This window comes from Ambystoma mexicanum, chromosome 8, assembly GCF_040938575.1.
Source record: "Ambystoma mexicanum isolate Mex_15411 chromosome 8, UKY_AmexF1_1, whole genome shotgun sequence".
In the NCBI taxonomy this organism is placed as follows: domain Eukaryota; kingdom Metazoa; phylum Chordata; class Amphibia; order Caudata; family Ambystomatidae; genus Ambystoma; species Ambystoma mexicanum.
The window spans coordinates 848,468,808-848,612,986 of NC_090929.1; positions in this window are offsets into that span (position 1 = coordinate 848,468,808).

Consider the following 144,179-nt stretch of genomic DNA (forward strand, 5'->3'; position numbering starts at 1 on the left):
AACCCAATCAATCCAATCTGTGGACCGATGTTTAATATGTGATTCCAATTCAGAGTAAACAGACTCAGTTCACATGTTATCTGCCAATGCATTTTGGATATCTGTCCGCCATCAAGGCAAACGTTCTGTGTGTCAGTATGTTCTCACTGTATCTGAGCCACTTGTGTGATGTCCATGTTAAATTTATAAAGTTCGTGGCAGCTGTTACCTACATAGAGAAGGTCTGCTTATTGGTGCAAAGAAGTCAACTTATTTACACAGGTGACCGCGCATTGGTGTGGTTCTGTGTGGCAGTGTGAATGGGGCACTGGCTAACCTCCTTGCTTACATTAGTATTGGAGGCTCATTGAGGAGTAGAGTTGCAAGTGGGGCAGCAGTGGTTCCTATTGCTGCTGTTTGTTACCCCTAAAACAAAATGCATGAACGCATCAGAAATGACCCAGTCATGTATTGCACAGCTCTCTTATACTTGTTCCAAACAGGCCCAGAGGAATGGCCCTTTTTTCCAATAACTCAAAGCACCCGCAGATTGAGAATCTTGAACTTTGAAATCTACACAAATGTCTCTCCACCTCCTGCTTTACACAATGGCACAATTCTGCAGGGCAGGGGGAAAACATCATTAGCACCCTGGTGGAACATTGGTATCCTTGGAGCCAATCCGCATCCAGGGATTCAGGGCAATAGGCGCTGGCACAGCCACGGATCCTGATTGCTCCTGGATTCCACCAGTGAGCTGTGCTGTCCTCGGTCCCTCAATCCCTCACCACTCAAGCCTCACCCAAAACACCTTCCCCCTGCATCTCCTTACCTGTGACAGCATCAATCCCCTCGCCTCCAGTCTTAATTAATCTCCCCTCTGTACCTCACGCGCCACTCCTTCCCAGCAGTAGCAGCATCGCTCCCTGTAATGAACAGGGAGAAAGGACACATCAAGCTAGCTGCCGAGCAATCATTGCTCATCAGCTTATTACTCTTTCTTGTGACCCCTCACTCCACCGCAGGATTGCCACAAGCACCCGGCACCATGGCCAAATGGCAATAGAATGCTTGCTCGCCTCTGCTGGGAAATATGGACTCTTCTGAGCCTGGATGCCCTCCTTATGTAGGCGTCACTTTACTTGGGCCCAAAGGAGCCCATATGTCTGTAAGTCCTGCAGCTGTGAGCAGTAACACTTAGATATGTGCACATCTACGATGCCCACATTCAATTGCTTTTTCTTTAGTTCTTACACCTTCTTGTGCTCTTCCTCCTTACCCTTCTTCACCTACTCCGTACTAAACCCTCATTTACCTGCTTGTGTTCCCTCCCCAGCCCAGAATCCAGCTACTCAGGTTCCTCCTCCTACACTGCACATGCTTCCTCTTGTTCAACCTCCCCAACCTGACCTTCCTGCAGCTCCTTCTATGGTTTTTCCTCCTGCCCCACATCTGTTTCTTCATGTTCCCTGTAATGTTGCCTTTCCATTTCTACCTTCTCCTGTTCCACCCCCCGCTGACCCCCGTCACTGCCTCCTCATGCACCTTTTCCTACTTTCCTTATCCTGAATCCACAGACACACTATTATCGTTTACCCCCATACTTCTTGAAAGGCCTCACCCTGTGACGACATGCTATGTTGCTATGCCTCTACTGTGTCCATCTCCTCTCCTCTGTTTTCTTGTTCATCCCTTGGCTCCTCTGCGTCTTTAGATTCCTCCAAGGCTTCCTCATCTATAGTCTCGATCTCAACAGGATCTGCATCTATGACCACGTGCATGTGGATATCCAGCACCATCTTCCATCTGAAGAGTAAATGCCTGCGGAGCAATGCAGGCAATCCTTTATTCATGGTAACAGTTGGAGGAGCACTGAAGGAAATATTTGCACAAGGGTGTGGAGGATTTCAAGGTGTTGCTTTTTAATGTTTACTTTTTAGTGGAAGGTTCAGGAAAGGGTTAATAAAGAAGAAAACAGGTCACACGTTTTCACAAGGGGTTCTCACAAAGGCTTTTTAAAAAGGATTTCTATCTTTTTTTTTCTTTTTGCAGAGGAAGGAGTAATGAACAAGGAAAGAACTAAAAAAAACGATCAAAGGGTTTAAGTAACATTTTGCAAAGGGGGAGTCACGCTTATAATTCGCTCCACAAAACTATCACAACACAAAATTAATTGTCAAAAACAAGGAATTCAATGTAAGAAAGACAAACAAAATATGCTCTCAAGACTACCACACAATAACTCCTGCTCTCTCTTGGTGTAGATTGGACTCCCTTTAATCTAACAAAAATGCAAGAGGATCTTCAGGTGTTATTGCCCATCGCATTTCTGAAATTCACATCAAATCCTGCACGCAAAATGGAGCATGATTATGGGTACAACACATCTCCAATATAGTGTACAGCTCGTCTCATGTAAATGGCGAGGCAGAGGTTTGTCTAGCCTTTATTTCGATCAATTCCATAACGGGTTTTCGATGACCATAGTCATCACAGAGGTCCCATTACTGTGCATCGGTCCAGAGCTTTGCAGTGCGAATGTGGACATACTTTTTTAAGCTGTTTAGCAAAAGTTCCTGTCCCCCTTACCCGCAAACCCATGAGCCCGAATTAAAGTTCCATGACACAGTTCCACAAACAGTGCTCAGCAGCCTGTGCACACCTTTAAGAAAGGGAGGCAGCGCGGGTGTAGGGTGCACGCTTCCCGTTCAGACTGAGCCTCCTGGCCTCCCCAATGGGAACCGTACTACATAGTAAAGCTATTTTGTTTCATATTTATAAAGTGGTCTGCTCGAGCACACGTGTGTTATTTCACTTAGTCTCCTCTGATTTTATTGGATTTCTTTTCGTATTTAAGTTGTCTTCCTCAATCCAAATGGACCATCTTTTGCATTTCACGTCATATGCCCCAAGCACTGTATTAACTTTCTTTCTGACCACTTAGACAAGTATTGGCAATGACTTTGTGTAGACACGGAAAAGCCATGTTCTGGCAATGCCAACAGTTGTGACTTTTGCGTAGACACGGAAAAGCCATTTTCTAGGCACTGGTGTAATTCTATTAACTGGCCATGGTTGGTAGCAGCTGCAAAATGGTGCAAGTGCCTGAGCATATAACGAAAGTGCCTGCAAAATACCTAATACTTATGCACAAGCCAAAACTGTGTAACAGCGCTTCAGTGAAGGACACATTTGGTGCTTGTGAATCTAGTGGCTGAAGGCAGACTTGGTGAAAACATTTGTATTACACCAGTGGTGCTTTTACAGCTCCAAGTAAGTCGTTAACTCTCACAAGAGTGCCTTGAGCACTGGAGTACAACGTGTTATGGCAAAGCTTGATAAAGCTGGCTCAAAGAGATCCCGGGAGGATGTGTTTAGGATGGAGAGAGCCAAGAACTGGGTGGGAATAGCCCTAAGCATTACCATGGCCATGGGCAGTCAGTGGGTGGGAACATAACCAAATAACACCTACAAGCACTGTGGCCCTCCTCATATGGCATTTCTCCCTAGCTGTACTGTAATGCAAACGAGTGTCCAACAGTTTTTTTTTCTCCATGACTGTTTTGTATACTAAATGAGTTTCTTCGACTAATGCGTTTTCACATGCAGTGATGTGATCAGTAATTGCAGCATACATGTCCTTCTAGTACAGGATAGGCTAGAGGGGGGGGTCAAGCCAATGTAAGCCCGACATCCTGAACATTTGGGGGTCATTTTTCACGTTGCTGGAGTATAAAAGCAAGGAGTTGTAAACTTATGCGTACGAGCTGTATGCCTTGGTTTGCTCATTGGGGAATGTCAAACATTTTGCAGGCACATCGGGGGTATGTACCGGTTCCGCCTGTCTTTTGCTCTCGGCCTGAAAAAAAACACCTATATTTTCTGCCCGCATGACATTTTCATGCTGGCATAAAACAAATGGGGCCTCATTACAGCTTTGGCGGTAATAAGGATCATTATTACTTAATAAGGGCATGGCTGCCACCAAAACCGGGTCCGGGTCCAGGTTCCCTGAATGGGGAATTACCGGGCATTCCGAGTTTGGAGGGCCCGGTAATTCCTCCTACAGTGAACCCGGGCCCGGACCTTCCCCATTCCCATTTGAGCCCCCATAGGGCTCAATGGGAATGGGTGCGGGAGCTAACAACGGGCCGATTACGACAGGCCCGTTGTTAGCTCCCTGGTTCCCTCGCGGGACCCGCTAGGGACGTCTGTTAAAACCAGACGTCCACATCGGGTCCCGCGAGGGAACCTCGTAATCTTGCAGAATGGGTTTAACGTGTCCGCCATCATTAGCGGCGCCCGTTAACCCATTCCGCAAAGGTTATAATGAGGCCCCTGGATTCCTATGGATTCCATCTTCATTTTGCAACTGATAAAAGCAAGTGGATTCCATAGCAAACAATTCTAAATGCTGTGTGCCATGTGTAAAACAGAGTGTACCACCTTTTTTAATCCCATGTTGTCTCAAAAAAGTGGAAAATTGCATGGAGGATCCCCAAATGTCCGTAAAATACAAAGGTGTTTCTACGTCTGGAAAAGATATGGGACTACCCTAATGCCAGGATTTTCCAAATCTAAGTTTTTATCGGGGCTACAACCAAAAGATCTGGGGCTATAGCCCCCCCACTCCCACCAGTCTACCTCAAGCTACGCCTCTGCCATGAGTACTCTGTTTAGAGCAACCCCAGCGCTCAGCTCTCCTTTTGTCTCCTGACCGAAGCCGCCTCTCGCTGTCTTCACCTCAATAAGAGAAATGGCAGATCTAATTTTAAAGAGGCAACACACATCCATTGTACCTCAGAAAAAAATGAGAGTTTTACCAGCTGCAGAAACAGAAAAAAAACACCATGCAAGACACAACATAACGTTCTCTTGAGAAGATTTCATCATGGGTTGGTTTTCCAAATTAGGGTTTAGATTGACATCATAAACAACACACCTGTCAGTCATAGCACACGCTTCCCACTGCTGATGCTGCAGTATAGACAGCTTGTGATATCACACATCATGCAGTGACGGCCGCAACAAAGAACCTAATGCAAAGGTGAAATGAAAGAGGGGCCAGCTTCGCCACACAGAAGCCGAGATGAAATCCAACTAAAGACAGCAGAGTGCATTTAGATGTCTTGAAAATGACGGCCCCTAAATTTAGGCAAGTTGCAGTGTTCATGGTAGCATCATACTGTGGGAAACATGGGCCCGATGTACAGAGCGTGTTTGCTGTGTTGTGTGCTATAAACAATGGTTGAAGGAGCAATGCTCAAAACAGATATCTAAGAAAATGTTCATTGTTTCCCACTTTTACTTCATCCGTCTGAAGCCTGTCCTGCGAAGAAAAACTGCCAGAAAATTAAACAATAATTAGTCAGCTTAATTCTTCCTTTATTCTACTTTTTTTTGCCTGTGCAAAAAATAAAAAGCTCATTAAGCCTTTAACTGGCACTTAATTGCTCCTTCATAGTGAATATTCAATAAGCCTTCCCGGATCTGAAGGGGCCGTTTCCATTTCAAATTGATTTTGTGGCACGCTGAAAAATACGAGACTGGCCAAACTCTTAGCTTTTAAAGGTTTTCTTCAGAAAAAAATATAAATTTAAATAAACAAATGAGAAATTCAGATGAACAGAAGCGTACGTGTTTCAGATTTCCTAGCGAGCACATATAATGATTTTCTGGGTTGTCAGAGACGGGTTTCGGTTTCATCCTCCAGACTCTCTGGCCATCTGCCCCTGTTTCGGGAAAAGGGTAGGGATTTTGAAGAGCATAGCATGTGGCCAGCCCCTACCCTGCTCTGTCCTCAGTGTCCAGAGAGTGCATTTCTCTCGGTGGGCTCCTCTGTGCCCACGTGTCGGTATTATCATGTAGACCGGTGGAACCTACTGTAGCATCCTCTTGGTGACCATAAAACAAATTGTCACCTGGTCCTCTTTCAATGTATAGTATTGTATTTACAAATCATAGATATCAAGTATTTACAAATTGAACCAGCAAAACAACTCACAGAATGCATTGCTTTGTGGAAGAATAACCCCAGACTTGATGCCATGGATATATGGAGTCATGTGATCATCTCAAGCATGCAAGCTAAAATTCCTTTTCCTTGGTGAGGGGAATAATGCAATTGTGGATAACGCCTTTTGGGTCTTATTGCAAGTGAGCAGTGGAGTAAAAAAGTGCCAGTTATTCTGTTCCACTTTTTCTACTGGTACCAGAATGACTGCCGCTTTTACGCCACCTCCAAATTCTGAGTGTGACCTTTAAGTGGAGGATTTACCTCCGACTTGATGCTAGAGATGGATCCTCCACTTTAAGTTCAAACATTGGCGCATTTAGGACGTGGAATTACTGCTAGTGGTTCATATTTAACACATTCCTGCGGTGTCCTGGGACACCAAATATGGGGATTTATACCACCATGCCACCACTTGTAACACCACAGCAATGTCATGGGACCAAGTGGCAGTAAACGTAAATTATTTTAGTGGTACATTTGCAGATTTACCACCCATATGCTGCCAAACTGATAATGAGGCTCTTTATCCGGTGTTGTCTGTGCATGATGGTGTCTCTCTGTCCACTCCCTCTAAGGTCACGATGAAGAATTAGATTTAATAATGTAACACATGTATACATTAATATATTCATTTGTGACAGTATTTAAATAGTGCTGCATGTTTCAAAGTACCTTTGTGGTTCCTGAAATAGGTTCAGACAGATTTACACCAGATGTACACCTCTAACAATCCCTTGTTACAGACGTTTTGTTTTTGCTGTGAATTCAAATAATGGCTTACAATAAAAAGAAAATAGTTAGCATGTCAAGGGAAGTAAAGGTGGCTAAAATTAAACAAAGTTGGCAAAAAGCAGGGAAGGGAAAGGAAGAGGTGGACCAAGAGATTGGGGCATAGGGGGTGACATGGTTAAAGCCCCGAAAAAAAGGGGAAAAAAAAGCATTGATATTTGTAAGAAACCCCAGGAGATTTGCGACAATGGAAAATTTGCATTTCTGACATACAACTGCAAAAGCCCTTTATGATGGCCTGTCTGCTGTGTCAATGATTATTAAGCTGGTTCCCAAAGTAATACTATCTGCCGATTCTGATCTGAGCAAGTCCATTTTCTTTAAATATTTCAAATTGGTTTAGTTATTTTAGGGGAAAAAACAGACACGTGCCCCTTTAGGTTTCAAAGTACTGTGACACCGTCCCCTGTTTGACTCTAGGGCCCACCCAAGCTTCAACTCAGTGGGCTAGGTGGCTCCCCAACCCCATGGATGAAGGGCTCGAGAGAGGTAAGAGCAAGAATCCCTGATCACCGGTCATTTGTCCCACCGTGCATGTCAAGGGACAGTCACAGACTTGCCATGAATGCTCCAGAGAAAGACTCAAGCTCTTTTTAAACAGGCCCAAAATGTGGAAGTTGAATTATCCACCTGTCTCTCCAATAGAGGAGTAATGGGAATAAGATGGGAGGCCTGAGACTTGAGGAAGGAGGTAGCCCTGATACTGCGAGGGGTGATGTGCTAGGAAACAGTGCCAACAAGCTGTGCTCCCTACTTGGACCTGCAAAGCCATTGCTGCTTTACCACACACTGGTCAGATAATGTTTCCATGTGAACCAAGTTCAGAAGAACGTTTCCGGGAACCCTTGGAATGCCATAAATGCACTGAGAGGTAAGATGTTATCTCACACAGTGTGGGAGACTTGATTTTGGTTTCTCTATTTAAGGTTTTTGGTTTATTGATAATAAACCTTTCACCTATACAAAAAGCTTGTGAAATGAGTATACCAATTCACAAATATAAAATGTTAAAAATCAGGTTAAAAATATAACAATTCAATTCGAACATGTCCACTGGCACGCTTGCATCATGAGGAGAGGGCTTCCACCCGGCGTTGCCAAAACAATAAAGATTTGGCGTTCCACATCCTAATGGGGAGAGGGTAAATCAGCGCAGCAGCACTAGGAAGACTTTGGAACCTGAGAACTACAGGATTAAGACTGATCCTTCTGGACTGTGAGAGATAAGCAGGCAGTCCCAGTAGAGGTTCGCCCGATCACAATCTTGGAAATAAGGCCTGTAAAAGACTATTGAGGAATGGTCAGACCTTTCTCTGGTGTAACAGCGATCTACTCCAGACGACATTGGGTGGCTGGCTGTGTTGCAGTGCAACTGAGAGTGTCAACTATCGGAAAAGTTGGAGTCGATTGGAACATGCTGAAAGAGGATTCGAGTTGAGGCGGGCGTGTGGCATTGATGTGATCGGGGAACTGTAGCAATGCACCCAGAAATTGTTTCATAGGAGGTGGAACCCTAAAGCAAAGGAGGAGGGGGTCAAGGTGTGGCTGCAGCAAAAGTGGAGGGAGGGAGTTTTGGTGAGCTCTCACAGACTAGGAGAGGGGTGGGGGACTTCATCCTGAGGAATGCTTCAAGAGCAGCGAAATATAGGATTAAGGAGAAAACCCCCTTTACATGGTCTTGACTGTAGTGGGGAAAAGAAAGCAATTCACAAGCCTCTTTTAAGATGTCAAGGAACAAGCCAAAAAAACCTAAGGAAGTGGACCCTACAAACATCAATATGGGGTGCTGCAAAAGCTTTGGTGGAAGGAAGGGGAGATGGTGATGGCTAAAGAACAGACCTCCCAGGAGCAGGAGGCTTATGTAGGGTCTTCAAGTTGGACAACAGGATAAGAGATTACTAAGGAATTGTTCCAACAATGCTTTAAAGACTTTATTGATCAAATGACAGAGACCATACAATCACAGCTGAGTTTGATCAGAACAGAACTGGCTCAATCCCTCCAGGAGGTGAAAGGGGATATCACTGAGCTAGGGGAAAGAATGTATACTACCAGACACACCATTCAAGAACTGGTGGAAGACACATGCAAGATAGATGCTTTAACTGAATCACTTGCAACAGCCACACATAATCTGCAGATTCAGACTGAAGATCATGAAAATCGCTCGAGGAGACCTAACATTAGGGTAAAAGTGCTTTATGAGGGAGTTGAGGATTGTGACTTGAAGAATCAGAACCGACAGATTTTTGTTGATCTGCTTGAGATGGAGGCAGGGGGAGAGGTTGATTGGGTCCTAAAAGAGTGTAACCAGGTGCCAGACCCTGTGATGTTGTAACAGCTTTCCAACGGTATGGACAAAAGGATGCGATTTTACAGGCAGCTAGAACAACAAGGCCCATCAAAGTGAATGGTCTCTGAAATTCAGTTATATCAAGACTTAGCACAATCTACTCTGGTGAAGCAGAGATTGATGGGCCCAGTGGTCAAAGCTCTGTCGCAGACATTTCCATTTGGATTGTTGTATTTGTGGGATGGAAGGCAACATTTTATCACCTCGAGTGAAGAAGGACTAAGGATTTTGAAAATTGAGGAAGACGGGGTGAGCAACAAGATTTGTGGCCATCAAGAGAGGCATTAAAGACCAAACATTGGGAATGGAGAAAGGTTTGAAGACTACTGTCGAAAAAGAAGTCTCTGAGTGTAACTGGTGGACAATAGACAACTTAACCTGTTCATTAAGATAAATAGGTACAAGGTGTGTTGGGTTCTGAGGAGAGGGGCTATGTTTTGAATCAGGTTGGGCGAAAGATGAGTACATACCGGCGGGGTTGTGGAATAGTGGTGCGGGGGCCCTGTGGTAGTTGCGAGGTGATCCCGCATTTAGAATAGGGAAGGGAATGGGTCCTATGGGTACTAGAAGACCCGCACAAATAATCTCTGGTCGAGTAGTTAAACTCAACCCCCATGGCTTGTTGCATTGGAGGGGGCGGAGTGGGCTGAATCCGACCATAGTGTGTTGGTGGAGAAGAGGAGGAGGGAGTGAGGGTTAGTTGGGGAGGCGGCTTCCAATGAAAGAATTAATATGCCAAAAGGTTCATGGGCGTAAACAAGGGTTTCAACTTCTGTCGTTGAATGTTAGGGGTTTGAATTCCCTGATTGAATTCCCTGATTAAAAGGTACAAGGTAGAAGAATAACTAAGGCAGGGCAAACCAGATATTGTAGCCCTGAAAGAGACCCATATAACCTAGAAAGACAGCCATACACTAACGATCAAGGGCTATCCCCCTACTGTAAAATCTAACAATGAGGGGAAGATGGGACGGGTCCTTATAGCTTTTAAGGGATTGGTAGGGTTGAAAATAGTTGCAAGAGAAGTGAACACAGAGGGTAGATATATTTCCGCTCAAATTCAGATGGGGACTTCATTGCTTACGATAGCCACCCTTTACGCGCCAAACGCGAGTCAAAATGGATTCCTCTGGGTCACACTGATCAAACTAGACAAATTTCAAGAGCGCAAAGTATAATAACAGGGGATTTCAACGTAGCATGGGGCCCGCTGGTAGATAGGAGTACAACAGCAAATGTCATCCACAGGGGCCCCTCACAAAAACTCAGAGCAACTATGACCTGATTAGCCATGGTAGACTTTTGGAAAGAAATTCAGAAGGGAACTAAAGGATATACATTTTACTCTCGTGTCCATCAGTCATTTTCCTGGATAGATTATATATGGGTGTCAGCCACTTTATTGGAGCAAGTACGAACAAACGAATTACGGTCCATTAGATCATATTCCTTTATCAATAGAAATGCAGCAGGAATGTAGTCAGTCCGAGACTTTGATTTGGAAATTTCCAAATCAGTTGTTAGGCGACCCGGTCATAAGTACCGAGATATGGGGTCAAATTGGAAACCTTTTTAAACAAATAAGATGCTCGGAATGCAGAATCATATAGTGCTGGGTGCCTTTAAGGTGACAATGAGGGGTGAGCTAATTGCAAGGAAGGTCCTGTGAGAAAAACAACTTACATCAATGCAAGATGAATTAGAATCACAACTGAAGGTGTAATGAGTAGAATAGAATCAGATAGAAGGGTGACCCTAAGGAGAGAATATAGACATATTAGGGGACAATTACAATTATTACAAACTAGCGAGACTGAGAAGTCCTTACTATTCCTAAAACAGTGGTAATATATTAAGGCAAACAAAGCAGACCTTATGTTGGTACGGCAAGTGAGAAAGGAGGAAGGAAAGGCCATCCTTCGTATTAAAATGGGACCGAAAACCTTTAGCTCATGATCTGAAGAGATAATACAGGTATTCACAGAATATTATTCTGCATCAATGACACCAAGGACCCAGCAGCTAAATCGCTCAACTCAGCTGTTGAGACCCTAGGAATTAGCAACACTATCTCTGACACTACCTACACTTTAGGGAGAACCTTGGACTGGATTGCCCAGCTCAATTATCCCCTCCTCATCATGGGCAATACCCCCACCCCATGGTCTGACCACCACATTATCTCATTTATCATTCCAACCACTAATTCCACTCCCCCCAAGCCCCTACCACCAGCCCTTGCAAGAAGCTCCTGCCAACTTACCAAAGAAAGGTTACTACCCTTCCTGCAGGGCCCAGCTTTCAGGCCACCGTTCTCCACTGACCCAGATGCCCTCGCCCTATCCTATGATATCGCAATCAAATCCGCAGTCAACTCTATAGCCCCACTTAAAACCTGCAAATATAAACCTACTAGCCACACCAATGCTTGGTTCACCCCATAACTCCTCATACTCTGCACGGAAAAGCGGGCTGCCCCCGCACAATGGCAAACCCCCCACTCTGACAAAGACAAACACAACTTTAACAACCTCTCAAAGGAGTACAAAAAGCCAATTACTCAAGCCAAAGCTACATCGTTTGCATCCAGAATCTCTGAAGCTAAATCCAATACGAAAGAAATCTTCTCTATTTTCAGAGAGTTAAAGACCCCGACCCCTGCCCAACAGAACTTCACCAAAGATAAGGCGTGGTGTGATGAAATTCAAACAAACAGCCATGCGCAACAAGTTAAGTTCACTACAAACCAAAATACAATCCACTAAACAATCACTCCCCAATATTCCTACCCCCACCCCTCTCCATCTCCGGAAACCTCCCCACTCTTCTCTTTCAAGGCCATACAAGAACAAGACATCATCAACCTCATGAGAACCATAAAGCCATCCAACTGTAAGGGTGATTCCTGCTTTGTGGCATTCATCAAGGACTGTGCTAACACCCATGCACCAATCCTGACAGCCTTCGCCAACGCCTCTTTTGCCACAGGGAATGTCCCTTCCTGCCTCAAAGAAGCCTGGGTCCGCCCCCTCTTAAAAAGAATCATGCTTGACCCCACCTCTCCCAACAACTACAGTCCCATCACAACCGTCCCCTTCTTACTCAAGATATTGGAAAAAGAAGCCTAGCTGCAGGTGCAACACGTCATCGAAGAAAACAAGCTCCTAGGGCTACCTCAATCTGGCTTTCGGCCAAGGAATGGGACGGAAACCGCCCTACTGTCTCTAAAAAAAACAGATGGATGATGCCAGAAACCTAGGTAAACCTGTCCTACTCCGACTCCTTGACCTCTATGCGGCATTCGACCTTGTGGACCACAACGTCCTATGCCACCACCTCTCTTCCATGGCCAAATTCTCCCCTGAGGCCACAGCCTGGATCACCTCTTTCTTGCATGGCAGGACCATGAAAGTATTCTCTGACTTGGCCTCCGCCTCACCCACCATCATGCTATGTGGCGTACCTCAAGGATTCTGCCTCTCCCCCACTCTCTACACCATCTTAACTCGCCCTCTATTCCTCATCCTTGACGCACTTGGCATCTCCTATACCAACTATACCCAGATCCTCCTCACCCTCACAGGCAACTATGTTACAGACTCCACCACACTTATCAACATCCACAACACCATCCAGGCATGGATTGCAGCCAACTGTCTATGCCTCAACTCTGGCAAGACAGAACTCCTTCTGGTAGGATCCTCCGACACACTTAAAAACCTTGACACGCAGTTTCGCTATTTTACCATTGACGCCATTAAAATCCCAGTTTCTGACGCAGTCAAAACCCTCAGAGTCTACATGGATTCTAACCTTTCCATGAATAGACAAGTCAATGCAATTGCCTCCTCAGCAGCGTACCATGCTTAACTCATTAACTCAGCTAGGCCCTTCATCTCCAAGGAGAACTGCACCAACATAGCCAGAGCCATCACTGGCTCAAGGCTAGACTATTGTAATGTACTCTTCTTAGGGACATCCACAAAAAAACAGGAAAGACTGCAAGTCATCCAGAACAATGTGCTCCGGGCAGCTCAAGGCATCTCCAAAAGAGAACACTTCACAGCCACCAGAAAATCAGCCTACTGGCTCCCAATAAGAGAAAGGATCATATTCAAAGCACTGACGTTCCATAAATGTATCCACCTCTCCGCACCTGACTACCTATCACAAAGGATCCACCCCATCACGTCCACTAGGCCAACTAGAACATCTTACACCAACATAGAATGAGAGCAGGTGGTGCCAGCTTCCCCTACCTCGCACCCTCACATTGGAATGCCCTACCTCCCACTCTTTGAGGTGAGGTATCTCTCATGGCATTCCGTAAAGCCATGAAAACAGCACTTTTTTCTTGATGTATGCCACTATCTCCTGCCTCCTCTTATTAACCCTGAAATGTATTTATAATGAATGTACAACATGTAAATGCATTTCCCAGCTCTACCTATCCCGGCAACTAAGCTCACAACAAGTAACAGCGCCTTGATGTCCAAGGGCTGCTTTGTGCGCTACACAAATTTAATAAATAAATAAATATACACTACCAACTTACCAGACGAAGATGCACAGGACAAATACTTGAAGCAATGCCACCTAAATAGAATTGATCCAGGGGAAACAGAATACTTGGAAGGAGAGATTACTTTGAAGGAAGTACATGCAAATATTCGGGCTTTACCTATAAATAAGGCTCCAGGACCAGACAGTTTTCCGGTGCTCTTTTATAAAAGTTATATAAATACAGTAGACCCAGTAATGACTTTGCTTTTTAATTCTTTTATCAATATGGGACATATTACTCCATCTATGGAAGAGGCAAAGGTGGTGCTGTTTCCCAATCCTAAGAAAGATAGAACAAATTGTGGGTCATATCACCCCACATATCTCATCACTATCGATGCAACACTATTTACTAAAATATTAGGACTGAGAACGGAAAAATTAATACCCAAACTATTCACCCAGATCAGTAAGTGTTGTCAAGGGAAGACACATTATTAACAATATAAGGAGGGTGAGTCATGTGATTGAGACGGTAAACAAATCAGGGTTGTCCACAGGGATAGTAATTTTAGATACTGAAAAAGCATTTGACTGGGTGGAGTGGTCCTTTTTGTTAATATACTAGGTATGAATGTATACTATGATCTATGGGGGCTATGAGGTTTGGGCCTAGATTTGTATGCATGGTCAAGGCAAATTATCAGTTGCTGGTATTGCGAATGGCTATTAATGGGTATGTTTCACAAGGAATTAAGGTGTCTCGGGGTACAAAACAGGGATGTCCTTTGTCTCCAGTGTTGTAGGCAATACATTTGGAGCTGCTTTTAACTAAGATCCGCTATGAGAAGAACATGCAGGGGATACAGTTTGGAGGAGTGGAATATAAGGTGATTGTGTTTGCCAATGATTTGCTTATCATGGCAACAGAGTTGGTCAGCTCATTGCCAGGACTGACGACAGAATTTAACAAATTTGGTGAAGTGGTAGCATTCAAAATTAACTCCCATAAATCAGAAATGATGGTTATACAAAGGGAAGCCGTTTCAATGGAATGGTTTATAGATGTGGGCCTTTATCTGAGGACAGACAAAGGGTTAAGATATTTGGGAGTGAAGATACCAATCCAATCGAATCCATGTACCCGGCCATTTATCTCCTGTTGTTAGATTCAATCAAAAAGTGGTTGAGTGGTTGGAGGAGCGTATCCCTCTGTCAATTTCAGGGATAGGTAGGATTAATGTAATTAAAATGGTTGTGCTTCCAAAGGTATTATACTATTTCCAAGCCTTTCTATTAGTAATCCCTTTAAAAAAAAAAAGCTAAGCTTTTAAATAAGATAGCAGGGAGCTTCATATGGAATGGAAATAAATCAAGTGGGGACTGTAAAGCTGTCCAGTTGTGGATAATATGGGAGTGGTTTGGGGGTAACAAGGAGAAAATATGGCTATGGATGGATAGAGCAGTGGTTGGGAGGCCCCCAGAAGAAGCATTGTGGTGTCAGAAAGTTGATATACTCCCTAACCTGTACAAGAACAAAATAACGCTGTTCATAGGTGACGTTTGGGATGATGTGGTAAGGTTGGGGGGCATAACTATGTTCCCTTCTCAGTTTACGCCCCTATTTTGTAATCCACAGTTGAAACCAGGGGCAGAGCAGGGAGCCTTTAAGCGATGGGAAGAGGCTGGGTGCCAGAAAATGCGCAATATGGTAGAGGGATAAAAGATTAAGACATTTCAACAATGCAAACGGGAATCTGCATTGCCTGAAGAAACTGTTTAGATCGTCACAATTGAGACATTGGTTACAGGCAATGGGAAACAAACAAGTGTCAAAGAATGGCATTACCCCCTTTTAGAAGTATCTAATTATAAATTCACGGGACCACCATATGGTCAGAGCAATATATAGGCTGTTTATGGATTCTTCAACCATTAATTCGCACTGGGGGTATATGAAACAAGGTGAACAAGTTTGAAATTGCCCTATATTGTATGACCAATGGCAGGAAGTGTGTCAGGGGATTCCAAAACTCATGAGAGCACTTCATATCCGAGAAATGTGGGTTACAGTCATGGTACAATGGCACATGACACCCGAGCAGCTACATAGATTGTAATCAAAAGTGTCTGGGAAATGTTGGAGGAGTTGCAAAGACATTGGGACATGGATGCACATATGGTGGGATTGAGCAATTTTAAAACCATGTTTGAATTGTATCAATATGGCAATGAAAGTTATATTTGGGTCAAATTATGCAGAGATCTTGGGGAGGCAATGCTGGGTTTGGGAGATGTTTTGGACACTTTATCATTGAAGCCCCAGAGAAAGGCGAATATGCTTCTTAGTGTGTCAGTATTATCTCTTTTTGCCCAGAGATGGATACAGTCATCGGTACCCACAGAACATGAATGGCTGGCAAAGATTTGGCACTATGTTTCATTAGAATGGTGACTTATGTGATTCAAGGAGAACAGAGGAAGTGTAAGAAAGATTGGAACTTGGTATGGACTTACTCCACAAAGAATATTGAGTGAACTGGTGTCCACAAAGAATTTGTTCATTAGAGTTATTTTAAAGATGAGACCTGGTATACCAGGGAGTGGTGAATGGACAAAATCAGAAGAAGAGCAGGTGCCTGGGGTGGGGCAGGGGGTTGTTTTATAATAAAACAAATGCTAATAAAAATACAGTTTTAACAAAATACAGCAATTAACAGTATTACAAATAACATCACAATTATTACTCATTGGTTAACCCATAGCAAAGCAATTGCTGACCATACCTTAATGAAATACAATACAGATGTGAACCAATTTGACTCAGGCTCAAAGTCTGATGTTAAACTCACCCAAAACATCTCTGAAGAATTGAATCAATGCAATTACCAGAGCTAGGGTTTCACCCATATAAAACTACATCCACAAATCATCTTGGCTATTAGTTTTGCATCTTCCAAGGACTTTCCTGAGATACTATGTTTTCTTAGCAGTCAGGCCCTTGACGGTCAGCAGCATGTGGTGCAGTGTTTTAGTGGAGCCTTCACTGTTGCAGTACATATAACTGGGGTCTGATCTGTCCCACTGTCTCCTAAATATTAAAACCTCTTTAGTCAAGTGCAAATTTAGGCAGAAGTGTTGAAACTGTTTTCTGTAAAACCACATGGGAATTCTCTAAGATGTATTGAACAATTGTTGTATGCTCTACTTTCCATCAAGGAATCATGATTGTCCTTCAATTGTTCCCTCTAGGATAACGTTGCCTACCAGTCTCTTCTGCAAAGTTTGAGTTTATCTGAGTCTAGGTAGGTTTTTACATAAAATATCTTCATTTTGCCACAAATCATTTAGTATTTTTTGGTATGCCATTTTCCATGCTGTAAGTATCGGCTCCCTGGAGGAAGAGGAGAATGCTGCTTAAACCTTTGAAAGCCCTAACCGGGTGTGTGTCTGTACATTTTCTACATAAAGAAAGGCACTTCCATGACGCCTTGGCATGCAATGATATGAGACCTAGCTCATATCTTATAGCATGCATTGAGGTCCCTTGTGGTAAATACAAGATTCTCCTCCAGAAATGCGCCTCGAGCACCATCCAAACTGAGAATGCAGTTGCGAAAAAAACTTCAGAGCCATAAGTCAAAGTTAACTAATGGCTCAATAGAAATATGCCAGTACCTTTTCAGTATAATTGAATCATGAGCAGCCACGTTTTTCATTTGTGTCCTCAGCTGCGTAATTCTCGGTGTATCACTCATACTAGTGCTTAACATCATACCCAAGTAGGAAAATTAATGTACAATGTAATTTCTCTCTCCTCTAATTACCCAAGTTCAGGGTTTAGAATTCCTACCTTGGGCCATTTGCAAAACCAGAATCCATGTCATGGAGACCTTGGTCTTCAAGTGGTTATCTTCCAGGTATGATTGCAAAACTTCCAGCTTGTGTTTTGGTGGCCTACCAAGGTCTGGTCAATCAAGACCAGATTGTCTGCAAAAAACAGATGACCAACCGAAGACCCACTGGTGCTAAAGGACACCCTTGTTTAAGACCTCTTGCCATTCTAATGGGGTTTGATAGGCGCCCCAAACCCCTGTTTAGCCATAACCTCAGAGAGGTATTGGTATAGAAGGCCATGATTGCATTCAGCTGATCAGGCGGGCAGCATCATTTTCTTAGTTTGGACCAAAGGAGGTCCCTATGAACAGAATCAAACGCCTGTTCCAGGTCTACAAATGCCAGGTACGTTTTAACCTTCCCCGTAAATGAACGCATCTTAAATATGTTTAAAATAAGTGTTTCCAAGCTTGTATAAGCATGTATACCAATAATAAGCATGTCTGATCTTTTGAGAATCGTATGTGGGCCTATTGACAGCAGCAACTGTGTGTGTTTTGTTATTTGTTTCCAAAACTGTGGCTGCTTCCATAAAGCCCAATTTTCTAGCATTTCCGTGAAGCTTCTGTCCATGTCATAGATTAATTCTAAAATGGGAAAAAAGCAAAATAATCAGCCCTTGGCATTAACGAGCTTGAAAGTAAATGTTGTCCAATACTGCTGTCAAGACTGCTACTAAACATTCTGGTAATAATTGTATGGTGCCCAGTGCTAAAACAGGGTTAGAAGTGTTATGCCTGTATTAAAACTTTCATTTTTTTTTGGGGGGGGGGGTTTACTATCAACGAGGCCTTGAAAGGAAATATTGTTTTCTCTTTAGGATTAAATAAAGGAAACATTAAACTAATAGCTCTATTGATATGTCTCCCTAGCACTTTGTTTCTTTATAACCCTGACAAGTCTCTGAATAAAAAGATTATTTAGTGACCAACCATGAACCATGTAATACCTGCAGTGTCCATTTCCCAGTGTCCATGGAGCTGCTATTCCTTCAGTCAAATGTTAATGGACCAGCAACGCCTGGAAGCACTGTGTGATGATCCCCTGCACCATGAACAGAGCCTTGCGGGGAAGGGACCAGGGGATCCTCCAGAAACCGTTCCCAGAATTCATTTCACATAGCAGGTGGCAGGGCCCGTCAACCTGAGTTTCACCCATACATATTCATAAGTCTAGCCAAGAGGCATCATCACAACACTTTTCTACTGCTTGGGGAGAATTTCTAGGTTTTCAATCAGAAGTGTGGTTCAGAATAGAGTTTCCATGTGCACGTGCCTATTATGTGGTGCCTTTAAAAACCACAACGTTTTAGACCAGCATAGCACGTTCATGCTGTTTTAATACCAATGGATTTCTATGTATTCCCTCTGTCTTAAACACCTGATCTAATCTGGCAGATTCCACAGTAATCAATTGTAAATGCCTCGCCCATGCAATAATTGCAGGACTTGATGAAAAAAAAAGAATGCTAAAATAATTTGCAAATGACACAAACTGCACAGCGGGTCCTCCACCATGCAATTCAATGCATTTTGAAATGTGCTCCACTGGATTTTGGTGAATAATGTAACACACCATTTGATCAAGTGGGAAAACAGGAACATATGTCGACCCTGCTTTTCAAGTCAACAAGTTTGTAAAATGGTCTCTTTGCCCATGCAATGTGCTGTTTGGAAAATCTGCTAGAATATAGCAGTGTGTAAAGCACTGGTATTCGCACTTTTTCTTACTGAGCAACCCCTTGAGAACAAATATTGTTTCTGCACAACCCACCCTCCTATGGGGTTGGCCCCCCTTAGGGAGCCCAAATGATGTGGGGGGGCGGAAGGCTATTTGAAATATAAGCAGATCGTCTACTGCTTATATTTTCAATCGAAAACGTGACCGTAATCCTTTTTTATATTAAAACAGTAATCTTATTTCCTTTTCGAAAATTCCACCCCCCCGAACATCATTCTAATTTGAAGTCCACTGCTATAAAGTCCGGAATTGAGTGCATTCTTCCTCTCCACTCAGTCGTTTTGATTGCTAATGTGTCGAGGAGAGAGCACTCATTTGTTACCTGCCAATGCCCCATCATTGTTTTGGATGCAGAGCTTAGAGTCCATGCCATGAATTAACAGCCGCATTTTCTGTTGTATGACCATGATAAGTCTTATTTTGAGTCTATGGGCCTCATTCTGAGTTGGGCGGTAAGGGTTTATGGGCACCGGTAAGAAGACGGGCGCCGGTAAATCCTTACCCCCCTATTCGAGGTCCCTTAGCGGGAACCGCAAAGGACGTGTGGTATGACCACACGTTCTTTATGGGTCCCGCTAAGGGACCAGGGCGCTAATTACCGGCCTGCTATTCGCAGGGTCGTAATTAGCGCCTTCCCCATTCCCATTGAGCCCTATGGGGGCTCAAATGGGAATGGGGAATGGTAGTTTGAATGGGGACTTACCGGGTCCGACAGGTTGGAATGTCCCGGTAAGTCCCCATTAACCCAGACCGGACACGGACCCGGGTTTGGATGCAGACATGGCGTTAATAGCGCCATGGCTACCTCCAAACTCGGAATGAGGCCCTATGAATTTTGATGTCCAAGACAGAAGGGGTATAGAGTGGTTGACTTCCAAGTCAGGATAGCATAAGGGATTTAGAGTGAATACAAATGCTACCATGCTGCACAGCAAATAGGGAATTCCGTGGCGTCTTCCCTTTAACCCTTCCTTGTGTGCATATATTTTGTAGCAAGGTCACGTTCTGACATATGTGGCACAACAGGCATGTTCATTTTATATTAACTGAAGAAAACAGTTGGACCAAGTGCTTAAAGGAACTTCGGAAAATTCTAAAAATAATAAGGAAGTTCCTAATGAAAACAGTTTCAGTAGTGGAACAAAACAAAAGGGATATTTGTCAATTGCCCAACACCTCCAGCAGGTTTTCACCAAATTATACAATTTGAAACCTACTCTTAAACGTCCTTGCCCCTCAAGGTGCACCCTAGTCTAGAAAACAATGTCAAAAGGTGGAGTCAACATACCAATCCAAAAGCTAATCTTAGGTAGTCTGTAGCCTCCTTAGCTAAATCACACATTTTCCAATCCTTGTCTAACAGATCAGTTCACACATCCAATTCCAAAATGTCTCAACACAAAATATAAAAAGACTCTCCTGGTGAGATTCTTTCAGGGATTCTGAGTCTGAACCTGTCTTTGGTCTTCCTGCTTTCACTAAACAGCTCTGGATCTCTCCAGTTCTCTGTTATCTCAGGCTTGTATTTTAGGCTTTGTCTCAGCATCGTTATCTTCCAGCATGTACTGGTCTTCTCTTTAGATCTCCTCGCTGCACTGTTGGGTTGGTACCGCAACTTCTTGCACTTCACACTACCAGATGTGTTTCTCCTAAACCTCAGGTTCAAAATTTTAACACTTGCTTATTCAAGAATCTCCAAACACATTTGGTTTCTCTGCATTCACTTGTTCAGGTCTCACTCAGGCATTGGGCTTTTCTGCATGCACCATATTCGGCTTCCAAGCAGACCTATGTTTTTCTTCATATGCAGCATTCATATTACTCCTTACGTCTGGTTTGTCAACATTTAACATTTAGGTTCCTCTCAGACGTTTGGTTTCTCAACATTCAACATTGAAGTCTCCCCCTGACCTTCAATTTCTTAATATTCAGCATTCAGATCTCTACCCGCCCTTTGACATGCTTCACACCCTTGTATCAGTCCTGGTATCAAGATGATTCTCCAGTAAAGTGACAGCCTATCTGCATCCATAAGTAGTATGGTGGAACATGTCCTTCTGCTCCTGGTCTTCTGATTGCTTTGCTCGGCTTTCTAAGTGTCTATTATAGTGCCTTAGTGGCTTCAGTATTTATATCAGACCTTCTTATTGGCTGGGGCTCCTAAAGTTTTTCATTGTGGTTTTGGGATAGGTTTACATCTGGTTTCTTATTGGCAATCTTTAAAATGGTAATGATGTGTCTTGTGGCATAGTTTAAATGCTGTATTTGTCTAAAATTGTGGGCCTGGTAGCTTTATAAGCACAGAGAGATGTTGGCACCATCATTGATTCTCGCCAGTGGCAGTTTTATAGTCTGCATCATTCTGCAACTTCCCAGGATCAGGTTTTGTTTCCCAGCTCTTCTCGGCGGGTATATTCAGGGACTGTGCTCTAGGAATCCACAAGCTCCAAGGGGTTAGTGAATGGATGCAGAGTGCTTCTTGGTGGTCTGAAAATTATATGTTTTGTGACCACTTTGTCAGGAGTAATGTCTTCCTCTATGCCCCAGACATACTGATGTCATTGAATGTGCCCTCTAGGCATGAACTGTGTTCGTGCCTATTGGCTTCTTTTCCCATGAAATGGCCCACAGCAATGTCCTGGACACATTCAAGCCTGTTGCTCTCTCTCAGTAACACGTCTCACTCACCCTCACATATGATCCTAACATTTAGTCTCACTCAAACATCTCCCTCACCACATACGCATTCTCACACCAAGTACCATTTTCTCTCACAAACCACAACCTAACCTTATAAACACTCTTTAGAATCCTCCCCCACACTCCATTGCACTGTACATCCTCCTCTTCATCTCATAGTCGACATCCTCCTCCATTGTCCTCATCCAAACAACTCACAATGCCTGGTTTCTCGTGTCCCTCTTTATACTCCTCCCCCTCCCATTAGTCTTGGTACCTAACTGGATCCCTGGGCTAAATGCTATCCTGCTTTTTTCCAGGGTCCATGTCATACAGGTACAAGGCTTTAAAATAGTTATTAAGCCCTGCCCCTGCTCAAATGAGCATTCGCCAGAGTTTTGAAATTTCAAGCATTCTTAAAATTCTTTGGTGCATGATCTTCAAAGGCTGGTGCACCAGAGGCATGAAATGGCAGCCTGCAAGAAACACAATCAAACCCAAAGTTCTTATAAGCATGTCTTAAATCTTGCTGGTTGCCAGTTCTTATTGCATACTGTGCCACTTCGCTGCAGTTCACTGGCTGCTCCCTTGCTGTTGGGTGGTTCATTTCCTCCTCTGTCACAAACACCTCTCAGTTGTGGAGCCCTAGGAGAGAAGAAAATGAATTCTCGCCAGAACAGGGCATGGTAACTATGTATGATAAGAAATGGTTCTTAACAGTTGCAGCCAAGCATATGTATAGCAAACAAACATTGGGGCATTTCAATCCCCCTCACTCTGCCTCTAGAGCAGGGCTGTATTTGGCAAACACAATGGTGGGCTTCCTGCGACACGTTGAGAGGGCCACATCCCCTCTTGACAGGGTCAGATACCTGATCCTGTCACACACCTCTAGCTTTCTCCTTAGTCCTCTTCCCAGGACACATACCTACCTGAGGATACCAGGAAACATAATTTGTCCTTCTGTAAACATGTATGGCTTGGGGCCAAGAAGCATCTTAGGTTGAGAGGGTTGATGTTCTTGTTCTTGGCCATCCACACCAAAGGGCCATGGTTGGTAATTAACTTAAACCGGGGACCTGTCAGGTATTAGAATATCCTATGTGTGGATCATATTACTGGCAGACATTCTAGTTCCACCACTGGATATTATTTCTAGGAAGGGAATTGCTTGCATCTGATGAACAATATGGGTTTCCCCTCCCTGTCTTGAGCCTGAAATAAAATAGCCCGTAGCCTCACCAAGGAGATATCAGTATCAAACAGGAATTCCCATGAGAAGGTGGGCATGGCCAATACTGCTCTCTTACAAAGTTGGGCCTTCAGTTTTCAAAAGCCGTTTAGTCCTCTTGGTCCGAACGTAAGGGTTGCTATGGGTCTTAGTAATACTATGAAATCCATAAAATTAGGGATACATTTTAGGTATTATCCTACCAGGCTCAGAAAGCTCAAATCTTCTTTTTCTGCAAGGGGCCTGGGAATGCTCTGGCAGGCCTTCACCTTATGGGGATGGGTCAGCACCAACCAATTGCCAGCATTGAATCCAAGATATTTTCGGGAGTATTGGGCCATGTGACATTTTGCCGGTTTGGCTGTAAAGTGGGACATTCTCAATTGGTTGCAGACTGCAGCCACATGTCTCAGGGGATCCTCCAAGTCCTTCTGATATACCATGATTTTGTATACATAAGCCCAAGCTAAGGTCCAACACGGGGACAGGATGCAGTCCATTTGATGCTGAAATGTACCAGGAGTCCCGTGGAGGCTAAACTGTTAGGTTTCCTTATTAGGCAAAGATGTGTCCCAACACGTACCTGTGTCTAGGTGTTTCAGGTACACAGTGGCTGTGCCATGTTTCAAAAGGCCACTCACCAGTGGTGCTAACTATGCCCTCCTATGAATTTATGGAAAGTCTGGTGTGTCCACACAATGGTTGCCAAGGGAAAACACCCAATTTGTGAGAAGGAAAACTCTGGATAAGCAGGTGTCCAATAGAGAGACTTCAGAAAGTGAAATAGGTCCAAGCAGACTTGAAGATTCTAACAGCAGAAGCAGAAGCAACAGGGAATGAGTATAGAGCATGAGGGGATTTCAGGAAGAACACCTCAGAATGGGTGAGGAACATGGGATAATGGGAATGCAGAATTTGAAGAGGAATGGCGAGCTACAGGTCAAGGAAAAAGGGAACAGTGAGAATGAGCAACAGTACACGATAAGGCTGACATGTATATTGCGATGTGCCTGCATTCCAGATCCAGCTTCATTAAACTGTGTGCAGCTTTCTTTAGCATGAACCATGACCCCTACACGTAGGTGCCATCTTGTCTGTAACGTTGTGCCGTTGTCCGGCTAGTGCGTCGACCATCTTGGAAAGGGCAAATAAAGCAGGTCCAAGGTGGTGCCATCATGGTGTATGCAATTCCTGGAATGGCAATGTCTCCAGGATGACCAAGGCTTCCACCTCCTACAGAGGTACCACAGAGGTGGGCAGGTTTCCATAAACAAACAGCAGAATTGTAAATTGGAAGAGTCATTCAGGTTTTGAAATGGCAGCTATTCGCTTGGCATATACATAAAGGGGCATCTTCAATAAGCGTTCATGATGTTGAGTGCTAAAACAAAGAAGGCATTACACAGTGTTTCCACCAGTTTGTCTATCCAGGGTGTGGGTAGGCATCAAACCTCCCTTCAAAAGTAAATTTAAAAAATCCTTAGCTAATTTTACGTTTTCTCACTAGTACAATAGAAGAGGACCACTCACTGTATGATCTTTCAATTACACCTAGGTGCAATATTTTATTTAGCTCTTTCCTAATAATGTTCTCCCTTGCCTCAGGTAGATAGTACAGCTTCAGTCTAATCACTCTTCCAAGTGGTGTTTGGATCTTGTGTACCACTCCTCATACCCTACCTGGGTTTGGGGAGAGCATTTCAAGATAACTCTCTGGCCAGTTCTTTTTTGCTGGTTGTAGAAAGACCTGGAGGTATTGGGACTTCATGGATTGGGTTGGCAAAGAAGCCTTTGAGATATTGTTTCCGCAGAGAGCTTGCAGCTGGAAATTTCTGTTCTCTCACCCGGATTTCAGCATATTGACTTGGAACAATTGAGAAAATATGAGGTGGTGCATGGCCTATGTAATGACATATGGGCTATCGCATCTCACCAGTAATTTCTTATGTACGTGGGAAGTAACACCTTGACTTTGTCTCCCACTTGAAAAGTGAATTGCTTGACTTCTTTACTGTAGGCTTTCTTTTGATTGTCCTTAGCTGTTTCAAGATGCATTTTTACCAGACTGTGCCTTCTCCGTGTATTTCCATGTACTTTGTACAATGGGGTGATCACTGGTCTGTCAGTTCTCGGGGACTTCCTACTACTTTTTCATGATTTTGTGGCCATCCCATGGGTTCTTGCCATACACCAGCTCAAACAGAGGGAATCCCATCTATGATTGGACCATCTTCCTTACAGCAAACAGAGCCCATGGATTTAAATTTTCCCTGTTTTTTTCACAATCAGCAGTCAGTTCTCTAAATATGTGTTTCAGTATTTGGTTAAACCACCCAACAACATTGGTTTGAGGATGATATACCAATCTTCTAAGGGTCTTGGTCTTGAGGAGTTCCTTCATGTAACCCATCAGTTTGAACTGAAGCCCTGGTCAGTGAGTGTTCTGTAGGGAAGACAACTCAGGTGAAACATGGAATTAGTATGTTAATTATAGATTTGGTATTGTTGCTTCTTAGAGGAAGGAATTCTAGATATCTGTTAGCGTAGTGTAGGATTACTAGGATGAAAATGTTCCCTGCCGTGGGGAGTTTGTAGTGGACTCCAGGGGACCAATGATATCCTAAATATTCAATGGAATGGATTTTCTATGATAGGTAATAATTTGAGGGGGGCTCTGGGGATGTCATCCGAGAGAGGTCCTCTGGCACTGTACGCAGACAGCTGAGAAGGTTCTGGAACCCAGTAGAATTGGTTAAGTACATTCTTCTTCATCTTCTCTAGGCCAGGATGCCTAGCTGTCAGTTTTCAGTGAACTAATTCCATCAATGTGTTCCAGAATTGCTTTGCTACATAGAACTGGTAATGACTAGTAATAAATGGTGCCTTCCCACCTTGGATGTATGTCCACTCAATGCAGGAGCTCTGTACTATTAAAGAAATAGAGTTCTTCAGGGTTCGGCTTTTGGATTCAGGGATCAGGTTCTTACAAACTTGTGCCAGAAGGCAATCCATTCTCTGGACTCCTGCGAACGTCACAGATGTGGTGTCTGGGCCTATTAGGGAATGACAATCTCCTCTCTGGGCCTCGGTCAGCTCCCCAAACCTGACTTTGGCCTTTTCATTATCATTAAGATCTTCTACTAACAGTTGTGCTATATGCTGGCCACAGTCTAAGACATAAGCAAGAAGGTTAAAGAGGACTACTTTTACCTCCACTTGGTCGTCTAAATCAATGATTCCGTCTTCTAAAATTGAGGTAGTAATATATTCCGTACTCTGCATTGGGCGAAAACCAAATTGATTCCTGTCTAATAATCCTGATCTTTCAGTAAACGCCTGTATTTGAGATACAGCCACTCTCTCTAGTTGTTTGCCTAGAAAGGAGAGTTGTGATATTAGTTGGACATTTCCAGAATCATGTGCGTCCAGAGTGTTTTTTTAATTTTTTTATAAGTAGAGGTTTCACAAGAGAATTATTTCCATATGGATGGAAAGATTTCTGAAGAAAAGGAAGAAATAAATATAATAAGGATATATTTCTGAAAAAGTGGTAAGTATCTATAGAGGATTTTTGGCAAGACTATATCTGATGGGTAATTTAGCTGATAGTGAAAGATGTGAGAGAGCATTCTACTGCAGAAAAACAAAGTTTCAAATATGGCTGATGGTGTGGTTTCTGGGTCAGCAAAAGCTGGGTAAGATAAACTATTGTTTCAATAGGACTTAGTCAGAACAGTTCTAATCTTTCCAATTTTCTGTGTGAAGTTTGATGCAACATGGTCCACTAGGGGTTGGTATGGAATTAGTTCTGGAATTAGCAGTCCATCACATTCACTGTGAATAATTTCTGAAAGGAATTAGAGGCCAAATCAATGTTCTATCTATTGTAGAATGTTTTCCTTTAAGACATTCTTTTTTATGTTGAAGTTGTTCTAGTTCCCAAAGAACCATTGTGTCATATGAATGATGCCGTTGCATCTCCTGATTCCTTACTTTACTCTGCATAGTATTTAATTCTGATGTATTCCACTTCTTACCATTTCTTAGATTTTGTCTTGCTGTGTATGATGTGATTGGGGCAATGCTATCTAAAATCACATTTCTAGCAGAATGTTTGGATTGTTAATGGGTGATAAGATCATAGTGCAAGGATTTGCTATCAGATAATTTGTAGTTCATTCTTTTGTGACTAGTTTCCAAAGATGTGAGTAAGATGATGCCATGGGTTGCCTTTTTAAGAAGTGTAGGGGAATCAGTAGACAGATAAAAAGGTACCCCCAAATGATCTGATCAGAAGAGAGTTAGGGGAGAGTCTAGAGTTATGAATACTTTTCCAGTAAAAAGTTGGTTCAAGGTATGACCAGCTTTATGAGTATAGACATTGATTTGGGGTGAGAAATCAAGGTGTTCCTAAAATTCTAATATATGGGCTACTATGGGATTGAGCTAGCTTCTGAAGTCTCGTAGGAGTAAGAATCTGTTTCTTATCATTGATAACTCAAATTGTAATTCTGACAATTTATGAACAAATTGATACTTTGAGATTTTTAGTTAACAAGAGGGGTAATGTTCAATTTGGATTCATAGATGATGGCAAGATCCCACGTTTTTATGTGCTCTTGATTTTGAGATGTATTATGTTGTTGGGGTAAGATCTGCAATTCATTTGGAATTGCTATCAGGGATCCAAGACTCTGTTATAAATAAAATGTCTACATTGTGTTCAATGATCAGGTCGTGGATTAGATATCGACTATAAACAGCTGAATTGGCATTAAGTAGTAGACAAGTGAGATGTATGTTATATTGTCGAGATCTTATGAGTCCAACGTAAATTTAGGTGCCTAAAGATTTTTGGTGCAATAATCTTTAGTAAGAGGTATAGCTTATCTATTTTAAATTCATCAATGTTTTCCTGATCTAGCGGAACATCTGCCATACAGGGCATGGGACAATGCTTGAGATTTGCATTCAGGCAAGCAGTTGTTTCATTATCAAAGTATTGCGATTCAAGCATAATGTCCTCAGGATTGGACTTGGGGGCAGGGGGGCGAGTGGAGTCATGCCTTCCTTTGGCATGCTGGTGGCATGCTAGCAATGCATGTATGCTGCACGTGTGCGCCATCATGGTGGTTAAATAGCAATATAATTAGAACTAGAAAACGGTCTATGCAATCTATATGATAGCCCTTGCACCCAAAGGCTGGCGTACTCTGTCCCTAGTACAATAGTCAGGAAAACAGTGACAAGAAATCAAAAGAATGTAGCATTTAAAACAAAGTGTTCAATCAATATTAAACAAATGCTACAATTCGGAACACTTAAAATACAGAGCACATGTGCGTACTTTACTCTGCTGAGAATGAATCAAGTAGTAATGTTTGTATCTATTGGTGCGCGGTCGCACCATCATGTTGTTTAAATTGCAATATGATTAGAGATAGTAATCAGACTAAAAAAGGCAATACTCGCTGCAATCTATATTTTAGCCAAAACACCCAAAGGATGGCACAGTCTGTCCCTAGTATAATAGGCAGGCAAAAAGTCACAAGAAATCATAAGAATGGAACATTTAAAAAACAGTCAGAAGTCAATGTTAAATATGCTAAAATGCGGAAACACTGAAAATACAGAGCACACAAGCATACTTCTCTCTGCTGAGACTCAATCAAACAGTAACGTTTGCATCAATTGGTAGTATACCTTGAACATGGCTGAAGACCTTGCTTGGTCGAAATGTGGGCTGTCTCTGAGGTGCCTTGTGCATGACTGGAAGACTGTCCACAGGTCAGGCAGTTTCCACATTGGGACTCTGGGAAGAGTGCCCACTAGGGCATGGAAAGAGGCCAAACGCAGTTGACGAAATGGGTGGCTAATAGGTGCTTTAGTTACGGCTCTATGCCATGCCCCTCCAAGTGACTTCTAGGCATGTTTGGAGGCCAAACCTAGTGACCGCATTGTGAATCTGGGTGAATCTGAACCCTGAGACCATGGCCTTAGTTCTTGCTTAGTGACACTTTGGATGGCTGGGTTCTGAGCATGGCTAAAGGCCATTACTAGTTGGTCACATTGTGGTTCTTAAATGAGCCCAGGGCATTGTCAAAGGCCATGACTTGTGTACCATTTCACCAGTGCATAGCTGTCGACCATGCACAGGAAGACAATAGGTGGCATGACCCAGGAAAATTGCTCATAGGACATGGTCACATAAAATCCCCATTGAACACAGTAGGTAAGTAAGTAAGTAACACTAATAAACAAATTGAACAAAATGGGGTGAAAGGGGCATTATGGCTGCTACTCAAAATAGAAACAACCTAGCAATTAGCTATTTATGTTTCTTAAGCCAACAATATAACTCAGCAACACACATGCATGTTTCATAATTCCTAAAATGCCATCACAAACTATGTACACCTCCACCTAAAGAAGGCGTAAATGGAGAGAAAGAAAAATAGTCATAACCCAGCTTTAATTGATGTATCCGAAAGGTCAGTAAATATTACCATCGTAAGATGATAATAGTCAACATATTGATTCTGTTGTTTGAATTTATTTATATATGATGGGGGAGTTTATTAAATGTGTTTTGGAATAACTTTCTCTTGGACACACACAAAATGTTTTGATTCTTTTGAAAATCTTTTGGGGTTTTTATGACATGTAGGGGTTTTGTCATTTTCATTTTGTGTAATATGCAAGACCAATTATTTTTTGTTTTTTTAACAAACATTTGCTCGAAAGGATAATGACAAAATTTCGTTTTAATTTGTAAATGGTCGACCCAAGTTGTAATAGACCTGCGAGTGGGGTGTGAACTTTGGTTATTAAAAGGTTGGATTTATCTTGGGTATTCACGCCACAGTATAATCATTTCCAGGTTCCTCCATTTTGTATGGTATATAAGCACCTCATTAAAGTCCTCCACAAATGTTACTACATTACACCCACACGTATCAAACAACAATGATTGCCCCTACAAGCACACATCACCTTTAAGACCAGCTGCATCATCTACAAAATACTCATTTTGCAAGCTCACTTCTGGCTCTGAAATCCAATGCTCCACAAGAAATCAGGTTAGGAAAACATTATAGAGAGCCCAAAATCCACAAATGTGGAGTCCTATCTTGTTTTTGGGACTAAAGACTTCACAAGACTCAGAAAGATAGGACTAGGTCCTATATCAACAGTTATACATTTGTATGGATTCCATCAAATGATTCAAAAATATAAATTTTAATATAATTTCATTACAATTGAGATTTACAATACATGATTAAACCCTCTAAAAAGATACATGTGTATCATTATAACAATGACAAAAATCACAAACATTCAATTCTAAAAATAACATAGAGATGTTTCCGTTTTTAATCTCTATTTCAATCTCTGCTGTGTAATTATTTTCAAATCAGACTTACGATTATCATGAATCGTTATATTTTTCTATTCTACTATTCTAATTCTATTCAAATATTAGAATTAGAACATCCCTTATGTGGAGTGTTCAATTCACTTATGCAATTTAATTAATTAAACTGACAAAAAACTCGACATGTTTCAGTCCTCTTTGTTGATCTTGGGACTTTCTTCAGGAGTGGTCAAAATGAGGGATTTTGAGTGGGCTTCAGACAAATTTGGGGTCTTCTGGCCCTCTCTTTTGAATAGTAGTAACTGTTGATAAAGAACCATTAAAATGAATCAGTTCATGTTCTTAGGACAGGACACGACAAAATGTGTCAAAGAAGGAGACAGGATCCAATTGGAAAGTGAGCCTGCACGATATAGGTATATTTGAAAAAGAACTTTTTTTAGGTGCTGCATTCCACTCTACAGGATCTAAAGTAGTGCATTTTAGCGAGAAGGCAAACGATCTCTGCAGATTTCTGTTTTCTTATTATAGTGGGTAAGTATTCCGAAAGGAACCCTTCATATGGGCCGAAACAAGTACTGACTAAGGAAGGCTCAATTCACAAGCGGGACATTTTATAAGCCTCAGATCAGTACATTGGGGTATAAGCTGTTCACTCCTTACATCGCCTTACTTTTTGAAGAATGAGTAGGCACATGAACTGGAAATAATGATTCCACTATGCTTAATCTCTTAACGCCAGCAAATATGTATATTCATGCTTATTGCAGACGAATTGATTCGCATGGACTCTGCATGCAATAGCACCTGCATTTACATTTGCTTTTCCAAACAAAACATAAAAGCAAGCAAATGCAATTTCAGCATGTAAGCGCTATGAACATGTTTGGGGAAATGACTCAAAATATGCACACATGCCTACTGTGTCAAAGTGTATGCATAGTTTTGTTTATGGCTCAGGTACAACTCTTCTTTTGCTGATGGATCTAGGACACAGAATTAAATAGCATTTCCTACCAGCTGGTCCAATTGCAATGTATTCCTACAGTGCTGCAGGAGTGTTTTGGTGTAAAACAGCCTGCCATAGCCTGGAACGTTGGACTTCTGCAATTACAGTCTTTCTGCTGTGCTTACTTTTTGTTGGAGGAGATGACATATAAACCGTCTCACCGCGCAGTGTGAAGCAGAGTGCTGCAGGAGTGTTTTCTTGTTTGGGGGTGCGGGCCTGTGGTGAGTAGTTGCGTGGGCCCAGACCGCCCCCTCCTGCTTCCCTTCGTCTGCTTCCCCTCGCATCATTGCCAGAGCTGCCGGTCCACCAGTTTGGTTACCTGCTATGACTGTAAGCTATTTTATCCAATTTAACTATCCTGCTTTCTTTGTGGGCTACCGTGAAACAGGTCTGTGTTGGTTGGGTGCCTTAGCTCTCAGATATGCCTTGCAAAAAAAAGTATATATTGCGTAGCTAAGTACTCAAATCTAGCAAGCGAGTACGCAGTCCAACTCACACTCTTAAATCTCGCAGTAAGGCTCAGCGTGACAAGGCTGGTCCCCTAAAGGATAAAAATAACTAGATTCTGAGATCCCACACTGATAAATGGCAGCGTGGGTATGCTAACTACACAAACTCTTTTTCCCACTGCTGCCATTGTGGTGTCCAGCATATCATTTGCTCCTCCATCTCTTTTGGTGTTGCCGACGGCTGAAGACAATGGCCCTCATTACGACCCTGGCGGAGAGGGGTTTACGCCAGCGTAATGCATGGCGTACCTCTCCGCCAGAATAGGACTTTCCGTAGCGCCATGGTGATTTTTACGCCCGGATTTTCCGGGCGGAAAAATCCATGGCGCTACGGGACCTCTCGTTAATTACGCCACCGTAATCTACGGTGGCGTAATTAACGCCTTCCCCACTCCCATTATACCCTATGGGGCAAAAATGGGAATGGGGAAGGGTAAATGGGGATTGGGGACTAACCGCCCCGCCAAGGTCGGAATGGGGCGGTAAGTCCGCCAACCCCCATGGCAGAGTTGGCAGCTCTGCGCCATGGTCCATGTTGCAAATTGCACCATGGATCTCCACAAGGGTCGTAATGAGGGCCAATATCAGCTTGTCTCAAATTTCATCAACTATGGACGATAACGGATCATTGCTTAAAATATGCCATAACGTACAAAAATCTGCCAGCACACTCAATCAAAACCTTTACACTACCCCTGATTTAGCAGCATTGGTTTCACCATTGCAGCAACCATGTGAATATCATGAGGATAAGGATATGTCAATTGCCATTGCACACATAACAGACGAATGGAGGAACTCCATATCCTGTACCAATAAGACTTTGGAAGCAAACATTGAAGCTGTGTTGGTGTTATGTGCAAGCATTGCGTATGAGCAGAGGGATATAAAGTAATTATTATTGATGTTGGTTACCCTACCCAGAAATGGAGACTTGTTTATGCAAAAAAAACAGGCTAGCTGGCTCCTGGCAATCTGGAGAGAAATCAGCCCAATCCCTGCAAACAATACCTTTCCCATGGAAAGCTACAATATCAATTCAGAGAATCAAGCTGAAAACCTTAACATCATAGCTGCATCATGGCTGCATCGGATAATAGTAGTCCTTCTGTGATCCGGGCCTTTCCGCCCACAGGCCCCAATCGGGAGCGCGGCTTTCATTGCCATAGCAACGAATGCCGCGCTTCACAGTGCGACTTCGGGAACCAGAGAAAGCAACGAGTTTGCCGGTCCCGCTCATCTTCTTTGTGCAGATTAGAAGCCCACAAGCCGATGTACATGTGAAATTTCACCACGGCTCCTAGTCAGACCTTTAAGGACAAGATTTGGACAACTCGACTCCCAGCCCAAGAGGGTTCTGCCACAGCTTCACCTCTCCAGTCCTTCCAGCCTACCTTTCTACTCAGGCTCCACTCCTGACCATGTTTCAGGATTCCTAACACAGACCAGGACCCAAGAAGAGCACCCGGACAACTTTGTCCAGCCGTTAAGTGCCAGTACCTGGCACAGTAGCAGTCCCACAGTAGGAGAAGGGGTGTCTCTACCTTCCGAACCACACTCGAACCCATACCTTGGGATCAACGCCACGGCAGGCAACAACCCAGCCGTTGCAGCAGAGGGTCTCGAACTAACATGGCCTGATGAAGGCGGATGTAGGTGCATGCTGAAAAGACCGCCGAAACGTGAACTGCTTGAGAAGTTTGCCAAACATCACGTAGGCAAAGAATTCTTTTACTATAGAAAGACCCGTAGATTGGGCAACACTGAATCCCTGAATTTAGATCAAGACAAAATGAACTGTCTCAAAGGGAATTAACTTGATAAAAAGAGAAAAGCACTTCCCTCAAACATAGGGGAAACACCTTTTTTAGTTTCCTCTCTCTTCTAGAAGGTTTTTCTCTATCATATGTAGAAGAACTTTTGCTGACATTTTGTTTCAGTTTGTCATGTTGTTTAATATAGTGGTTTGATAATACTTGCAGCACTCTTGCAAAGAAATAGTCGAGTACTTGCTCCCACAGTTACCATTCAAACTTAGATTTAGTCCAACAAAGGGTAGGATAAACCTATTGTTTATGCATCGGATAATGACGCCATGATGCACTCAGTAACAAGCTCTCCATGATAGACAGTCCCATAATCTGCAAGGATGACACCCAAATGATTACTTCTGGCACTGATAAAGGCAAAAGTAGAAAAAAATGGGTGGCCTTTGTTAACTCATCACTTAGCTTCCCTATGGAACCCATGGATTTGGTTATTTTGAAATCATCTCCTCTTGATGGTTAAAAAAGAATCACCAAAATACAGAGCAATGATACCTACCGACAGACTGTATTACACGGCCCTATGGACAAATGGGTTGTTCCAAAGTATAATAACGTTCCTTTTTGGTCTAATAGAAGTTTATCTACCACAAGAAATTTGGCCACAAACTCACAACGGACCAATAGAGATTCTATTCGGACTAGTACTGGAGCTTCTACAACATCTTTTCTGAATTTGGCAGAGTGTGCTGTTTGTTGACTTCTCAGTCCCAAGCAAACTATATGGCATAACAAAAAGGGAATGAACATTTCTTTGCTTCCATGGGATGCATGGTAAAGATAGATAAAATTGATCCAAGGAAAGAGAGTTTATTTCTTAATTGTACAAACTTACTGAACCTGTTCAAATCATTTCTTGGTTGGCAAGCCTTACTCGCTATGATATACTGAGGTTTGAATTGCTTGAAGTTTCGGTCAGCAGCTATTGTCTCACTGCTATGTACATGTGAACAAGATCTGTTTGGGATGGACTTCAAGTCCACAATTTCTAATATGTCTGATGGGAAAAATATCAACAATCCTTCCAGGCAGCTAGTACTATTGTGACCTTGAGCGAGAAAACTCTACCAATCTCGAATGTGTTATCTAATTTTGCTAAACAATGTGTGTGTATGCAACTTCCCAACCACAATGTAGCTAGTACCAGTGCCAAAATTTCAGACTCCAAAAGTAATCATCGACCTAGGTTTTGTGTCACCTCCATGATATGGCTTTGTTGGAATACTCAGGGTTTCGGTTCCTTTCCTGCCCTTCCTGTTGGCAAGTCATTTATAGAAAACGGTGACATTTTTATCTTGCCGGTGACTTGGGCAAAACAGGCACTCTTCATTTATGGCTATAATATATTACATATGGTTGCAAAGGTGGCACTAAGGGCAGCCCTAATACTGACCCGCCATCTATGTCATGGCTGCCTCACTAACAAATATTGGATGCCACTTTCTCATTATTAACATATATGGTCTTCCAGGTGGGGCTTTGACAAGGGACATTATTGCTAATATTGAAGATACCCTCGTACTCTGGCAAGAAAGGCACCCTGGTGGTGGTGTCTTCTTTACTGGCGACCTAAATGCTTCCAGTTTGTTACAGGAGTTGTATGGTGACCACTCTGATATGCATGAGGGAAAATTAGCAGACATAAAATCTTGCACTGCTTCCAACTTTATGTGGCTGAAATTGGTCCTGACACAAGATCTTGTGTGTTTGAACGTTGTTAACCGTAAGGACGGGAGTTAGAAAGGCACATGGTCTAATGGCACTAGTCATTCCAACTTAGATGATATGTTTGTGGACAGGTGCAACACTGTGAGGCATTTATTATGCCATCAGTGATCATGCTACCTTAAGATGGACATTGAATGTACCTCCTAGTCGACAGCCTAAGTGCCTATAGTGTTGAGTAGTCGCAATGTTGAAAAGATCAGTAAATTTGTTCAGAGCCGACCACATATATTAACCCAGTGGCTTGCTAACCAAGGCTGCGATGTAACTGGCATCATATGCTTTTTAAACGCTTAGTTGCATTTGCCTCACATGGCAACTATGCAACCTACTCCACATGCCAATAATGCCAATAATGTTGATATTGTAATGCATGCAAAGATAAAAGCAACTAAAAACCTGCAAATACATTAAGCAATCAAAGAAATCGAAGTACCACAGTCCGGGAGACAAAAAGATGGTCCTGGCTCTTGTGAGCACTAGATACAAAAACTGTCACAGAAACCATACATTTTCTAAGAATAACTCTGATTGGAAAGGACTTTTCCAACTTCTACTCAGTAACGATGATACAACATTTTGGTCTTGTTTTCGTTCCTTCATCAATGGCACTAGTGGAAATTAAAAAAAAACTATTAAAGTAGCAGGCTGGATGGAAGCTATCTTAGAATTGTCTAACAAGCCAGTGCTGGCCCCCCTTTAATACCCTTTGTCCACAGCACGGAATTTGCTCAAAGATTTGAGATAGATAACATAAAACTTATTTTTAAATCCTTCAATGGCTCTAGAGCCCCTGCTCCCGACATATTAACAAATATAATTTTTAAAATAGATCCGGAATTCTGGGCAATGGCCTTGTTGAATCTTTTCCAACAAATCCTCAGCACTGGCTTGCTTCTGTCCAGCTGGCATAAATTAATTCTCATGCCTGTGTTTAAAAAGGTCGATCGAAATAACACTGATAATTATAGGCTATTGGCCATGCTAGACATTAGCTCTAAAATTAGCATATTGCAAGGAAAATTATCTAAATGGGCTCTGTCTAGGAACTTATTGTCCCCATTCCAAACTGGATTTCGTAAATCCCATGGCACGCTACAAAATCTTTGCATCCTACAAAAGATCATTAGCCACTGCCAGGATGAAATTTATGGGAACATCTACATGTGTTTTGTAGATTTCTCGAAAGCTTTTGATTCAGTTTCCCATAACCAGCTTTGGGCTAAATTAATTAGTTGGGATATTGATCGTTCCATTTGATATTTCATTGTTGCCCCATACACTAACACCACGGTCTCACTTTGGGTCAACCAGCAGGGAGAAGTTACTGAGGACATACCAATGAATACAGGTTTGAAACAGGGTTGTGGCTTGGCCCCTTTTCTATATAATCTGTATGTGGCAGACATGGGTTCCTGTATTGAAGCAGTCCATAACTTCTCTCCACGTATTGGTATGGTACCAGTATCTTGGGTTGGATACGCTGATGACGTGGTTATTCTAGACTATACTCCTATTGGTCTACAGAGATCATTAAATGCTCTGGCTGCTTATGTTCAGGCAAACGACCTTCATGCCAACAGCGCTAACACGAATATTCTGGTATTTGGGAAAAAAAGGATCCTGAAGTACAAGTTTAAGTGGCATTAAGATGGGGATCTGTTGGAAGTAGTGGATAGTTATTTATACCCTGCTTTACCTCTTTATAATACTACTTCATCACAAAAGTATGGTGACTTCATGCATATGAAAACAATGAAGAAATGTCTCATGATCAGGAGACTTATACGTAACAAAGGAGGAAGCAATATGGAGGGAATGGTTGAAATATACTGTAAAAATATAATTCCCATGATGCTGTACGGCTCTCCTATTCTCTTCAAATCCATCACTAAATGGATGGACAGCTTGGAATCCAAGCTTTTGCATTCTATTTTAGGGGTGCCCTCCTCTGTCCCTGTCGAGGCCCTTCATTGCGTACAATCTATCCGCTCACTTTGGTCACATTAGCGAAGCAAACAATTTTTTTTTTTTTAACTTTTATTTTTGTCAGCAGAGGTTCACAAGGCACTGACAGGAATGCAACAAGCATATAAACCAGGCAAATCATGGATCGACACATTAATCGCAATACATCAGTAACAGCAGTGATTGCAGAACATCACAAAGGAGGAGAGGATACCAGGGGGATCACAGTGCATGGACAAGGGTCGGAGAGAGGCCTGACTCAGATGTGTTTCCAGACTGATTGTTGAGATACGTATTAAATTCGGTCCAAATGTTCTTAGGGTGAGAGCGGGCGGGAAGCATAGTCAAATATTCTTCTTTGCAGTTTCGCGACCATGTGAGCAATCCCAGCCATTTCTGAGGGACCGCGGGGAGGAACACATCCAGCTCTGCAGTATACATTTCTTGGCAATCATACAACTTATATCCAAAAACTTTTTCAAGCGCTTAGTGTCGGCAGTCTTCCAGATCCCAAACAGAACTGCTAAAGGATCGGGGTCAATTGCAGTTTCAGTTACTGCAGTAAGCGTGTTCAGAACACCTTCCCAGAAGTCAGACAATTTGTTACAGGACCAAAACATGTGTAAATGATCGGCGTCAGCCGTCTTGCAACGCGGACAGAGGTGCACCTCGGAGCGAGTGAACCCCGAAGTCATGTGTGGAGTATAATAAAGCCTATTGAGGAGCTTGTATTGTATGGCGCGGAAACGAAAATTGAGAGAGACTTTTTGAGTGTGAAGGCACATATCCTCCCAGACTTCATCAGGTATTTCTAGGCCCAGTTCACTCGCCCATCCACTACGTGCCCTAAGAGCTGGAGTGGGGGTGATGTCTTGCAGAATTTGATACAATGAAGAGATGACAACCCGGGCACTGCCCGAGTTAGCGATATATGCTATAGCCGGGTTATCTGGAGGTTCATCCGGAAATGAGGGCCATGTGGTGCGAAATGCGGCACGGAGCATATAGTATTGGAGAGTCTCTAAGGGAGATCTGGTGTGCCCCGGTTTGCAGGTTTGGGGATTTATGAATCTACCCTCAGAGTAGAAATCGGACAGCGCCTGATATCCCAGTGTACCCCAGTGTCGAGCCAAAGCAGAATCCAGTGTGGGCTCCAGGCCAGGGAAGGCCCACACGTGGAGCCATCTGTAATACGGGGCAGGCCCGCTTGGCGAGCCCAGCAGGCGAGTCCAAGCGTAGAGGGTCGCGGCCAGAGGGTCAACAGGGGAATCAGGTGCATAGTGACGTTGTAATATCAAAGACATCATGTTGATACCAGCGGACGTTAGCCGCTCCAATTTGACATGTGGGCGCCCAGGGGAGCCGGGGTACCAATGAGTGGCATACTGGGCCTGGGCCGCAATCCAATAAAGTGTCAGGTCAGGAGCAGCAATGCCCCCTCGCTTGTAAGGGAGCGCCATGTCAGTACACTTCTTGCGCACCGCACCCGAGTGCCATAAGAATTGTGCACATAGCGCATGCAATTTGGTGAAGTATGCCATCCCAGGCCATATAGGTATATTGCTAAAAGTGTATAGGAGCTTGGGAAGTAAAATCATTTTAATAAGAGATAGTCGGCCGGGCATGGACAATGGAAGAGTGCGCCATCGTGCGATCTTAGCCTCAACTGTACGTGCCACCGCTGAGTAGTTATCAGCTAGCAAAGTACATTTGGTGAGGGATATCTGCACACCCAAGTACCTGACACTCTCAGGGGACCAGTGCAGAGGATACTCATTAGTGGGTTGTAGGGTAGATTTAGTGAGCGGGAAAATCTCAGATTTGCAATAATTAATTGTGAATCCAGAGTGGGTGCCAATACGAGTAATATCTCTTAATATGGGATCAAGGTGGGTTGAAGGATCTCTGACATACAGTAGAACGTCATCCGCGTATAAGGATATAATTTCGGGATCCTCTAACAGTCTTATCCCTTTGTGGGAGTGTCGTGCACGGATAAAATCAGCCATTGGTTCTATCACCAATGCAAAGAGAATCGGGGAGCTGGGGCAACCCTGTCTGGTACCCCTGAATAGAGTAAAACGCTAAGATGTCAGTGAGTTAGCTCTTACTCTCGCCACGGGGGAGGTGTACAAAAGTTTGATGAACCCAATCATGTTCGGGCCAACGCCCATCGTCTCAAGCACGAGCCACATTTATTTCCAAGAAACCATGTCAAAGTCTTTCTGAGCGTCCAACGTAACCGCCACAGCTTGTACGTCTTGGTCTATACGGGACATGACATTGAACAACCTCCGGATATTATGAGAGGTGGACCTACCGGGGACACAGCCTGCCTGATCTTCCTGTACTAGGTGTGTCATGATGGGCAGAAAGCGATTAGCAATGATCTTAGCAAAGATCTTTGTGTCGAGATTCATAAGGGAAAGAGGTCTATAGGACCCGCACTCATCATCAGGTTTACCCGGTTTGAGCAGTACTGTGATGACAGCCTCACGCATGGAGGGAGGAAGGATAGAGACACGGAGTGCCTCGTTTCAGACCTCAAGCAGCGGCGGGGCCAGAATGGCGATGTGTACTTGATAGAAATCTGTAGTGAGGCCGTCAGGGCCCGGCGCCTTGCCTTTGGGCAAGTCCGAGATAGCCGTCACTATCTCATCTAGTGTAATCGGGGAGTCCAACTGGTCCCTAGTAGAAGAGGAGATTTCTCTAGTGGGGATCTGTTCGAGGAGCTCACGCATATGTTGTTCGGTATGCTCGGAGGGTTGAGAGTAAAGGGACCTGTAGGATTCAGCAAATGTATCCAATATTCGTTGAGTGGTGCTGTATCGATCTTTGATGGATGTGATCTGCGTTCGGCCCAACTCCCCCTTCACCAGTGTCGCTAGGGTTTTCCCAGGTCTGTCCCCCTCTCCATATTTACTGGCAGCCTGCGGGCGGCTGGCAGCCTGCGGGCGGCTGAAATATTGAACTTCGCTGGTAGCTAGTAAGTTATATACTTGGAGTTCAGCTGAGATCTGGGCAAGTATGTTGTGGTCAGCACCCGTGGAGCATTGCTGATTCAGTTGTTTTAGTTTGGTCTCAGAACGCTCAAGGGCAGCTCTAATAGATTTCAACACCCCAGCCTCCCGAGAAATAGACATTCCCCTAATGTACACCTTAAACGCGTCCCATCTCACCACGGCTGATGTGTCCTGCAGAGAGTTAAGGTCGAAGAAAGATTCAATGTCTGCCAATATATCAGACTTAAATACAATGTCTTTTAGGGCTTTGGACTTAAAGCGCCAAGTGCTAAGTGTCGGAATAGGAATTCCCAGTCCCAAAGATAATGTGATCGGAGCGTGATCAGAGAATGTGCGGGGCAAGATACCTGCTTCCTCAACCCTACCCATGACCTCCCTGGAGACCAAGAACAGATCTATCCTGGACGAGCTGTCGTGTACAGACGAATAAAAGGTATATTCCCGCTGTTGGGGATAAATCAACCTCCAGACATCGCAGAGGTTGAGCGACTGCATGTGGCTCCGCAGCCTGCGCGCCGCGCCCGACAGAGCTCCGGGAGCAGTGCCAGTTCTGTCAAGGACAGTGTCCAGGATGAGATTCAGATCTCCCCCCCATATAATCTGCACCCCCACAAATCCAAGCAGTATGGTGGTTACCGTGTCGAAGAATTCCGGAGAATCTACGTTGGGGCAGTAAGTGTTGACTAACAGGTATTCTGTGTTGACCAGCGTGCAGTGCAGTATGACATATCGACCTTCAGGGTCGATGTAGCTTTTATGTAGTACAAACTTGATTGATTTGTGGATCATCGTGAGGACGCCCCTCGACTGGGTAGAATAGGAAGTAAAGAATCTGGCGGGGCCCCACGACGGGGCTATGGCCCTCGAAATGAGTCCATTGGAGTGTGTCTCCTGCAGAAGCAATATCTTGCAATTATGTCTGCTAGCATAGGCCATGATTTTACGGGCCTTGGTGTGATTGCTCAGTCCCCGGATAATCCAGGACATTATGACAGTAGACATTTCAGTAGCAGCTATCTATACCCAGAGTACCTATATTTCAGTGGACATCCCAGCCCCAGTAATGGTGTGAACTCCCAGAGTAAGAACCATAGACGTGGCTTTTCAGTGTGCGCTCTGTGAAACCTCGTGTGCCTTTTTGAAAAACAACCCCCTTCCCACCCCACACCCTCACCACCAACACTGGATCAGCAGTGTGAACGTTGCCCACCTTTAACTGGGTGTGGTTGAGCCGTCCCCAACCTGGCCCAACCTGTCCCGAGGCCCAACTGTGGCCAACAAATACGAAAAACAGAGAGAAAAACATTGCAATCGCAATAGGGAGCGCGTTGCCGTGCACCAGCACGCTTGGAGCCCAATGGCCCCGTTACAAGACAAGCAGTGGTAGCGGACACACAGCGCTGACCCATACCCGCAGGGCGGGCAACCAGGGACAGCGCATGAGCTGCAGCGGTTCCATATCAATCAAAAATAGTTCTAGCAGTTATAGGGTACTCGCCTCCATGTCCCATAGGTGGGAGTGGGGGCATATCGAGAGAGACCAAAACGCCGCATCTGAGCAGCAAAAAACAGTAATTGTGACAGAATAGCAAGTTCATGCAGCATCAGCTCTGCAGAGTGTATCACAAAAAGCATCAAGAAAGATGCGCAGTGTAGCGCCGTGTGCCATAGAGTGTACACAGCGGGATTCCCGGATAGTGCAGACAGCGCACAATGTGACATCTGGCCTGCAAGCAGGCACAGCACCCAGTGGGCCGGAGGGGCAGATAACCCCATGTGCCCGGTATAGTGGGCATATCGCATACCAGTGCATAAGGAGCGGGGTGTGTCACCTTAGTATGCAGGCCATTTGGTTGATTGCCAGAACCCACCACCACCCCACAGGGCAACCCAGGTCTCAGAGAAGGACGGGGGAGCGCGTGGCCCCCGGGGCCAGGGGAGGCGAGCAGCCAATGTTGGCATCCCGAGACCACCCACGCCATAGGCACGCTCAGCCGCGAGCCAGTGTCACATCAAGCAGAGCAATGTTACTAGTAGCACTGTGTAAATTAAGAGTTAGCGAGTACAGTAAGTGACTTCGGACCACGCCACACGTGGTCAATTATCTTCAGCACGGTTATCTCTAGGACCCTGAAGGGGTATCTGCATCTCAATAAATTTCACTGCCTCATCTGGGACGGTGAAGAAGTACAGTTTGCCATTATGAGTGATTTTAAGTTGTGCAGGGAATAGGATGGCATATGGGACACCACCTTCCCTAAGTAGTTTCTTGACTCCCAGGAATTGGCGTCTCTCCTGCTGCACCGCCACCGAGAAATCCGGAAAAATTCTGATAGTGTTGGACTCAAAACGCAAGTCTCCCTTTTCCCGCGACAGGCGTAGGATGAGGTCTCCGTCACAGTAATTAAGAATCTTGGCTATGATGGGCCTGGGGCTATCGCCTGGCCTGGGCCACGGGGACAGGGCCCGGTGAGCCCGCTCAACTGTGAAGTAAGGGGAGAGGTGCGGATCACCCAGCAGGTCTTTAAGCAGTTGTTCGACTGCGTCCTCCATGCGCCCCTTCAGGGAATTTTCAGGGACCCCTATAATGCGCAGGTTATTTCTGCGGGAGCGAGACTCCAAATCGTCACATTTTGCCTTTACATTCTTCATGTCACGCGATAGCGAGGCCACAATATCCTGGAGCGTGTGTATCACATCTTTGTTGGTAGAGATCCTGTTTTCGGCCTCAGTAATTCTAGATCCGGCCTGGTCAACCCGGGTTTTGAGCGAGGCGACGTTAGCATTGATGTCGTCAAGCTTTTCATGAAAGGAGGCAAAGTTTCTAGCCATAGATTCCATCATGGCGGTAAGGTCTGGTGCTGCAACCCTGGGGCTGGAGTCGTTGTCAGGTTCCTCATGTAGGGATGGTGTGGGGTCCGCCTCAGACCGGGGGACCCCCTTAGCAAATTTATCCATGGCCCCCCCCCTTAGCAGTACCTTTGGAGAGGCTCAACATGGCAAAGAGCAGAAAGAACCGGCTGTAGTTTGAGTGGCCCAGGGGTAGGGGCGGTGAGATGGAGAGAGCAAGCTCTGATGTCAATAGGGGTCACCAGTATGCGCCTCGGCGTCAATGAGCTGCCATAATATTAATGAGGGCGACCTAAAGCGGTGAGATTGCAGTCCCTGGTGCCCAGCCCATCCACCAAATTAGGTAGCGAAAAGGCCCGGGGCGCGAAAAGTCAATGCGTGTAGATTAGCCAAGCATGGGACACATCACCAACCTGAAGAGTGGAGCCTCACGTCTTACAAAGCAGCTCTCCTGGGGCACATCCCATCCAGGAGTGGTATCGGGGCTGTGCAGTGTGTAGCAGGGTGGCGGAGGGGGGCCCCGGCAGGAGAACCACGTAATCAGCAGGCAGGAGAGGCCCCTCTGGTAAACACGCAGCTGGAGTGACGATGACTGGGCAATTCACTGTGTTATGGTCGTGAATCAGAGTCTTGGGAAAGGCGCTGATGGTGCACTCGTTGCAGGTCAGCTTCAGTGGAGGGGAGAGGTCAGAAGTGACAGGAGTGCGGCGAACCAGGTATAGCCACCCCCTCTGCGTCTCACCTTAAGCCGCTGCGTCGTCCACAGACCGCCGGATCTGCCACCCCCAGGAGGACCCGGGAGCTGCAGCACGCAGACGAGGGCTGGGACGCCACCACACCAACATGAGGCCGCAGTGCAGAGTCCCAAGAGGCACCACAGCGGGTCGTTCGGATCCCAGGCAGGGGGCGGAAGAGCGGTGGGACAGTCACCAGGAGCAGCAGATGGAGCAGGTCGCAACAGCAGCCCCTGCGGGCCCGTCACACGCCCAGCCCCGGCCTCCTCCGGCCACGGCAGATCAGCCGGAGCGCCGCGGAACCACAGCGGGGGGATAGGCAGGCGGTGAACAGATGGGCGCCGGCAGGGCGGGATGTGGAAGGCGTGCCCTCAGGCACCAGAGGCAGGTCAGCCGGCAACGAGTTTGGTGGCAGGTCAGCCGGCAACGAGTTTGGCAGCAGGCGCCCGCCAAGGCCACGGCGCACACGGGGCCCGCCGAAGGCCCAGAGCAGCCCCTCCACGGGACGCAGCAGGTAGGCAGATCTCCGGTGCCAAATGTCTGATTCACTCTGGGATTGGGTGTGCAGATAGCGCACGCCGACAGTAGTGCAGCGGGTAGATCAGGGATACAGGATCAAGTATTGGACCGCAGATGTGAACAGATGAAGAGCGGCTAGGCACGGAGCTTGCGAGCTAGGCAGCCATTTTGCAGGCTGCTCAACAGCAACCCCGAAGCAAACAATTTTTAGAGATATATTGCTCACCAGCATAGGCTTAGAATGTGTATAGTAAAGTTGTGAGACTATATAGGGGGAATACTTCTAATTTATTTCTTCAGCAGCTTAAAGTGACTGCTATTGAACAATTATCTAATCTTGACATTGACATCCACTATTTATTGGAACTGCCCAATTCTTCCTTTATTTTAAAAAGGAAGAATAGCAACGCAGAATGTGTGGCTAAAATCCAATATCTAAGCAAGAAGTCTATGTATCAGGTATAATCTATTGAGGTTTTTGTTGGGGTTTGCGCCAGACTTATTTAACTAAAATGCTGTCTTCCACTATACAGCGATTTATACTGTACCTACGGTTTAACATACTCCTGACTCAAGAACATATGGGGAAATGAAGCAAATTGGCTTGATGCCACAGAATCTGCCAACTTTGTAATGATCATAAAGAGACTGCTTGCCATTTGCTAACACAATGGCAGGCCCTTTGATTATATTACTATGCTAGCTACAAAGATTTTGTACATAACATTGATGCAATTGTGTGCGACCAATTTTGGAATACCTTATATGGCGCCGAGAATATTTTCATGACAGCAACAGCTTTCCATGTATGGACTGTGGCCTCACAGCAACAATCTATTTTAAATGTACTAAATTAATAGATTGTGTATTTCTCGTATTGTGTATAACAGTGATTTTTACTTTTGTTAATTGTTTGATGTCTGGGCACTTTCGCATTGTTTTTGTTTTAATCATTTTAATGTTACACATGTTTTATATTAACATTGGCTGAAGGTTAGCATATTAGCAATTTGCTTAGTAAAAAAAAATATATATATATACATATAAGTGTAAATGGTGCTTGCCATTTAAGCTTGGCAGACACCATTTACAATGGATTCCTATGATATCTGTATGCTTTTAGCAGGTGCTAAAAATAGCCATATCACATAGGAATATATATTCCTATGTGATATGGCTATTTTTAGCACCTGCTAAAAGCATACAGATATCATAGGAATCCATAGGAATATATATATATATATATATATATATATATATATATATATATATATATATATATATGTATATATATATATATATATATATGTATATATATATATATATATATATATATATATATATATATATATATATATATATATATATATATATTCCTATGTGATATGGCTATTTTTAGCGCCTGCTAAAAGCATACAGATATCATAGGAATCCATTGTAAATGGTGTCTGCCAAGCTTAAATGGCAAGCACCATTTACACTTATTGAATTATGAAGTGCACCAATAAATTGTTAAGGGTGTTCTCTTCGTAGTGCAAATTATTAAAAAAATGTAGTTGGGACCTTTTTGCTCGTAAGTGCAAATGGAGGAAGTCTTCTCCATGCAATGTCTCTTTGTATACATTGACCTCCTGTGTGATTGAATGTTACTATCTGAAATAACATTTCACATTATCACGCTAAGAGAAATCTGTGCAGGCTTTCTAGCTTCTTTCCAATATTTATGAGTGCAACTACTGGTGTATCAAGTGGTAATCGCGACCTTCTTTCAAACACAATGAATGCCTTTGAAAAGGACACATTTCAAATACTGAAACTAATAGAACACCTTTCATTGTCGATCCTTTGCGACCGAAAAACCTTGTCTATGTGTTTGCTGCTGTCATTGACCCACTGGATATGAAGAATAAAAGTAAACACTCTGCTACATTTCTATTCGCAGGTGTAAATGACACATCACGAAAATGTGTTAATGTATCACAATGCCCCTCGGGCTGAACTGCACATTTATATGCAAATTAGTTTGCAATTCATATATGACTCTTATGAATCATTTATTTTAAACGGTTGACAAACAGACTTGGGTGTTAAGCAACATTTAGGTGAAATAACACATTACAAGTGTTTGTTGGTTGATTATAATCCATTATGTATATTTGTTATCTCAATATTACAGTGCATCCCTGATTACCACAATGCACTTTGCATATAGTCTGCCACATATTCAAGTCTGCCCATTGCACTTAAAGTTATATGGTCATCCCAAGGTGGTTTCTTTGCCCATAAGCGTAATCGGACCCTGTACGTGTATGGTGCAGTTACCATGCAAATATATATATATATATATTAAATTGTGTAAAATTGGCTTCTGAAATCTATAGGGCATTGCCATAGTGTTGGAATGCAGTCATTAGAAACATGAAAGTGTGTCCAAGTCCATCTACGGTATTAGTTGCTTGTGTTGTGTCTAATTACATATTTTAAAGGACATTTTTGTAAATTAAAATTAGGTTGGAATAAGCATGGTGAGCTCTAAAGTAATAAAGCGGCAAGAACCTGTGTGAATATGTGGGTCACTCTGCATTCTTTTGCAAAGTTTGGTGATGCTTGGTCCAGGGGGGGGAAAGTTATAGGTGGGGTCCCAAAACGTCTTTTTTTCCCATAGACTGAATGGGGGAAAAACTTTACGCATGCCTACAGCTCAAACCGATGGACGGATTTTCACCAAATTTGCGCCAGGAGGAGGACCTTGGTGCCAAACGTGTGCTTTTGTAAATTTGGTGCAAATCTGTCCAGTAGTTTTCTTTAAAACGACAAAAAGTATGTCTAGAAAAAATTAGTGATATCTATGTCTGCTCCGCGGTCACACTTCCCTGTTCGCTCCGCGGACAAGATACCGATTGGCTAAGGGGCTCGCGTCATGACCGCGGACATGCGACATGTCCTCCGATTGGCTGGAGTGAGGCGTGATGTGCGTCAGACTGTTTGGATGCGCCCGACATCTTGGATCCACCAACAGCACGGCGCTGACCAGAGGCGAAATGCTGTTTTGGGGAGTGTTTTGGTGTGTCACAGTGCTTGGGCAGGTTCACAGAGTAGGAGATGGGTGAAATACTGTATTTGTTTAGGCGGCAGGTGCTAATGATGTGTTTGCCATGCTCGCGCTGTCCGGATGTTTGTAATTACTGAAAATGAGGGGTCTCATAAGGATAGTACCTCCGTCCGTGCTGTGCACAGGCAATTTGAAACTGTTCTAAGGACGCGCATGGTGTTAGCGAATGTTAAAATTGACTACATGCCGCAGTTAAACTTTTTGTTTCTATGGGTTTGGTACTGAATTATAAGCCACCATTCGTGTGATATACTGCAGTGGTTGTGGCCAGGGCCTAGAGCCCTGGGTGCATGGCCGTAGGCCGTAGGCCATAGGCCATACTCCCAAGACTCTAGGCCCTGGCTACAACCACAGCAGCATATCACTGCAATAGATACACCCGTAGTACCGAATATCAATCAGGTGGTTGTGGGGAGGGCCTAGAGTGTTGGGTGCATGGCTGAAGGCTATGCACCCAAGACCAAATTTATACGTAGTGACGTTATAAGCCACAATGGGTGTGATATGCTGTGGTGGTTGTGGCCATAAGCACTGGAATTATAAGCCACCATATGTTTTATATAGTGCACGCCCATAGATTCGCTTATCTATGGCCACACACCTAAGACTCTAGGCCCTGGCCACAACCACTGCAGCATATCACAGCAATACATACACCCGTAGTATTGAACATCGATCAGGTGGTTGTGGGGAGGGATAGAGTCCCAAGAACAAAGTTATAAGCACTGAAGTTATAAGCCAATATGGGTTTTATATAGTGCACGCCCATAGATTCTAATATATATGGCCTTACACCCAAGATTCTAGGCCCTGGCCACAACTACTGCAGCAGATCACAGCTATAGATACACCCGTAGTATTGAACATCGATCAGGTGGTTGTGGGGAGGGCTAAAAGTCCTGGGTGCAAATTGAGTATATGCTGCAGTTAAAATGTTTCGTTCTATGGGTGTGGTAATGACTTTTTAGCCACCATGGGTGTGATATGCTGTGGTGGTTGTGGCCAGGGCCTAGCGTCTTGGGTGCATGGCCGCAGGCCGTAGGCTGTAGGCCATACACCCAATACTCTAGGCCCTGGCTACAACCACTGCAGCATATCACACTCATATATCACACCCATAGAATCAAATATCTATGAGGTGGTTGTGGCCAGGGCGTAGAGTCTTGGGTGCTAATTGAGTTTATGCCGCAGTTAAAATGTTAGAATGTATGAGTGTGACAATGGGCCTCATTACGACCCAGGCGGACTTCGCGGTGCTAAATGCACCGCGAAGCATGGCGGAAAGCCGCCGATAGCGCCATGGGGGTTGGCGGATTTACCGCCCCATTCCGACCTCGGCGGAGCGGTAAATCCCCAATCCCCATTCTGCCCTTCCCCATTCCCATTTTTGCCCCATAGGGTATAATGGGAGTGGGGAAGGAGTTAATTACGCCACCGTAAAATACGGTGGCGTAATTAACAACGAGGTCCCGTAGCGCCATGGTTTTCTCCGGCTGGTAAAACCAGGCGGAGAAAACCTCCATGGCGCTACGGGAACTCGTAGTATGGCGGAGAGGTACGCCATGCACTACGCTGGCGTAATACCCTCTCCGCCAGGGTCCTAATGAGGCCCAATGAGTTATAAGCTGCAATTGTTGTGATATGCTGCAGTGGTTGTGGCCAGGGCCTAGAGTTTTGGCTGCATTGGCGTAGGCCGTAGGCCATAACCCAAGACTCTAGGCCCTGGCCACAACCACCGCAGCATATCACACCCATACATACATGCATAGAATTGAATATCTATCGGGTGGTTGTGGCCAGGGCCTAAAGTCTTGGGTGCATGGCCGAACACCGAAGTTATAAGCACTGACGCTATAAAACACCATGGGTTTCATATACTGCGGTGGTTGTGTCGAGGACCTACAGTCTTCGATGCATAGCCGAAGGCCATGGACACAAGACCAACGTTATTAGCAGTGCAGTTATAAGCAGTGAAGGCCATGCACTCAGGACCAAGGTTATAAGCCCTGAAGTTAGAAGCTAACATGGATTTCATATACTGCACTGGTTGTGTCCAGGACCCAGAACCAAAGTTATAAGCTGTGAAGTTATAAGCCAGCATGGGTTTTATATAATGTGGTGGTTGTGGCCAGGATGTAGAGTCTTGGGTGCATGGCCAAAGGCCATGCACCCAAGACCAAAGTTGTCAGTACTGAAGTTATAAGCCACAATGGGTGTAATATGCAGCAGTGGTTGTGGCTAGGACCTAGAGTGTTGGGTGCATGGTTGTAGGACATGCTCCCAAGACTGAAGTTATAAGCACTGAAGTTATAAGTCAGCATGGGTGTGCTGTGGTGGGGTGGTTGTGTGCACCTAAGACCAAAGTTGTAAGCAGTGAAGTTATAAGCAACCATGGTTTTGATATGCTGCGGTGGTTGTGGGTATGACCTAGAGTCTTGGTTGCATGGCCGCAGGGTGTAGGCCGTAGGTTATACATCCAAGACTCTAGGCCCTGCCCACAGCCACTGCACCATATTACAACAATAGATCACAAGTATAAATTTGAATATGTAAGAAATGTGTGAAATTATACTTACTGTTTAATTTGTTGAGATTGCATATATTTCTTACATGACTTTCGTACTTGGAGAAAATATTATTTTTCAATTTCTGTGATAAAAGAAAAGAGCATGTTAATGTTTGTATTTTATAAAGACTTATTGCATTGTATAATAGACATTTTAGCTTTTTTTTTTTTACCCTCATATTTACTTCACAAACCGCTGTACTGTGCATTTTGCTCAGTTTCTGTGTTTGATTTTCTAATCATTGGGTCTGGGGAAAAAAAAATCCTTGTCGGATTAAAATAAAAACTTTCTTTGCTATGCTACAAACAATTTCTTTGTTTCCTTTGAGTGTTCACTTGTTATTTCTGATTAATGTTCTATATGTTGTCTTTTTGCAGATTTCTTAAACAGTTAGATACCTGTTGGCGTATTCTAACTGTGTATTTTTTGTTGCAAATCAGTGGTATTGATTTATCTGTGTGGTTGTTGTACAATGTTGGGCAGTTAGATACCTGTTGGCGTATTCTAACTGTGTATTTTTTGTTGCAAATCAGTGGTATTGATTTATCTGTGTGGTTGTTGTACAATGTTGGGCAGTTAGATACCTGTTGGCGTATTCTAACTGTTGACAGTTTTTTAATTGAATTTTTGTTAATGTTGACGTACAAATTAGTTATTACATTTTGGCTTTAAGAAGATTAAAAACACGTTTGTAAGATTTGCTGGTAATCTCTGCTTTAGAGTAATGCTACCATCATTACATTCGAACCATCCACATTTCTTTTTAATATATGCAGTGTAGTGACCTGCATTGGTCGTGGTTCCATAGTGGTAGATTATACCTTTTGTTGTGAGGGTTTTCTTACCATGTGACACTTGACCGTGTGTGAATCCAGTCAGCTTGCAGTTGTTTTTGGTACCATCTGCATTGTAACGTAGAAGCATTAGTATTATGTAGTTACTATGTGTTTGTATATGTAAGGTGGAGAGATTATCTGAATTGCAGATAGTACATAATCTACCATGGTTTGCATTTTGTAGAATTTGCTGAAATGGAATGGATTCACAATTAGGTATGGATACATACACAAATCGCTCAAATGGAATGGATTCACAATTAGGTATGGATACATACACAAATCGCTGATTAGGGATTAGTTCCTGTGTCACATTGTTACAGAGAGCGCATGTATGTTTCCACATGTATGAAATCTGGAAGATTTCATTTATAGGTATGTTTTTGTTTTCAAGTACTTGTAGTAAGTACATTAAACATTCTTGTGGATCTTCTTGTGAGTTTATAGTGAACCTCACCATTCCAGCACAGTAGTGCAATTCTTGTCTTATTCCGTGAACACTATACGTGTTGTCAGGATTGTTTGTTGCGTTTCTATGAAGGACTAACATTTGCAAACACAATTGGTCTGTGCTGTGTAAGTAAATGTTGTTAACAATTGGTGGCAATTGAAATAGAATATTCATTGCTACATTTGCGTAGCAACTTACACCAGTTACATTTGAAAATTTGAATGGACCAGATAGTTCTGTGTCCGAGCAATTTTTTCAGAGTTTGTGTTCCTTTTTTGAAGAAGTACCTGATTTACTTTCACTAATAGGTTCTTCTTTGCGTAATTGGTGAAGTATTAGCTTTTTTTTATTTCTTTGAAGGATTTGCAGTCAGATCCTGTTGCATTTCTGTTTGAATTAGTTTTCTTTTACAACATTTTCCTTTTTCTGGAACAGGATATAATTTCAGATGGGGGGTGTACAGTGAACACAGTCTATTGTATTCTAAAATGCAAGGAATATCAGCGTTCACTTTACTTGCATCAAAGTTGATTAGAAATAGACTGTCAAGAGTACGTAAGCGTGATAGTGCTATGTAGCTCTTGCCTTCTTTAAAGACTGTGTTTCCAATATCTATCAATGCTTTGTCTAGGGTAAGACCTTGGGATTTATGAATGGTGACTGCATATGCAAGAGTTAGAGAAAATTGTTCTCTACGTACATACATGTCTTTGAAGAGAAGGAATCGAGCTGTTGAGCGCCCTAACCTTTTTACTTCTGAAAGTTTATCAAAGAGAATATTGACAAACTGAGTGTTGTTGTCACATGGGTATGTTTGAAAGCCAACAACTGTACCCAGTGCTCCATTAACTAGTCCTTGTTCCACGTCATGGTTACGTTAAGCATTACTCTATAATTTAAGGACAATTTTAATATTTTTTCCAACCCAGCTGGGTTGGAGATTTAATTTTCTAAGGTATTTAGTCTTGTTGTGGCTTGCTGACACATGGGTAGTGTCATACCATGTACGTCCAGTTTGTCTGTGGAGCAAATTAAAATTATTGGTTGCATTTCTTTTTTTAACATTGTTTCATTGAATTTGGAACAGCTTGCAAGAGATGGCATTAAGGCCATACAACTGACATTTTTGTGCGCTAATTGATCCATAACATCAGAAGCACTTGCGTTATCACCAAAAAGTGCATGGATGTGCTGGTTTTTCAATATTGCTTGTGCTTCTTGAGATAGTAAACCAATTCTAATACTTTTAAAATGTTGGCGTAAGTGAGGTCTGCAGATTGACGCATGTTTTCTGTTAATTCTCTGTATTGGAAATGTTGCCAAATGTTGACATTTCCGATGCTGCCAACAGTTTTATGGCAAAGTTTGTGTCCTAAGGTTTTAAAAATAGGTTCACCGTTCACTGGTGTCAATTGTAGAAGATCTCCGAAAACGATAATGTGTTTTCCTACAAAGAGTTCCTCATACTTTGTTTTAAGTACTTCTTGCAATCTGAGGTGAATTAAAGCCAACCTTAGGTTGGAGACCATGCTCACTTCATCTATTAGTAGCATTTTCATTTGTTTTAATACTCTGCGTAGTTCCATTGCAGCTTCTGTAGAAAGTTTATCATAGTCAAATTTGTACTGGAGTATTGGTTTTTAATTTTGGCAGGTACATTCTTTATTTTCGTGCTGTATACCATGTGCAATTTCTTTTGTTACTTCTTCAAAATTGGTGTGCTGGTCTTTGTTAAGTTTTGATTGCAGTACAGTTAAGTTTTCTGTATGTTCTTCATAGTGACACATGGTATTTTCCACTTCTGTCATAGCTAATTCTGCCTCATTTGCTATTAGTGGCTATCCTAGTGGTTCTTTACTTCCTGTTATAGAAGGTTGACTACTGTCGGAAGCGTCCTTATCTAGTTGGGCCTAGAGTTCTTCTTTGTGTTGCTGTTCATTGTGCAACATTGACTTGAACTGCGTAAAGTTCACATTGGTGATAGCGCTTTCATTTGCTTTGAAAGCCTCTTCATAGCAGTCATAGTTATCTAGTATCTCTTCCTCTTTTCTCCATGGTTTGAAAAGTTGTGGCAGCGGCATGTAATATAGTTCTTTCTGTTGAGAAGTTGTTAATGACAATTTGACATGATTAATTAAGCTTTGTTTGGTAAGTTTCACTAAGCTGCCTTCACAATCTGTCACTCTATATCTACCTTTGCTTTTATCAGGTTTTATATTATTTTTGTATGCAAAGTTTTGGGCTATGTGGTATAGACACATGGTTTCCAAAGTGGTACTCCTGTTCGGATAGTATGTGTCTAGTAAATTGTTCTTTAAAATGTCTTGGCTGTTGGGATCATTTTTGGCTATTGTTCCTATGTCCTCATATGATTTGAGAACTATTTTTCTAGATTTAGCAGGACCAAGACTTAGCCATACTATATTTTCAGATTTTCCATACAAAGCAGTACCGGTTAAACGATCTGCAGCTTCATAGGCGCCACATTCTCTATGAGAGAGAATTTTTATGCCTAGGCTGTACAATTTTTGAGATAGTGTTTTGTCTGATGATAGGTCATTCCAGTGGTCTTGCAACTCTGCTTTTTATGCTTTTGTTAAGTAGGCTGTAACATATCGTGCAACTGCAGTGGAATTGTCTGCAATGTACTGCACATCTATGTTTGCATTTCATAAGAGGGCAATGATTGCATTGTAATCATGTATATATTTTGATTCTTCTGTTCTTTTTATGTAATACATGTTTTTAGGTGATTTACCTTTAACACTATGTCGAACTGAAGACATGAAGTTGTTCACTTCACCTGTTTCTGTAACTGGTCAAGGGAAACCAAAGCGGCATTTGGTGTAGTATTTCCCTTTGCTTTTGTATTTGCAACGACAATATTTGCCACATTTGTGTCTTTGAAATTGTACAATTTGTCCATGAAGGTCACTATGTGCCCTTTGTGAAGGGATTTCACAAGTGACACATTTTTGGAGGAATTGCAAAACAGTGGCATAACTGTCCTGACCAAATTTAGGTGCATCTTTAATCCATAAAAGCATGTGGATATGTCGTGCTCCTCTGGCTTGGTATTCCTTTCTCCAAAAGAAGTGTTGCACTTCTCCGAGGGGAGGAACAGTTTTATTACAAATAAAGTGTAGCATAGCAATGAAACAATGGTGGAAATATCTTGAAACATTAACAGGATCTAGAGAGCAAAGTTCTCCGGATGTTAGTATATCTATTTGGTTTTGTTGGTGTTTGATATGCGTAGGAAATCACATAAATCTTCCCATGCATATTCTGCACAACTTAATATAACAAACCAAGTGGGTGTTCCAAGGTTTCTGATCGTACAACGTAAATCTCCGTGACGTCGGAACCAGTATTCTTTCGTACCACGCATGTTTGCAAACAGATTTGTTATGCTTGATTGTAAAACCTCATCTTTTTCTTGGACTTTTTGTATTAATTGCGTAGCTGACATATTTTGAAAGAGGGTTCCAGATTTCAATATGTGTGCAACTTCGTAACATAGGGTTGCTAGTTCACTTTCAAAGAGTAGGTGAAATATGTATTCCACATTTTGTCTAAATCTGGGATCTTCAGAATACATTCATAATGAGTGGTATTCTGATGCTGTTATCTGAGCGGGTCTATCATCGTATCTTCCTCCTTTGACAGTAGGAAATAGTAGTGGAAAAGCAAGTGCTTCTATACTTTTTCCACATATGCCGATTGGTGACCCTTTGGTTTCTCGCATTTGGTAAGTTTGTAGTGCATCAACTATGCTCTCATTAGAGTGCAATGGATGAATTGTATAATGGTCTAAAAGAGTGGACACTGCAGCAGGATCCAGAAGTTCAAATTGACCAGTTTCTGATGAGTCTTGAATTATTTCAGTTGTTTACCTTAAGCTTACTTCAATATTTATGTCTTTGTAGTATTCATTTTTGTATTTCAGATATTGCAAGGCTTGTCTAACTTTATGTAAGTCCACAAGTTGTTGCCAAATGTTTTTTTTCTTTTGTTGGTACACCATTTACTAAGACAATTAAAGAATGCTCTATTGGACAATGCACTCCTAGAGTGTGCACATTTTCTGTAAGATATGATATTAAATAAACTACTTTGCCACAAATGCCTTTCACCAATTCAGAGGGAGGTAATTTTGCTGTTTTTGGTTGAAGGCGTATTATTTTTTGAAATGGGTGTACTGTTTGAATTATGATGCTCTCATACAAATTGAGTTGTTGCAGGGGTTTTGGTAGTGGGAATAATTCCAAATTATGTGTGATAGCAAGCAAAGGAGTTTGGTTGTTGTCAAGTTTTGTAGTGCAGTAACTGCAACATATTAGGGATTCACTTATTTGGTATTTGTTTTCTCCTACAAGGTACAGAGCTAATTCAAACCATTTGGAATCTTCATTGTCTTCTATTTTGTATGTTTCGTCTATAGTTTTTGTGTTACTTTTGTAAAAAGTTCTGCGGCAAAACACACACACACATGGTTTGTTACTTCAGGGGATGTACGTTTAAATTTTAGTATTTCTTTTTTGTATGTGTGTAATAGAGGGTAGCCATGTGAAGAATTGTTGCTAGTATGTTCTAAAACTATTTCATTTTGTAAGTGGCGTTCACTTCCAAAATATTTTCTCTGTACACAGTCGATTTCTTCTTGTAGGTATTTCGGTATACCATGCAGAAGAGTGTTAATTAAATTGTCTGGTTCCAAAGCTGGACTTTTAGCATAGTACAGTTTATACACTAGATTTCTTACATTTGAATGATGTGTTGATATCTTTTTGATATCATGGAAGGTGCTTTTGCAAATAGGTCCTGAAATGCAGGCTAATGCATGTCCTTGTAGTCCTGTGTATTTGCGTACTGGACAGATATCCATATTTTGCAGCACTTTCATCTGATTTTGTCTTTTCCTTTCACATACTGATTGAGGAACTGGCGTAAAGATTTGAATGATTGTTAGAAATGTTACACATTGATGTGCACAGCCATTTGTATACTGGACAGTCTGGTTCAGTTGAATGGAGAGGTAATTCTGAGTTTTCTGGGGGAACTTTGGTAAGCAGTGTTTCTTGTTCCATGATGTATCATTGATTTTTTCATATCCTCACCCACTGCTATGGATGGCAATTGTGTTTGTTTGATTTTGTTTGTATGCTTCTTCATTAAAATATGGTCTGTGGTCGTGGTGTGACTCCATTCACCTCCACAAATATTTAATAAGTTATTTTTGTTGACATTTCATTTATTGAGAAGTTTCTTTCGTAGTTTAGTACTTAGTTTTGTTAGTGGTTTCATCCTGTTTATAACAAAAATAAATAACTTCTTTTTGAGAAGGATTGCACTGTCTACGAGAGCTTCTAGGATTAATTTTCTACAATACATCTTAATGGTTGTGGATGATTTCACTCCTGTTCTTATTAGATTCTGAAGGACTCTGTGGCAGAACATTTTTGCTAAAATACTTTTTTTAATATGGTTTCTTGCTACTATATCAGGATTTATAGGAGTAGTGGTAGCCAAATTCCTGTTATGGATTTTGTTTTTTGTGTCACATTTTGATAGAGAAGGGAAAGTTTTTGTAGTTGAAGATTCATTTGTTTCGCTAAATGACTGCATTAGCTGTTTTGTTTTAACATTTTGTACAAACTCTGGTCGAGATGGAAGCTTAGTTTGGACTCTTTTATTTTAATTTGCTCTGTTTCCGTGTTCCTTTCTACGGACTTGCTTTTTGGTAGGCATTCTTGGGGGGCTGTTAAAAAAAGAAGGTATGTGTTGGTCTGTTTTACAATGTATGCGTGCTGTTTGCATGCGTGTATGAGTTTGATGGGGAAGATGTATGTGTCAGTGTGTGAATGTGCATTGGGCAGTTACAATGAGCTGGGAAGGCTATTCTTCTGTTTGTATGTTACTACACTGCGATTAAGATAAGAGTAGAAAGTGAGCTAGTGGTGACGAGAAGCATTAATAGTAAACGTAATAGTATAAAATTAAAACAGTTCTTTGTTTTCTAGTATTAACATTCTAAGGGATGAGTATGATATTTGTGTTGTAAAAAAAATGGAGATTTGTGTGCCATTCTGCCTGCTAATCTCTGTTTAATAAATGGGGATTTGTGGGCAGAATGGTTTGAGTACGCAAATTAAATACATACCCCACACAATCTCTCTGAGGAAGAGTAAGAATATAAAGGTCGTTTTGTACTTACTTTTTTTGCAATTACCAGGTTTCTTCGGATATGTTGTTTGTAGTGTAGATGCTGTTGATTTTCAGGAGAGTGGTCTTCACTGCAATTGTAAAAGGAAGAAGTTAATAATTTTGTGTGTTTGTAGCACTGATGGTACACGTTCATATTTCAGCTTTTGTGGAAGTATTCTTGTTTGATATCTCGACACTGTGTTTGCGTGCATTTCATTTGACTATGTGCAGCCTTTATATGTTATTTGAAATATGTTAGTTGAACCTACTTCGCAAATAAGTACAATTTTAAGTTCCTGAAATTCCCTTGTTTTTTTGCAGCTGTGTTGCAGATAGTAGAGAGGTTTGGAAGTGCTAGGTTATTATAGTAGATGGGAACAATTTGAATACTTTCATATTATAAGTAGGAATGCAAAAAATCGGGAGCACCCTAGTGGGAGATGTCACCACAGCAATCGGGAACGTTTATTTTTCTTGTACGATCGCATTGGAAGTAGCATTAATTTACGCGGAAGACAGTAAAAAATTGTGGCGTTTTTTAATGAGAAATGGAGTTTCTCACGCAAATCAGGAGGGGTGGCACATATTTATAGGTTATGTGAGAGAGTAGTAAGAAGTAGTGCTGTTTTTCAATTACAAATCGGAAGTCTTTTGCTTAAAGCAGGAGGGTTGGCATGTATGTATTGGCTATGCAGATTTAGTGGCATTACTTTTTTATATGGATTCATAAGAGTTGTACATGTACTCTGAATAAAATATGCATACCTGTACTTTGTAATCATGCATGTGGATATACATGGAGCTGTAAGTAGAAATCCTTGAAACTTGCACAGTACTTTTTGTAGTAGGTGCTTTCCAATTATATGAGAGTTGTATTCAGAGAGATCAACAGTACATTTGAAGTGTGGAACTCTGATGATGGAGTTAGATGTAGAGGTCTTGGATGTGATTGGTAGATGGTTGTGTGACTGCTTAGCTGTGTCCGATGAGGGAATGGATTCACGAGTGATGTGGAAATGGTAGAAGGGCTGGCTAAGAGTTAAGTTCCGCACGGACACCGCGCTTGTCCACGGGTAGGGCGTGCCACATACAGGGTTTCCCAGCAAATCCAGTATGGAAAGGGGACTGTAGGGATCAGCCAATCAGATATTGCATTGTTCATTTGCATAGAAAGAGAGTGTGTGTAGTGAAGTTGGCAGTGGTGGAGACAGTCAGGGTGTTGGTGCTCGGAGATATTTTTGTCCATGGTTTACAGCACTATTCTCAATGTAGGCATGTGGCAAACAATTTCGATGTACGAGGAGTGGAGGTGGTGTGGAGCGCTGCGACGGATTGCAATGTAGAGGCAATTCTCCAAGTTTGCAGAGATATGCGTAGGATGAACAGTCCCCATGTGGTAGTTTTGCACTATGGTGCTTTCCATTTGGGCTACATGAGTTCACCTACTTTGTTGGGAGATTTGGAACAGTTGGTTCAAGCAGTCATCAACATCTTTCCAACTGCTAAAGTAATTTTTTCTGGCTTACTCACACGAACAAAATGAGACAACAGTTATGTTTTTTGTGCTGATCAAAGTATTGCTAGATGTGCAATCAATCGCTGCATGCGTGCTTTCATGTTAAGAGCTGGTATGTTTTTCTGCAGCCACGAGAACATTGTTTCCAGTAATGTGGCTTATTTTGAAGCAGATGGTGTTTCTTTATCATTTTTGGGAAATGCCATGTTCTTTTGGAATGTAAGGTTTGCTTTGGAGAAGGTTATGTAATGATTGTAGGAGTAAACTAAGAAGAAAAAAATAATGCAAAATAACAGGTGTCTGTCAGGTATCTGCAAAAAACCCCCAAAAATGGCTCTTTTCAGAGCCCACCTTAAAGGGGAAAAGGGGAACCCTATTTAAATGTACAGTCGTCACGCTCAGATCCTCTACATGTCCGTGGACATGGTGGTAGTCTTAAGGCAGCGCGTACTATATACGAGGATTCTGGGGTGAAGAGGGATTGGTCAATAAAGTTCGGTGGCTGTGTTGTGAACAGAGAGATTTAGTGAGAGTGCCTTTTCCCTGAGAGGAGAACAGACAGCTATGGCTGTATGTGCTCGAAAACAGATTATCTGGATTTTGGGAGACTCATGGATACATTGGTTGAAGGTGCATGCAGAACATTGGGGTACATCTGCAGATCTTGGATTACCTCATGTGGAAGTGCACTGGCATGGAGTGCGTGGAATGAAGTGGCTGGACTTGGTACCTCTCTGTGCTACTTTACAGATAGAGCGTCAGCCTGATATAATTATCATTCATTGTGGAGGAAGCAGTTTAGGGCATGTGTCTGGAATTTCTTTGCAATTTGCAATGAAAGACGAACTTTCATGGACATGTTTCCAAATTGCCACGTAATTTTTTCACGTATTGCACAAGGATAAATGTGGCTGTGTACTTCTTTATATGGTCTACTAATGGAGAAAGGGAGGCACAATGTCAATAAGGCTGTTTGTGCCTTTATAAGAGATGTTGGCATGTCCTCTTTCCACAATGAAAATATTATGTTTCGTAGCACATTCATTTTTTGCAGAGATGGAGTCCATTTTACATATGCTGGTAATCAGATTTTTCTTCGCAATGTACAAAATGCATTGCAACCTTTTTTGCCATTATAGTCACCTATTTTGCATTACATGTTGAGGAATCCAAGTTTTTCAAACACACACAACACCACCAAAAGGCTCTTTTCAGAGCCACCACAAAAGTGCATTGATTTGCTACGGTTGCACCCTGAAATTTTGTCTGTCCTAGGACTGTCCGCAGACTTTTTAAAAAAATGCGTGGCGGCCTAGACCGTTTACTTGATAGATCATTTTTTACACTGAGAAAGGCGGCTCTGAAAAGAGCCTTTCTTTTAAATTTTTGTTGTTTTATATTTTTTTTAATCTTTTACACACGACACACTAGGAGAGGAGGGTAAGGAAGAGACACCAACCACGGGGATAAGAAAGGGCAGAAAGATGAGAGAAAGATGTAGGGTGGGCCTTATTTAGGTAGGTAGCAGGACTTCTGGTGTTCCTTGACCGTAGTCTTGAAAGCATATTGAAGACTCTCCCCCCTGCAGAGTACTGCATCGCAGTACATACACAATATAGTGACCTTCGAAAGCTAAGGGTCAACAGCATTGCGAATGGCCTGTGAGGCAGCGGGAGGGATGCGCTCTCCCACAGGAGTGTCTCTTGTGGAGAGAGGATCGGACACGGAGGATGCTGCGGAGGAACTCAACCTACTACGTTCTTTACATGGTACCACTTTGCGAATGTCTGAAGCGTGGAACGAAGTAAGGTGTTGCTTCATGGTTGTTGTACCAAAGCTGTACCCACCAGGTCTCCCTTGACTCAGCACCAAATTGCACTTTTTACAGGTGACCAGGTTCACACGTGCTTTTGGTACGTTACTATAAACGGTAAACAACTGCCACACCCACGATTCCCGGCGAGTGGTGGTAGTAGGGAGTTCCCCCACCTCATTGTCTTCATCCTCTTCTTCCTCGCTCTCTACATCCTCACACGTATTTCCCTCTGCAGGCCCTTGGGGAGGTAGTGGAGGGTTTGGGGGTGGGGCTGAGGCTGATGTAGCAACAGCAGCCATGGATGCCAATAGGGTTGGGGAGATAATCTCCACTAGAGCACTAAAGGCAGCAAAACTCAATCTACAGTCGCCAGAAGTACAATGAAGATGAGCTTGGGGGTGTGGCCTTTTATAGGTGTGGAGGGATGCACCTCGTGACCATATCGATCACTCAAAAGCATTGAAAAAATTCCAAACATTATGTGGAAAGGTAGGGCTATTGTATGGGAAGTGTGAAATGGTGATTTTGTATTGTAAAATGATTTGGCTTGTGTGCATACGTTCTTTTGAAATGTTGCGGAAGCAGACAAAGTGCTCAAATTAGGGTACACGCTCAGCATGGGTGTGGTCACATGATGACGTTGTGAACACATCCACGAAGGAAATGGGTGCCCACAGGACACCAAATGCCAGGAACAGTCATGCGCGCGGGTGTAGTACGGACAGTGTTCGGGTCCTGAAACTAATTAAAAGTGCGACACAAGTGAGAAGGACAGTTACGGACAGGCGCGATGTTCGCAGGATTTACGGGTGTGGTGCACATGTGCGTAGATGTTCTGCTCACTGTACGGCCAGGTATATTGTCCTTAGGACACCTCCATTTTGTTTGACTACGGACATGCCGGACACCGCACATGTTCTACGGACAGTTCCATCTTTGCTGCGGATGGTACGGACAGGTATAGTGTCCTTAGGACATCCATATTTTATTAATTACGGACAGGCAAAACAGGCGCTCTGTCTGCAGACATTTTAACTCTTTAAAAAAAGAAATTGACGCACACAATTCCATTAAAACTAAGACAACTTTTTTTTATTAAACACATATGCAACAATTAAGAGAGAGAGGGGGAAGCAGACACTGAAACAAATAGAGGGGAATTAGGTGTTTCCACATGCTCGTTGTGAGTGGATGAAGGGATGGAAGTTTTGTTGAAACGTTTATGTTGTTCTTCAGGGTTTGGGGATAGTTCACTGGGAAATGGAGAAGGGGGACAGGTACAGGTAGGACAGTGGTATCTTATTTTTCCTTTGACGTAGTCCTCCATCAATTGCCTTAACCTGTTAAAATTCACTTTTAGCATGTCCACTTTGCCTTCTATGCGTTACAAGGTGCCTTGTACTCTGTCTTTTGTTGGACTTTGTTCATATTTTACCTTGTCTGTTAAAAATAAATATATATCTGTTAAGTATCCATAAAGTAGTGACTATTAATTTGCTTATGCAGAGAAGTGTGTGCCATTTTTAATGCTATCTTCCGACATTTCGCCATGCGGAAAATTCTCATCCAGCCAGTCCAAAGTACTGCACATTTTTGTGTGAAAACAACAGAAATACATTAATTGTTCTGCAACTCATACAAAAAGTGTACTAACATACACGAAAAATGAAGTTCACTTACTACTTTCTTGTAATTTGTATTCGTTCTGTTGTGTTTGTCTACTGTCGCACATAGCTGGAGAGTTTCTGTGAGGTAATTACGTTGGAGGCATATCTTTTTTTGTTATGGTATAATCCATTTCATTACACATGGTATTTATATGGATGGGTTATGTGTGAGACCTGTAGGTTCCAATGGTTATTGATTACTACTTATAATGTGTTTATGTGCTGCTTTTTAACCTTCTGCAGTTTTATATGGCATGATAGAACAATTTGAAATACCCCCTGACTGTTTGGGTTGTGTTGCTGTCATCCGCGCCCGTCCGCAGACAGAAACTCAGTCCGTGGCCTTCAAATACCATTAGCGAAGGTGGTTCAGTATGTTCTATGTCATATGTACACAATGTAAGGGAATCCTAGTAATTATCTCCCAATTTCACATGATGAATGTGTATATTCAGTAAAATAACTTTGTTAATGTCATGATGCCTACCCCTGGGCAGCTGGACCAAGCCCATCCGCCCTGGAAGCAGGCATCCGGACATTTGTTTAAACCTCTTGCATCACTCCGAGCCTGAAGGGAAATTCTTCCGGCACGCGTCGCATCTTAGCTGCAGTGCCACTCCATTTTCACAGCCCACAGCATCTCCGACTCGGCGCTGCCTCCATCACCTTTTTAGGTGATTTTCAACATCTGGGGGAAAGACAAGAAATATCAAGGTGAGCCTAAAGAGAGACTAAAAAGACAATCACTTATATTTGAAGACTTACCTGATTATCACCAGAGGCTTTATCCTTCAATACGCCGCATCTGGGAAAAAAGGAAAAGACAGTGAGCTAATCTCACGCACCTTTACAGGATAGTTTGGGTGATACACACTCTTACCTGAACGCCACCAGCAACCTCCAAACAGAATTTGCCCCTGCAAATCAACAGGGAAGTGCAAGAGTGAACATTGGGCATTTTGAACTCTTTAAATTTGGCAAACTCCGGACTCAATAATCGACCAGAACTCCAGCACCTAAAACCAGTAAAGTAACTGGTATCTACGCGCCCCTGCATGCCACGCAGGATGGAGAGCTCACCAATCAAAAACATAAGGTGAGGACACTGACTGGGAATATTGGAGGTGGCAAGTGGGGAGAACGGGAGCAGGGAGGGGGTCTGCATTCACAACCACGGGGCTAAATACCTTTCTCCATCTACAGGAGAATATTTCTACGAGTCAAGCTCACAAGAGGGGTCCGTCCAGACCGTCATCTTTGCGCTACGCTTCACGCTGGTGGAGGCCGGAGATGTCCGGGTTCGATCTATGCCCCTGTGGGAACCAGGTGAGCGTAACAGTTAAAGGGATGTTACGATTAAGTTGCCCTACTAAAAAGCTATGAAATTCAGTAAATAAACTTTGTTAACAGGACATTATGGTTAAGTTGCCCTACTAAAAACCTGTGAATGTCATTGATGACATCAGTGATGTCATCAATTACATTTTTGATGTCATCTTTGATGTTGTGGGTGTTAGTGTTAGCAGTGCACAGTGGTGGCGCGAGTTATGGTTGCTTAGTTTACCATAACTGGTGAATTTCAAGGGTTTTTCGGTTTTACTTGGAACCATAACATCCCGTTAACAAAGTTTTTTTTTACTGAATTTCACAGGTTTTTAGTAGAGCAACTTAACAATCACGTCCCGTTAACACATTTTTTTTTACTGATGTATATATATATATTGTGTAGAGGTTGTAGGAAATCAAGGGAAATCAAGTTAATTCATTAATAGTTTAGAGATATTAATCCAACACACAAGGAAAACTATTTCAATTATTAATTGACTAAATCCTGCATATGAACAAGATGTTGAGCTGAACCAGACAAATAAATGGAAATACACAATTTGAATTAAATGTGCCTCAAAATGCATCTCTCTCTCCTGCTCCTGGTGTGTTGCTCTCATCTCCCTCAATGTGTTGCACATATTCCTGAGATGCATGCCTTCTTCCCTCTGGGTCCCTCACATTCTCTCAATGTTTTTGATATTGCCCATCAATGTTTCTCTCCTGCACCTCAATGTGTCACCTATAATTCCCCTGAAATATGCCTCCCATATTTTCCCCAAAATGGGTCTTTCATTTTCCCCCAATGATATTCTCATATTCCAATAGCATTTCTCTCATATGTCTTCAATGGTTCTCAGTTCTCTTTTCTTTCCATGTTTCCACCCCAATGTGATTATTCTATTCCCTTAATATGCCTCTCCTTTTTACTCAGAAATGCGCTCATTTTCCCTGATTGGTTCTCTTATCTGCCACCATGTTACTTAAAGGTTCACTCAATGTTTCTCTCATGGTGATTCTCATTTTTTCCAATGTCTCATGTATCCCCCAAATGTGTTTATCAATTCTTCCCAAATGTGTGTATTTTGTCTTTCCAAATGTGTCCCTTAGTTCCTACAATGTTTCCATAATTTTCCATAAATGGGTGCTTTGATTTTCCAGTAATATATGAATTTCACATTCAGTCCAAACCTGGATATGAAATTGTGAACATTAAATTACGAGTTAATCCCAAGGTGACATGCAACTGTTCATGCATGTATCACCCTCCTCCCCCAAGCACATCCCAGAGTTTAAAAACTGTCTTATAGAAGCAGTGGTGTCGTTCATAACTAACAATTCAGCTAACATTATCGTGGGGGATTTTAATTTAGGATTTATTTGTCCTGATGGTAAAAAGGACATAGATTGCATAACCGCTCTTGTAGAGCTGAATTTTTCTAAAACTAATCTGTGGCCCAAAACAAGAAAAGGGGTGTACCATTGAGTTTATACATGAGAACCGCAATGCCATTTCAAACATTACGCTTTCTAATTGCCCATGCTGGGACCATCTTGTGATACACTTTGAGCTAGCAATGCCTGAGAAAGTAAAAGGTACTCTTGTTAGTACTATGAGAATTTCTTACCGCATTTCCAGTAGAATCACCTGCCAGACCATGGCACTCATTTTCGGGTCCATGCTCGGGGACGCCTTGCAGAATGTTGATTGCTACCATGCCTCTTTATAAGCTGCTCTGAGCCTTTTTTCCCCACTCAGGCTTAAAACCGTCAGATTACAGCGAAATCCTGCTATTGAGAGCCCAACTGTGAAAAACGTACAATAAGATCAATTGGTGGACCAAGAGAAAAGTACGTAATTCTGGTCTCTTGGAACATAAACAGGAGTGGGCTGTGGCACAGATGCAATACACGGCCCCATAGTAATAGCTTCCAAGGAGATATATAACAAAAAGATCTCCCTGGCTGCAAACTCCACTGGTCCTTCTGCTTCACCCAATTGGTGTATTAAGCTCAGAGACCACTTTGAACATAAACTCCTTAAGATCAGGAATACTATTGAGAGTAACATTTCAATTGAACTGCTTTTTGCGGTCTCCTCCAAGCAAGTCAAACCTTGAGAAGTGTACCGAACTCCATCCCTCAGTTTTCCTTTCAGCCCGTTTTCACCAGTCAAGTGGAAAACCTTCTTTGAGAGCTGAAAGCCATAAATTGTGCAAGTGATGTATGGTAAATTCATCAAAGAATGTTCTCCGTGCCTTGTGCAGGCAATTACTGCAATTGTAAATGAGATATTTTCCAATGGGTGCATACCAAGCTCATTAAAAGAGACCTGCGTCATGCGGAGTATCAAAAAGGCCTCCCTTAACCCTTCCGACCCTGACAACTATCTTCCAATCACTAATGTCAGCTTTAAAAATCCTAGAAAAAGCTGCTTATCTGCAACTACAGCACTTTGTCACCACTCACAACGTAATAGGGATGTACAAGTCGGGGTTTTGACATGTGCTTAGCACAGAGATTTCCATGCTGGATGTTCACTCAAATATACTCGAAATATTGGATGAAGGCAAGGCCAGGCTGCTGGAGCTGCTGATGTTCTTAGACCTCTCGGCTGCATTCAATCTATTAGAGCATGACATTTTTATGTTGTGTCTTTTCTCAGACCTTAATCACAGCCAGCTAGCTTTCAGCTGTATAAATTCCTTCCTGCGAGGCAGGTCTGCCTGCCCCAGTCGTGATGGGCCAGTTTTTACCAAAGGCTTATCCAATCATTCAAGGAGTCTCTCAGAGTGCATGTCTGTCCCCATTGCTTTTCGATATTTACATTAGACCATTTCATGATCTGCTGTATAACAAGAAGACTCTCATCCAAATCTATGCCAATGAAAACCACCTTCTTTTCATGCTGTCTGGTGACATGGCTTCATATACCAGCCAGGTCAATAAAAATGTCAGCAATTGGATGAGAGATAATCGGCACTGTCTAAATGATCAGTAAACCAAATTACTATGATTGGCCACTCACAACATGATCAAGAAATTGGGACGTGCTTATGATTCGATGCTATTGGGAACTTACTCCATCTCAATAATGAGGAAGGCTTAATAAAAAGGCATAAACCTAAACATTGATATGAACATAAATGCTCATGTCTCTGCTACGGTTAGTACCTGCCATCACTACCTCCATCTGTGTTGGCAGATTAAGCCGTTTATATCAGACTCCAATGCTGTCATCATTGCCAGGGCCATCATGGAAAGCAAGTTAGACTATTACAATGCCCTGTTGGTGGGTGCACCAACTTGTGAATTTGCTAAATCTCATTTGGCGCAGAACCAAACTGCCAGGATTATGGCCAATGGTGCCTGGCAATATCATATCTCACCTGCATTGATAAAACTCTACTGGCTGCCTGTTGCATAATGGATCAAGTTTAAGGCCCTAACAGTCACCCACAAAACCTTAGATGGGGAAGCACCAGCCTACCTCAAATCTCGGCTACAATGGTACAAGCCCCCCACTCCATGTGTTCCACTTCGCAGCAGCTACTATCTAATAAATGCATCAAGCTCACCTGAGCAGTTTTGTGTGCCCACTTCATGGAATAAACTACCACTGTGTGTCATGCTTGATCCCACAGTTACATCTTTCAGGAAAAGTCTGACTACTCTTCGTTTCACTGAATCTCTTACCTAGTTACACTACGTTCCATGAACCCTCCCTTTGATATGCTGGCCCTGTTGGACTGATGTCTAATATTTGTTCTTATTTTCTTTTTATGTTACAGCGCTTTAATGCCCATGGCATTTAGCGCTATACAAATAAATACATACAAAATAAATAAATCAATTTGACTAAGTGCTTTGCTTGTCTTTAAGTGCCTCTCAGTGTCTTCCCATATGTTTAGTCATATTTTATCTCTTTTTTCTAGCCTCTTGGTCATTCTCCCTCACTCTGTTTCACTTATTTTACCCAAAGAAGTCTCTCATGTCCTCTTCATGGGTCATTCATCCTCCCACAATTCCTTTCTCAATTTACCACAGGTTTTAGGTGCTCAATTTAAGTTTTCCATCCATTTTATGTGCCTCATCATATCATCTCCCCTGTTTGTGTCTCTCATCTCTCTATATGTTCGTAGTTCATCCCCACCAGTAGAGGAGAGGTTATATTTGGTACCACGCAAATACATTTACAAATAACAGTTTCAAGAACATTTTCTTACATTTGTCTCAACTAGAATACTCAACTGTTAACTTTGTGTGCCAAGGACCTTTTGGGGGTCATTCTCAATCCTCTCTCCCACCCTCTACCCCATCTCTTTGCTGGCCTTGTCAGATGCATCTTCTGCAGTGTGTTACCTATTTCTCTCCCAGTGAACTTGCCTGACAAACTTAAGAGTATGGCTCTACTACAATGAGAAAGCATAGCTGCCCTTGCTGCAACGAATGAAAGACAATTTAGGTAGGGGTAAACAAGACTGTATCGGGGATCTCTCATTCCCCAGTACTAATACTCATGTAACCCGCTGGGGTGGGAAAAGAACAAAAAGAAACAGAAGGCGAATGCAAAAAAGAAGGATCCCAGGAGCATGAAGCCATTCAGGTTATTCTTCAAAATAAAACACAGAACGTTGAGGAAGGCTCAATCGGTGCACCATAGGCAGTTGCAGGATGACCCTTGTGATTCACTGCCAGGGCCCTGCTTCACACTGGGTTGCTGCCCTAACAGGGATGGGAATGGCCAAACTCACTGCCCCCTTCCATCATCCATGCTCAATGCTGCATTTCTGGGGTCAGTCACTGGCACCTTTGCAGGGGTTCAAGAGGCGTTGCTAGTGAGGGGGGGGCTGATGGGGCTATAGTCTCGGGTCTTTTGGCTGTAGCCCCAGATAGAAGTATGTTACAGAAGTGACAACTAATGTATGGAACTCAGTTTGACAAATAAATCAACATGGATTGCAAACACGTATTTAATTATTTCTCAAAAGGTATCACTTTGCCAGCGCCAGAGTATAATAATTGTGTCTCAGGCACCAAACCGAGCCCTGGAGAAGCTCAGAGCCTACAACCAAAAAGCTATAGCTAATCCCGAGTCCTGACAGTCCCGACATTAGCTTAGCCCCAGACCTAGCAACACCCCTGAGGGGTGCCCAACATTCACCTCTGCCTCCCAGGATACGTATGCCATAGAGGACGAGCAAAGCATGAATACTCAGAGTTCACCCCCTGCCAAGGTGGGTGCACTACTACCACTCATCTGGCAGATACCACCTGGGCTGCTGCATCTATCGCCAGACTGCACCGGACATATGAAGTCCACGCTTGAAAAATAAAAGGGACTCCCCCTAGGTTTCTGTTGAGTTTCTGGGTTGCTTCTATCATATACAGCCTATCTTACAAGGCTTTTGGGGCTCATCACATGCTGCTGCCACCATGCCTGTCTGCCAGCTGACCTTCGTGAAGCAGAGAAAGATCTGCAGCAAAGAAGGACCCTACGCTGCCTTGGCCAGGCTGTCTAGGTTTAAGTGTACTATATAAAGATTATTTTTATATATTTTTAAGGATTCTATTATACACTTTTAAAAAACATCTTATATTTTTAAAAAGGCTCTTTTTTGTGTTTTTTCTTCTTCTTTGTTGCTAAGTAGCTTCAATAGTGATAGTTTTTACAGTGTCTTGGACACTTTTTTATAATAAAAGATTAAAAAACTGCTTGTGTCCTGGGAGAAAGGAAACATCTAAATACCATATCAAGAAACACCAGCATTTCTTTTCCTGCCTTTCCTTGCATGTTTTCAAAGTTATTATAACCTAGAATTTTTTCCTTAGGGCAGGCAGGAATCATTACCTTTGCCTTGTTTTCATCCACCATCCATTTCAAACAGAGGTACACCAAGGTGCTCTTGAACACAGGTAAGCAGGGGCGGATGGAGACAGGTAAGAGGCACTTTAAGTTAGAGGTAAGACACATTACAAGTTGGATGGTATTTTCACGTTAAATCCACTGAAATGCCACCAAACAGATTGATTAATATGGTCACTTGGTCTGTCGGATTTACCACCGGATTACAAGTGGTGGTAGGTGGTGTTAGTCTTCATTTATTGGGGTCCATAGGATTTTCGGCACTAAAGCAGTGGATTTTCGTCCAGATTTTTTTGCTGAATTTACATTCTTCACTTCACTACCAAAATTGTACTATGGTGGTGAGATAATGTGGTGGTAATGGAGTTATCTCTGTTTTACAGCCATTTCTTTACCACACCACCATACTTAAAATGAGGCTCAAAGTGTGCTAAAAGGTATATTGGTGTGCACACCTACCCCTGTGCTACATTAAGCTTGAGTAATGCTCTGCTGCATTTCTCCAAAAAACACCTGACATACAGGTAGTGGATTTGTGCCAAATCCCTTTCTCTAGTATAATTCTCCTATGAGCAGTGGCCTTTGGTGGGGCAGGAAAAATAGATTCCACCAGTTTAAAGAGATGGTCCTCAGCTTTGCAAACAAACCACCTGTGTGGAGCGAGGAGAGGGTGAGAGCTCTGTCTATATACTTCAACATTAATATTGCATGTTAGCATAAGAATTGGTTAAGCCAAATGCCAACCTATTCTTACGCCCTTCCTTTATTCCTATCCTATACTCATTCACTTTTGCAGATAAAGTCTAAAGGTTTATCACCTCATTACCTTACCATATATATATGACCATACATATCAAGGGTTTTGTTATGCTATAGTTTCTTCAGGTCCACTAGACATGGGAGGTCATTCCGAGTTTGGAGGTAAGTAACGGTTTTACCGGCATGGCGTAAATAGCACGTCCATGCAGTCATTAGTCCTCTAATAGAGGACTATTATGACTTTGCGGGCATGAGCTTTGTGCCATGCCAGTAAGGGCATTACCACCATGCCGTTAAAGGCACAAAATATGCCCTTAGCAGCATCATGCATAGCGCAGATAGCACTACCGTCATGAACCAATGCGGCAAAAGCGGTGAACGCCAATAGCAGTGACTGTAATTAGCGGTTACCGATATTAACGGCCACCGTAAATAAGCGGAACCGGAAGTAGCGTCATCGGGCAGGAACGGGAAGGAGCACGGCGGCCATCTTTAAAAACACAATCCATTGCCATCCTCACCACACAGGACCTGTGGGACTCTGCCGTTTGTCTGAATAACTTCTCTAAACACACCACAATGCCCAAGGCCCTCAAGAAGGGAGCTGCCCACCAGCACAAGGAGAGATTTAACGAGAATGAGCTGGAGATGCTGGCCCGGGACACTGCAGGAGCATGCTTGGATGGTCTTTGCAAAGAGAATGAAGAGGAAGGCAATTTTGAAAAAAAGGAGATCTGGGCACTTGTTGCACATAAAGTTAGTGCTGTGGAAAACACCCCACGAACCACAAAAGACTGCAGAAAGCGCTGGGTTGACTTGCGACTCAGAGTGAGAAATATTCTCTCAGTCAACAGGAGCCAGTCAATGGCAACAGGTGGAGCACCCAGCTCACGCATCAAGCTGACCACATGGGAGGACATCTGCGCCAGCATCATCGGAATGGAGGGGATTGAAGGTGTTGGCGAGATGAAGTGTGGTGCCACAACATCAGCCGATGCAGGTGAGTGTCCTAAGAAAACACTGTAATGCCGAGTCTGATGAAAGTCAACCAATATGTCAGTCCAAATAGTCACGCCATGGTCCAACACACACACACTCCCAGCAAAGTAGGCAGACGCATCACACACACATGCAGATGCCTGCAGCAAGGCAATGCCGTACTGTAAGTAATTTCAAACCAGCACTTAACCTAAGTCAATGCCTAACGTGGGATGTACAATTGAAACCCTTAATCATATATTTTTGTCTATAAGTTCTTTTATTTCTGAATGATGTACCCTTATATCACGCCCCTCTCTTTTAATCCCCTCCGGTCTCACCGAACCAAGAAGTAGGTTATTTTGCAAAGTTAAAAGATTTATTTTGTGAATTTGAACAAGACATATTTCAAACTTTTATGAATTTAAACAATATATAGATATCAAACTATTAATATTTATACAATGATCAGCATTGGGTGATATCAAAACAATCAACAATCTCTTTAATCAGAATGAGTATGGATAAGAAAAAATACTTTAGAGGGATAGGAAAACAATGCAGCATGGAATAATACCATAGCTTCAGTCGGCTATGTGAAAACCCGGACCAGCTTGAAACTGTGAGACACCTACTGACGTCCTGTCCTGAAATGTCTAAAGAAAGAGAGGCGTACTTGCCACCGCTATTATCTCACCCATCAGCATTAAGTGAAGAAATGGGTTGGTGTCGGCTAATTGCTGGTGACTCAGTCAGATGGTCGAGGGCTGCAGCTAAACATTTGGATTTTGCATTGAAATGAGCCAACCCAGTCAACCTCTAACATCTAATGTCTAATGTCTATCCTTGAACATTTACCGTAAAACGGATATTGATCAGTTTGATGATAAGATTGCGCAAATGACTTGGGAAAGAAAAATCTAGCTGATAGCGGTGTCCAAAGTACTCTCGTATGAACTTGTTATCGAAGTGACAAAAGACTTTTGTAAAAATATTTTATTGATTAAATACAAAAAATAAAAATAAAAAAATACTTGATATGCGTTCAATCAAATGCACTGTCACTCTTTCCCCCTGATACTATTCAATCCCCCCTAATATGCAATATAGAGATGGAAGTAGAGAAAACCGGTTTCAGGATGTTAGCTTCAATTTGACACTTACATTTTGTTTCTAGCATGTACTGTATGGAAGTTATGAAGGTTTTAGTAAAGGTCAATTTTCTCAGAAAGAGTCAAGATTTTCAAATGAAAGATGCGCTTTTGAATTACAAACAAGTATTTTCCTTACCCTAGAGAGGATATGAAGATGCAAGATCAGGGCGCCTCTGCTCTGACTTTTGCCCGCCAAGACACTTGTCTTTCTTCAGAAAATATATTAGCGCAAAGATGATATTATCACTGCAATTAACAAAGGACTATATGGGTAAGCAAAAGATTCAGAAAAACAAGAAAGGTTCTACAATGCAGTTCTGGATATGATGGAATGATTTGGATAAGATTACTTAAGGATGAGATATTGGCTATGGACAATTTGATGCTATAGATACTCACAACTATGTTTGGAATAGGACCGTCAAAGATCTGGTCAAAGGTTTTGGACTGGAATTCTGCTAGCCCACCGGACAGGATTCAGGGCACCCGGTTCTGCACTCAGCACGGCACTCTGGTCTCTGCACAGCCTCTGAACTGGATTTTAAAGGCCAACTGAGAAGGGTTCAGCTTAGGAATTGGGCCTTCTGCTTTCAGAGTTCTGGAGTCTTGGATCTGGTTTCTCCTGCAGAGCGCTTCGCTGACAATCAGTTGATGGGTGAATGTGTGTCTCTAGGTCCTAAACTGTCCCTATTTATGTATTTCCCAAAGGGGTGGGTATGCTGAATTATACTAAGCACACCCTCTAGGATTCCTATTGGTTAAAGTATTTACCCTCTCCTGATTTGAGAAGGAAATCTAGTGTCATGGTGATGCTGCATTTCACAATCCAGGGAGTACCTCCCTTTTGTTTCAGTAAAGTAAATCTATTTTTCACATAAATCATATTTACAATATCACCAACTTGCTAATAATACATATTCACACCACAGATTTAGAACAGGAGGTATCCGTCCATGTTCCATCGCGGTGAGAGCTTTAGTTCCAATTTTACAGTTTTTCATGCTTTTAGTTGGGTACCCGGTGTCAGATCTGTCCACATTTTTCTTCATACATGCGCATGACATCTGGACATAATCCTGTGAAGTTTCATATTTCTAGCATTATCACAATTGCTACAACATCAACATTTTGGTAGTCCTGTCTCTGAACATCATACAGATTTCAGAGTAGTTTCAAACTGTGAGCAGAAATTTCATTTTAACACTATATTTACAGATTTTTACCAATTTTGTTCAGTTCTCTGTGAGTCTTTTTTTTCAAAAAGATATTTTCTTGTGGGTCAAGATACACATATCTGTCTGGTCCCGCCCCAAGGTTTGGCTGGGCCAGAGCACTCCCAGGCTCCCTTCCTGCTGACAGTTGTTTTCTGTTGACAGTTGAATCTGCATATCTTTTCAATCAAGGGAGTCTTTTGCCTCTCCTTAGAGCAACAGGCCAAAATCTCCTCCACCTCCATTAACAACTCAATGACAGTTCCTGAGCAGAGAGCAGGGGGAAGATGCCTTTGAAGTACTGTGGCTAACATTAGTTCACTTTTAAAACACTGTTTTAAAATTGTCTTTTCTAAAATAAACCTTACATTTTCAACAAATATACCCACAGATCTTTTCATTCCAGTCTTTTTAAAACATAGAAATGGAACTGTAGCAACCTATATTGCTTTTGATGGCAAGTCTCTTCTTTTTCACAATTTGATCTTAATGTACAAGTTTAACCAACAGTATAATTAAATGACAGCTCTGACACAGGCGAGTGGCGGTATTGCGTCCATATCTGACAGATTTTTCCAGGAAAGCACCTTTTTGAATGTGGATTTTCTTGTGATGAAATGTGATTCTCCTGACATTGTGCTTAGGTGGATTCTTTAAATAAAGTGATGTTTAACACCCAACAATGATGTTGGATATTTTCTGATGTTTGTGAACCATGATTTTACACTTTCAACAGCCAAGGAAAACGGATTTTAAAGCACTTCTGGGTTTTTCTGGCAATGCAACACTGCCTTTTCAAATAATTCCATTTCACTCTGTGGGCAGCCCAATGACAGGTTTTGGTAGTGTGGTCTCTGGTTCCACCATTGACACAGGCAAGATGGATTGGCGGCCTATTTTTCGGGTTTCCCTGCGCATTTCTCAGAGATTTTTAGCGCATAGAGCTTTTTGGCGGCCATCCTGTTGTTTCTGATGAAAGCAGCACACAGTGATGTTGCAGGGCAGAGCCTAGTGGGTCAGAACATCCCACAAGCCCCCCTTGCGATTTGGCATGGACCGTCGATCAATGGGAAGTTGCAAGACTGGGATGATCAGTCTCATTTCTTTTGGTTCCAAAAATGGCAAAGTGCATCATCTTTTCTTCTATCAGGGGTGGATCGACCAGTTCCTCGCCCAGTCTTGATGTGGGTATGAAGCGATACCCTGGGCCCCTTGGATCTTTTCTTCCGGTCCCCGGGTGGTCCTCCTTGGTTTTAGTCTCCATGGTTTCCAATTCTAGGATGACAAAGCAAAAACATATTTGTCAACATTTCCCCACCACTACTAATGTAGTGGGGCGGAGACATACATTTGGACAAATCAGGACACATTTTTCTATTGGCAATTTATTGACCATATAGATGGAATATTTTATGGCGGGAATTCTAGGGAGCTGGAGTGACCCCCTCTGGGGTTTCAGAAGACTCCTCCAGTTGCTGCAGAGTGTGCCTAGGATGGCGACACTTCAGTTGGTTAATATGGACCCACTTATCTAGCACCTCTGCCAAACTGCCATTGGGGATGCCGATTTTGTAGGTGACTGGTGAGATTTTGTCTACAATTTCAAAAGGACCCCTCCATTTAGGCAAAAATGTGCGTTGTTTGGCCTGGTTCCTTTGGAAATTGTATAAGTAGACCTGGTCTCCTAAATTGTATTCTTTTCTAGTAGTCTTTAAGTCATAGTGGGTCTTCATGCTGTCTGCAGATCTCTCTAGATTTTGCTGAGCATAGGCAAAAGCATTTTGAAGGTGTTTTCTTAGATTTTCAACATACTCATGAGTTGTGGAGGCGTTGATCAATGTCTGCTCTTGGATTCTGTATAGCAGATGCTGGGGAAGCACCATCCTGTGTCCAGTCATCAGCTCAAACGGTGACATTTTAGTTGCAGATGAAGGGATAGATCTGATGGCCATTAGGACAGGTGGTAATCGAATATCCCAACTTGGCCCAGAATCTGCCACAAACCTTTTTAATAGGCTCACAATTGTCTTGTTGTATCTCTCTACTGCACAACTAGAGGCTGCCCGGTAAGCAATGTGTAGCTTCCTTTTGACCCCAAGTATCTCCCACATCTTTGTCATTACTTCACTAGTTAAGTGGCTACCTCGGTCTGACTGGATCCTTTGGGGTAGTCCAAAATGTGAGAAGATGTGGTTGATCATCAGGGCAGCTGCTGTTTCTGCCTTGCAATTTGGGGCCGGGAGACATTGCACCCATTTAGTAAACAAGCATGTCACGTTCAACATGTACTTGTTTCCCCTAGAGGAGCGAATCACGGGCCCGATAAAATCAACTTGCAAATCTGACCATAGCAGTATCATCCTCCTCTTTTGGGGAGGCACACGGTGTGTGAGGGATGTTGGCTGAAATTGTGCACACACAAGACACCCCTTCAAGTATTGGTCGAGGTCCTGCCCCATGTGTGGCCAGTATGCAACCTCTCTTAAGATTTCAAGTGTTGTATGAAACCCCCTATGACTAGCTGTGACCGCATCATGGGCGTGACTTAACATCAGGCTACGGAATGAGGTAGGGACCAACCACTGATCAAGGTCAGCTAGGGATCTCCTTACCAACAAACCGTCTTGGATTCAGAACATTTTTGGACATTTCATCAGCACTCTGAGGTCCTCTTTCCATATGTAATTGGTATCCGTCAGGGGAAAGTTCTCAGGGTCCTCAATGTGTTGATAAAACTTACCAATTATTGGATCCCCCATTTGAGCCGTAATCAAATCAGCATCAGGGGTCTCCTTACTCTATTGTGCAGTTTAGAGTTCATTGTGAACATTTGTCTGGGACCTAGTGTTAGCAGTGACCTGGATGTCCCCCAACAGGGACTTGATCTTAAGTAGATCCCCTTGGAGGGCCCCGGTTTTGGCCAGCTGATCAGCTATGGTCATTTCCAGTTTTTGTCTGGCCCCTCTACTTTGGAATGACCCTTGATCTTTTTCCAGTAGATGGTCATCCCATTCAAGGTGACCAGATCATCAATATTTTGGATTCATTTCCCATGTTTCAACGGTTTATTATTAGAACATAGCATGCCTCTTGTTTTCCAGTTAATCAGGTGCTTCACGAACCCATTCCGTACATAATCCGAATCAGTGATTATGACCAGTTTGTGGAGTTGATGTTGGACAGCAGTAAGGATGGCTTGATGCACAGCCATCAACTCTGCCACTTGACTACTTCGGGGACCACTCTTGTACCCAGCAGAGGGTTCTGGGGACTCATTCACCCGTGCATTCCCTACGTCGGCCACAAGTTCTTTCTCCCAGTTGTTGTCAACATGGTAGGAACATCCATCCACATAGACAGTGGACATTTCCTCACACTTGTCTTCTTAAAAGACTTTGTGTGGGGAATTAAGGTATGCCTCCATGTTGTCCTTGATTTTAAGACTTTCGTCCTCCAGACAGTTTTCTCTGGCACAATCATGCAAGTCAGCCAGGCCTTGCATGAGGGGACTCTTCTTGTTTTGGCCATATCGGACCTCCACAGAAAATCCTTGCATTGACAGAATCCAGGAAGTAATTTGGGAATGACTTACATTTCCAGCCCATAATTCTTCAATGCCCACACCTTTGCCAGGAGTGCCTTCTCACAATCTTTGAATTTTTCCTCCACAGAGGATAAAGCTTTACTCACATAGGAGATTACTTTATTGACCTTGTCATGCTTTTGGTATAATACTGCAGTCAAGCATGTATTAGACAACCCTGTCTCCCAGAAGTCCTCCTTGTTTTTGACAGGGTAAGCTAGGCAATGTGCTTGTGAGAGGCTTCTTTTGAGTTGTCTTTCTGCCTCGGCTTGTTCTGGACCCACTCCCACTTGACCTCCCTTCAAAAGATGAATCAGGGGTCTAGTGATCTCTGCGTAGCCCTCAATGAACTTTCTGCTGTAATTAGTCAGTCCAAGGAGGCTCCTTAGTTCCCGCAGAGTTGTGGGGTCTTTCAATTTCTGAAGTGCTTCCACTTTCTTTTCCTGGGGAAAGAGACCCTGAGGAGTAATCTCATGCCCCAAGAAATTTACACGGGTTCTACACCACTGTGCCTTTTGAAAGGTGAGTTTTGCTCTGGCTGCCCTCAACTGTGTCAGAACATAAGGGAGCTCTGCTTTGTGTTCCTCCACAGTTGAGCTTTTGATGAGAACATCATCTACCTAGGCCAGGTTACCCTCTCAACCAGGTCGGGCATGGCCTTATGTAGAAAAATATTGAATTCATTGCCGGAGTTGATGTATCCGAAGGGAGTCCGGGTCCATGTGTAGTGCTGCCCCCCCAAGGTAAAGGCCAGCTTGTATTGGTCCTCCCTACTGACAGGTACAGTCCAGTATCCATTGGTCAGGTCTATTGCAGTGAATACCTGTGACCCCTGGATCTGGGCCAGCCCTTGGTCAATGTAGGGAAGAAGCCATCGGGAAGTATGGACCTGTTTGTTGAGTTCCCTAAGGTCGGCACAGAGACTCCACTGGCCGTTTGGCTTCAAAATCCCCAGCACCGGATTGTTGAAGGTGCTGTGCACTGGACGGATTATCCCACGGGACTCAAGGTTCTTAATTATTTCCGTAAGGGATTCTATTGATGCGAGAGGCAAGCGATATTGCTTCACAAACACTGGAGTCATGCCAGGGTCCGTGGGGATTGTTGTTGTGTGGATGTCGGTGCGACCACAGTCATATGAGTCCACCGCAAAGAGATCGTGAAAATCCAAGAAAACTTGTTTCAATTTTTGCTTCTGCTCCAGAGTCTCACAGGCATCAGCTAGGTTGACGTTCTCTTCAACCATCTGCCTGAAGCCCAGAAAGACTTCTGGTTTTGCTATTTCAGCGGCCTCCTCCAGCTGGGTGGAGAAGTCCCTGGTCAGAGTGCTGGTTTGGACTGGTGGCTTCAGGTGGGAAAGGCAGCCCTCATGGACCTGGAAAATCACCTCATCCCTCCTGAAGTCACAGGTCACATCCTCCTTACCATAAGGGCAGGAAGTGTACACCAGGAGGTTCCCCCCATGCCGGGTAAAGATCCTGTCTGGTGTTGTGTTGTCATCACTATCACTGTCAAAACAGTTCATTGCCTAAATCTATGGAAAAATGTCAGTCATCAACCGCCATTCCAATAATGGTGCCTGCGGCTAGAGTGATACTCTTTAAGTTGCTGTTATCCGCCTCTATTGGAATGGTGTCATGTTCTAAATTGAATAGTGGTGTTGGGTTTACCCCCAACCCTTGCTGTTGGAGAGAAGCATTTAGATGAATATAGGCGTCAGGGTGTTTCAGTTTCTGTCCTCTTTTAACTTTCACTTCCAGGGAGAATTGTTGGGTCCTTTCGGGGATGGTGACTTTCTCTCCAATCTGAAATTCAACTGCATAAGGCAGAAGTTGAGCTGACCTAAATGCTTTCTCTGGGTCATCAAAGCCCATGGGATTATCTGCTAATCAGGACCAATCTTTATTAGGTCCAAACTAATGGCAAAGTGATTGAGAATGACACTGCCTAAAAGGCGGCAATGATGTCTCGCATGAGCCAATAATTATGGACTATGCTCTTATTGCCTATGGAGATTTTGAGCATACACCTGCATGGCAGGAGATGTTTGGAATTGGGTGTTTCCAGATCCATTTCCCATTTGTCTATCAGTTTAAATGTGGGAATGGCTGGATCTTTTGGATCTTTTGGGATTTTGCGGAACATGGCTTCACACACACAGAGTCCTTCCCTTCATTTAACTGAACAGGGATGAACAACTGCTCTCCAATTTGCTGAATATCAGCCAGGCTTTGAGCTGATTTCTCATCTTTCTGGACTATAGGAGTGGGAATGTCTGATTGTGGATTGGTAAAGAATTTTAGAGTGTTTCCTTCCAGTGTGGAATGCCACCTTAAACTGGAAGGAAGGTTGATTTTCAGAAATAGAGAGGACCCCCCATCACCAGTTTATTGTCCTACTGTTAATACTGTGATGTCTGGGATTTGGTTGTTCTGGAAGTGAAATTCTACTTGGTCAGATTTTTTTTCAACCATGTGGCAGGTGCCATTTAAACTAACATGGTTGACACTCTGTTTTAATTTTATTGGTCGGTTAGTCTGAGTCCAGAGGACCTAGTTTACGCAATCTATTAGGAGTGACAACCTTTGCAGGAGGTCATTCCCTAGTAAACAGGGGTGCCCTCTGGAGTTACAACTATGACCGGGTGCTTCACCTTGTGTCACCCAATTTTAATATCCAAATCTGAAATTCCTTCCTGTCGAAGTTCTGAAGTTGTCCAGGAAAAGGGGTTCGAGGAATTTGGTATTTCTCCCCCCTTCCCGAATTCAGTTTATCAAAGGCCATTTTGGACAGAAGGGTAGCTTGGGATCCAGTGTCCACCACTGCCAAAATTATACCCTGCCCCTATATTTGGACCGGGGCATAGCAAATTCCCACTTTCTCCGCAAGGGGCACAGATAATGTACATTTTTGGACAACTGGTGGGTTAGTTTTCTAGTTTTGGACACTGATAGAGAAGAGATTTGGGCAGAATTCTGTTTGGAGTCTAGGGAATCAGAAAAGAAAAGGTGACAGCTAGGTATGGGAGAAGTTTTGGGTTCCCGGTTCTGGGCTGCTCCCCCCTTTTTGGAGGCAGTCACCAGGATGGGTTTGAACCAGGGGATTTTCATGCTGTTGGTTCTGGGGCTGGATGATGGGCGGCGCTAGCTCAGTCCCCACATCTACCCAGTCTGGATTTGGATCCTTTGGGACCCATTTTTCTTTGGGAGGAGTTCCCCCATCTCTGAAGGAGAAGATCCTTTTTTCGCAGGATCCTCTGAGGGTCCCTCTCCTTCAAATTGGAAGATTTGTACCACCTCCTCAAAATGGGTCTGTTTGGGTTCTTTGTTTCTCCTACCCACCCTCTGCTCCTTGGGTGGCAGATTTTCAGGGGAAAGAGGTTTTCGTTCCACTTCCTGATTTCCAGGGGCTTTCTACAAGTGGGGAAGGAAGCTTCCTCCAAGGCTTTACACCCCCTTACCCTTGTCCTCCTCCCTGGGAACCGGTGGGTTATCAGGGTTCTTCCCCCATCATTGTTCTGGAGCACCAGGTCCGGAGTTTGAGGCATTCTGCGCCAGCATGCTCATCTGAGGGTTCTGTTGAGCCCTCAGCATGCGACCCAGATCCTGTGCCATGTTTTGGACCTGGCGTTCTAGCTGTGAAACCCGCTCAGGCTGATACGGGATTCTGTTGTCTCCCCTGGGCTGCTCCCGGGAAGGGTAGTTATCCCTTCTCTGAAAATACCCCAGGTTCGGAAAATTTGGGTACCCTTCCACCCTTGGCCTCCTCTCTCCCAGATTGGGTTGTCTTGGCTCAGGAAATTGGGGAAAGAACGATAGATTGTTTTGGGGTTGAAAGTTTTGTGGGTACCTGGGGAAAAAGTTCTGTCCAGGATTTAGGGAATTTCTGCCCTCCTGGGGAGTGAGGAGGGAAGTTCCCTGGGTTAGCTGCTGTTTGGTTGGATCCCCCCCCCCCTTTGGGCTGGAGGGGTCCACACATAACCCAGGATGGGTCAGTTCTCCATGTAGCGGGGACTTATGTGGTCAGGGGAGTGAGGGATCCCATTTTGGGGGACTACCTCCTTGGCTCCCTGCCTGTGACTGGCCTGAGGGCCTTCGGGGCTTGGGCGTATTCTGCTGTGCAGGCAAGTTTTTAGGCCCCCATCTCCAAATCTAAAATGGGGGCAACCTTCACCTCTGTCACCTTAGCAGAAGCAGGGGTGTTGGTTGGTTTGGGGCTTTTTGCATTATTTTTGTTTTCTATGAGCTTTTGCACCTCCTAAATTTGTGTGGCCTGTTCAATGATCCAGTCTAGTGTTATTTTCTCATAAAAATCTCTCACTAGCTGCGTCATGATGTACTTTGGTATAGTGTGGAAAAAAGTATTCACAAATTCTTTGCTGTCCGTGCGCACCTTTCTGGTGATCTGCGCAAAGGCACGCTTTAATTCCTGCACAAATTCTTGTGGGGCCTGATCCTCCCCACATTGCAAGTTGTAGGCTGCCTTACGAGCCTCCTGAGCATTTCTCTGCACAGAAAAATGCTTCAAGATGGCTGCCCTATAGGTGGACCATCTAGAATGATTTTGGTCCTCCAGCACCGCAAAGAAGCTGGAGTATTCTGGTGAGAAGGTCCATTTCACATATTGAATACAGCTTTGGCTGTCCTTCAAATGGAAAGTTTCCATCATCTGCTCAAAGAGCTCTGAGTGCTCCCAAACAGAATACTTTGCGTTCTTATGAAAGGGCGTGATGACGCTCCTTATCACCTTGATTTGCTTTAAGGGGTTGGTAAGCAAGGCATTTTTTGCCTTATTGGCCCTTTTGGTTTGACTAACCCTGGTCCACTCCTCCTCTGACTCAGAGGCACTGCTCCCAGAGGTGCCCATCTGGTTTTCTAGGCTCTCCCAGATTCTGCGAGCCTGGGAATGGCTGGCTAAATGTGGGGACCTAGTCTCCTGTGTCCTGGGGCGCTCAGAGGAGTCTTCTGATTCCTCCTTGCTCCCAGGATTCCTAGCTGCTGGGCAGAGGCTTTCAGGATGCCCTTAGTTGGCCTATTCTCATGGAGTTTCCCACTAAATTTCACAGTACTTGGGTACCCATACCCAGATGCCCGCCCATCCATTCCTGGGAGGTGCTGGTCTATGCGCCCCATATTTCTGAGTGGATTGAAATCTGCCATCCCCGTGGCCCTTTGCTCATGTGCGGCAGTGGACATAGGGGTGGCAGAGTCCAGGGATTGGAAGAGGTGAAGGCCTCTTGTACGAGGGTTCCTGAGGTTATGCTCAGGTGTTTCCCTTTTCCAGCTAACCTCATCTCTGTCAGCCCCTGCTCCCTGTTGCCATGCAAGAACCTGAGCTTTCTGTTCCTCTATCAAGGCCTTGCTGGTTTCTATCAATCATTCTTGCATAGCTACCTGTCTGTGGAGCCTGTCATTGTTCTCACATAGAGCCTCATTTTTTCTCTGTGCTTCTTGTGTTGTTTCAGAGTACTGGGCCAGTCTTTGCTGCAGGAGGGTTACCTGAGCCCTATCCATACTGGCCTGGTACTTCCTTGCTAGAGCATCTTCCACCCTCCTGGTGTGCAATAACAATTTTTGATGGCCTTTTTGGAGGTCACCCAGTCCCTGAAGGGCCAGGTGATTTTCTTCCAGCTTCTCTTTTAAATAGCAGACTTCCTGGCCTAAGGTGTCCCTTTCATGAGCAAGAGCCTGCCTCTGTGCCACCAGGTCGTCCCTCTGTCTTTGGAGCGCACCAGCTTTCTTGTGCTCTTCTTCAAATTCTGCCTGGGTGATCAGGTCTTTCAGGATTAATTTATTGGTCTTTCTCTCTGTCTAGGTGGCTTTGCAGGGTGACTACCTGCTCTGTGCATGCCCTGTTGAAATGTATTTGTTGTTCCAGCTTTTTCTGGCTTTGCAGTAGGGAGTCCAAACTTTCTTGGTACTCTTTCTGCAGGGCCAGCATTCTGGTATCCTAATCTGCCTTTTCCTGCTGCAAGATACCCATGTCGTCCTTTATTTTGGTTAGGTACTGCCTACTTTCATTTTCTTATTCCTGGATCTTCTGTAGCCTCTGTTCAGAAGAGACCAGATCAGTGTGGGCCTTTTCTAATGCCTGCAGTTGCCTGTTTGCCAGATCTTGGCCCTTGGCATATTTATCCTCTATGGCTCCAATATATCGGTATAGATATGCCGCTATTTTGGCAATCTTGTTTTGCTCTTCCTTGGCCTTAGAGGCCATATATAATTCACTCAGGGCCATAAGTAATGGACCGTGGTCTTGCCATATGTCTAACCCTGTTGCAGTGATCTGTTCTGTGATTGGCTGCAACCACACATTCTGATCCTGCTCTGTCCATTCACTCCTTACAAATAATGTATGCAATAGGTGCTCTTTAGCCATATTCATCTATACCAAAGTCGCCATTTTGGAAATATTAATTTCCTTCCTGACTTACAAAAGTTTATTTTATTTTTGCAAAACAGACCGTTTCCTTAGAGTGTTCCTATTTAGGGGTGCTTTTCACAGTGTAACACAGCGTGGTAGCCCAACAGGATTTATGTTCCCTGTCAGTTAGCAAACTGTATTAGACTTTCACAAGTGGTATATCTAATTTAGGAATCCCGCTACGAGCGCCCAATCTTGTAAGTGATTTCAACCTAGCACTTCACCTAAGTCAATGCCTAGCGTGGGATGCACAATTGAAACCCTTAATTATATATTTTTGTCTATAAGTTCTTTTATTTCTGAATGATGTACCCTTATATCACGCCCCTCTCTTTTAATCCCCCCCGGTCTCACTGAACCAAGAAGTAGGTTTTTTTGCAAAGTTAAAAGATTTATTTTATGAATTTGAACAAGATATATGTCACACTTTTATGAATTTGAACAATATCTAGATATCACACTATTAATATTTATACAATGATCAGCATTGGGTGATATAACAACAATCAACAATCTCTTTAATCAGAATGAGTATGGATAAGAAAAATAAGGCAGCATGGAATAATACTTGAGAGGGATAGGAAAACAATGCAGCATGCAATAATACTTGATGTGAGTTCAATCAAATGCAATGTCACCAGTGGTTGAAGCGAGCGGGAGCGGTCGGGAGCGGCGCTCCTCTACTTTTTTAAATTACCTTTTACAGCTCCTATACTTTTATTTTAAAAAGATACCGTTCCGGAATGGTTTCGTTTTAAAATAAAAGTGTAGGAAGAGGTTGAAACTTGCACTTTCAGTGCACTGCACTGGACGTTCCCTTAAACAGCAGGTGCAAGTGTTTGGGTGTATGTATTGTGTGTGGGAGGGGATGTGGTGATGGGGTTTGTGGGGAGTGAGTGCAGACCAGCAGGGAACATCGCTCCACTACTTCTTTTCATACACTTCGACCACTGAATGTCACTCTTTCCCTCTGATACTACTCAATCCCCCCCTAATATGCAATATAGAGATGGGAGGAGAGAAAACAGGTTTCAGGAATATACAATCTCAACCAATAAAGTTTCAATCCCAGTTCCCCCCAGCAAGCAGAGAGAAACAGGAATGATTTTAAAACAGGTGAATTGGTTTTGAATGTGGTTTGTAATGAATGAAGGGGAAAAATGGTAAAAATGCTAAAAACTTGCTAATAATACATATTCACATCACAGATTTAGTACAGCGCGTATCCGTCCGAGTTCCATCTCGGTGAGAGCTTTAGTTCCAATTTTACAGTTTTTCGCGCTTTTGGTTGGGTACCCAGTGTCAGATCTGTCCACATTTTCTCCAACAATGCGCATGACATCTCTGACATAATCCTCTGAAGTTTCATATTTCTAGCATTATCACACTTTCTACAACATCAACATTTTGGTAGTCCTGTCTCTGAACATCGCACACATTTCAGAGTAGTTTCAAACTGTGAGCAAAAATTTCATTTTAACAACACTATATTTACAGATTTTTACCAATTTTGTTCAGTTCTCTGTGAGTCTTTTTTTCAAAAAGATATTTTCTTGCGGGTCAAGATACACATATCTGTCTGGTCCCGCCCCCAAGGTTTGGCTGGGCCAGAGCACTCACAGGCTCCCTTCCTGCTGGCAGTTGTTTTCTGTTGACAGTTGAATCTGCATATCTTTTCAATCAAGGGAGTCTTTTATCTCTCCTCAGAGCAACAGTCCAAAATCTCCTCCCACCTCCATTAACAACTCAATGGCAGTTCTTGAGCAGAGAGCAGAGGGAAGATACCTTTGAAATACTGTGGCTAACATTAGTTCACTTTTAAAACACTGTTTTAAAATTGTTTTTTCTAAAATAAACTTTACATGTTCAACAAATATACCCACAGATCTTTTCATTCCAGTCTTTTAAAAAATAGAAATTGAATTGTAGCGACCTATGTTGCTTTTGATGACAAGTCTCTTTTTTTCCTCAATTTGATCATCTTAATGTACAAGTTTAACTAACAGTATAAGTCAATGACAGCTCTGACATTGACACTGTGGGACATCGTACATGTTACACCAATAGGTTAATTCTGAGCTCAGTACCCATGGCCTTCAGTGGTGAACATTGTCTATGTTGCACCAATAGATTTCTTTGTGGCCCACTAGCCATGGCCCTTGGTTTCTTCGGGCCCTCTAGCCATGGCATTCGGCTGTGGCCACTGTACATGTTGCACCAATAGGTTTCTTTGGGGTCCACTAACCGTGGTCTTCAGCCGTGGACACTGTACCTGTTACACCAATAGGTTAACTCTGAGCCTACTACCCATGGCCTTCTGCCGTGGACACTGTACATGTTGCACCAATAGGTTTATTCTTGGCCAACTAGCCATAGCCCTTGGCATTGGCCTTGGCCTTCGGCCATGGCCTCTGTACATGTTGCACCAAGAGGTTTCTTTGCAGTTATCTAGCCATGGCCTTTGGCCCTGACCACTGTACATGTCGCACAAATAGGTCTCATTGTGGCCTACAAGTCATGACCTTCAGTGCAGAGGTCAATTATCCCCTGCCTAGGAGATGTGATCACTGCAGGTATAAAAATACATGTTTTCACTCTCTCCCCATTCCCGTTGGATAACCCCTATATTCCCCATATAATGGCAATGAACTACATATATAGCAGCATAGAATAACCCATGCCCATGTTATTCCCCCAGTAATACCCCTATAATGCTAACAAATTCCAAACTCCTCCCTGTCCTTACAGTCAATCACTGACTGCCCCTCACCTCTTTCCATGTTCCCCCCACACCCCTCAATTGCTTTTATCCTCCCTGGCCCTCTCCAGCCATTACCCCCATCACTGTTTGGTTTGTGTGATGCATTTCTTTCTCCAAGGTGGGCCAGTAGAACGGGATGACACTTAAATATTTCAATAGATTTTAAATTTTAATCAATAAACCCATAACAAAAACACTTTATGTATGGGCGGGTTTACAATTACTGTGGAATGTGCCGCAGAGGTGCTAGCGGGTGTACTTCTACTTACGAGTGTCCCGTGCAAGTGTATGTGCCTCGTGTATCATTCATTGAGGGTTGCAAGGATTGAGTGGCATTTTTAAACAGAACCTTCCTTGGTTCTGTGGTGGATGTGGCAGTCAGAGCCTGTCCGAGACTTGTACTTTGTACGAGTGGTGCTTATCTCTACATCTATATAGATTTCAGTGAAGGATTGATTCCGATTTCCCATTCGCCATCTCTAGAGTTAGAACTTGGGTATTGACTACTGGCCTATATATGTTGAGTAAGGGTTGTGTGATTATTCTGAGCCCTACGTTCTGAAGAAGGTCTTTTTGACCGAAACACATGTCAATGCTTTTGTGAGCCATCTGGACAAATACAACACCAGATGCAAGACGATACCTGATACCATGAACTGGGTCATTGATAAATGTGACAATTGAAAGAATCTCTTATGTGGCAACACTATTAGTACACACTGGTCCAAAAGTTATATTTTGTCTTTTATATATGTATGTATGAATGTGGCTGTGATTGAAGGAATGAATTAATTGTTTTTTTTAACATCTTTTTATGATACATAAAGGGTTTTTGTTATGGGTTTATTGATTAAAATTTGAAATGTATTATAATATTTAAGTGTCATCCCATTCTACTGGTCCACCCTTTGCTTTATTGCTATGTACTTTACCTGAAGGACCAGGGATTTGAGTGCAGGTTTACCCCTTTATTTATAATTTTCTCCAAGGTGGACCTTACTGAGATTTGAGTGCTGGATTTCAGGGGTTTTGTTGGGTTGCATCTGATCACCTTTATTCTCTCTTAACTAATGATTTTTTTCATTACATTTAGAGAATTTTGTTAATCTTTTGTTTTCTCGGAGTCCACTAGCCATGGGCTTCTGCCATGGCCACTGTACATGTTGTAACAATAGTTTTCTTTTGGGCCCACTGGTCATGGTCTTCAGCCATGGCAAGTGGTCATGGCCGAACATGTTACATAGTCTAAGGAGGTGTCACTAGCTATGGCCTTCAGCCATGTCCTCTGTACGTGTTACATCAATGTGTGTCTTTTGAGGCCACTATACATGGCCACTGGCCATGTCACACCATTAGTCTGCCTTTTGTAGCTACTAGTATCGTGAGGTTGATATCTTTGAGCTCTATTCTTGCAAGCCAGACTCGTTTTCTGAGGATGCCTATGAGGCGGAGAATGCCCTCCATTTTGAAGTATCTGTGCACTATCCACCTTTTGAGTTCCTTCAAGTTTATGAGTGGGCTCACTTTGTCCTTCCTGTTCAATAAAAACATATTGCTCACAAATTGCGGTGTTAATACCTCTCCATGCCCTATTGTGCCCCATCTCTTTGAGCTGCTGTAACTCCATTCGCAATGTTTGCTCCTCTTAGTGATACATTTTTAGTTGTACTAGGTATCTGCTCTCTGAGGAGCGTACTACAAACTCCAACCTGAATCCTGCAACTGTTTGGAAGACCCAGACATTGTTTGATAGTGCTTGCCATTGTTTGATACATCCTCTTTTTCTGCCTCCCAATGGGGGATAATGTAGGCTCATCGCTCTAACCTGCTTGAGTTCACTAGTTTCTGGTATAATTTCTTTGTCTGTGACCCCCCGCCCTGTAGCTCTCGCTCACCCAGGGAAGAAGGAATCTTGCTGGCGATCCCAGATGGCTTTGTTGTGAATTGTAGCAAATGAAAAATCAATCTCTAGATTGGCCAGTCCCAGTAAAAATTCTACTGGAACATATATTCTTGATAGAATATTGCATCTTCTCTAGTGCCATATACATGCCTACAAACATGCGCATTTCCTTGGCGACGGCTTCGCCGAATAAGAGGCCTTTCACGCCCAGTTTGCTGTCTATTTTCAGTACTAGCCCTCTCCTTCTCTCTGTAGATAGGGTTCAGTTGGCGTTCCCTAAGAGGCCTACAACTCTCTGTGCCCATTTATCCAGTTTCTCACCGTACACTGGCTCTCCAGTGTCGTTGGCCCTCTCTGCCAGATACATGATCTTGGCTAATGGGCATGTTAAATTGAGAACCTTTTCCTAACAGCTTTTCCATGACCTGTCCATTCCCTTTCGGACGTCCTTAGAGGCTTTCATTAAACTTAGTATAATTTTGGGGTCTAGCAGTGGCGTTTATGTCACCTTGTCGGCTAGAACTTCTCGTGGACACTCTGACCTCATTCAGAGATTTGTTTCTTTCTCAAGAGGTTTCCTCAATCTCTTCTCCATGTAAAAGGCCACTCTAGGAGATGGCTGCCAGGCAGTGGACCTATGGTGTCTGATACTGTTTGGGTCAAACATATCAGACAATTCCACTTGAACCTCTTCAATATTTTTCTCTTTTCTCTGCCTCTGTCTCTCTTGTTCAATAACACAATCAAGGGCTTTCTTGACAGACCTTTTAGTATCTGTTCATGTATTTGTATAACCTAAATCGTATGTGTTGTCACCTTTGTCACCCATATTGTCTTCCCCTAGGGCAGGGGTAGGATGCTTGGCACCACTGACTTCAGTTGGAAAGCATCTTTTGGCTTCCAAAGGTGTCAGCTGCCTGTGGGATTTTCTTTCTATCCTGTTACCATGACCCTGGGGAGTCGAAGAGATTTTCCTATTCTGGGTCTGTTCACCCCCTTGTTTGATCATCTCTTTTCAGGTGTGTGTGACGGATGCACTGCAAAGTACATTTTACTCTGTTGCCCTCTTACTGGCCCCGATTAGGTTTTCCAATGTGTCTAGCCTCCCTTGCAGGGGTCTAACCCCTCCGGCTACTGTCTTCATCAGCGAGCCCGCAAGCTTAGTGCCTGATCTGTATCCATATTGCCACCAGTGTTCTCTTGACTGCCCTTGCTCCAGCTGCCATCCTCCATCTTATTGTATCCTCTGTAGCTAGTTGTGGTGCTGTAATGTGCCAGCTGCCTCAACTAGCAGGCTGATCCGTGTGTCAGTGGGGTACTCCTGATTGCAAATATGTACTAGGGTCATAGGAGACTGATAATCATCCTGAGTGTGTAGCGCTCTTTCACGTTACAGAAATGTTATAAAATGGTATCTCTATCTACTAAATTGAGTGGTCTTGTATCCTGTTCAATGCATCTCAGGATTAGAGAGTAAATGTGTAATCCTCTCCCTGCCACATGGGCTTCTGAAGACTCACTCTGTGTCTGGACACTTCGGTTCCCTGAGACTCTGACCAGCGACACGACTCAAGTCGCGTTCGTTCATGCGCATTGAAAGCACACTCTCTGTGGTGCTTCCAGCTTCCTACCATGCTCGGAGCATCTGCTTCAGAGCGAAAGCACAAGCAGGTCTTCCGAAGTGAGCCGAGCTGCTCACGGACCCTGCTTGTGCTCTGGTTTCTCTGTCACTGGGCTTTCGAAGCTGGCTATCCTGGAGACACCGCTGGTGCGTGTGATTCTCTAAGTAATACTCACTTCATGATTAACTCAATAAATTTGCTCTGAACATGATAAATCCACTGTCATTCATACAATCATTACTTTAAATAAACTCCTGTTAAGTAATAATGCCTTCAGAAGTGTACAAGACTAGTAAAACTCACATAACAGTGCAATTCTATGCTCCACTGCCGACATGCTACCTATCTGGCTGAAAAGGAGAACAAGAAGAAGAAGGGACACGGGCAGGAAGTGACATATAGGGTCCAGAGAGAAGGAAACTGGATAGAAGGAATACATAACAGAAGAGGATGATGGGAATGTGTAGTCCATTTCTTTAAATTATTTTTTTTCATAAGATTACAGATGAGTTTTGAACCTGCTGGAGAGTAAGTATAAAAGAGGTGGAAGAATAATGCTTGCCTCTGGTCTTGACATAAAATTGTAAGTACATACAGACATTATTACAAAAAAAGAACAGTATTTATGCATTTATGTTTGGAAGGTTATGTTATATTAGAAACAAGATTCCTAAATTATTTTCTAAATAAATGACTTAAGATATTAGTAATAACATTTATATGTCTATAATTGAATATTTACTTTCTAATCTTCATTTCTTTTCTGTAAATGTAATTATGTAGCATCAGTAACTGATTCTATTTGCATAATAACCACACCTTGAATTCATATATTGTACTTATCACAATGCACACAGGCACATAACAAAACCCTTAAAATTCAAGGAAAAAACTTCAGTTGCAGGGATGTTAAGGTGAGAACTTAATGAAGCGAAACCCCTGAAATTCAGCTAATGCCACCTTAACTTTGCACCCCTGCGTGTGCATCCTATGAACACAATGATGACAACACAAATGACATCCCTGATGACATTACTGATTACATCACTGTTGACATTAGTAATTACATCCTCTATAGTATCACTGATCGAATCACTGGTCACTTCATTGTCGACATCACTGTTCACATCATATATACATATTCTACCTACCCTAAATTCTCTGCCGGATAATCTTGACCCAAGTAACTTGGTGCAGGTATATAACAAGATTATGCTCTCCACATTGGACAAAGTCCCCCTCTCAAACTGAGACCATGCAAAGCCAAAGCACACCTTAACAAGTGGTTCACTCCACAACTAAAGGACTTACGCCTACTGAAAAGAAAATGCGAAACCGCCTGGCGACTTTGCCCTTCTAGCGAGAATAAAAAGAAGCTAACTTCCACTGCATCACATTTAAAAAAAACAAAATCTGTCTGGCAAAACGAAACTCATACAATTAACGCATTGCCAACTACAACTCTAGTATGAAAGAACTATTTACTATACTAAGAGAATTAGAGCCCCCTATCTCCACACCCGATATATGTATCAAAAACAAGTCTTGGTGCTCAGAGATCCAACAAGCCCTAACTAATAAAATAAACACCCTACAAATTAAAATACAAACTAAGAAAGATGCTCTGAACCTACCACAGCCAACTAACTCTCTCCCACCTAGTGAAGAAACCATTGATCAGAATAATAGATTCCATTTCACCAAAACTTCCATCCGAGAAGTTGAAAAAAACTATCTTATCACTCAAACCTTCTAACTGTAAAGGAAATGTCTGCCCAGCTCACATTATAAAAGATGCCGCTACAGACCTCTGTCCTTTCATCTCCAAGCTGATTAACTCATTTGCCACTGGCACCGTCCAAGCCAAACGTAAACAATCCTGGGTTATCCCACTTCTGAAGAAGCAAACTTTAGACCCACTCATTGCCATAAACTACCACCCTATCACGACGGTTCCATTTTTACTTAAAGTTTTGGACAAAGTTGCTTACTCGCAGATCCAAAAATACCTTGAGCTACGCAAACTCCTAGGGGTCAGACAATCAGGATTCCGACCATTGCATGCGATGGAAACTGCATGATAGATCTGAAAATACAAATCGATGAGCTGAGAGATAATGGAAGAAAGCACTACTTCTATTACTTGATCTCTCAGCTGCATTCGATTTGGTGGCTCACAAGGTCCTATGCAGGCACCTTGATTCAGCAGCCCACTTCTCCAAAGATGCTGTGAAGTGGATAGAATCATTCCTGAGCGACAGAACTATCAGAGTGTTCTCCCCATTGTCAGCGGCTGACCCTACCCCAATCGTGTGTGGGGTCCCTCAGGGCTCATGCATGTCTCCAACTCTGTACAACATATTCACCAAACCTTTGTTTGATGATTTGGACCTTCTGGGTATCACCTACACTAATTACGCAGATGATACACAGATTCTCCTCCCACTTTCCGGGGATCATGGCAAGGACTTGGCGTTGGTGAATAGGATCTACCTCATCATTCAGGCATTGATGGCCACACATGGCCTATGCCTGAATGATGACAAGACAGAGCTGATAATTCTTGGCACCCCCTCCAACATCACCAAACTAGGTCATGAATACGCTTCTTTCATCATTGATGGCAATAATACCATAGTCTCAAAGGAGGTAAAAACCCTGGGTTTCTACCTGGGCGCCACTATGTCTTTCAATAAACAACTGGAATCCCTGGCCTCTACTATAGCCTACATGTGCAAGCTTATCAGAGCCGGTAAACCCTTCCTCTCCAAAGACAGTTGCATTATACTGGCCAGAGCATTAATTCTCTCCAGATTAGATTATTGTTATGCTCTCTACAGTACCGCTAACAAAGCCAGTATCCAAAAATTACAAATATTACAGAACAACGCTCTCAGAGCCGCACTATGCATCAACAAAAGAGTGCACATGCCTGCAATCAGACGTCAATACAAATGGCTATACACCCACAACAAGATACAACTAAAAATCGCCTCCCTGACACATAAAGCATTAGACAATGCTGCCCCTAGCTACCTAATTGACAAATTGACAAGAAGAACTTCCAGAAGGCCTACCAGAGTCGTCAATGCGAACTGCCTGGTGGAACCAAGATTTAAATATTCCAAGATTGGCGGCAACCGCTTCCCTGTGAAGGCCGCCAAACTATGGAACTCCTTGCCACACGATCTGAGAGCTGATCAACCCTACCCACATTTGAGAAAGAATCTTATAAACCACATTAACCTGACTGAAGACTAGTTTAAACTGAAACTTTTGCACATTAGCATCTCACCACCCAATATTGTAAATGACTGTAAACTACTGTACATTATGATGTAAATACCTTTATTGAAATCTATTACCTGTATATTCTGAGCCCTACCTGTCTTGTATCTCACTTGTCAATTTATACTGTTATTCAATATGTAACCTTGTAAGCCTTGCATCTCCTTTGCTGCGCCCTGTTACCTCCGGGTCTGGTGCGCATTAGAAATTCAATAAACAAACAAACAAACACACAAACACCACTAATTACATCTGTGATGGTATTGGACATAATATCATGTATGAAATAGCTAGTAAAAACTTTGAATATGTAAACAACAATTTAGGCCATTGACTTTGCTATGGCCAAGGCTGTAAACACTGTGCATGGCCAAAGCCCATGGCTATTGGCTGGTTACTGTTGTTCAATATATAGGGGGCAAGGGCGCAGGCCACAGCCACTCGCCATGGCCGAAGGCCATAGATATTGGCTCCTTAATGTGTTACAATATATTGTGGGCACACCTGAAGAATGGGACCACTGCCTATGGTTGAAGGCCATGGGTAGTGGCTGGTGAGTGTTGTAAAATAAACAGTAGGCAATGCCGAAGTCTGTGGCCACTGGCCATGGCCAAAGGCAATGGCTAGGGGTCCATGAGGGTTTGATAATATACAGTGAGCCGGTCCGAAGGCCGCAGACACTAGCTATAACTGAAGGCAATGGCCTCTGCACCTTAATGTATTATAATATGCAGGGGGTATGGCCAAAGGCCTTGGATAGTGGCTGCATAGTTTTGTGAAATATACGGCTGTGGCCAATGGCCATGGATGAAGGCCATGGTTAGTGACCCCTTAATGTGGTGAAATATACAGTGGGCATGGCTAGTGTCTGCTTACAGTTGGAAAATATACTGGGACCGAAGCCACTTTAAGTTGGTGTACTGCACATACTCACAGGTCTTTTGGGGACATGTGCCTGAACTAAGTGCGTACAGGAGGTCATTAGGTGTGGGGTCCAAAGATAGTTAACGTTTGTGATGTCAAAGCATAACTAACAGATGTCCATTCAATATGGCCATCTCATGGATTGGAGAGGTTCGGGCAACAACATTTTGCAGTTTGGTTCAATGAAGATGAATTTTGTATAGTAAACTGCTTTTAGGAACAACATGGACTTTCAAGGCAAAGTGATTTTTGAGAAGGAACTCAGAGAGGTGAAAGCTGTGGCCTCTGGCCCCTTAATGTGTTAAAATATATTATGGGCACGGCCGAAGGCCATGGGCACTGGCCATAGCCGATTAGTGTTGAAATCTAATCAGATTATGTTATTTGTGGTGTTGCCAGTGGTGTCTTCAGGGATGTCTTTGATGTTGTCATCATTGTGGCCAAAGGCTGCACAACAGGCGGCTTTAGCTGAAGTTTTTTCCCATAAATTACATGGCCATAGTTTCCATAGGAAGAGCACTTTTTGGGTGGCTTATAACTTCGCTCCCCCTGGACGAATCCTCATCAAACTTTGCAGAAAAAGTATATGGCCCACTCTGAATTTTTTGCAAAGTTTGGTGAGGTTTGGTCCAGGGGGGGCAAAGTTATAGGGGGGGCCCCAAAACTATTTTTTTCCCATATACATAATGGGAAAAAAACTTTGCTCACGACTACAGCCCAAACCGCTGGATGGATTTACACCAAATTTGGAGCAGGCAGGCAGCTTGGTCCCGAAAGCATGCTTCTTTTTATTTGGTGCAAATCCGTCCAGTAGTTTTTTAAAAAAAGACAAAAATGTAAGTGAAAAAAATTAGTGATATCTGTGTCCGCTTCGCAGACACACTTCCCTGTTCGCTCTGCGGATGGGACGGGGATCGGGCAAGCAACTTGCGTGATGTCCGCGGACATCTGACGTCCTCTCCCATTGGCTGTAGTAAAGCGTGCAGTGCGTCATATTTTCAGAGACGCCCGCCATCTTAGTTTACTGTTCGTATATTGCCATTTGTGGCAAGCTCTGCAGTGACTTCAGACTTCACAAGTGATTATCACAACTTAACAAGTGAAAATTTCGATGCGATACGATCAGAGGACAGTGGGGCCTCCAATGGGGCTTTGTGAGGTTCATGTGGATTACACTTCCTGAATGTACCAGGCTGCTGCAGACTTGCAGGAGACACGCCATCGGTACAAGGTGGCCTGCAAAGGGCCGGATATCCCATTCCCCCTACCCCCGCTCATTACCCGTGTTTCCCTCCTGTATTCCCCCACTCCCGCTAATTACCAATGTCTACCTCCTGAACCCCCCCCACCCCCTGCTCATGCCCGTGTCTCCCTCGTGTTCCCCCCACACCCCTGCTCATTACCCATGTCTGTCTCTTGTTTCCCCCTACCCCCTCTCATTACCGTGTCTCCCTCCTGTACCCCCCCACACCCCTCATGCCCGTGTCTCTCTCTTGTTTCCCCCCACCCCCTGCTCATGCCCCGTTCTCCCCTGTTCCCCCCCACCCCCCGCTCATGCCCCATGTCTCCCTCCTTTTCCCCTCACCCCCGGTCATTACCCGTGTCTCCCTCCTGTACCCCCCCACCCCCCTCATGCCTGTGTATCTCTCTTGTTTCCCCCCCCCCCCCCCCCCGCTCATGCCCCGTGTCTCCCCTGTTCCCCCCGACCCCCCCGCTCATGCCCCATGTCTCCCTCCTTTTCCCCTCACTCCCACTCATGCCCCGTGTCTCCCTCCTGTTCCCCCCACCCCCGCTCATGCCCCGTGTCTCCCTCCTGTTCCCCCTGACACCCCGCTCATGCCCCGTGTCTCCCTCCTGTTCCCCCTGACCCCCCGCTCATGCCCCGTGTCTCCCTCCTGTTGCCCACCACCCCCGCTCATGCCCCGTGTCTCTCTCCTGTTAACCCCTACCCACCTCTCATGCCCCCTGTCTCCCTCGTGTTCCCCCACCCCCACTCATGCCCCGTGTCTCCCTCATGTCCCCCCTGGTCATGCCCCATGTCACCCTGCTGTTGCCCCCCACCCCCTGCTCATGCCCCGTGTCTCTCTCCTGTTGCCCCCCCACCCCCTGGTCAGGCCCCGTGTCTCCCTGCTGTTGCCCTCCACCCCTGGTCATGCCCTGTGTCTCCCTGCTGTTACCCCCCACCCTCAATCATGCCCCCCACCCCCTGCTCATGCACTGTGTCTCCCTGCTGTTGCCCTCCACCCCCGCTCATGCCCCGTGTCTCCCTGCTGTTGCCCCCCACCCCCTCTCATGCCCCATGTCTCTCTTCTCTCTCCTGTTACCCCCATGCCCCACTCATGCCCCGTGTCTCTCTCCTGTTGCCCCCCACCCACCGTTCATGCCCCGTGTCTCCCTGCTGTTGCCTCCCACCCCCTGCTCATGCCCCGTGTCTCTCTCCTGTTGCCCCCCCATCCCCTGGTCAGGCCCCGTGTCTCCCTGCTGTTGCCCTCCACCCCCGGTCATGCCCCGTGTCTCCCTGCTGTTGCCCCCCACCCTCACTCATGCCCCCACCCCCTGCTCATGCACTGTGTCTCCCTGCTGTTGCCCTCCACCCCCCGCTCATGCCCCGTGTCTCCCTGCTGTTGCCCCCCACCCCCGCTCATGCCCCATGTTTCCCTGCTGTTGCCCCCCATCTCCTCTCATGCCCCATGTCTCTCTTCTCTCTCCTGTTACCCCCATGCCCCACTCATGCCCCGTGTCTCTCTCCTGTTGCCCCCACCCACCGTTCATGCCCCGTGTATCCCTGCTGTTGCCCCCCACCCCCTGCTCATGCCCCGTGTCTCTCTCCTGTTACCCCCACCCCTGGTCATGCCCCGTGTCTCCCTGCTGTTGCACCCCACCACCCGCTCATGCCCCGTGTCTCTCTCCTATTACCCCCCACCCCCCAGTCCTGCCCAGTGTCTCCCTGCTGTTGCCCCCCACTCATGCCCAGTGTCTCTCTCCTGTTCCCCCCACCTCTCGCTCATGCCCCGTGTCTCTCTCCTGTTGCCCCCATCCCCCAGTCATGCCCTGTGTCTCCCTGCTGTTTCCCCCCACCCTCCGCTCATGCCCCATGTCTCTCTCCTGCTATGCCCCACTCCCCTCTTATGCCCCGTGTCTCTCTCCTGTTGCCCCCCACGCCCTGGTCATGCCCCGTGTCTCCCTGCTGATGGCCCCCATCCCCCGCTCATGCCCCGTGTCTCTCTCCTGTTACCCCCCACCCCCCGCTCATGCCCCGTGTCTCCCCTGTTCCCCACGACCCCCCGCTCATGCCCCATGTCTCCCTCCTTTTCCCCTCACCCCGCTCATGCCCTGTGTCTCCCTCCTGTTCCCCCCACCCCCCTCATGCCCCGTGTCTCCCCTGTTCCCCCCTACCCCCCGTTCAAGCCCCGTGTCTCCCTCCTGTTCCCCCTGACCCCCCGCTCATGCCCCGTGTCTCCCTCCTGTTGCCCACCACCCCCGCTCATGCCCTGTGTCTCTCTCCTGTTAACCCCCACCCACCTCTCATGCCTCGTGTCTCCCTCGTGTTCCCCCACCCCCACTCAAGCCCCGTGTCTCCCTCATGTCTCCTCTGCTCATGCCCCATGTCACCCTGCTGTTGCCCCCCACCCACCGCTCATGCCCCGTGTCTCTCTCCCTTTGCCCCCCCCCTGGTCATGCCCCGTGTCTCCCTGGTGTTGCCCTCCACCCTCGGTCATGCCCCGTGTCTCCCTGCTGTTGCCCCCCACCCCCACTCATGCCCCATGTCTCCCTGCTGTTGCCCCCACCCCCTCTCATGCCCCATGTCTCTCTTCTCTCACCTGTTACCCCCCATGCCCCACTCATGCCCCATGTCTCTCTCCTGTTGCCCCCACCCACCGTTCATGCCCTGTGTCCCCCTGCTGTTGCACCCCACCCCCTGCTCATGCCCGTGTCTCTCTCCTGTTACCCCCCACCCCCGGTCATGCCCAGTGTCTCCCTGCTGTTGCCCCCCCACTCATGCCCCGTGTCTCTCTCCTGTTCCCCCCACCTCCCGCTCATGCCACGTGTCTCTCTCCTGTTGCCCCCCATCCCCCAGTCATGCCCCGTGTCTCCCTGCTGTTGCCCCCCACCATCCGCTCATGCCCCGTGTCTCTCTCCTGCTATGCCCCACTCCCCACTCATGCCCCGTGTCTCTCTCCTGTTGCCCCCCACGCCCTGGTCATGCCCCGTGTCTCCCTGCTGTTGGCCCCCACCCCCGCTCATGCCCCGTGTCTCTCTCCTGTTACCCCCCACCCCCCAGTCATGCCCAGTGTCTCCCTGCTGTTGCCCCCACCCCCCGCTCATGCCCCGTGTCTCTCTCCTGTTGCCCCCCATCCCCCAGTCATGCCCCGTGTGTCCCTGCTGATGCCCCCCAACCCCCCGCTCATGCCCCGTGTCTCTCTCCTGTAGCCCCCATGCTCCGGTCATGCCCCGTGGTCTCCCTGCTGTTGCCCCCCACCCCCCGCTCATGCCCCGTGTCTCTCTCCTGTTACCCCCACCACCAGTCATACCCCGTGTCTCCCTGCTGTTGCCCCAAATCCCCCGCTCATGCCCCGTGTCTCTCTCCTGTTCCCCCATCCCCCGCTCATGCCTTGTGTCTCCACTGTTCCCCCCACCCCCTGCTCATGCCCTATGTCTCCCTGCTGTTGCCCCCCACCCCGCTCATACCCCGTGTCTCTCTCCTGTTACCCCCCACATCCCGATCATGCCCTGTGTCTCCCTGCTGTTGCCCCCCACCCCCTGCTCATGCCCCGTGTATCTCTCCTGTTCCCCCCACCCCCTGCTCATGCCCCGTGTCTCTCTCCTGTTGCCCCCCACGCCCTGCTCATGCCCCGTGTCTCTCTCCTGTTACCCCCCACTCCACTCTCATGCACTGTGTCTCTCTCCTGCTGCCCCCCACCCCCGGTCATGCCCCGTGTCTCCCTGCTGTTGGCCCCCACTCCCCGTTCATGCCCCATGTCTCTCTCCTGTTACCCCCCACCCCCCAGTCATGCCCCGTGTCTCCCTGCTGCTGCCCCCCACTCCCACTCATGCCCCATGTCTCTCTCCTGTTCCCCCCACTCCCCGCTCATGCCCCGTTTCTCTCTCCTGTTGTCCCCCACCCCCCGGTCATGCTCCGTGTCTCCCTGCTGTGCCCCCCACCCCCTGCTCATGCCCCCTGTCTCTCTCCTGTTACACCCCACCCCCGGTCATGCTCGTGTCTCCCTGCTGTTGACCCCAACCCCCCGCTGATACCCCATTTCTCTCTCCTGTTACCCCCCACCCATCTCTCATGCCCCGTGTCTCTCTCCTGTTGCCCCCCACCACCCGGTGTCTCCCTGCTGTTGCCCCCCACCCCCTGCTCATGCCCTGTGTCGCTCTCCTGTTACCCCCACGCCCCAGTCATGCCTGTGTCTCCCTGCTGTTGCCCCCCACACCCCGCTCATGCCCGTGTCTCTCTCCTGTTCCTCCCATCCCCCTCTCATGCCTCGTGTCTCCCCTGTTCCCCTCCACCCCCTGCTCATGCCCCATCGTGTCTCCCTGCTGTTGCCCCCACCCCCCCGCTCATGCCCCGTGTCTGTCTCCTGTTACCCCTCACCCCCTGGTCATGCCCCGTGTCTCCCTGCTGTTGCCCCCCACCCCCTGCTCATGCCCCGTGTCTCTTTCCTGTTCCCCCCACCCCACGCTCATACCCCGTGTCTCTCTCCTGTTCCTCCCATCCCCCTCTCATGCCTCGTGTCTCCCCTGTTCCCCTCCACCCCCTGCTCATGCCCCATCGTGTCTCCCTGCAGTTGCCCCTACCCCCCGCTCATGCCCCGTGTCTCTCTCCTGTTACCCCCCACCCCCGGTCATGCCCCGTGTCTCCCTGCTGTTGCACCCCACCACCCGCTCATGCCCCGTGTCTCTCTCCTATCACCCCCACCCCCAGTCATGCCCAGTGTCTCCCTGCTGTTGCCCCCCCACTCATGCCCCGTGTCTCTCTCCTGTTCCCCCCACCACCCGCTCATGCCCCGTGTCTCTCTCCTGTTGCCCCCCATCCCCCAGTCATTCCCCGTGTCTCCCTGCTGTTGCCCCCCACCATCCGCTCATGCCCTGTGTCTCTCTCCTGCTATGCCCCACTCCCCTCTCATGCCCCGTGTCTCTCTCCTGTTGCCCCCACGCCCTGGTCATGCCCCCTGTCTCCCTGCTGTTGGCCCCCACCCCCCGCTCATGCCCCGTGTCTCTCTCCTGTTACCCCTCAACCCCCAGTCATGCCCAGTGTCTCCCTGCTGTTGCCCCCACCCCCCGCTCATGCCCCGTGTCTCTCTCCTGTTGCCCCCATCCCCCAGTCATGCCCCGTATCTCCCTGCTGATGCCCCCGAACCCCCGCTCATGCCCCGTGTCTCTCTCCTGTTGCCCCCCATGCTCCGGTGATGCCCCGTGTCTCCCTGCTGTTGCCCCCCACCCCCCGCTCATGCCCTGTGTCTCTCTCCTGTTACCCCCCAACCCCAGTCATACCCCGTGTCTCCCTGCTGTTGCCCCACATCCCCTGCTCATGCCCCTTGTCTCTCTCCTGTTCCCCCCATCCCCTGCTCATGCCTCGTGTCTCCACTGTTCCCCCCACCCCTGCTCATGCCCCATGTCTCCCTGCTGTTGCCCCCCACCCCCGCTCATGCCCCGTGTCTCTCTCCTGTTACCCCCCACCCCCCGATCATGCCCTGTGTCTCCCTGCTGTTGCCCCCACCCCCTGCTCATACCCCGTGTATCTCTCCTGTTCCCCCCACCCCCCGCTCATGCCCCGTGTCTCTCTCCTGTTGCCTCCCACGCCCTGCTCATGCCCCGTGTCTCTCTCCTGTTACCCCCACTCCACTCTCATGCCCTGTGTCTCTCTCCTGTTGCCCCCCACCCCCCGGTCATGCCCCGTGTCTCCCTGCTGTTGGCCCGCATTCCCCGTTCATGCCCCATGTCTCTCTCCTGTTACACCCCACCCCCCAGTCATGCCCCGTGTCTCCCTGCTGCTGCCCCCCACTCCCACTCATGCCCCATGTCTCTTTCCTGTTCCCCCCACTCCCCGCTCATGCCCCGTTTCTCTCTCCTGTTGTCCCCCACCCCCCGGTCATGCTCCGTATCTCCCTGCTGTTGCCGCCCACCCCCTGCTCATGCCCCCTGTCTCTCTCCTGTTACGCCCCACCCCCGGTCATGCCCGTGTCTCCCTGCTATTGACCCCCACCCCCCGCTGATACCCCATGTCTCTCTCCTGTTACCCCCCACCCTCCTCTCATGCCCCCTGTCTCTCTCCTGTTGCCCCCCACCACCCGGTGTCTCCCTGCTGTTGCCCCCCACCCCCCGCTCATGCCCCATGTCTCTCTCCTGTTCCTCCCATCCCCCTCTCATGCCTCGTGTCTCCCCTGTTCCCCTCCACCCCCCGCTCATGCCCCATCGTGTCTCCCTGCTGTTGCCCCCACCCCCCGCTCATGCCCCGTGTCTCTCTCCTGTTCCTCCCATCCCCCTCTCATGCCTCGTGTCTCCCCTGTTCCCCTCCACCCCCCGCTCATGCCCCATCGTGTCTCCCTGCTGTTGCCCCCACCCCCCGCTCATGCCCCGTGTCTGTCTCCTGTTACCCCTCACCCCCTGGTCATGCCCCGTGTCTCCCTGCTGTTGCCCCCCACCCCCTGCTCATGCCCAGTGTCTCTCTCCTGTTCCCCCCACCCCACGCTCATACCCCATGTCTCTCTCCTGTTACGCCCCACCCCCGGTCATGACCTGTGTCTCCCTGCTGTTGCCCCCTACCCTCTGCTCATGCCCCGTGTCTCTCGCCTGTTACCCTCACCCCCCTCTCATGCCCTATGTCTCTCCTGTTGTCCCCCACCCCCGGTCATGCCCCGTGTCCCCCTGCTGTTGCCCCCCACCCCCGCTCATGCCCCGTGTCTCTCAACTGTTACCTCCCACCCCCCGGTCATGCCCTGTGTCTCCCTGCTGTTGCCCCCCACCCCTCGCTCATGCCCCTTGTCTCTCTCCTGTTCCCTCCACCCCCAGCCCATGCCTTGTGTCTCCCCTGTTCCCCCACCCCCCACCCCCAGCTCATGCCCATTGTCTCCCTGCTGTTGTACCCACCCCCCGCTCATACCCCGTGTCTCTCTCCTGTTACCTCCCTCCCCCCTCTCATGCCCCGTGTCTCTCCGGTTACCCCCACCCCCCTCGCATGCCCTGTGTCTCTCTCCTGTTACCACCATGCCCCTCTCATGCCCCGTGTCTCTCTCCTGTTGCCCCCCACCCCCTGGTCATGCCCCGTGTCTCCCTGCTGTTGCTCCCCACCCCCCGCTCATGCCCTGTGCCTCTCCCCTGTTATCCCCCAACCCCCGGTCATGTCCGTGCCTCCCTGCTGTTGCCCCCCGGTCATGCCCCGTGTCTCCCTGCTGTTGCCCCCACCCCCCGCTCATGCCCCGTGTCTCCCTGCTGTTGCCCCCGACCCCGTGCTCATTCCCCGTGTCTCTCTCCTGTTACCCCCACCCCCTTCTCATGCCCCATGTCTCCCTCGTGTTCCCCCCACATCATGCTCATGCCCCGAGTCTCCCTGCTGTGGCCCCCAACCCCCCTCTCATGTCCCGTGTCTCTCTCCTGTTACTCCCCACCCCCTCTCATGCCCTGTGTCTCTCTCCTGTTACGCCCCAACCCCCAGTCATGCCCCGTGTCTCCCTGCTGTTGCCCCTACCCCCTGCTCATGCCCCGTGTCTCTCTCCTGTTACCCCCCACCCCCCTCTAATGCCCCGTGTCTCTCCTGTTGTCCCCCACCCCCGGTAATGCCCTGTGTCTCCCTGCTGTTGCCCCCCACCCCCCGCTCATGCCCGTGTCTCTCTCCTGTTACCCCCCACCCCCCGGTCATGCCCCGTGTCTCCGTGCTGTTGCCCCCCACCCCCCGCTCATGCCCCGTGTCTCTCTCCTGTTCCCCCCACCCCGCTCATGCCTCGTGTCTCCCTTGTTCCCCCCTAACCCCGCTCATGCCCCGTGTCTCCCTGCTGTTGCCCCCACCCCCCGCTCATACCCCGTGTCTCTCTTCTGTTACCCCCCACTCCCCTCTCATGCCCCGTGTCTCTCCTGTTACCCCCCACCCGACTCACATGCCCGTGTCTCTCTCCTGTTACCCCACACCCCTCTCATGCCCCGTGTCTCTCTCCTGTTGCCCCCACCCCCCGGTCATGCCCCATGTCTCCCTGCTGTTGCCCCCCACCCCCCGCTCATGCCCGTGTCTCCCTGCTGTTGCCCCCGGTCATGCCCTGTGTCTCCCTACTCTTACCACCACCCCTCGCTCATGCCCCGTGTCTCCCTGCTGTTGCCCCCGACCCCCGGCTCATGCCCCGTGTCTCTCTCCTGTTACCCCCCACCCCCTCTCATGCCCCATGTCTCCCTCGTGTTCCCCCCACCCCCTGCTCATGCCCCGAGTCTCCCTGCTGTTGCCCCCCACCCCCCTCTCATGCCCCGTGTCTCTCTCCTGTTACTCCCCACCCCCCTCTCATGCCTGTGTCTCTCTCCTGTTACGCCCCACCCCGCGGTCATGCCCCGTGTCTCCCAGCTGTTGCCCCCTACCCCCAGCTCATGCCCAGTGTCTCTCTCCTGTTACTCCCCACCCCCCTCTAATGCCCTGTGTCTCTCCTGTTGTCCCCCACCCCCGGTAATGCCCTGTGTCTCCCTGCTGTTGCCCCTCACCCCCCGCTCATGCCCGTGTCTCTCTCCTGTTACCCCCCACACCCCGCTCATGCCCCGTGTCTCCCTGCTGTTGCCCCCACCCCCCGCTCATGCCCCATGTCTCTTTCCTGTTCCCCCCACCCCCCCGTCATGCCCCGTGTCTCCCTGCTGTTGCCCCCACCCCCCGCTCATACCCCGTGTCTCTCTCCTGTTATCCCCCCACTCCCCTCACATGCCCCGTGTCTCTCCTGTTACCCCCAACCCCCGCTCATGCCCCGTGTCTCTCACCTGTTGCCCCCCACCCCCTGGTCATGCCCCGTGTCTCCCTGCTGTTGCCCCCCACCGCCCGCTCATGCCCCGTGTCTCTCCCCTGTTACCCCCCACCCCCCGCTCATGCCTCGTGTCTCCCTGCTGTTGCCACCTGGTCATGACCCATGTCTCCCTGCTGTTGCCCCACCCCCCGCTCATGCCCCGTGTCTCCCTGCTGTTGCCCCCCACCCCCCACTCATGCCCCGTGTATCTCTCCTGTTACCACCCACCCCCCTCTCATGCCCCGTGTCTCCCTGCTGTTGCCCCCCACCCCCCTCTCATGCCCCGTGTCTCTCTCCTGTTACCCCCCACTGCCCTCTCATGCTCCGTGTCTCTCTCCTGTTCTCCCACCCCCCGGTCATGCCCCGTGTCTCCCTGCTGTTGCCCCCCAACCCCACTCATGCCCTGTGTCTCTCTCCTGTTACCCCCCACCCACCTCTCATGCCACGTGTCTCTCTCCTGTTGCCCCCCACCCCCAGTCATGCCCCGTGTCTCCCTGCTGTTGCCCCCCACCCCCCACTCATGCTCCGTGTCTCTCACCTGTTACCCCTCAACCCCGGTCATGCCCCGTGTACTCCTGCTGTTGCCCCCACCCCCCGCTCATGCCCTGTGTCTCTCTCCTGTTCCCCCCACACCCCACTCATGCCTCGTGTCTCCCCTGTTCCCCCCAGCCCCCGCTCATGCCCCGTTTCTCACTGCTGTTGCCCCCACCCCCTGCTCATGCCCCGTGTCTCTCTCCTGTTACCCCCCACCCCCCTCTCATGCCCTGTGTCTCCCTCGTGTTGCCCCCCACCCCCCGCTCATGCCCCGTGTCTCTCTCCTGTCACCCCCCACCCACGGTCATGCCCCATGTCTCCCTGCTGTTGCCCCCCACTCCCGATCATGCCCCGTGTCTCCCTGCTGTTGCCCCCCACTCATGCTCCGTGTCTCTCTCCTGTTGCCCCCCACCCCCCTCTCATGCCCCATGTCTCCCTCGTGTTCCCCCACCCCCTGCTCATGCCCCGAGTCTCCCTGCTGTTGCCCCCCACCCCCCTCTCATGCCCCGTGTCTCTCTCCTGTTACTCCCCACCCCCCTCTCATGCCCCGTTTCTCTCTCCTGTTACCTCCCACCCCCCTCTCATGCCCCATGTCTCCCTTGTGTTCCCCCACCCCCTGCTCATGCCCCGAGTCTCCCAGCTGTTGCCCCCCACCCCCCTCTCATGCTCCATGTCTCTCTCCTGTTACTCCCCACCCCCCTCTCATGCCCTGTGTCTCTCTCCTGTTATGCCCCAACCCCCGGTCGTACACCCGTGTCTCCGTGCAATTGCCCCCTACCCCCTGCTCATGCCCCGTGTCTCTCTCCTGTTACCCCCCAACCCCCTCTAATGCCCCGTGTCTCTCCTGTTGTCACCCACCCCCCGGTAATGCCCGGTGTCTCCTTGCTGTTGCCCCCCACCCCCCGCTCATGCCCGTGTCTCTCTCCTGTTACCCCCCACCCCCGGTCATGCCCCAAGTCTCCCTGCTGTTGCCCCCTACCCCCCCCCGCTCATTCGCCGTGTCTCTCTCCTGTTCCCCCCACCCCCCGGTCATGCTCCGTGTCTCCCTTGTTCTCCCCCACCCCCCTCTCATGCCCCGTGTCTCCCTGCTGTTGCCCCCACCCCCCGCTCAATCCCTAAGTCTCTCTCCTGTTACCCCCCACTCCCCTCTCATGTCCCGTGTCTCTCCTGTTACCCCCCAGCCCCCTCGCATGCCCCATGTCTCTCTCCTGTTCCCCCCACCCCCTGGTCATGCCCTGTGTCTCCCTGCTGTTGCCCCCACCCCCGTCTCATGCCCCATGTCTCCCTGCTGTTGCCCCCCACCCCCCTCTCATGCCCCGTGTCTCTCTCCTGTTACCCCCCACCGCCCTCTCATGCTCCGTGTCTCTCTCCTGTTCCCCCACACCCCGGTCATGCCCCGTGTCTCCCTGCTGTTGCCCCCCAACCCCACTCATGCCCTGTGTCTCTCTCCTGTTACCCCCCACCCACGTCTCATGCCACGTGTCTCTCTCCTGTTGCCCCCCACCCCCAGTCATGCCCCGTGTCTCCCTGCTTTTGCCCCCCACCCCCCGCTCATGCTCCGTGTTTCTCTCCTGTTACCCCTCAACCCCGGTCATGCCCCGTGTACTCCTGCTGTTGCCCCCCACCCCCCGCTCATGCCCTATGTCTCTCTCCTGTTCCCCCCACCCCCCACTCATGCCTCGTGTCTCCCCTGTTCCCCCCCACCCCCCGCTCATGCCCCGTTTCTCACTGCTGTTGCCCCCACCCCCTGCTCATGCCCCGTGTCTCTCTCCTGTTACTCCCCACCCCTCTCTCATGCCAAGTGTCTCCCTCGTGTTGCCCCCCACCCCCCGCTCATGCCCCGTGTCTCTCTCCTCTTACCCCCCACCCACGGTCATGCCCCGTGTCTCCCTGCTGTTGCCCCCCACCCCCCGCTCATGCCCCGTGTCTCCCTGCTGTTGCCCCCCACTCATGCTCCGTGTCTCCCTCCTGTTGCCCCCCACCCCCCTCTCATGCCCCATGTCTCCCTCGTGTTCCCCCCACCCCCTGCTCATGCCCCGAGTCTCCCTGCTGTTGCCCCCCACCCCCCTCTCATGCCCCGTGTCTCTCTCCTGTTACACCCCACCCCCCTCTCATGCCCCGTGTCTCTCTCCTGTTACCTCCCACCCGGTTTATAGTCATAATCTCGAATACAAATATGTCGAAAGTCAAAAAGTCGAAAAAAAAATGTTGAAAACAAAAATGTCGAATTTATTTTTTATGACGTTTTTTTTTCTAAATGGGGGGGTTCCCCCCCAACCCCCGTTTTTTCTTTTTTTTTTGTTTTTACCTATTTTTTTTATATAAACTGGAGCCCAAAAAAAATATCAAAAAAAAATAATTCGACATTTTTTTTTTCGACATTTGTGATTCGACTTTTTTGCCATTCGAAATTTTGTATTCGATATTATGACTGGACACCCTCCCACCCCCCTCTCATGCCCCATGTCTCCCTTGTGTTCCCCCCACCCCCTGCTCATGCCCCGAGTCTCCCAGCTGTTGCCCCCCACCCCCCCCTCATGCCCCATGTCTCTCTCCTGTTACTCCCCAACCCCCGGTCGTACACCCGTGTCTCCGTGCTATTGCCCCCTACCCCCTGCTCATGCCCCGTGTCTCTCTCCTGTTACCCCCCAACCCCCTCTAATGTCCCGTGTCTCTCCTGTTGTCACCCACCCCCCAGTAATGCCCTGTGTCTCCTTGCTGTTGCCCCCACCCCCCGTTCATGCCCGTGTCTCTCTCCTGTTACCCCCCACCCCCGGTCATGCCCCAAGTCTCCCTGCTGTTGCCCCCCAACCCCCCGCTCATTCGCCGTGTCTCTCTCCTGTTTCCCCCACCCCCCGGTCATGCTCCGTGTCTCCCTTGTTTCCCCCACCCCCTCTCATGCCCTGTGTCTCCCTGCTGTTGCCCCCACACCCCGCTCAATCCCTATGTCTCTCTCCTGTTACCCCCCACTCCCCTCTCATGTCCCGTGTCTCTCCTGTTACCCCCCAGACCCCTTGCATGCCCCATGTCTCTCTCCTGTTGCCCCCACCCCCTGGTCACGCCCTGTGTCTCCCTGCTGTTGCCCCCCACCCCCTGCTCATGCCCCGTGTCTCTCTCCTGTTGCCCCCCACCCCCTGGTCATGCCCCGTGTCTCTCTGCTGTTGCCCCCCCACCCCCCGCTCATGCCCCCTGTCTCTCCCCTGTTACCCCCCACCCCCAACTCATGCCCCGTGTCTCCCTGCTGTTGCTCCGGTCATGACCCGTGTCTCCCTGCTGTTGCCCCCATGCCCCGGTCATGTCCCGTGTCTCCCTGCTGTTGCCCCCCTCGCCCCGCTCATGCCACGTGTCTCTCTCCTGTTACCTCCCACCCCCCTCTCATGCCCCATGTCTCCCTCGTGTTCTCCCCACCCCCTGCTCATGCCCTGAGTCTCCCTGCTGTTGCCCCCCACCCCCCTCTCATGCCCTGTGTCTCTCTCCTGTTACCCCCCACCCCCCTCTCATGCCCCGTGTCTCTCCTGTTGTCACCCACCCCCCGGTAATGCCCTGTGTCTCCTTGCTGTTGCCCCCCACCCCCGTTCATGCCCGTGTCTCTCTCCTGTTACCCCCCACCCCCGGTCATGCCCCAAGTCTCCCTGCTGTTGCCCCCCAACCCCCCGCTCATTCGCCGTGTCTCTCTCCTGTTCCCCCCACCCCCCGGTCATGCTCCGTGTCTCCCTTGTTCCCCCACCCCCTCTCATGCCCCGTGTCTCCCTGCTGTTGCCCCCACACCCCGCTCAATCCCTATGTCTCTCTCCTGTTACCCCCCACTCCCCTCTCATGTCCCGTGTCTCTCCTGTTACCCCCCAGACCCCTTGCATGCCCCATGTCTCTCTCCTGTTGCCCCCACCCCCTGGTCATGCCCTGTGTCTCCCTGCTGTTGCCCCCCACCCCCCGCTCATGCCCCGTGTCTCTCTCCTGTTGCCCCCCACCCCCTGGTCATGCCCCGTGTCTCTCTGCTGTTGCCCCCCACCCCCCGCTCATGCCCCGTGTCTCTCCCCTGTTACCCCCCACCCCCAACTGATGCCCCGTGTCTCCCTGCTGTTGCCCCGGTCATGACCCGTGTCTCCCTGCTGTTGCCCCCATGCCCCGGTCATGTCCCGTGTCTCCCTGCTGTTGCCCCCCTCGCCCCGCTCATGCCACGTGTCTCTCTCCTGTTACCCCCCACCCCCCTCTCATGCCCCATGTCTCCCTCATGTTCTCCCCACCCCCTGCTCATGCCCTGAGTCTCCCTGCTGTTGCCCCCCACCCCCCTCTCATGCCCTGTGTCTCTCTCCTGTTACCCCCCTCTCATGCCCCGTGTCTCTCTCCTGTTGCATCCCACCCCCCTCTCATGCCCCGTGTCTCTCTCCTGTTGCCCCCCCACCCCCCGGTCATGCCCCGTGTCTCTCTCCTGTTACCCCCCACCCCCCTCTCATGCCCTGTGTCTCTCTCCTGTTGCCCCCCACCCCCCGGTCATGCCCCGTGTCTCCCTGGTGTTGCCCCCCACCCCCGCTCATGCCCCGTGTCTCTCTCCTGTTGCCCCCACCCCCTGGTCATGCCCTGTGTCTCCCTGCTGTTGCCCCCCACCCCCCGCTCATGCCCCGTGGCTCTCTCCTGTTGCCCCCCACCCCCTGGTCATGCCCCGTGTCTCTCTGCTGTTGCCCCCCATCCCCCGCTCATGCCCCCTGTCTCTCCCCTGTTACCCCCCACCCCCAACTCATGCCCCGTGTCTCCCTGCTGTTGCTCCGGTCATGACCCGTGTCTCCCTGCTGTTGCCCCCATGCCCCGGTCATGTCCCGTGTCTCCCTGCTGTTGCCCCCCTCGCCCCGCTCATGCCACGTGTCTCTCTCCTGTTACCTCCCACCCCCCTCTCATGCCCCATGTCTCCCTCGTGTTCTCCCCACCCCCTGCTCATGCCCTGAGTCTCCCTGCTGTTGCCCCCCACCCCCCTCTCATGCCCTGTGTCTCTCTCCTGTTACCCCCCACCCCCCTCTCATGCCCCGTGTCTCTCCTGTTGTCACCCACCCCCCGGTAATGCCCTGTGTCTCCTTGCTGTTGCCCCCCACCCCCCGTTCATGCCCGTGTCTCTCTCCTGTTACCCCCCACCCCCGGTCATGCCCCAAGTCTCCCTGCTGTTGCCCCCCAACCCCCCGCTCATTCGCCGTGTCTCTCTCCTGTTCCCCCCACCCCCCGGTCATGCTCCGTGTCTCCCTTGTTCCCCCCACCCCCTCTCATGCCCCGTGTCTCCCTGCTGTTGCCCCCACACCCCGCTCAATCCCTATGTCTCTCTCCTGTTACCCCCCACTCCCCTCTCATGTCCCGTGTCTCTCCTGTTACCCCCCAGATCCCTTGCATGCCCCATGTCTCTCTCCTGTTGCCCCCACCCCCTGGTCATGCCCTGTGTCTCCCTGCTGTTGCCCCCCACCCCCCGCTCATGCCCCGTGTCTCTCTCCTGTTGCCCCCCACCCCCTGGTCATGCCCCGTGTCTCTCTGCTGTTGCCCCCCACCCCCCGCTCATGCCCCGTGTCTCTCCCCTGTTACCCCCCACCCCCAACTGATGCCCCGTGTCTCCCTGCTGTTGCCACGGTCATGACCCGTGTCTCCCTGCTGTTGCCCCCATGGCCCGGTCATGTCCCGTGTCTCCCTGCTGTTGCCCCCCTCGCCCCGCTCATGCCACGTGTCTCTCTCCTGTTACCCCCCACCCCCCTCTCATGCCCCATGTCTCCCTCGTGTTCTCCCCACCCCCTGCTCATGCCCTGAGTCTCCCTGCTGTTGCCCCCCACCCCCCTCTCATGCCCTGTGTCTCTCTCCTGTTACCCCCCTCTCATGCCCCGTGTCTCTCTCCTGTTGCATCCCACCCCCCTCTCATGCCCCGTGTCTCTCTCCTGTTGCCCCCCCACCCCCCGGTCATGCCCCATGTCTCTCTCCTGTTACCCCCCACCCCCCTCTCATGCCCTGTGTCTCTCTCCTGTTGCCCCCCACCCCCCGGTCATGCCCCGTGTCTCCCTGGTGTTGCACCCCACCCCCGCTCATGCCCCGTGTCTCTCTCCTGTTACCCCCCACCCCGCAGTCATGCCCCGTGTAATCCTGCTGTTTCCCCCCACCCCCTGCTTATGCCCTGTGTCTCTCTCCTGTTCCCCCCACCCCCCACTCATGCCTCGTGTCTCCCCTGTTCCCCTCCACCCCTCGCTCATACCCCATTTCTCACTGCTGTTGCCCCCCACCCCCTGCTCATGCCCCGTGTCTCTCTCCTGTTACCATCACCCCCCTCTCATGCCCTGTGTCTCCTTTGTGTTGCCCCCCACCCCCTGCTCATGCCCCGTGTTTCTCTCGTGTTGCCCCCCACCCCCGCTCATGCCCCGTGTCTCTCTCATGGTTCCCCCACCCCCTGCTCTTGCCCCGTGTCTCTCTCCTGTTACCTCCCACCCCCCTCTCATGCCCCGTGTCTCCCTCGTGTTCCCCCCACCTGCCGCTCATGCCCTGTGTCTCTCTCCTGTTACCCCCACACCTCTCTCATGCCCCATGTCTCTCACCAGTTGCACACCACTCCCCGTCATGCCCCGTGTCTTCCTTCTGTTGCCCCCACCCCCGGTCATGCCCAGTGTCTCTCTTCTGTTGCCCCCCATCCCCCGCTCATGCCCTGTGTCTCTCTCCTGTTACCCCCCACCCCCTGCTCTTGCCCCGTGTCTCTCTCCTGTTACCCCCACCCCCTCTTATGCCCCGTGTCTCTCCTGTTGCCCCCACTCCCTGGTCATGCCCCGTGTCTCACTCCTGTTGCCCCCCACCCCAGTCATGCCCCGTGTCTCCCTGCTGTTGCCCCCCACCCCCCAGTCATGCCCTGTGTCTCCCTCCTGTTGCCTCCCACCCCCGCTCATGCCCTGTGTCTCTCTTCTTTTACCCCCCATCCCTCTCATGCCCCATGTCTTCCTCATTTTCCCCCCACCCCCCGCTCATGCCCCGTGTCTCTCTGCTGTTGCCCCCCATCCCCCGCTCATGCCCTGTGTCTGTCTCCTGTTAACCCCCCAACCCCCGCTCATGCCCGATGTCTCTCTCCTGTTACCCCCTACCCCCCTCTCATGCCCTGTGTCTCTCTCCTGTTGCCCCCCACCCCCTGTCATGCCCGTGTCTCCCTGCTGTTGCCCCCCACCCCCCGCTCATGCCCTGTGTCTCTCTCGTGTTACCCCAACCCTCCTCTAATGCCCAGTGTCTCTCTCCTGTTACCCCCCAGCCCACTCTCTTGCCCCGTGTCTCTCTCCATTTGCCCCCCACCCCGGTCATGCCCCTTGTCTCCCTTCTATTGCCCTCACCCCCCGGTCATGCCCTGTGTCTCCCTGCTGTTGCCCCCCACCCCCCACTCATGCCCCGTGTCTCTCTCCTGTTACCCCCCACACCCCTCTCATGCCCCATGTCTCCCTCATGTTCCCCCCACCCCCTCATGCCCCGTGTCTCTCTCCTGTTGCCCCCCAACCCCCGGTCATGCCCTGTGTCTCTCTCCTGTTGCCCCCACCCCTCGGTCATGGCCTGTGTCTCCCTCCTGTTGCCCCCCACCCACTGCTCATGCCCAGTGTCTAATTCCTGTTACCCCCCACCCCCCTCTCATGTCCCGAGTCTCCCTCGTGTTCCCCCCACCCCCGCTCATGCCCTGTGTCTCTCTCCTGTTACCCCCACACCCCTCTCATGCCCAATGTCTCTCACCTGTTGCCCACCACCCCCGGTCATGCCCCGTGTCTCCCTTCTGTTGCCCCCCACCCGCAGTCATGCCCAGTGTCTTTCTTCTGTTGCCCCCCACACCCGCTCATGCCCTGTGTCTCTCTCCTGTTACCCCACACCGCCCGCTCATGCCCCGTGTCTCCCTCGTGTTCCCCCCACTCCCCGCTCATGCCCCGTGTCTCTCCTGTTGCCCCCACCCCCTGGTCATGCCCCGAGTCTCACTCCTGTTGCCCCCCACACCCCGGTCATGCCCCGTGTCTCCCTGCTGTTGCCCCCCATACCCCAGTCATGCCCTGTGTCTCCCTCCTGTTGCCCCCACCCCCGCTCATGCCCTGTGTCTCTCTGCTTTTACCCCCATCCCTCTCATGCCCCATGTCTTCCTCATTTTCCCCCCACCCCCCGCTCATGCCCCGTGTCTCTCTGCTGTTGCCCCCCATCCCCCGCTCATGCCCTGTGTCTGTCTCCTGTTAACCCCCCAACCCCTGCTCATGCCTGATGTCTCTCTCCTGTTACCCCCTACCCCCCTCTCATGCCCTGTGTCTCTCTCCTGTTGCCCCCCACCCCCTGTCATGCCTGTGTCTCCCTGCTGTTGCCCCCCACCCCCCGCTCATGCCCTGTGTCTCTCTCCTATTATCCCCACCCCCCTCTAATGCCCGGTGTCTCTCTCCTGTTACCCCCCAGCCCCCTCTCATGCCCCGTGTCTCTCTCCATTTGCCCCCCACCCCGGTCATGCCCCGTGTCTCCCTTCTGTTGCCCCCCATCCCCCGGTCATGCCCCGTGTCTCCCTGCTGTTGCCCCCCACCCCCCGCTCATGCCCCGTGTCTCTCTCCTGTTACCCCCCACACCCCTCTCATGCCCCGTGTCTCCCTCGTGTTCCCCCCACCCCCTCATGCCCTGTGTCTCTCTTCTGTTGCCCCCCAACCCCCGGTCATGCCCTGTGTCTCCCTCCTGTTGCCTCCCACCCCCGCTCATGCCCTGTGTCTCTCTTCTTTTACCCCCCATCCCTCTCATGCCCCATGTCTTCCTCATTTTCCCCCCACCCCCCGCTCATGCCCCGTGTCTCTCTGCTGTTGCCCCCCATCCCCCGCTCATGCCCGATGTCTCTCTCCTGTTACCCCCTACCCCCCTCTCATGCCCTGTGTCTCTCTCCTGTTGCCCCCCACCCCCTGTCATGCCCGTGTCTCCCTGCTGTTGCCCCCCACCCCCCGCTCATGCCCTGTGTCTCTCTCGTGTTACCCCAACCCTCCTCTAATGCCCAGTGTCTCTCTCCTGTTACCCCCCAGCCCACTCTCTTGCCCCGTGTCTCTCTCCATTTGCCCCCCACCCCGGTCATGCCCCTTGTCTCCCTTCTATTGCCCTCACCCCCCGGTCATGCCCTGTGTCTCCCTGCTGTTGCCCCCCACCCCCCACTCATGCCCCGTGTCTCTCTCCTGTTACCCCCCACACCCCTCTCATGCCCCATGTCTCCCTCATGTTCCCCCCACCCCCTCATGCCCCGTGTCTCTCTCCTGTTGCCCCCCAACCCCCGGTCATGCCCTGTGTCTCTCTCCTGTTGCCCCCACCCCTCGGTCATGGCCTGTGTCTCCCTCCTGTTGCCCCCCACCCACTGCTCATGCCCAGTGTCTAATTCCTGTTACCCCCCACCCCCCTCTCATGTCCCGAGTCTCCCTCGTGTTCCCCCCACCCCCGCTCATGCCCTGTGTCTCTCTCCTGTTACCCCCACACCCCTCTCATGCCCAATGTCTCTCACCTGTTGCCCACCACCCCCGGTCATGCCCCGTGTCTCCCTTCTGTTGCCCCCCACCCGCAGTCATGCCCAGTGTCTTTCTTCTGTTGCCCCCCACACCCGCTCATGCCCTGTGTCTCTCTCCTGTTACCCCACACCGCCCGCTCATGCCCCGTGTCTCCCTCGTGTTCCCCCCACTCCCCGCTCATGCCCCGTGTCTCTCCTGTTGCCCCCACCCCCTGGTCATGCCCCGAGTCTCACTCCTGTTGCCCCCCACACCCCGGTCATGCCCCGTGTCTCCCTGCTGTTGCCCCCATACCCCAGTCATGCCCTGTGTCTCCCTCCTGTTGCCCCCACCCCCGCTCATGCCCTGTGTCTCTCTGCTTTTACCCCCATCCCTCTCATGCCCCATGTCTTCCTCATTTTCCCCCCACCCCCCGCTCATGCCCCGTGTCTCTCTGCTGTTGCCCCCCATCCCCCGCTCATGCCCTGTGTCTGTCTCCTGTTAACCCCCCAACCCCTGCTCATGCCTGATGTCTCTCTCCTGTTACCCCCTACCCCCCTCTCATGCCCTGTGTCTCTCTCCTGTTGCCCCCCACCCCCTGTCATGCCTGTGTCTCCCTGCTGTTGCCCCCCACCCCCCGCTCATGCCCTGTGTCTCTCTCCTATTATCCCCACCCCCCTCTAATGCCCGGTGTCTCTCTCCTGTTACCCCCCAGCCCCCTCTCATGCCCCGTGTCTCTCTCCATTTGCCCCCCACCCCGGTCATGCCCCGTGTCTCCCTTCTGTTGCCCCCCATCCCCCGGTCATGCCCCGTGTCTCCCTGCTGTTGCCCCCCACCCCCCGCTCATGCCCCGTGTCTCTCTCCTGTTACCCCCCACACCCCTCTCATGCCCCGTGTCTCCCTCGTGTTCCCCCCACCCCCTCATGCCCTGTGTCTCTCTTCTGTTGCCCCCCAACCCCCGGTCATGCCCTGTGTCTCTCTCCTGTTGCCCCCACCCCTCGGTCATGCCCTGTGTCTCCCTCCTGTTGCCCCGCACCCCCTGCTCATGCCCAGTGTCTCTCTCCTGTTACCCCCATCCCCCTCTCATGTCCCGTGTCTCCCTCGTGTTTCCCCCACCCCCACTCATGCCCTGTGTCTCCCTGCTGTTGTTCGCATTGTTCGCTGGCAAGTTGAATGTGTTCCAAGAACACTTGCGGTGTCCTGAAATGTTCGCAAATAAACAAAATGGAGGTGTCCTGAGGACGCTGTCTGTATTGTTCGTTGTCAAGTTGAAAGTGTTCTAAGAACTATCGCGTTGTTCTGAAATGTTCGTAGGGGGTGTCCTGAAAACGCTGTCCGTATTGTTCGCTGGCAAGTTGAAAGTGTTCTAAGAACACTCATAATGTCCGCGGACATTAAAAGTTTCCATGGACCATAGTTGAAATGTTTGACTCTATGGATGTGATATGCTGCGGTGGTTGTGGCCAGGGCATAGAGTCTTGGGTGCATGGCCATTTGGCCATGCACCCAAGACTCTATGCCCTGGCCACAACCACCGCAGCATATCACATTCCTATCTGCTTATAACTTTGGGTGAAAAACAAATGTATAAGGAACAAAGGTATTAGATACTATGGATGTGATATGCTGTGGTGGTTCTCCTTATTATTGTATGCTTACTGTTTGGTCTAGTAACCAGAGTACATGTATTTCTTGTTAATTCCTGTGATAAAAGAAAATAGCATGTTAGCATTAGTATTTTGTAATGACTTATTACATTGTATAATCAACATACTTTTTTTTTTGGACCCTCATATTTAGTAGATTACAAATCAGAGTACTGTGCAATTTGCTCAGTTTTTGTGTTTGTTGCTAAAATCATTGGGTCTGTGGGAGAAAAAAATCCATGTTGGATAAAAATAAACCTTTTTCGGTTATACTACAGTTTATTTGTTTGTTTTTATGTTTTCATTGTTCACTTGTTGTTTCTGGCTAATCCTTTATACTTTGGCTTGTTGCATTTTTTTGGAGCAGTAACATATTATTTATTTGTTCGGATATTATAAAATTTTGGAACAGTTAGATACCAATTGGCGTATTTTTTGATATATTTTAGCGGTATTGATTTATATATTTGGATATTGTTAAATTTCGGGACAGTTAGATACCAATTGGCGTATTCTAACTGTGTATTTTTTGGTCTAATTTAGTGGTATTCATTTATCTGATTAGTTGTAGAATCTTTGAGCAGTTAGATAGCTTCTGGAGTATTCTAACAGTTTATATTTGTTTTAACACAAGTTTACTTAGGGTTTAAATACAGTTTAGTTATCAAATTTTGGTTTTAAGAACATCAAATAAGCGTTTGTAAGATTTGCTGGTAATCTGTGCTTTAGAGTAATGGTACTATCATTACATTCAAACCATCCACATTTCTTTTTTATATATGCAGTGTAGTGCCCTGAATTGGTTGTGGCTCCTGCATGGTAGACTATACCTATTGTTGTGAAGGTTTTCTTACCAAGTGATATTTGACCATGTGTGAATCCAGTCAGCTTGCAGTTGTTTTTGGTACCATCTGCATTGTAACGTAGAAGAATTAGTATTATGTATTTACTATGTGTTTGTATTACTAACGTGCAGCGATTATCTGAATTGCAAGTAGAGCCTAATCTACCATGGTTTGCATTGTGTACAAGTCACTGAAATGGAATGGATTCACAATTTGGTATTGATATATATATGAAGCATTCATTGGGGATTTCTTCTTGTGTCACATTGTTGCAGAGAGTGCATGTATGTTTCCACATGTATGAAATCTGGAAGATTTCATTTATAGGTATGTTTTTGTTTTCCAGTATTTGTAATAAGGACATTAGAAATTCTTGTGGATCTTCCTGTGAGTTTATAGTGAATTTCACCATTCCAGCACAGTAGTGCAATTCTTGTCTTATTCCATAAACACTATATGTGTTATCAGGGTTGTTTGCTGCATTTCTGTGAAGTACTAACATTTGCATACACAATGGGTCTGTACTGTGTAAGTAAATGTTGTCAACAATTGGTGGTAATTGTAATAGAATATTCATTGCTACATTTGCGTAGCAATTTAAACCAACTATATTTGAGAATTGAAATGGTCCAGGTAGTTCTGTATCTAACTGCTTTTTTTGCAGTTTGTCTTCCTTCTTTAAAGAAGTACCTGGTTTACTTTCCCTAATTGATTCTTTTTTGCTTGTGGTACTTGATGAAGTATTAGTTTCTTTTACTCTCTTTGGAGGATTTGCAGTGACTTCCTGTTGCATTTCTGTTTGATTTAATTTTCTTTTATAACGTTTTACTTTTTGTGGAACAGAATATGTGTTTAGGTGGGGGGTGTATAGTGAGCGAAGTCTATTGTATTCTAAAATGCAAGGAATATCAGCGTTTATTTTACTTGCATCAAAGTTGATTAGAAATAGACCGTCAAGTGTACGTAAGCGTGATAGTGCTACGTAGCTCATGCCTTCTTTAAAGACCAATATCTATCATTGCTTTGTATAGGGTAAGACCTTGTGATTTATGAATCGTGACTGCGCATGCAAAAGTTAGAGAAAATTGTTCTCGGCGTGCGTACATACATATCTTTGAAGAGAAGGAATCTAGCTGTTGAGCATCCTATCCTTTTTACTTCTGAAAGTTTGTCAAAGAGTATATTGACAAACTGAATTTTGTTGTCGCGTGGGTATGTTTGAAAGCCAACAACTGTACCCAGTGCTCCATTAACTAGTCCTTGGTCCACGTCTAGGTTACGTTTAAGCATTACTCTGCAATTTAAGGATAGTTTTAATATCTTTTCTAAGCCTGCTGTGTTTGAGATTGATTTTTCTAAACTATTTAGTCATGTTGTGACTTCGTCACACATGGGTAGTGTCATACCATGCACATCTAGTTTGCCTGTGGCGCTAATTTCCATGATTGGTTGCATTTCTTTACTTAGCATGATTTCATTGAATTTGAAACAGCTTGCAAGAATTGGCCTTAAGGCCATACTATTGACATTTTTGTGGGCTAATTGTTCCATAACATCTGTAGCACATGCATTATCGCCATGAAGTGCATTAATGTGCCGGGTTTTCAATATTGCTTCTGCTTCTTTAGAAAGTATACCAACTCTGATACTTTTTAAAATGTTGGCATAAGTGAGATCTGCAGATTGCTGCATGTTTTCTGTTAATTCTCTGTATTGGAAATGTTGCCAAAGGTTGACATTTCCAATGCTGCCAAAAGTTTTACGGCAGAGTTTGTGTCCTAGTGTTTTAAAAATAGGCTCACCTTTTACTGGTGTTAATTGAAGCAGATCTCCAAAAACAAAAATGTGTTTTCCTGCAAAGAGCTCTTCATAGTCTGTTTTGAGTACTTCTTGTAATCTGAGGTGAATCAAAGCTAACATCAGGTTGGAGACCATGCTCACTTCATCTATTAGTAGCATTTTCATTTGTTTCAATACTCTGCGTAGTTCCATTGCAGCTTCTGCAGAAATTTTGTAATAGTGTAATTTGTTCTGGTGTTCTACTGGTAATAGTAGTAATCGATGTAATGTAACACCACCTATATTGTTGGCAGCTAAACCTGTGGGGAAGTGACAACAGCTGACAGTTTGTTGTTTGTCAATTGTTGAAAGAACTTACTAATGATTTTGATTAGCAATGTTTTGCCAGAACCAGCTTCACCACTGACGTACAGTAGTATACGTTTATAATTATGGCAGGAACATTCTTTATTTTCATGTTTTACACCATGTGCAATTTGTTTTGTTACTTCTTGAAAAATGCTACGTTGCTCATTGTTTAGTTTTGATTGTAGTATAGTTAAGTTTTCTTTATCTTCATACTGAAACGTGGTGTTTTCTACTTCTATCATAGCTAATTCTGCCTCATTTATTATTAGTGGTTCTCCCAGTGATTCTTGGCTTCCTGTTACAGAAGGTTGACTACTGTCAGGAGTGTCCTTATCTAGTTGGGCTTAGAGTTCTTCTTCATGTTGCTGTTCATTGTGTAACATTGTTTTGTACTGTGTAAAGTTTACATCACTTATAGTGCTTTCATTTGCTTTGAAAGCATCCTCATATGAGTCATAGTTATCTAGTATTTGTTCTTCTTTTCTCCATGGTTTGAAGAGTTGTAGCAGGGACATGTAATATACTTCTTTATGTTGAGGAGTCTTTAATGACAATTTGATATGATTAATTAAATTTGGTTTAGTGAGTTTAACTAAGCTGCCTTCACAGTTTGTCACTCTATATTTACCTTTTTTTCATCAGGTTTCATATTATTTTTGTATGTGTAGTTTTGGGATATGTGGTAATGACACATGTTTTCCAAAGTAGTACTTCTGTTTGGGTAGTATGTGTCCAATACATTGTTTTTTAAAATGTCTTGGCTGTTGGGATCACGTTTGGCTATTGTTTCTATATCTTCATATGATTTTAGAACTCTTTTTCTAGATTTAGCTGGACCAAGACTTAGCCATACTATATTTTCAGATTTACCATACAATGCAGTACCAGTTAAACAATCAGTTGTTTCTTATGATCCACATTCTCTATGGGTGAGCATTTTTATGCCCAAGCTGTATAATTTCTGAGACACTGTTTTATCTGATGACAGGTCATTCCAGAGGTCTTGGAGCTCTGTCTTTTCTTCTTTAGTTAAGTAGGCTGTGACATATTGTGCAACTGCAGTAGAATTGTCTGCAATGTACTGCACATCTATGTTTGCATTCTATAAGTGTGCAATGATTGCATTATAATCATTGATATATTTGTGTTCTTCTTTTCTTTTCATGTAATATGTATTTTTAGGTGACTTACCTTTAACACTATGTCTAACTGAAGACATGAGGTTGTTCTCTTGACCTGTATTTGTAACTGGTCTAGGGAAACCAAATCGGCATTTGGTGTAGTATTTCCCTTTGTTTTTGTATTTGCGACGACAATATTTTCCACATTTGTGTCTTTGAAATTGTAAAATTTGTGCATGAAGATCACTATTTGTGGCTTCTGATGGAATTTCACAAGTGACATATTTTCAATAAACTGTAAAACAGTGGCATCACTGTCTTGACCATATTTAGGAGCATCTTTAATCCATAAAAGCATGTGGATATGTGGTGCTCCTCTGGCTTGGTATTCTTTTCTCCAAAAGAAGTGTTGCACTACTCCAAGGGGAGGAACAGTTCTATTACAAATAAAATGTAGCATAGCAATGAAGTGATGGTGAAAATATCTTGAAACATTAACAGGATCCAAAGAACAAAGTTCTCCAGGTGTTAGTATATCTATGTTTGTTTTGTTTTTATTTGATATGCATAGGAAATCATGTAAATCTTCCCATGCATATTCTGCACAACTTAATGTAACAAACCAAGTGGGTGGGCCAAGGTTTCTGATCATACAACGTACATCTCCATCACGTCGAAACCAGTACTCTTTAGTACCACGCATATTTGCTAATAGATTTGTAATATTTGATTGTAAAACCGCATCCTTTTGTTGCACTTTTTCTAATAATTGTGTAGCTGTCATATTTTGAAAGTGTGATCCTGATTTTAATATGTGTGCAACTCCGTATCATAAAGTTGCTAGTTCACTTTCAAAGAGTAGGTGGAATATGTATTCCACATTTTGTCTAAATCTGGGATCTTCAGAATACATCCGTAATGAGCGGTATTCTGAAGCTGATATTTGAATAGGTCTATCATCATACATTCCTCCTTTGCCAGTAGGAAAGAGTAGAGGAAAAGCACATGCTTCTATACTTTTTTCCCATATGCTGATTGGCGATCCTTTTGTTTGACGCATTTGGTACGTTTACAGTACATCGTCTATGGTGTCATTAGAGTGCAAAGGATGAATTGTATAATGGTCCAAAGTATTTGATATTGTAGCAGGATCTAGTAGCTCAAATTGACCAGCTTCTTTTGTTTCGTGAACTATTTCAATTGTATCTTTCAAGTTTTCTTCAATATTAATTTCTTTGTAATATTCATTATTCTCTTTAAGATATTGCAAGGCTTGTCTAACTTTATGTAAATCTACCAGTTGTTGCCATATTTGTTTGTCTTTTGTAGGTACTCCATTTACTAAGATATTTAAAGATTGCTGCATTGGACGTTGCACTCCTAGAGTATGCACATTTTCTTTTAGATCTAATGGTAAATAAACTACTTTTCCACGAATGCCTTTTACCAATTCAGAGGGAGGTAATTTTGCTGTTTTTGGTTGAAGGCGTATTATTGCTTGAAATTGGTGTACTGTTTGAATTATGATGCTCTCATATAAATTAAGTTGTTGTAGGGGTTTTGTACTGGGTATAATCCCAAATTATTTGTGATAGCACATGAAGGAGTTTGGTTGTTGTCAAGTTTTGTAGTGCAGTAACTGCAAAGTGTTAATGGCTCAGTTATTTCGTATTTATTTTCTGCTACAAGGTAGAGAGCTAATTCAAACCATTTAGAATCTTCATGGTCTTCTATTTTGTATGATAGGTCTACAGTTTTTGTGTTACTTTTATACAAAGTTCTACGGTAACATACACATACATGGTTTGGTACTTCAGCTGATGTACTTTTAAATTTTAGTATTTCTTTTTTGTATGTGTTTAGCAAAAGGTTGCCATGTGTAGAATTGTTGCTTAATTGTTTTAAAGCTATTTCATTCTGTAAATGGCTTTCATTCCAAAATATTTTTTCTGGATATAGTCAATTTCTTCAAGTAGGTCTTTTGCTGTACCATGCAGAAGGATGTTATTTAAATTTCCTAGTGTTAAAGCAGGACGTTTAGCATAGTACAGTTTATAGTCTAGATTTCTTATAGTTGAATGATGTGTTGATATCCTTTTGATATCATGGAAAGTGGTTTTTCAAGTAGGTCCTGTAATTCAGGCCAATGAATGCCCTTGTAGTCCTGTGTACTTGCGCACTGGACAGGTATCCATATTTTGCAGTCGTTTAATTTTGATTTTGTCTTTGCTTTTTACATATTTATTGAGGAATTGGCATAAAGATTTGAAACATTGTTTGGGAATGTTACACACTAACGTGCATGGCCATTTGTACACTAGACGTTCTGATTCAGTTGAATGGAGGGGTAATTCTAAGTTTTCAGGGCATATTTTTGTAAGGAGTACTTCTTGTTCCATTGTGGTATTATTCACTTTTTCATAACATCGACCACTGCTATGTATGGCAATTGCATTTGTTTGCTTTTGTTTGTACGTTTCTTCATTAAAATATAGTTCTGTGCTCATAGTGTGATTCCATTCACCTCCACAGATACTTAAGAAGTTCTTTCTGTTGACATTTCGCTTATTGAGAAGTCTTTTTTGTAATTTAGTTATTAGTTTTGTTAGTGGTTTCATTTTGTTTAACACTAAAATAAATAACTTTCTTTTGAGAAGAATTGCACTGTCCATCAACGCTTCTAAGATTAATTTCCTACGATAGGTTTTAAGCATTGAACCTGATTTCTCTCCTCTTTTTATAAGATTTTGAAGGACTTTGTGACGGTACATTTTGGCTAAAACACTTTTCTTGGTTTTCTTACTTTGCATTATATCAAAATTTAAAGTAGCATTTTTATCTGTAGTCATAGCTGATTTTCTGTTAATTGTTTTTTGGTTTGTTTTACATTTTGATAGAGGAGGCAAAGTTTTTGTACTTGAAACTTCTTGTGTTTCACTAAATGACTGTATTAGCTGTTTTGTTTCAACTTTTTTTTACAAATTCTGCTATAGATGGATGCTTATGTTGGACAGCTTTATTTTCATTTGCTCTACTTCTGCGTTGCTTTCTATGGACTTGACTTTTGGTAGGCATTCTTTAGGGTCTGTTGAAAAAAAATAAAGATGGTATGGGTTGGTGTGTACTACAACTGTGCTGTGTGCATGAGTGTTTGACTAAAATGATAAAGATGTATGTAATGGTGTGTGATTGTGCATTGGGAACTACAACTAGTAGGGATAGGTTTCTTGAATTTATGTGTCACTAAACTGGGGTTCAGATGACAATAAAAAAGTAAGCTAGTGGTGTGGAAAAGTACAAATAGTAAATCTAATGTATACAATTAAAACAGTTGTTTGTTCTATAATATGAAAATTGAAGCGGTTCAGTTGGGTAATTTGTGTGTCCAAAATTAGGAATTTGTGGGCCATTCTGGCTGTAAATCGCTGTTTAAGACATGGAGATTTTTGGACAAAATGGTACACAATCTCTACTTTTAGGCACAGAAACAGCTTGTATTAACTTTACAGTATGTTTGAGTAATAATACAAATATTATGGTGGTATTCTACTTACTTTGTTTCTTAAATTAACAGGTAACTTCTTAGTTCTTCTTTGTTCTTAAAGTCGGCTGCTTCTTTTCAGGAGACTGGTCTACACTGCAATTGTAAAAGATTAAAATTAGTAATTTTGTTTGTATATAGCGCTGTTTTTAATTTAGATATTGATTTTTTAATTGAAATCCTCAGCGCCTTTTTCAAAACCATTAAACTATTTTATTTACATAAGATAGATTGCATCAGTTCAGTACATATGATATGTTCTTAATGAACAAATTGTATTGAATGACTAACTGTAGCAAAAAAATATCTTTACTATGCCTTGTGAAATTTATAATATACCAGTGAATACCACTATTTCTGTAACTAAGCTGTTCTAGGTAATAGTGCCTCAATGTCATGTCTAAATTAAAGTAATTAAGTAAATAAATAAATAAAAACAAAAAAATATGAAATTGTATAAGTATTTTTTAAAAGATTTAAACATAGATTGTGCTTGCATGCAATTTTGTTTGAATATATGTAGTCTATATATTTCATTTAAAAAATGTTAGTTTAACATGATTTGAGTGTGTGTGTATAAAGAAAGTAAATAGTATAAAGGTTTATAAGTGATAGTTGATTTTAGGAAATTTAAAAAATACAGTAAATTCATTTTACAGATTACACAAGCTTAAAGTCTGTTTGAAAATGTGTTCATCTACTGTACAGAAAATATGCATACCTGAAGTTTGTGTTCATGCATATGGATATGCATGGAGCTGCAAGTAGAAATCTTGGAGACTTGTACAGTATTTCTGGTAGATGGTGCTTGCCAATGATATGACACGTGTACTCAGAGAGATTCACAGTACATTTTCAGTGCTGATCTATGAGAATGCAGTTAGATGTAGAGGTCTTGAATGTGATTGGTGCATGGTCATTTGACTTCTTAGCTACATCCAATGAGGGAATGGCAGAGAGAATGAAGTGGAAATGGTAGAAGGGCTGTTCATGTTACGATATGTCCGCGGACATGGCGGTAGTTCGCGGACATCGGGAGTTGCATCCGGGGATTTTTGGGTTCAGAAGTCATGCAAATGAGAATGAGTACTGAAAGGGATTGGTCAGCAAAGTTTAGTGGCTGTGTTGTGCCAGAAGAGAGTTTCTCATATACTGTTTTTTTCTGAGAGAACAACAGATAGCTATGTCTGTGTGTTTTAGGAAAAAGATTGTATGGATTTTGGGAGATTCATGGATATATTGGTTGAAGGTGCATGCAGAAAGCTGTGGAGTAGCTGTAGATCTTGGATTCCCACATGTGGAAGTACACTGGCATGGAGTACATGGAATGAAGTGGTTGGACTTGCTACCTCTCTGTGCTACTTTGGAGACAGAGCAACATCCAGACATAATTGTAATTCATTGTGGAGGGAACAGTTTAGGACATGTGACTGGAATTTTTTTGCAATTTGCTATGAAAGAAGGACTTGGGAAGGTTATGCACATGTTTCCTAATTCTCAAGTGATATTTTCATGGATTGCGCAGAGACAAATGTGGCTTTGTTCTTCTTCATTTGGTCCACAAATGGAAAAAGCAAGGCGTAATGTTAATAAAGCTGTTTGTGCCTTTCTAAAAGATTTTGGCATGACTTCTTTTCACAATGAAAATATTCTGTTTCGTAGTACAAACATTTTTCGCAGAGATGGAGTCCATCTTACTTATGGTGGCAATCAGATTTTTCTGAGAAATATACAAAATGCATTGCAACCTTTTTTGGAATTACAACATCCATTTTGCAGTAGGTGTTAAGCATTTATAATTTTTGACTTACAAACACCTCCCAAAGGCTCTTTTGAGAGCCACCACTTCCTCCCAGAGAAAATTGCAATGTTTGTGATAGGGTAGCAACCCAAATTTTTAAATATTCGCAAACTGTCCGCGGACTTCTAAAAAATACAAACAGCCCTGCTTCATTTATTTTCACTTCTATTTTTTAACTGTGAAAGGCGGCTCTGAAAAGAGCCTTATTTTTATTTTTTTTATTTTTGTTATTTTGTATTTTTTTGGGTTTTTTATACACGACACACTAGGAGAGGAGGGGAAAGGAAGGTAAAGGGGGGACACCAACCACAGGGATAAGAAAGGGTGAGCTGAGAGAGGAAGATGTAGAGTGGGTTTTATTTGGGTAGTGAGCAGATCTTCTCGTGCTCTGAGACGATAGTCTCAAAAGCACTACAAAGTCGCTCCCCCTGCAGAGTACTGTGTCACAGTACATACATACAACTGTGACCCTCGAAAGGTAAGGGTTATCAGCATTCTGTATGGCCTGTGAGGCAGCTTGAGGAAGACGCTGTCCCACAGAGGTGGTCCTTGTGATGACAGGATCAGAAACAGAGGATGAAGTAGTGGAAATCAACCTGCTACGTTCTTCGCAAGGTACAACCCTGCGAATAGCCCCAGAGTGAAATGACCTCAGGTGTCGCTTCATAGTAGGGCTCCCAAAGCTGTACTTATAGTGCTTCCCGCGACTGAGTATCATTTTGCACTCATTGCAGGTAACACGGTTCGCACGAGCCTTAGGACCATTCCCATGAATGGTAAATAACCGCCACACCCAAGGCTCATGCCTAGTGCGGGTAGTAAGGATTTCCTCTACCTCATTCTCATCATCCTCTTCTTCCTCCTCTGCATCCTCACTCCTGTTCCCCTCTTCAGGCCCTTGGGAAGGTGGTGGTGGTGGAGGGGGTGGGGGTGGTGCTGAGGCAGATACAGCACCGGGAGGCAGCAGTGGAGCCGTGGATGCCATCAAAGATGCGATGGAAATCTGCAGTTGGCAGCAAGATTTTCTGTGCTCTGTAGAAAAGCCAGAAACACAATAAGAATGAGCTCTAGGACGTGGTCTTTTATAGGGGTGCTTGTGCGCGGTCCGCGGACATGCTCGCTGTCCGCGGACAGATCGAACACAAAAAAAAGTTCAAAAAGTTTCAAAAGGTATGTAGAAACTCAGGATTACTATGTGGGACTTGTGCCATGGTGAGATTTTATTGAAAAATATTATGGATTAATTGAAAATGTACTTTTAAATTGTTCGGGGACACGAACAGTGTCCAAATTCAGAACACGTGATCAGCGTGGGCGCGGTCATATGATCCCTTCGCGAACATGTCCGCGAAGGAAGCGCCTGTCCGCAGGACACGAAATGCATGGAGATTGGTTAGCGCATGCGAGTTGATGTTCTACGGACACTGTTCGGGTTCTGAAGTATTTAAAAATGCGTCACATGTGAAACGAACATTTCAGGACACCGCGTGTGTTCTTAGAACAGTATAAACTTGCTAACAAATAGTAAGGACAGATATAGTGTTCTTCAGGACACGTCCAATTTCGTTTATGTACGAACATTTCAGGACACCAATTGTGTTCTTAGAACAGTTTTAACTTGCTAGCGAACAGTACGGACAGGTATAGATTTCTTTAGGACACCTCCATTTTTGTTTAATTACGAACAATTCAGGACACAGCGTGTGTTCTTAGAACAGTTTGAACTTGCTAGCGAACACTACGAACAGGTATAGTGTTCTTCAGGACACCTCGATTTTCGTTTACGTACGAACATTTGAGGACACCAATTGTGTTCTTAGAAAAGTTTAAACTTGATAGCGAACACTACGGACAGATATAGTGTTCTTTAGAACACTTTAATTTTAGTTTCTTTACGAACATTTCAGGACACCACATGTGTTCTTAGAACAGTTTCAACTTGCTAGCGAACACTACAAACAGGTATAGTGTTCTTCAGGACACCTCCATTTTCGTTTATTTATGAACATTTCAGAACACATGCACTGTCCGCGGACACCTACATTGTTTTTTAAAAAAAAGAAAACGAAACTATTTACAACACAATATAAAAATTAAACTTTATTTAACATATATTAATAATTTATGACAGAGAAGGTGAGGCAGAAACAGAAACAAAAACAGGAGAATTAGGGGTTTCAACATGATTGTTATTAGGTGAAGAAGGGATGGAAGTCTCATCAAAACGTTTTGGGTTATGGAGAGGGTTTGGGGATAATTGACTGGGATATAGTGAGGAGGGACAAGTACATGTTGGGCAATGGTCTGAGGTTTTTGGTTTAAAATGATCTTCCACAAAAGTTTTCAATTTATTAAAATTAGTCAACAATAAATCCACAAATTTTTCTTCTATACTGTGAAAAGTGTTATCCATAACAGGTTTTTCTGAAGTATTTTCTATTTTGGTATGCTCTGTACAAAAAAAATATATATATATATATATGTTAAATGTATACAAAATAATAATAATTAAATGTTTTATATTATAACATGTTTACCATTAGTTTCACTATCTTGTGACATTTCTTCATGTGGGAAATGCTCCTCTAGCCATTCCAGAGTACTAGACATTTCTGTGAGAAAAAAAAAAACATAATATATTTTTTTATCTAATACAGAAAGTTTATAAATATATGAATAAAATTAAGTACACTTACTATTTCAGGTAAGATATGTCCTATGTACTCAGTGGGTCTGGTCTTGTTCTCAGTTCTGTTGTGTCTGTGAGGTAATTATGTTGGAAGCCAATTTATCTTCTTGTGGTGTATTCCATTTTAGAACATAGTGCATTTAAATGAATGGTTAGTGTGTTGCATATATGGGTTACATTTCTTATGTATTAGTACATATAATGTGTTTGTGTGCTCCTTTTTGAATTTGTTAAATGTTCCTATGTTATGATATAACAATCAAACATACCCCCCCAGAGTTTTTAGGTAGTGATACTGTTCTTCGAACATGTCCGTGAACATTAAATGAGTTTGCGGACATCAAGTACAGTAGAAGAGATTCAGTCAGTTCCATATGACATGTATATAAAGTCAAAGTCATTATTGTTAAGTTGCGCTGCTAAAAACCTATGAAATTCAGTGAAAAAACTTTGTTAAAGGGACGTTATGGTTAAATTGCGCTTCTAAAAACCTTTCAAATTCAGTGAAAAATCTTTGTTAAAGGGACTTTATGGTTCCAAGTAAAACCGAAAAACCCTTGAAATTGGCTAGTTATGGTAAACTAAGCAACCATAACTCGCGCCACCACCGTGCACTGCTAAGCCTAACACCCAGGACATCAAAGATGACATCACAAATGTCATTGATGTCATCACTGATGACATCACATGTCTGACTCCCCCTTTTTTCCTTTCCTGACATATCTAGGCCACATGATTTTCTTCAGTAACAGTCAGGAACTAAACATTGCAAATGTACTATATTCGTAGACTTATCTTTCAAGTATGTTCTTACAATAATTCCCTTATGGTCCAGTCATATCATATGAAACATATACATATGGGAAGACACAACCTTGAACGACAGCAATCCTTTTTCTGCATTAAAATTATCAGTAGATCTATCAGCACTTTTTGATAGTTTTGATGTTTTTTTATTACTGTACTTTTTCTGTATATACTCATATTTTTATATGTTGTACTCACACTATTTTCCTTAGTGTCCAGACACATCATTTGATATATATAGACAGGGTAAGTAACAGCTTTGAAACAGAGCAATCATTTCTCTGCATAAAGGTAATCAGTTAGGTTATGAACACTTTCTGCTACTATTGCTGTTTTTTTTTCTTACTTCAATTCCCTTGTATATATTCATATTTGTATGTGGTGTTGTCTCTTTCTGATTTGTCTATAATAATGCAATTATGTAGTAAGTGGGTTTTATTACCTACTTATCACAAGTTTCACTGTACGCAAAACTGTAATATGAAAACAGTTATCATTTCACTATTCAACATGGCAAGCTTACGAATATTGCACCTCCATCGTGTATGCTGCATACAATGCCTATGTTTCTACATGAGTACCTTAGTATACTGGATGGAACTTCATAATAGAATGCTATTTATATCAATGCATTGCTTAATGCACTGATTAGCACTTGATATTTATTCCAATAATCTTTGACACTTTTATTTATTAACATTACACTAAGAATCCCTTGTACAGACTTTTCATGAAAGGTAAATGCACATGTGATGTCATCAGTGATGTCATCAATGACATTTGTGATGTCATCTTTGATGTCCTGGGTGTTAGGCTTAGCAGTGCACGGTGGTGGCGCGACTAATGGTTGCTTAGTTTACCATAACTGGTGAATTTCAAGGGTTTTTCGGTTTTACTTGGAACCATAACATCCCTTTAACAAAGTTTTTTCACTGAATTTGAAAGGTTTTTAGCAGTGCAACTTAACCATAACGTCCCTTTAAAAAAGTGTTTTCACTGAATATATATATATATATATTGTTAGTTATGGTTAAGTTGCTATTCCCATAGGAAGAGCACTTTTTAGGTGGCTTATAACTTCGCTCTCTCTGGACGTATTCTCACCAAACTCTTCAAAGAAAGTGTATGGCCCACTCTGAATTATTCTGCAAAGTTTGGTGAGGTTTGGTCCAGGGGGGACAAAGTTATAGGGGGGTCCCAAAATGTATTTTTTTCCCATAGACTGAATGGGAAAAAAACTTTGCTCACGCCTACAGCCCAAACCGCTGGATGGATTTTCACCAAATTTGCGGCGGGAGCAGCGGCTTGCTCCGAAATTGTGCTTTTGTAAATTTGGTGAAAATCCGTCCAGTCGTCTTTTTTTTAAAATGACCAAAAATTAGGTCACAAAAAATGTGTGATATCTATGTCCGGTCCGCGGACACACTTCCCTGTTCGCTCCGCGGACAGTGTCCTGATTGGCTAATCGGCATGCGTCATGTCTGCGGACATGTGACGTGTCCGCTGATTGGATGGTGAAGAGCGTGGAGTGCGTCTGATTTTTGGGAACGCCCACCATCTTGTATCCGCGGACATACGCGGACAGCGTGGTGACAAATGGTAGAGAAATACAATTTTGGCAAGTGTGTTGGCGTGTAAGACTGTTTGGGGAGGGTGGGGGAGTAAGAGATGGGTCAAATATTGTATCTATTTAGGTGGCAGGCATCCCTGTTGTGTTTGTTGTGTCTGCGGACAGCGGCGCTGTTCTCGATGTCCACAATCGACCCAAATAGGGGTGTCCTAAGGACACTATACCTGTACGTACTGTTCGCAGACAAGTTGAAACTGTTCTAAGAACACACATGGTGTCTGGGATGTATGTAATTAAACGAAAATGGAGGTGTCCTAAGGACACTATACCTGTCCGTACTGTTCACAGGCAAGTTGAAACTGTTCTAAGAACACATACGGTGTCCGGGTTGTCCGTAATTAAATGAAAATGGAGGTGTCCTAAGGACACTGTACTTGTCCGTACTGTTCGCAGGCAAGTTGAAACTGTTTTAAGAACACACACGGTGTCCGGGATGTCCGTAATCAAACGAAAATGGCGGTGTTGTAAGGACAATATACCTGTCTATTCTGTTCGCAGGCAAGTTGAAACTGTTCTAAGAACACACACAGTGTCTGGGATGTCCGTAATTAAACGAAAATGGAGGTGTCCTAAGGACACTCTACCTGTCTGTACTGTTCACAGGCAAGTTGAAACTGTTCTAAGATCACACACGGTGTCCGTGGAGATAAAAATTGCCCATATGAGATAGTTAAAATGTTTGATTCTATGGGTGTGATCTATGGGTGTGATATGCTGTGGTGGTTGTGGCCAGGGCCTAGAGTCTTGGGTGCATGTGGTGGTTGTGGTCAGGGCATAGAGTCTTGGGTGTTCAAGACCAAAGTTATAAGTACCAAGTTATAAGCTAGCATGGGTGTGATATGTTGTGGTGTTTGTGGCCAGGGCATACTCAAGACCGAAGTTATAAGTACCGAAGTTATAAGCTACCATGGGCGTGATATGTTGCAGTAGTTGTGGCCAGGGCCTACCCAAGACCAAAGTTATTATAAGTACCGAAGTTATAAGCTACCATGGGTGTGATATGCTGCGGTGGTTGTGGCCAGGTCCTAGAGTCTTGGGTGCATGGGCCATGCACCCAAGACCGAAGTTAAATGCACTGTTTCCTTCAATGGTTATGTTATGGAGCAGTATTTATGAGTTGTACTTATTGTAATATACTTACTGTTTGGTTTGGTAGCAGGAGTACATATATTCTTTGTCAATTTCTGTGATAGAAGAAAATATCATGTTAGTATTGGTAGTTTGTAAGGACTTATAGCCTTGAATAATAGACATTGTTTATTCATTTTGTCCCTCATATTTAGTAGATTACAAACCAGTGTACTGTGCTATTTTCTCAGTTTCTGTGTTTGTTTTTCAAATCATTGGGTCTGTGGGAAAAATATAAATCCATGTCCGATTAAAAAAATATTTTTTTTGTTATGCTACAGTCTGTTTGTTTGTTTTTAGTGTTCACTTGTTGTTTTTGGCTAATGCTCTATCTGTTGGCTTGTTGCAAAATATTGGGGCAGTTAGATACCTGTTGGCATTTTTTAACTATTTATTTATTGTTATAATTTAGTGGTATTCATTTATCTGTTTGGTTGTTGTAGAATCTTGGGGCAGTTAGATACCTATTGGCATATTGAAACAGTTTATAGTTTTTTAATTGAAGTTTTGTTAATGTTTAAGTACAGATTACTTATTAAATTTTGGTTTTAAGAAGATTGAATAAGTGTTTGTAAGATTTAATGGTAATCTCTGCTTTAGAGTAATGGTACTATCATTACATTCAAACCATCCACATTTCCTTTTAATATACAGTGTAGTGACCTGCATTGGTTGTTGCTCAGGCGTGGTAGATTATACCTATTGTTGTGAAGGTTTTCTTACCAAGTGATACTTGCCATGTGTGAAACCAGTCAGCTTGCAGTTGTTTTTGGTACCATCTGCATTGTAACATAGAAACATTAGTATTATGTATTTACTATGCGTTTGTATTAATAAGGTGGAGCGATTATCTGAATTGCAGGTAGTATATAATCTACCATGGTTTACATTTTGTACAAGTTGCTGAAATGGAATGGATTCACAATTAGGTTTGGATACATACACGAAGCGCTCATTAGGGATTTGTTCCTGTGTCACATTTGCAGAGAGTGCATGTATGTTTCCACATGTATAAAATCTGTTTTTTTTTTTCAAGTACTTGTAGTAAGTACATTAGAGATTCCTGTGGATCTTCTTGTGAGTTTATAGTGAATTTCACCATTCCAGCACAGTAGTCCAATTCTTGTCTTATTCCATGAACACAAAACATGTTGTCAGCATTGTTTGTTGCGTTTCTATGAAGTACTAACATTTGCAAACACAATTGGTCTGTACTGTGTAAGTAAATGTTGTCAACAATTGATGGTAATTGAAATATAATTTTCATTGCTACATTTGTGTAGCAACTTACACCAATCATATTTGTAAATTTGAAACGACCTGATAAGTCTGTGTCCAAGTCATTTTTTCAGAGTGTTTGTTGCTTCTTTCAAGAAGTACCTGAGTTACTTTGAATAATAGGTTCTTCTATGGTTTTGGTGATTCTTTTTTGTGGAACAGGATATGTTTTTAGATGGGGGTTGTATTCTAAAATGCAAGGAATATCAGCGTTTACTTTACTTGCATCAAAGTTGATTAGAGTTTGTGTTCCTTTTTTGAAGAAGTACCTGATTTACTTTCACTAATAGGTTCTTCTTGGCGTAATTGGTGAAGTATTAGCTTCTTTTGATTTCTTTGAAGGATTTGCAGTCAGATCCTGTTGCATTTCTGTTTGAATTAGTTTTCTTTTACAACATTTTCCTTTTTCTGGAACAGGATATAATTTCAGATGGGGGGTGTACAGTGAACACAGTCTATTGTATTCTAAAATGCAAGGAATATCAGCGTTCACTTTACTTGGATCAAAGTTGATTAGAAATAGACCGTCAAGTGTACATAAGCGTGATAATGCTACGTAGCTCATGCCTTCTTTAAAGACTGTGTTACCAATATCTATCAATGCTTTGTATAGGGTAAGACCTTGTGATTTATGAATGGTGACTGCATATGCTAGAGTTAGAGAAAATTGTTCTCTGAGTACATACATGTCTTTGAAGAGAAGGAATCGAGCTGTTGAGCGCTGTCTCCTTTTTACTTCTGAAAGAGAATATTGCCAAACTGAATGTTGTTGTCAAGTGGGTATGTTTGAAAGCCAACAACTGTACCCAGTGCTCCATTAACTAGTCCTTGCTTCATGTCAAGGTTATGTTTAAGCATTACTCTACAGTTTAAAGATAATGTAAATATTTTTTCCAAACCAGCTGTGTTGGAAATAGAATTTTCTAAGGTATTTAGTCTTGTTGTGGATTGTTGACACATGGGTAGTGTCATACCATGTACATCCAGTTTGTCTGTTGCGGAAATTTCAATTATTGGTTACATTTCTTGTTTCAACATTGTTTCATTGAATTTGAAACAGCTTGCAAGAGTTGGCATTAAGGACATACAATTAATATTTTGGAGCGCTAATTGTTTCATAACATCAGTAGCACATGAAGTGCATGGATGTGCCGGGTTTTTAATATTGCCTGTGCTTCTTGAGATAGTACACCAACTCTAATACTTTTTAAAATGTTGGCGCAGGTGAGGTCTGCAGACTGTCGCATGTTTTTCTGTTAATTCTCTGTATTGGAAATGTTGCCAAAGGTTGACATTTCCTATGCTGCCTACAGTTTTCTGGCAGAGTTTGTGTCCTAAGGTTTTAAAAAATTGGTTATCCTTTCACTGGTGTCAATTGAAGAAGATCTCCAAAACAATAATGTGTTTTCCCCCAAAAGAGCTCTTTGTAGTTGGTTTTCAGTACTTCTTGTAATCTAAGGTGATTCAAAACCAACATTAGGTTGGAGACCATGCTCACTTCAACTATTAGTAGCATTTTCATTTGTTTTAACACTCTGTGTAGTTCCATTGCAGCTTCTGTAGAAAGTTTGTAATATTCTAATTTGTTTTGGTGTTCTACTGGCAGTAGTAGTATTCAGTGAAAAGTGACACCGCCTATGTTGTAGGCAGCTAAACCTGTGGGGGTAGTTACAACAGCTGACAGTTTGTTGTTTGTCAATTGTTGAAGGAACTTGCTGATTATTTTGATTAAGAATGTTTTGCCTGAACCAGCTTCACCACTGACGTATAATTGTATAGGTTTGTAATTTTGGCAGGTACATTCTTTATTTTCATGTTGTACACCATGTGCAATTTATTTTGTTACGTCTTGAAAAATGCTACGCTGCTCATTGTTTAGTTTTGATTGTAGTGTACTTAAGTCTTCTGTATCTTCATACCAATACATGGTTCTTTCTACTTCTGTCATAGATAATTCTGCCTCATTTGCTATTAGTGGCTGTCCCAGTGGTTCTTGGCTTCCTGTTATAGAAGGTTGACTACTGTCAGGAGTGTTCTTATCTAGTTAGGCCTGGAGTTCTTCTTCATGTTGCTGTTCATTGTGCAACATTGTTTTGTACTGTGTAAAGTTTACATCGGTGATAGTGCTTTCATTTGCTTTGAAAGCACCTTCATAGGAGTCACAGTTATCTAGTATTTCTTCTTCTTTTCTTCATGGTTTAAAGAGTTGTAGCAGGAACATGTAATATAGTTCTTTATGTTGAGGAGTTTGTAATGACAATTTGATATGATTCATTAAACTTGGTTTGGTAAGTTTTACTAAGCTGCCTTCACAATTTGTCACCCTGTATCTACCTTTTTTTCATCAGGTATTATATTATTTTTATGTGTGAAGTTTTGGGCTATGTGGTATAGTGGAACTTCTGTTTGCGAAGTATGTGTCTAGGAAAATGTCTTGGCTGTTGGGATCATGTTTGGCTATTGTTTCTATGTCGTTGTATGATTTGAGAACTCTTTTTCTAGATTTAGTAGGACCAAGACTTAGCCATACTATATTTTCAGATTTTCCGTACAGAGGTACCGGTTAAACAATCTGCAGCTTCATAGCAGCCACATTCTCTATGGGAGAGCTTTTTTATGCCCAAGCTGTACAATTTCTGAGACAGTGTTTTGTCTGATAACAGGTAATTCCAGAGGTCTTGAAGCTTTGTTTTCTTCTGCTTTGGTTATGTAGGCTGTAACATATTGTGCAACTGCAGTGGAATTGTCTGCAATGTACTGCACATCTATGTTTGCATTCCACAATAGGGCAATGATTGCATTGTAATCATTGATATATTTTGCTTCTTCTGTTCTTTTTATGTAATATGTATTTTTAGGTGGTTTACCTTTAACACTATGTCTAACTGAAGACATGACGTTGTTCACTTCACCTGTTTCTGTAACCGGTCTAGGGAAACCAAAATGGCATTTGGTGTAGTATTTACCTTTGTTTTTGTATTTGCAACGACAGTATTTACCACCTTTGTGTCTTCGAAATTGTACAATTTGTACATGAAGATCACTATTTGTTGCTTCTGATGGAATTTCACAAGTGGCATATGTTTCGATAAACTGTAACACAGTGACATCACTGTCTTGACCAAATTTAGGAGCATCTTTAATCCAGAAAAGCATGTGGATATGTGGTGCTCCTCTGGCTTCGTATTCTTTTCTCTAAAAGAAGTGTTGCACTTCTCCGAGGGGAGGAACAGTTTAATTACAAATAAAGTGTAGCATGCAATGAAGCGATGATGGAAATATCTTGAAACATTAACAGGATCTAGAGAGCAAAGTTCTCCAGGTGTTAATATATCTATGTTTGTTTTGTTTTTGTTTGATATGTGTAGGTTTTGTTTTTGTTTGATATGCGTAGGAAATAATGTAGATCTTCCCATGCATATTCTGCATAGCTTAATGTAACAAACCAAGTGGGTGGGCCAAAGTTTCTTATCATATAACGTACATCTCCGTGACGTCAGAACCAGTACTCTTTCGTACCACGCATGTTTGCTAACAGATTTGTAATGCTTCATTGTAAAACTTCATCTTTTTCTTGCACTTTTTGTAGTAATTGTGTAGCTGATATATTTTGAAAGTGGGTTCCTGATTTTAATGTGTGTGCAACTCCATAACATAGAGTTGCTAGTTCACTTTCAAAGAGTAGGTGGAATATGAAACACTTGTGTATAGGCATGTTATAAATGCCATATCATATCATATCACGTATTCCAGATTTTGTCTAAATCTGGGATATTCAGAATACAATCGTAATGAGCGGTATTCTGATGCTGTTATCTGAGTGGGTCTATCATCGTACCTTCCTCCTTTGCCAGTAGGAAAGAGTAGAGGAAAAGCATGTGCTTCTACACTTATTTCCCATATGCTGATTGGTGATCTTTTCGTTTGTCACATTTGGTACGTTTCTAGTGCATCTTCTATGGGTCATTAGAGTGTAATGGATGAATTGTATAATGGTCTAAAATATTGGATACTGTAGCAGGATCTAGAAGTTCAAATTGACCAGTTTCTGGTGATTCTTGAACTATTTCAGTTGTTTCCCTTAAGTTTTCTTCAATATTTATTTCTTTGTAGTATTCATTATTGTCTTTTAGATATTGCAAGACTTGTCTAACTTTATATAAGTCTACCAGTTGTTGCCATTTTTTTTTGTTTTTGTAGGAACACCATTTACTAAGACAATTAAAGATAGTTCTATTGGACGTTGCACTCCCAGAGTGTCCACATTTTCTTTTAGATCTAATGGTAAATATAGTACTTTGTCGCAAATGCCTTTCACCAATTCAGAGGGAGGTAATTTTGCTGTTTTTGGTTGAAGGCGTATAATGCTTGAAATGGGTGCCCTGTTTGAATTATGATGGTCTCATTTAAATTGAGTTGTTGCAGGGGTTTTTAATAGAGGGAATAATTCCAAATTATTTGTGATAGTACGTGAATGATGAGTCAAGTATTGTAGTACAGTAACTGCAAACTGTTAACGGGTCAGTTATTTCATATTTGTTTTCTGCTATAAGGTAGAGAGCTAATTCAAACCATTTGAAATCTTAATTGTCTTCTATTTTGGATGTTATGTCTATAGTTTTTGTGTTACTTTTATAAAAAGTTCTGCGGCAACACACACACACATGGTTTCGTATTTCAGCGGATGTACTTTTGAATTTTAGCATTTCTAATTTGTATGTGTGTAAGAGAAGGTTGCCATGTGCAGAATTGTTGCTAGTCTGTTGTAAAGCTATTGCATTTCGTAAGTGGTTTTCACTTCCAAAATATTTACTCTGGATTTGGTTGATTTCTTTGAGCAGGTCTTTGGCTGTACCATGTAGAAGATTGTTATTTAAATTGGCTAGTGCTAAAGCAGGACTTTTAGCATAGTACAGTTTATAGACTAGATTTCTTATAGTTGAATGATGTGTTGATATCATTTTGATATGATGGAAGGTGGTTTTGCAAATAGGTCCTGAAATGCAGGCCAATGAATGTCCTTGCAGTCCTGTGTATTTGTGCACTGGACAGGTATCCATATTTTGCAGCAGTTTTATTTTGATTTTATCTTTGCCTTTCACATATTGATTGAGGAACTGGCGTAAAGATTTGAAATATTTTTTGGCAATGTTACACATTGACGTGCATGGCCATTTGTATAGTGGATGTTCTGGTTCAGTCGAATGGAGAATTTATTCTGAGTTTTCTGGGGATATTTTTGTAAGCAGTATTTCATGTTCCATTATGGCATTATTATGTTTTTCATAACCTCATCCACTGCCATGGATGGCAATTGTGTTTGTTTGATTTTGTTTGTATGCTTCCTCATTGAAATATGGTTCTGTGCTTGTGGTGTGACTCCATTCACCTCCACAGATATTTAAGAAGTTATTTTTGTTGACATTCCATTTGTTGAGAAGCCTTTTTGTAATTTAGTAGTTAATGTTATTAATAGTTTAATTCTGTTTAACACTAAAATAAATAACTTTCTTTTGAGAAGGATTGCACTGTCTATCAAAGCTTCTAAGTTGAATTATCTAGGGTAGTTTTTTTAATGGTTGTGCATGATTTGTCTCCTGTTTTTATAAGATTCTGAAGGACTCTGTGGCAGAACATTTTTGCTAATATATTTTTTCTGGTATGGTTACTTCCTACTATATCAAGATTTATAGGAGCAATTATAGCAGTAGTGGTAGCTACATTTCTGTTAATCATTTTCTGTTTTCTTTTACATTTGATAGAGGAGGCAAAGTTTCTGTACTGGAAGATTGTTTAGTTTTGCTAAATGACTGTATTAGCTGTTTTGTTTGAACTTTTTGTACAAACTCTGCTAGAGATGGAGGCTTATTTTGGGCATTCTTATTTTCATTTGCTCTATTTCTGCGTTGCTTTCTACGGACTTGCTTTCTGGTAGGCATTCTGTGGGGTCTGTTGAAACATAAAATAGAAGGTATGGGTTGGGCTGTTGTGCAATGTATGTGTGCTGTATGCATGAGTGTTTGCGTATGATGATAAAGATGTATCTGGTGGTGTGTGATTGTGCATTGGGCAGCTATTATTAGTTGGGAAGGCTATTCTTCTATTTATGTGTTACTATACTGTGGTTCAGATGACAGTAGAAAGTGAGCTAATGATGAGGATAAGCACTAATAGTAAAGTAAATGGTATACAATTAAAACAATTCTTTGTTTTGTAATACTAATATTCTAGGGGCTGAGTTATGTTATTTGTGCTCTGAAAAACAGGGATTCTGTGTGATAATATCTGTTTAATAAATGGTGATTTGTGGGTAGAATGGTACACAAATCTTCGTTTTTTTATGGTGCACAAATTACATGAATCACCTGCACAGTGTGTTTGAGTAATATATTTTAATAACAAGATGATACATATAACAATTAAGATTATAACAGTAACAGCTGAAGCAATTTAAAATTGAGAATCGGACCAATAAAACAGTAAGTAGCCCAATTAAACTGAAGGAGAGAAGGAGAGTAGTGCAGCAGAAGTGAGAGAGAGGGAAGGGTGGGGAAGAGGAGGAGGAGGGAAATGGATGGGGTTAAAGATGGGAATGGGGAGAGGGAAGGGGATGGAGATGATTAAGGAGATAAGGCAAGAGGAAGGGGGCAAGAAGGTGGGAGAGGTTTCCTGTTGGGGAATGGATAAGGAGAGATTTGAGGAAAGTGTAGAATGAGGAAAAGGTAGAAATAGAGCGGAGTGAGAGCGGTAAGGAGTTCCAGTGCAGGGGGGTTAGGAGATGGAAGGAGCGGAAATGGGATGAGGCACAAGGGGAAGGAGGAACAGTGAGAAGAAAGTGGTCAACAGAGGGAAGGGAGTGGGAGGGAGTGTAGAAAGAGAGGAGAGAGGAGAGATAAGGGGGAGCAAGATTGTGAAGAGATTTAAAGACTAGGCAGAGAAACTTACTCTTTTTTTGTGGAATGAACAGGTTTCTTTCTAGTTGGTGTTTGTAGTTCAGATGTTGCTGTTTTCCAGGAGAGTGGTCTTCACTGCAATTGTAAAAGAAAGAAGTCAGTAATTGTGTGTGTTTATAGCAGTGATGTTAATTGAGAGATTCATTTTTATGTCTTTGTAGTGTTATTCTTGTTTGATTTCTGAACATAGTGTATGCATGCAGTTTCATTTGACTATGTGCAGCCTTTATATTATATTTATATTATGTTAGTTCAACATGCTTTGTAAATGAGTAGAATAATATGTGTATGAAATTCACTTGGTTTTTTAAAGCTGTGTTATAGAATGGTAGGAGAAACAAGAAATAATGTTATATTTATTTTGAAATTTTTATTAGGTAAATGGCAGAAACTGTATAGAAAAACAATGAATATATGTATTTGTGAAGCTGTGGGTAATAAAGTAGAAGGATGTGATGTACAGGTAGTGGTGTTATTGCAGGTGGGAGCATTTCAATGAAAGTCTCTATGAGTGTGAGTGTATGAAGATGCATGACATTTTACTGGCTGTGTGTAATTGTATGATACACTACTAAGTGTTTTTCCACAATTATATTGTTATTTCTTCCATCTTCTAATATTATAATGTTTTAGATAGGTGTGTGCGTGTAAAAGAAATAGATAGCAGACATGGTTGGAAGTGATAGTTGATTTTAGCAGATGGAAGAAATGACAATGAGTTCATTTTGTAGGCTATACAGGTTAAGGGGCAGTTACTCTGTTTATATTCATTTAAACGAGTTGTACATGTACTGTGCAGAAAATATGCATACCTGTAGTTTGTATTCATGCAAGTGGATATGCATGCAGCTGCAAGTAGAAATTTTGAAGACGTGTCCAGTAGTTTTTGTAGTAGGTGCTTTCCAATAATATGAGACTTGTACTCAGAGTGATCTACAGTACATTTGATGTGCTGAACTCTGATGATGGAGTTAGATGTAAAGGTCTTTGATGTGAATGGTGGATGGTTGTGTGACTGGTTAGCTGCATCCAATGAGGGAATGGCACAGAGAGTGAAGTGGAAATGATAGAAGGTCTGTCCAAGTTATGATATGTCCGCGGACATGGCGGTAGTCCGCAGACATCGCGTATTACATACAGGGATTTTTGAGTGGATAGGCATGTAAAAGAGAATGAGGAGAGCAATTGATTGGTGAGTAAAGTTTAGTGGGTGTGTAAAGAGAGCGTTTGTCAGAAAGTCTTTTTCCTGAGAGAAGAACAGTTAGCTATGGCTCTGTGTTTCAGAAAACAGATTGTCTGGATTTTGGGAGACTCATGGACACATTGTATGCACAACGCTGTGCAGTAGCTGTAGATCTTGGATTCCCTCATGTGGAAGTGCACTGGCATGGAGTGCGTGGAAGGAAGTGGCTGGATTTGTTACCTCTCTGTGCTAGTTTGGAGACAGAGCTTCATCCAGACATAATTATAATTCATTGTGGAGGGAACCGTTTAGGACATGTGTCAGGAATTTCTTTGCAATTTATAATGAAAGAAGGACTTGGGAAGGTCATGGACATCAAATTCCGAAGTAATATTTTCTCGTATTGCGCAGAGACAAATGTGGCTGCGTTCTTCTTCATTTGGTCCACAAATGGAGAAAGCAAGGCGGAATGTTAATAAGGCTGTTTGTACCTTTCTAGGAGATGTTGGCATGTCCTCTTTTCACAATGAAAATATTATGTTTCTTAGCACATACATATTTCGCAGAGATGGAGTCCATCTTACTTATGCTGATAATCCAATTTTCCTGAGAAATGTACAAAATGCATTGCGTCCTTTTGTGGAATTACAGCCATCCATTTTGCAGTAGGTGTTCACTATTTCAACTTTTTCAAACACAAAAAAAACACCAACAGGCTCTTTTCAGAGCCACCACTTCCTCCCAGAGAAGAGTGCAATGATTTTGATAGGGCAGCACCCCAAAATTTTAGATGTTCGCGAACTGTCCGTGGACTTCTAAAAAAATGCACAGGGCCCAGATCCATTTATTTGTCACTTCTATTTTTAGACTGTGAACGGCAGCTCTGAAAAGAGCATTTTTTGGGGGGGGGATTTTTATTGTTTTACTTTTTTTTGTTTTTTTACACACAACACACTAGGAGAGGAGGGGGAAGGAGGGTACATGGGGGACACCAACCACAGGGATAAGAAAGGGTGGTGGAGAGAGGAAGATGTAGGGTAGGCCTTATTTAGGTAGTGGGCAGGTCATCTCATGCTCCGATACCGTACTCTCAAAAGGACTTCAAAGTCTCTCCCCCCTGCAGAGTACTGCATCACAGTACATGCACAAAACTGTGACCCTCGAAAGGTAAGGGTCATCAGCATCGTGAATGGCCTGTGAGGCAGCTGGAGGGATGCGTTCTCCCACAGGAGTGTCTCTTGTGGTGAGAGGAGCGGAAACAAGGATGAAGTCGAGGAACTCAACCTACTACGCTCCTCACAAGGTAAAACCTTGCGAATGGCCCCACCGCATAACGACCTTAGGTGTCGCTTCATAGTTTTGGTACCAAAGCTGTACGAACCAAGCCTCCCACGACTCAGCACCATTTTGCACTGGTTGCAGGTGTCTTTTTTCGCACGCGCCTTGGGTATCTTACCATGAATGGTAAATAACCACCACACCCAAGACTCACAGTGAGTGCTGGTAGTAGAGACTTCCACTATCTCATCCTTGTCATCAACTTCATCCTCCTCTACATCCTCACACTGTTTTCTCTCTTCAGGCCCTTGGGGAGGTTGTGGTAGTGGAGGGGGTGGGGGTGGTGCTGAGGCAGATGTAGAACCAGGCGGAAGTAGAGGAGCCATGGATGACATCAGGTTTCAGCAAAATCTGGAAGATTGGCAGCCAAAGCACACAGTGTTCTGGCAGATAGCCAGAAACACAATGAGGATGAGCTCTGGGGTGTGGCCTTTTATGGGGGCGCGGGTGCGCGCATCTCGGACACCCGCACTGTGCGCGGACAGATCAAACACCCCAAAAAGGCTCAAAAAGTCCCAAAAAGTATGTAGAAGGTCAGGTTCATTGTCTGGGACATGTGCTATGGTGAATTTCTACTATGAAATACTGTGGATTGCCTGAATAGGTACTTTTAAAATGTTCGGGGACCCGGACAGTGTCCGCTGTTGCGGTCACATGATGGCGTCTTGAACATGTCCGCGAACGGAATGGGTGTCCATAGGACACCAAATGCACGGGAACGGTCGTGCGCATGCGTGTGTGTGTTCTACGGCTATATATATGTTACGTGTACATAAAGTAATGAATGCTTATTAATTTGGTTATATAGAGAAGTGTCTACCATTAGTATCACTATCTTCAGACATTTCCTCACGTGGGAAATTCTCCTCAAGCCACTCCAAAGTACCGGACATTTCTGTGAGAAAAAAAAATTATATTACTTTTATTGTATCTAATACAGACATTTTAGAAATATATAAGAGAAATGAAGTACACTTATTAGCTTCTCGTAAGTTGTGTTCTTACTGGTCTGTAGATCTGCTGTTGTTCCTAGTTGTGCAGTTTCTCTGAGGTAATTATGTTGGAAGCCTATCTTTCTTCTTTTGGTATATTCTATTTTAGTACTTCTGGTATTTAAATGGATGGTTGATGTGTTAGATATATATGGCCTCATTCCGAGTAGGGCGGTAAGGGTGAATGGACACCGGTAACAAGACCGGTGCCGTTAAACCCTTACCACCCTACTACGAGTTCCCTTTTCGGGCCCTTCCTTAATGCCAGCTGTTAAGTATGGGACCCGCAAAGAGACTCCGGGGTCAATAACGGTACGGTAATTTACACTACCGTTATTGCCGCCTTCCCCCTTCCCATTACGCCCTATGGGGGCTCAAATGTGGATGGGGAATGGCCCTAGTGAATGGGGAATTACTG